Raw genomic sequence first — 144,179 nt, 5'->3', positions numbered from 1 at the left:
ATTCAACTTCGCACATATTAGGTGTAGGCAATAAGTCAGTATTCCAAAGATTTATAAGCAGTGAAAAAAATTCAGAACTGTGAAAATGTGTTCCTACTGTTACATCAAACAAAATCTGTTGTAGCATCGTTATGGGTAAAGGTAATGGCTATCTTGTTTATACGCAGAAGTACTGACCTCTTTGCGCTACCAACTCTTCAGTAAAAGAAAAATTGTTTCTTCCATGTCACTCATCACTCCAGAGTGCCTTCCTCCTACTGAGTCCTCTACAAAATACCACAGCTTTAAAGTTTATTACCAAATCAAGGTTCGGATCAGAAATGACAGTGATATGAATGCAGTTGGTTGGAGGTGGAAACTATGGCACAATCAGTATATACCTGTTATGACAGATACATCTGTTGCACCAGAAAGTCTTCTTCATATGCTCCACTGCAATTGAACAACTACCTGCCTAACAAAACGATGCAGTTGCAAGAGATATGGACTACCATGCACATATGTTTGCGGACCTTGCCAAGCTGAAAATTGTGAATATATTTTCAATGAATCTGCTTGGGATGAAGAATGTAACAATGACTATTCGTAAATACGTTAATGTTTAATGAAACTTATATTAATATTGTGTAAACTAAGAACAAACTAACTATTCTTTGCCATTTAGATGGAACAAATGTATTTTAAGACTATAAAAAATACACTTCAAATACATTAGAATGAAAACTGAGGAAACAAAATATTTTGAATGAAATAGTATGGGAAGAAAAAATCTTACAATGATTGTTTGTAAATATGTTAAAGAAAAATTCTGTTAATTTTTGCTAAAATAAGAATAAAGAAAGTACTGTTTAGAATTTCGGTGTAGCAGATGTGTGTTAAGTCCATAAAATTATGAGTAGACGCTAGAATAACTTTTGTACGATGAAAACTGTAGGATGTGCTATTTATTGCCTACTTATAGGTTCGGTTAGGAATATTCACAGAGTAGGATATTGGTAAATGCTTTGTTTTCTCGTAACTATTGAAGACTTCAGAATTTAATTTCTTACACATATAGTCTATTAATCATAGTAATTTTCTAGAAACATTAAGGTAGTGTACTTTTATCTGGGGCCGCTACAGAAGACGCAAAACTTCTGAAAAGGGATTTGTTTTCGAATTATCCACAATTTCCCTTTTCACGTGTATCACGGACGCATGGAGATGATACCATAGGAAAGCTTGCTTCATTCCAAAAATAATGAGTCACGAATGATAATAACCGGATTAATAGTACTGTGTTAGAAACTTTTATGTTCTGTCCTATTTATTGTCTACTTATATATTTGGTTAGATACATTCAAAGAGTAGGATATTGGTAATTTTTTTATTCTGTCGTAACTACTAAAGATTTCACAATGTCATTTGGCACGTACATAGTCTATTTCTCATAGTACTTCTCTAGGAATGTTTGGGTCATGTATTCTTACCCGGGGTTGCTTCAGAGGGCGCAAAACTTTTGAAAAGGGATTTTTAAGAAGGAAATTTCTCAAATTATTCTCAATTTCCCTTTCCACGTAGGTCACCATGGATGGCACCACCCGAAAGCTTGTTTTATTCCAAAGAGAATGATACACGAACCATAATGCTAGGATAAATAGTGATGACCCAGTAGCTACTTGAAAGAAAGTCTAAGATTGTAAAAGAGTTAACAACCATTTTGGACGCCATCTTGAAAATTAGGTCTTTCCGGTGGTCAAATTTTGGTAAACTTTTAATATGTTATTCAGCACATTTGATACTACAGAAAATCGTTGAGAAACCTTTTGTAGGAATTTTTTCAGGGTTAAACCGTATTTTCAGCCGCCTAAAAGTAGGCTTCGGAAGAAACCAATAAACTTCTGATTTTCTTTCCCTTCAAAATAAGAAATAACAATTCTCATATACAGCTTTACAAAACACACGACCTCATTGATTCGGGACTTCGGCCTTCAAGAATTCAACCTCTGTAGCATACAGAGTATAAATGTAAGGCATTATACTGAAACTTTGATTTCATTTGTTTCATTTGAATGTTTGCAACGATATGATTTGGCAGGGTTTTTAATAGTAACGAAATAGTTCTGGCATTTATCTTTTATTCTGTCTTTTATAGTAGTCAGTATTATAATCCAAACAATTTCGGTAGCCCTACTACATTCGTCATTAGAGTTGGGAATTTTACAAGCAAAGCATACATGCAAAACTCTACGATGACATCGTGAGAGGTGTAATATTTTCCGTGTGAGTTATTCGTGCAGCTGAGAAGGTAGCAAGCGCAACCAAAATGCCACTAATATAATACTCAATACTAAAGAACACGAAGTAAACTGAAAATATTTCGAGGTTTTGAAGAACAGGTTTACACGTTTAGCTCGAAAGTTTAGTCTTATTTCAGTGTTTTATCAGATACCAAATTAATATAAAACTAAATGTTATTAGGTAAAAATTAATCATACTAATTTCGGGAATATCTGACTTATTAGTTGTACGTACAACCAGTAACAGCACGAACTGCCTGGTTTTATCATAGTTTACTTTGCCTGAACAAGAGTCTAATTGCACGTCCGTCAAGCTGGCCCGCACAAATTTCATATTCAAACTAAAACAGTACCAAAAATTTGTACCCAATATGTACCAATTTGTACCACTAAAATTAGAATTTGTACCCCCACCAATTTCGAAAAAATTGAATTTTTGATGGCGGGCCAGCTTGACGTCAAGCTGGCCCGCACAATTTATTTTTCTCTCCAATTCGAACAAAAACGGTACCAAAAATTTGTACCCAATATGTACCAATTTGTACCACTAAAATTAGAATTTGTACCCCCACCAATTTCGAAAAAATTGAATTTTTGATGGCGGGCCAGCTTGACGTCAAGCTGGCCCGCACAATTTATTTTTCTCTCCAATTCGAACAAAAACGGTACCAAAAATTTGTACCCAATATGTACCAATTTGTACCACTAAAATTAGAATTTGTACCCCCACCAATTTCGAAAAAAATGAACTTTTGATGGCGGGCCAGCTTGACGTCAAGCTGGCCCGCACAATTTATTTTTCTTTCTAATTCGAACAAAAACGGTACCAAAAATTTGTACCTAATATGTACCAATTTGTACAACTAAAATTAGAATTTGTACGTCCACCAATTTCGAAAAAAATGAACTTTTGATGGCGGACCAGCTTCACGTCAAGCTGGCCCGCACAATTTATTTTTCTCTCCAATTCGAACAAAAACGGTACCAAAAATTTGTACCCAATATGTACCAATTTGTACCACTAAAATTAGAATTTTTACCCCCACCAATTTCGAAAAAAATGAACTTTTGATGGCGGGCCAGCTTGACGTCAAGCTGGCCCGCCATCAAAAGTTCATTTTTTTCGAAATTGGTGGACGCACAATTTATTTTTCTTTCCAATTCGAACAAAAACGGTACCAAAAATGTGTACCCAATATGTACCAATTTTTACCACCAAAATTAGAATTTGTACCCCCACCAATTTTGACAAATTTGAATTTTTCTCTTCAGTGTTTATACATTTAGTTTAAAAACAAAGCATTATTTATTCTTTTTTGTCAATTACTTGTTTAATTTTCCCATCCTGGATTTAATTCCTCATCCGTCTTGAGGAATAATTTTATGGAACTGTGGTTCATTGTGAGATTTCACAATCCGAATATAATTCGTCTATAGTGTAATCTTTAGTTTAGTCTTCCATTTAGTTTAGAGATAAGGTTAAAGCTTTTGATTGCTTCTATACATCACATGACTTAGCAAGTTCGTACTTCATCCTCCTCCCTCTTGCCTTTTTTTTTTTTTTTTTTTAATCTTGTATCCAGTTCTTACTTCTGTTTAGAGGAATAAAAATATATCGACCAAGAATTCATCATGCAACGAAAACGAGGCAAACCATCCTCTATTGAGAAGCGTTATATCGAAGCGGAAATCATGAAGTATAAGGAGGAAGTAGTTCAAGATGGTACGTATTCTCTTAATTAATAAAAACACCAACTTACTTACGAAAAGAGTTGTTTTGAAAACTCACATCATGAATTGTTTCTGTCAACTTAAAAGCCATTTAAATAAAAATGTATGTATACAATACTGTAATAATGAAGAAAATTCTATTACTTATCAAATATATATTATAAATTTGAGTAGATACACATATGAAAACGTAGAAACATGTAGAAGCGGAGTTAGGAATCGTCAGCTGCGGGGGGAAAGACCTACAGTACAGTCTCGCAAATTTTGACAGGTCTTGGTAAATGGCCATCTAAGTGGCATTTTTCCTTTTTGTCAAAAAGTTGGAGGGGCAATACCTCCCGTGCCCCATAGTTCCGCCCAGTAAATGAAACACAGAAAGGTCTCTGAATTAGCATAAGCAAGTTAAAAGAGGGAGCGAACCAGTTATATGGATCGTACTGGCGTCGCAGGTCGGATAACCAACGTCGAGGACATTTTCCAGTGCAATGGGAAGGAGTTGGAGTGAAGAGAAGATAAGGTTGGCCTCTGAGCATACTCTTTGTTATCTTTCCAGTTCTGGGGGAGATGCATGGAGTTCACTAAATTTCATATTACTGCGTTATCTTTTTTGGTATTTTACCTAAAAATTTGGGGGAACGCGTTCCCCATCACCCCCGCTTACAGCTCCCATTATCTAAGTCTTATCATCATGGTCAAGTTGCAGGAGAGAAGTTGACTGACGTAGTTTAACACTACAGAATTGAGAGTTGGAAAAATTTCAATTTAGTATAATATATTAAAAAAAAAAAAAAAAATTATAACCGATCAACAGGCCTGACGAAATGGTTTCGAGGGCCGGATTTTGTCAGGGACCCGACTGCTTTTAACCGTAATTAAAACCTAAAGTGTATCTACAATAGTTGTAATAATTTTAACTAGATACTTAGTGTCCCCCGGAACTCTGATATGTTTTTCGGGGCTGACATGTTTTCCAGACATGTTTTTTAGGGGCTAGTGCCTCCCGGAGCTCTGTGAGTGCCTCCGAAGGAGACCAGAATAATACGTCTATAATATAATAATAAATAGAACAGTACCACGTGAAACTAATAAGTGCTCCTCCGAATACCGTTGAGCCTCCCCCCGGAACATTACTTTCTGAAATAAACACTGCTCAGTGTCTGTTAGTTTGTCCGAATTTTCTTACATAGACTGGTGTCTGTACTACTAATAATTATGTATTCTGTGCATAACTTCGCGTGTTCTATTGAAAGTATCATTTAACTTGGGAAAATAACTAAGTTAAAAATAATAATTTCGCTCTAATATAAAGCCAATCAGGAAAAACAGGAAGAAAATACATCTACCACGTCTAAACTACTAAACAGATTGATTAAAGAATGGAAACAATACAAATCTCTGGATGTAGACGAAATTCCTTTCGCGTTAAATTTAGCTGGGGGGAGGAAATTGTGAAACGAGTTACAGAAACTCATTTTCCTCATCTGAAAAAAGGGAGGAATTGCCACGAGATTAGAAGGAATCAATCATCGAAAAAATGAAATGAACTCTTTAGCTTAAAGTTCTACTTTTATGCAAGCTAAGTGCTAAAGGAGACGGATGAAATTGTAAGTGAATGATGGAAGAAATGGTGGAATGAGAAACAGGGAAAAAACGAGAGAATCCCGAGAAAACCCAGGGATACGATTTCGTCCACCACGAATCAATCATTGTTCCGATTCACAAGAAAGGCGACAAGATCGACTGTAATAATTATCAAGGCCAGTGGCGTATTTTCGATATTGTTTCGGAGGACTTTGCCTGGAAATGTGAAAATTCTGCAAGATATTTCATTTACTTTACTATAGTAAGTAAGATTTCGGGAGGGGCTTAAGCTCGGAAGCTCCCCCCTTAAATACGCCACTGATCAAGGCATCTGTCTTCTGTCAACATGCTATAAAATTCTCTCAAACATAGCAAGACCGACGCCATACGCGGATGAAATTGCTGGACATTATCATTGTAGATTTAGGTTCAATTGATCAGTTTAATTATTAATCAATTTATCATTCGATTAATACTCGAAAAGAAATGTGAATATAATAATGAGGTTTTATTGGACGCTTGTAGGGACATGGGTTTAGAAGTAAATAGAGAGGAATCTAAATACATGGAAATTCGCTGGGATTATAATACTGCATATGGATATGTCAAATTATGAAATAATATTTTCGACAAAGTGAATACTTTCAAAAATGTAGCATCAACATTAGCAGACCAAAACTATATGTAGGAAGAAAATACATCTTGACTGAAAGCCGGGAATTCGTGTTATTATTCAGTTCAAAATCTTTGATCTTCATGAATTATGGTGAAAAACTTGAAGCTTAAAATATTTATAAAACGATAACCATGCCTGTTGAACTATATAGTTGCGAAACGGTCGCTTACAAGAACGCAGACAGAGTATTTGAGAATACAGTAGGTAATTCGTTTTATATTCGATCATTTTGATCATATTTGATCATATTCGAAATATCCATGGTGAATGTCCGCATTCTTGTCTTACAACTTTCTTTATTCTCATCTCTTTTTCTTCCTATAAGACCTGTTTGGTTTTCTAGTCCATATACTACTCGTCTATCTCTCTAGTCTATTCCTTTCTTCTTCAGAACTTCAAACAGTGTGTTCCATTTCGCGTTATCAAATGCCTTTTCTACATCGATGAACGTTGCTGTTACAACCACTAAAGTTTACTCTTAGAAACTGTTCGATTATCAGTCGTTAGCCTCTCCTGTTCCTTTAACTGACGCCAAATAAGTCTTCGGACAGGTTCTCCTCTATTCTTTTTTCCACACGTTTTCGAAGTATTCTTATAAGTATTTTTGACACAAGTAATATCAAACACCATTGTTTTCGCATTTAACTCTCAAAATCTTTTGGTACTTTACCTGTTACGTAAATTTTGTTTATTAGTTTATACAAAACTCCTTTCACTCTTTATCCTAAATTCTTTATAATTTCAGCTGGTATTTCATTTGGTCCGGTTGCTGCATCTGACTTCAGTGTTTGCACTGCTTCTTCAAATTCCACTTTTAAAATTGATGGTCCCAAGTAATCTTCATGTACTTCATCTACCACCGCTTCTTTCTGGTTCAGTTTCTTTGTAAACTTCTACGCATTCCTTCCATCGATGTGTTCTATCTTCTTCCTATACCTGAACGTTTCCGTCTTTGTCCTTTATTACATTTGCAGTGGTTCTTATGTGATAAACTTAATATTTCACGTTCTTGTAAGCTTGTTCTATGTCTCCAGTCTTCATATTTTCATCAATTTCCTTGCATTTGCTAACCACTCTTTTCTTGCCTTTCTTATTTATCAGGTTTCTGTATCGCTTGTATACTTCGACGTCCTTGTTTAGTTTGCAACTTCTTCGCTTTTCCACTAATTTCAATATTTCTTCAATTATCCATGCCTTGTGGTTATTTTTTCCTGTTTCCCCATGTAATCATCACAGCATTTGATTATTCCTGCCATTAAGCACCTCTTACATAATATTTTTCGCAATATCTGTTGTGGTAACTCATCTATCTGTCGATCTCCAGAATTCTTTATGAGTCTTGACATCTTTCTTAGTTTGAGTGAATTTCACTTGGTGCACGGTTATAATATTCGCGTCATCTTATAGAGACCGATAACCAACACGAGGGAGTCATCTGTGCCCACATCTGCACCTGAGTAACTTGTACAGAGCTTTACTTGGTTTCAGAATCTGTTTCGGATTAGAATATTGTCTATTTGGTACTTTCATTACCTCCTGGTTTGCCCAAGATAAGGTATAGTTTTAAAAATTATATAAATTCAAATTTCTCGAAATGGGTGGAGGAACAAATTCTACTTTTCGTGGTACAAATCGGTACATGTTGGATACAAATTTTTGGTACAGTTTTCATTCAAATTGGAAAGAAAAATGCGTTGAGCAGGGCAGATTGACGTCAAGCTGGCCCGCTATCAAAAATTCATATTTTCGAAATCGGTAGGGGTACAAATTCTAATTTTGGTGGTAAAAATTAGTACATATTGGGTACAAATTTTTGGTACCGTTTTTGTTCGAATTGGAAAGAAAAATAAATTGTGCGGGCCAGCTTGACGTCAAGCTGGCCCGCCATCAAAAATTCATTTTTTTCGAAATTGGTGGACGTACAAATTCTAATTTTAGTTGTACAAATTGGTACATATTAGGTACAAATTTTTGGTACCGTTTTTGTTCGAATTAGAAAGAAAAATAAATTGTGCGGGCCAGCTTGACGTCAAGCTGGCCCGCCATCAAAAATTCATTTTTTTCGAAATTGGTGGACGTACAAATTCTAATTTTAGTTGTACAAATTGGTACATATTAGGTACAAATTTTTGGTACCGTTTTTGTTCGAATTAGAAAGAAAAATAAATTGTGCGGGCCAGCTTGACGTCAAGCTGGCCCGCCATCGAAAAATTAATTTTTTTCGAAATTGGTGAGGGTACAAATTCGAATTTTAATGGTACAAATTGGTACATATTGGGTACAAATTATTGGTACCGTTTTTGTTCGAATTGGAAAGAAAAATAAATTGTGCGGGCCAGCTTGACGTCAAGCTGGCCCGCCATCAAAAATTCAATTTTTTCGAAATTGGTGGGGGTACAAATTCTAATTTTAGTGGTACAAATTGGTACATATTGGGTACAAATTTTTGGTACTGTTTTAGTTTGAATATGAAATTTGTGCGGGCCAGCTTGACGGACGTCTAATTGCTACTTCACATTATTCATGTATGCGCATTTCTAACATTGCAGTAAAACATTATGACAATGAACTACTTTGGAACTTCATGACTAGAAAAAGGTAAAATATATTATTTAATAGAATATATTTGTATAACAATTAAATCTTTATATTTCAGATCGATGTTGAATTTAAAAATTTGTTCGGTGCGACAGATTCTGTTTTCAATGTCATCTGTTTGGCAGTGATAATTTTCTTTAAGGTTTCGCTAGAGAAAGTTCTTGGTGAGTAAGATCAAGTTTTCGTGTATATTTATCATATTTCAGGTTGCATGTATAAATATGTACACAAGAGTCTATTTGTCATCAACACAACCCTACTTCTGGCAAAGCACCGATTTGTTTTTTTCTTTACATTATCTTTTTATAGTGTCTATTCACAAACATTGTTTTATTGTTATAATTCAATCGCAGCAAATAGTAGCTTTTATATGCTTTACTTTGAGAAGTAAAAATAAGTCAGTATTTTGAAACACGTAATACCTTTTAAATAAACGTACATGAACTCAAAATTGCACATCTTTGGCTTATTATCTTCACGTCTTAAGACAGTGATGGGCAAAGCATGGCCCGCGGATTAGGTGTAGCTCCTTAAACGTTTCCACCCAGCCCACGACGTGATTCATTACCTGACGAGTATAACTTCACTTCTGAGAATCAGTGGATTATACTTCCAGCCAAATTATGAGAAATGTTTAAAAATGCATTCACAATACCATTTATCACATTCCCCTTCGTGATCTTTCGAATATTAATAGAGCTTGGTTTTACAAGTGATACAATCACTGTTGTTCTTTTTTAAAATTATATTGACCCACCTATATTTTTTTCGTTTTTCTTTGGCCTGCGGCCCAAAATGTTTCCCCATCATTGTGCTAAGGAATATAACAATTGTCTAGGGTTTTAGAAAGCAATACACTTTAAGTAAAACCTTATTTCAACTCATGGAAGTAGTTTTTGAATAATTTAGTGTGATTTACATTGTACTTCAAAAAATATTTTGGAAGACAATAGCAATATCTATTAATTCCAAACATTATTATATACTGACTTAGTCATATTTTCTCTCTATAGCAATCAATTGCGCACTACATTTGCTTCCATTTCTACTACCACAAGGTGTAATCATACGTAAGAAAGGAGCTAAAATAGTAAGAAGAAGGCCGGCACCTTACAGGAGCCACGAATATGTCATTGCAGAGCTACAGGTAAGTCGTGTCAGGCGTTTCATTGGACACATAATTTTTGTATACCTCCCTGATTAGGAATATCTCCATTATCGTTCAATTGTAGTCATAGTTTCATAATTACAGAGTTAATACATTTACTTTCCAGGTTATATGTTTTGGAAATATCTTAATAGAAGGATGGTTTTATACATAATTTGATTTGCATACTAATGGATGGTTCTAACGTCATCTGTATATGTAGCAGGGTTGGCAAAAACCATGGCTTTTATTGAAAAAACAAAAAAAAAAAGGGTTTTTTGGTTTAAACCAGGTTTATTTGGTTTAAATAATTTGCTCTATATATTCATATCATATATGGACAGAAATAAGTTTGTTTCGCCTTGATGTTATTATGCAACAGCCGGGTTATGCTGGAAGGGGTCACATAAGCTTAAAGCGGAATAAAAACTGCTTCTCGAGTTACATCCGAGAGAAATTGTCCTCCATTTGAACTCGGAACCAGGACTAATTGGCCACAAATGCGATACGTCTGCCGACTCACTCACGAAGGAATCCTGATAAAAATACGTTGTACTGATCTTTACATGCTTCTTAATATAGTTCTCAAGAGTCATTTCAGAAGGACAAAAAGATAAACAGGTGCACAATTAAAACCATTATACTGAATTACATATGGACAATTTCAAAGTACTACGGAGTACAGAAGAACTAATTTAATTCAAGTTAGTTAACAACGACTTTTATTGGTCCAAATTAAAGAAATACAACGACTTAATTTCATATCACAAAGATACGAATTATTTGAGTCCACTTTGGCTCAGACTCATTTATACATAAATATATATCGAAGATACTTCTCATTTCACTAAATGCCTCTCGTGGGGTCTGTATGACCCTCCCCCCCACACACACACAAAGTACGGCATTTCGATGTATTTTATCAATAGTAAACAAAACAATATTTAGAATGTTTCTTTGATTGCAATTACATAACAATAATAACTACAAAAAAAATCACAAAACAATCCTTTATAAACTTACATACTAAAAGTTGCTTTTGTAGTATAATCTTTTTGAGTAATGAATGGGGAATTTAGGTCTGAATATAATACGAATAATATACGGGAGTGAAACGTGATAACCCACAAATGTGTGTTCATCAAGATTTTACAAACACTTACACTTTTACGAACATTTTCATTTTTTTGGTTTAAACCAGTTGTTTTTTTTTTTTTTAAAAAAAACAGCTGGTTTAAACCAGCCCACCCTGATATGTAGTCATTAAGTTTCCTTTCTATGAATAAAGAATCTGTATTCTCAAGCAGTAGAATAACTAACAGGCTCCCGGTATTTAAGTTTCGGAGTATAACTTTATAATGTTTGGATGTTAAAAGCACTTTGCAGAGTTCCTCCGTGGCTAAGCGGTTAGCGTACGCGCTCTTGGCGCGGGAGACCCGGGTTCGATTCCCGGCGGGAGCTCATGTGGTTCGGATTCCACGTTAATCAGTAGGTCCAAGTCTCACATAGCCTCGCTGCTGAAAGGGACGCTAAACTGAAATTCAACTCCATTCAAAAGCACTTTGCAGGTTTCATATTACTGCAAGAGTACTCTACCTTAGAGGAAAAAGAAATCACGGAACCAGCTATAATAGATTTAGTGAATTCTACTCGGAAAATGTATCGCCTTCTGTTGCAACAACTAACAAGTTTCCGATGAGTAGTGAAGAAACAATTTAGTGAAATTTTAACTTGGAATTAATTAGCCAATTATTTAGTCGTAGATAACTTCCTATGTTAGTAGTGTTCGGGATTTGTGTACTTCTTTGCAACTGTATCTCACTTTGCCTCTGACGAAGCCAATCCTGAGCGATCATTCAGTACACTAAAAGCCATCAAACTTTATATTCGTAGAACAAGGTCGAAGATGAAATTGAGCTCAGCCCCGTAACTTGGGCTTTTTCGTGGAAGACCAAACATTAATTAGACCTCCTAAAATATGTTGAGGCTCCCTAGAATAATGATGGCATTTGAAGTGAAATCCTTACTAAACGTGTTCGATACTTCTTGGGGCGCCAGTTGATGATTTACTAAAGTAAGATCCAGATTACATATATGCTACATCTTAAAGGAGTGTATTTCGTTCAGATAGTGGGGCAGCAGAAACACCTTAAATTATTTGCAATGCTTTTGAAAATAGTACGGTGCTTCACAAGTTAACTAAATGTGACAATATTTCATCCAGTTGAAAGCCTTACTAAACATATATTTTGTCTGGGGCTCTAATAGGACACATTTTACTGAATGAGGCTCGGAACACATTTTCGTTTCTTTTTTTTTTTTTTTTTTTTCCTGTTATGTGGTAAACCTATTCCAAGCTTTATTTATAAGTTCCTGTTCATATCACATCATACAAAGCAACAAAGTTTTAACTCAAATGAATCCTATCAAACAACTGGAAGCTTAATTGGGAGGGCAGTTTCCCCATTCCCCGCAAAAGTTACGGCATTGGTTGAGCCCTTTGCCAATCCTGAGCACTGAAAGCGAAGAATGGCACCACGTTGATATTGAGAAAGTAGTCAGCGAATTACTCTCCGAAAAAAAAGGTAGTCCTTCTCCATATGGAACTGGGCGCATTGCAGAAGGAATATTAGGATATACCAAGGTCCACTTCTTCGTGGAAATTCCCTTCTGGACAGGAGGAACCATACAAAAGTAACAATCTTTGATGTGGTCGCTTGTCTCCCTCGAAATCATAGGCACTGCAAAAGGCATTCAACGTCTCTCTTAATGTAGTTTCTCAGATTGCTTGCACAAGTGTTACAAACAATGTGGGGTGCCCAAGCCTTATTCTGGTCTCCAATCTTACAACCATAATAAAGTTCATAAGCTTTTCTTATTAATGGTGTTATATGCTGCTTTTGTGAAGAAAATGTTACATCTCCACACACGTAGCAGAAATTGTCCGCTCTATTTACACAATGTCGCGGCATTATCGGCTATTCAAATACTCAAAATATCATTTAAAGCAACTAAGAGGAACAGTTCAAAGATATGCTTGTAAAACTGCTTCTTTTAATATGTAACACTACAAGAAAATCAAATCAACACCTCTCATAACTGCAATAGTAGTTACCGGACTGTACCGTAAAATTTTTCGTTGTGTATCTTGTACCGTTGATAATATCGGAATAAAAAATTTATAAGAAAATTACGAATTATATTGCAAGATGTTTAAACGATGTGAAAATCAAAAGCTGTATCTCATGTGTTGTACAAATTTTAGTAGATGCATTGATAAATCAAATTAATTCAATTTGAATAGAACAGTGCGGCAAATTAGGATAGGTACTATGCAGAGATTTATGATCTGTATCACCGTTCTTCATATTAGTACATAGAATACCAAGGTAGGATGACACACTGCGTGTAAAACGTAGTTTACAAAAAGGAAAATTTAAAAAATAATAATAATAAAATTAAGAAATATTGAAGATTTCTGTGAAGTAAAAGTCAAAATGACTTGGTGAAAGGGATCTGCGAAGTACACTTAATTTAATAAATATACCACACTGTTAGAAAATATTTCGTAATGAAGCTTTTGATAACATAATGTAATTGGAACAAAAGCTAAATTCTTTACGGCGAGAAATAACTAGCGAACTGAACCATAGAGTCATCTGTAATATGGAATGCCATTTCTATAACTTTAGCAAACAATTGAATTTGTGTAAAAGTACTTTATTAGATTATGCTTTGGACTGGAAATGAACTATAATTACATTAAATACGAGCATCGGAGGAAACAATGGAGATTAGAGAGCCTTCTAGCAGATGGAAAGGTTTTGATAAAGTTTACATAGAAAAGTACTGAATATTAAAGATTGTAGTGTATATTGTCAAAGTAGTTAAAGTATCAAACAATACGAATAGCATTAGAGATTATAAAACTAAAGTTTTTGTACAATGGAAATGTGAAATTTTAAGAAATTTGACTAGTTCTGTTAATAGATAAATATTGAGCCAACTGTAAAAGCAAGTTTGTATAATTATACGATATTTAACTGAACCATTTAGTGTGAGTTATCTAGTTTTATTATACGAAATGTAATTTTAATATGAATACTTTAATATTATTCTTTGTTCATCAGTTCCTTTTTAATGAATTTAAATGTATTAACATGGCTACAAGAAACTTATTTACTTATTTGACTTCTATTTTCTCTTAAATTTGTGTGAAGTAAGTTCTCTTTGTCTTTCCTTTTTATAATTGTGTATGTTTTGTGATACATTATATTGTAATTTTTTTATATAAAATGCTGTATTTTTGCTCTAGCGGCACTGTAATAATAATAATAATTATTATTATTATTATTATTGTTCAAAATTATATTTAAAGTTTCATGTAACATGTGGCATATATTATATTTAGTAGCTCGTTTCTTTTGATCGATGTGACTTAATAAGTAAAAGGAATAAAATTGTTAGATATTATTTAAGTTTATTTCATAGTTTAAACTCGTTTTCTTACTTATCTAGTAATTAATGTAAATCTAACGGAAATTCTTTCTTAAATAAACTGAGATCTTATGTTAGCCAATGTATAATTATTTAGTGAAGACTACATCCTATTGATTCTATTATGTTGTATTTTAAAAAACGAATTATGCCTTTATATATTGAATGCAAAGGTTGTTAGTCGATGTCGAGAGACTAAGTTCAATCAAAACCTCATGAATATAATACAATATATAAATTGTTCAGCTTGAAAACGCATTCCTCCACTGACATCTTCCTGACAGGATATTGTTTGCCTATCATTCTTTGAAATAGAGGCTAGGTTTCACAATTATTGACATATCACTCATTCGTATAATACTTGAATATCAATATGCTAATTTTAGTCCCTTGTCTCGTGGTTACCATTATCATGGAACTACGGAATATCACCGAAGTTTGATGTAACGCCACAGTATATGAAGGGTCCAAGGGAAGAACATGACGAGCTACACTACTAACTTCTACAGTAGAGCAGTTTCAAATGTGGAATGTGGAATCAATGTTTCAAGCTTTCCTTTGTGTTATGGTTTTCTTTATCGATTTCTCGAGCACAGTAACATATCTTCTCACAGAATGCAAGAAGCATCTGTAACTACGCTTTCTACTCTATTATGCAGTGACAGTTAACCCTGACGATAACACCCTACGCTTTTCTGACGTGTTGCGTCAATCAACTCCTTCCACAATCAAAGCGAGGGGAATAGATAAGGATGCGCACGAGACGAGTCGAGACAGGATCTTCCTGACAAAATTCGAGTCGAGACACATCTCTTCCAATAGAAAAAATATACATTTTTCGAGTCGAGACATCACTTTTACAGCACATTTTCGAGACGAGACAGCCACAAATCTTCTCTCGTGCGCATCCCTAGGAATAGAGTTTTGGTATTCCTTGCCCGTTAGATTTGATTACTTCTAATATTTCTAAACAACTATCCATGATAATTTCCTTTTTTTAATTTTTTGAAATTATATTTTATTTGCCTAATATAGATTGAGACTTATTATAGCCATTTATAACAACGGAGCTGTTATTTGTTTAAAAATAATTATTAGACTGATGAAACTGAAATATACAAATAGCTCTATGGAGAACAACAGAGAAGAAGGAAAGCAAATGATTGTTGATGCGGGTTGTAATGATCGTGAACTCTTTCGAGATGTGCTGTCTCGGAATTCCTTTTACCTCAGTGCTAATAAAATTAGCTACCAAAAGCAATTTTTCTACTTATTTAAATCATTCAGTTTTATCGTAAATTGAAGTAATTGAATTCAAAAAGATTGAATTTACAGTTTTGTAAATTTAGAAACATTAGATATGATAAAACTTATCAGAAAGACTTAAAACTTATGTTTAAATGTATGTCATTATTATTATTATTATTATTATTAATAATAATAATAATAATAATAATAATAATAATAATAATAATAATAATAATAATAATAATAATAATAGTATTGGCACGAATTAGTTCTAGAGAATAACATTGACCGAAATGCAACATATTTGGAGAACAGTTTCGGTAACACGTCTTGAAATCGTGTGGTGTACCTGAAGCGGTAATTTAATAACGTGTAATTGTCTGGGTTAAAGGCCGACAAGTTGGATTTAAAATACACGTCTCCTAGCCCAGTTTGTATCAAACTCCTTTATAATGTATCACTAAGAAATGTATTAAAACACTTATACCACTTTGGCGCGGGAAATCTACTTTTAACTCCTGTAGTTTATACAGTAGCTTAATGAGTTAGTTAAAGAAACTTTAAGCTGGATCGCTAGTCACTTTTAGGGTAAAACTTTCTCACTAGATGGCAGAGCTCATTACGATACATGCGATGTTGCCACATGAGTTACGGATAGAAAAGTGTTTAGACACGGCCGCATTTTATACATGATTTACAACAAAGAAAAATGAGAGCTTTTATTTCCATTTTACTCAATACTGCCTGCTTTAAAATATGAATTAATTATATTATTTGATCAAAAGTGATTTTTAACTTATGAAACGTTATGTGTATCTCTCAAACTAGATGTCTTTACGGAGCAGATTAAGAATGCCTATACTAATACAAAATCATTACATAAATTTCATCTTTTGGACAAAACAGACTCTTAGTACGCTCAAAAATTGTGTTTTATAAGCCTAGTTGTAATCCTTGGTGTAAAACTTATCTCTACTTTAGAGATTTAATATATCATGGCTAAAATCCCCTTGTTTTTTGGTCAAAGAGCAACTCAATTTGCATTTAGGGGGAAATCATATCATTTCTATGGTAATAGTTTCTTAGAAAACGGCAGTTAAACGTTATACATTTATTTATAATTAGATGCCTCTACGGTGCAGATTAAGGATACGTGTAGAAATATAAAATCATTACCTAGGTAGATAGGACAAAACATATTCTCAGTAGGGTCAAAAATGTTATTTTATAGGCGAAGTTGCAATCCTTGGAGCAGCTTTACTTTAGAGGCTTAAATATCATGGCTAACATTCCAGCGTTTTTTGGGCAAAATTCGACTCAAACTGCATTTAGGGGTAACGAAAACTACTTTCGTGGTAAAATTTTCTTTGCAAATTACAAAGATATACGTTTATCTATAACTAGATGTCTCAAAGGTGCAAATTAAGAATAAGTATCCAAATACAAAACCATTAAAAAATCCGATCTTTCAACAAGACAGACTTAGTTCCTTCAAGTGTGGTATTTTGTCAGTTGTATTCCCGTGCAGGTATTTTGTAAGTTGTGTTCCCCAGTGCATATATATTTTGTAAATTGAATGTCTTAGTGTAACTTTACTTTAGATGGCATAATCATCAGGCCCGTATCCAGGGGGGTCTAGGCGGGCCGGGCCCCCCTAAAAGTTTCACCGTAGGCTTGCAAATGAACTATAATATTGTTAGATCGAGCCCCCTCTAACTTCAGCCGAACCCCCCTACAATTTTGGAGTGGCTACCGGGATGATAATCATTATGGCTAAAATTCCAGCGTTTTCTGAACTAGACATGGCTACGTTAAATGAAAACTATCACCAACTTTTACTAGGTTGCTTACTTACATACAGATTTGTTCCACAATCCAGGCGGAATGAGGAAACTGAGATAGGGCTTTATGCAGAGTCGTTTTGACGTATGATTAGCGTCATACTAAAGGCCTGACTACTGTAGGAAACATGTTAGTCGAACTCTTTAGTAATCACGCGTCAGAATGACTCTGCATAAGTTCTCGCAGCGAGTAAAACTTTGCGATTAGCACGGGTGTTAGGGTGCCGAAGGCGCTATTTGAAATTTTCTAGTTTAATATTCCACGATTATAGTCTGAATCTAAATGGAGCAGTGATGATGATTATCGAAATGGTGGACTGAAGGAAGTGGGAAAAACCCGAGAAAATCCACGCACACTATGGGCCCTACAGAAAGTCTTCCTGGAGAAAAGTGGGATCGAACCAGCGATCTCGTGAGCCAGAGGTTATATACCTACCAAGCTATTTACAGCTAATTTTATTAAAATCTACTAGTATATTTAACCTACTTCATTTCTCCATGTGTTTTGCAAGTATTTGCTTTTGAACCTTGATTGCTGTACTTCATATATCACACGATCTTCAACAATAATAAGCTCAAGTATGAATTCTGTTATTCTTGTTTATAGTGGCATATATTCAAAACAATTTCACGCTATCTTTTAGTACTGGTTCATACTTGATACTATGCACACCTGAAGATAATAACAGTTCCGAATAAGAACACTTTTATCCAGAAACACCTGCAGGATTTTCCCAATGCCGGGGAAGGGGCAAAAGCCCGACATACATTGATGCGCATAACGCATAATGCAAAACAGTTATTATTCAGGCATATTGCATATCTTTGTGGACTACATTAAATAGATCTATATAAAATATTCTAGTAGGTGTAACCAAATATAATGTTCCTTCATGTGTGTTTCTGGGTAAAAGCGTTTTGAAACAACCAAATACCTTTCGAAAATGCAGGGTAAAGTGATTGTCCCCTTGCCTCCATTGCGTACGCTCATAGTCTGATCGTTGACACAGCATACAGGTCTATTGTTTTACTCAATGGTGTCATTCACCTAGTTCGCCCGAACCGGTTATTAAAATTTCTCAGGTTTTTGGAACCGGTTGTTAAAATCGTATCTCCACTTCCATATCTGGTACTTACGGAAACAACAATTTTCTAGTGTTACGAGGTGTCAAAAAACCTTTAAAACTTATAAAAAAGGAAAATATTGAGAGAGCATGGAAAAAATGAATTTCATTTCTCTACATAATCCACTCTGCGCTCAATATAAGTTTCCCATTACTTCCAAAGCGTCCCTATGCCTCTAAAGATCTATTATTATTATTATTATTATTATTATTATTATTATTATTATTATTATTATTATTATTATTATTATTATTATTATTATTATTATTATTATTATTGGATACGCAATCAGTCATACACCATTCGTTGCACCTCTTCATCAGATTGCAACTTCTTTATCTTTAGTGCCTTTCACAACTGAGGCGAGATTCGGTACGAAAGCAGGATGAAATGAAGATTTTCAATGATCGCAGCCATTGCACAGGCAGTAGTATGAGCCTGAGTATTGTTATGTTATAGAGGAAATTTGTTTTCAGAAGTCCGTATTACTTCGTATAGTGAGTTTAGGACCTTTTTGGAGATCGGAATACAAGATATTATTCACTATGCGTTCCCTATGCTGTAACACTCCAAAATGTCACCCTTTTGGTCTCAGAAGAAAGTACTAACTTCCCTGTAGATGGTTGTGTCCGATAATGGATACTGCCATTGCATACTCGCTTTCTTACTTCCGGAATGTAGTAGTGCACCCATGTTTCATACCCAGTAACGAATTCACTACCTTCTCGTTTACGCCGTAGCAAAATCTCGTGACACATCAACACATCGCTGCTTCAGTTCGTCTATCAACTGCCGTGATACCATCCTGGTACACACATTCCGAAATCTGAGTACAGCGTGGATAATATTACAGATTGAACAGTGACTTAAGCCAATGATTGTAGCTACTTCGTCCAGTCATTTTGTATTGCTCCTTATCACACTTCCAATTTACATAGAGCAAAACGGTAAGCGATAACAAGAAATTATTTATTGATATAGATTCAGCGTCCCAAGCATGGGTTCCATCTCCGCTCCTTATTCTTATGTTGAAACCGCAAGCGGTAAACGTGTAATATACCATTACAGTCTAATGTGATGATGTTTTAATAGGAGGGTGCCCGAAATTTTTTGCACAGACTGTACTTGACGTTTAACAAAAAATTTCTGGCTGTTCATATAATTCGTAATTTTGTTTGTTATTCTATTTCACATTAACATGGAAAGCTGTAAAATATTCATTAGAAATTATAGTTTTGGGAATCAATATCTTTATTTATATATTAAAGTAGTTATAAGTCTTGTATATGGATATGTAAATGGATTATTACAATTCTTACGGTGTCAGTGCGATCTGAAAATATAATTCCACCATTGGACGGAACTTTTCGAATAAATAACCAATCTAAAATTCGACAGAATTTTCAGGACTACCCTTCACCTCTCTTTTAGATACCTAGGTCCTTCTGAAATCTAGTTTAATCCAGATTTTACCAAATTTTATTCGTTTCAAAGCCCCACCGCCAAAATGCTTTGTTTTGATTGGAGGATTCACCCACGCTATGATGTTAGAGCGCGATTATTCCCATTCCGTGCCTCGAATTTTGCTGACGACAGCCAGACCCAGATCTTCCCAGCTCAGAAAACTAGAAATGAGCTAGAAAAGCTGTATTAACAAGGTAAATTTAGTTTGATAATTGAAGGGGCGTAAGCAGGAAGCTACGGAGCCATAATTTACTAAATTTCACAGTAAGAAACCGGACTGAAGAACTAAAATAGGAAGCATAACTCGGTGACGCCATGTTTTGCCGATATCATTAGTGATGGACAGGTTCTACGAAGTGCATCAGTGTGTTAGTTGTTCTTAAATATCCACAAACAGTTTCGGAAGAGTAGTGTTTTTCTCCCTTAAAACATTATTATCCGGAAAAAAATTATTCCTTTAAGAGTTACGTAAGGCCTGCCCCACTGCCGTTTGTGTTCGTGTATGTAGTGGATGTGATTTCTTTTTGTACTTATTTAGTAGTAACATGGCGGTATTTAATTTCTTTGTAGTTAGGATAGTGATCATAATGCACGTGTAAAGTTTCAAGAGGGCTCCTGTCTACTGCCAACTTGGGGGTACGGCTTCCAGCGGGATGAGTTGAACATGTAGTTTTCTCCGGGTTCCTGCCCCTTCAGGGCAGGGGTCCTATTGTTAGCCAACACTTTGATATGTCCCCTCGGGGGCATTGATTAAACAGTTCAAAGAATGTGAATTAGTGAATACAAGGGACAGTTGGCCCTGTTCCTTTCTTTCCCTTTCCTTTCATAAACCGATAGAGCCGATTTTAAAGAAAATAGTAAAATTTGAATGTTGTTTATGTGAGTAAATAGTAATGATTAATATGCATTATAACATGTATTGATGTAGTTATGGATGTGGCATGTATGTGTTTGTAATGTAGTATTATTAGTAGCAATTGTAGTTAAGTGTTGGAAGAGTGTGTGAAATAATGAAGTATGGACAGTGTATCATTCGTATTTGATCAATATCTAAACGCAACATATCGATCTATAGTAATATCAGAAAATGAGAGTGTAATAGTATCAAAATTCTGTGTACAAGGTCGCATTCAGTGGTTCAATGGTTGATCATATCGTCGCTAGCCCCCTAGTGTCAAAATTCAGTACTAACCGTCATTCTTATGTCGATGCTTTTAGTGATTTAGTTTCCATGGAATTGACCTTTCTTTTCGAAATAAAACCTAGTAAGTATAATTCCCAGCCCAAATGCATATACAGTTAGGTTAAGTGATCCACAATTAATATTTTCTGAAAATTACAACATTCTGCTTAGTCTAGAAATCGAAATATTTAAGTAAATAAACAATACGTAATTTCTTAACAGAAGTCGGGCGATATGATGCTAGTTCTTCGCTTTGAAATTATATTAAATGTTCATTTCTTTTTTTGTGGCTGCAGAATAATTTCATTGTTGTCAGAATTTCATAAACATTAAATATTATCGCAGATAATTCTATTTTTCAGTGAACATACGTATGATTTTTTTTTCTTTCTTAATAAAGCTACCAGATATTACATAGTATTGTGTGTGTGGTGAAAGAGTCTTGAGTTCAAGTGAGGTTGTCGTGCAGTGATCGGAATGGGAAATGTTTGTAGTGACTATAGATTTTAAAGTATTATGATGAAATGTGTATGTAGGCTGGGCGTAGATAGAGGAGACAGGGTGTTTGTAAAATATAGCGTCGTAGTAAATGGAAAAAGATGATGATATGAATATATTAATATTTATTTGAATATGAATATGAATTATATGAATATTGTAGTAGGTGAATATAGATAATAGGACACCCATATAGTTATATATATATAGTAGCTCAGTGCATACTTCGCCACGTGTTGATATATATTCGTATACGTATTGAGTAGATACGTGTAGCTACAAACATCTCCGGTTCTGACCCCTGCACCGGAATATCACGCGGACAGGAGGGCGGTAGATAGTCGGACTATGGCAATACTTTGTAGTTTAATGTGTTATCGTAATGATCAACTATAATATCATCTGATAGCATGGGTAGCATCATATAATCGCTGACTGGACATATTTAATAATCAATTATGTAAATACAATAGCTGTTACATAACGGGGCTGTAGTGAATTATATTTTTCGGTCGGTTTTAAAATAGAATATCCTGCTCCGTGAGATTTTTTTTCTTTCTTCACGTTACCTACTCGGGCTAGCTTACAATATTCATGGAGGCGACAGCTCTGACAGGGTTACGGAAACAAAACAATTAGTTATTGAAATTTATTACCGTACCCGAGCATCGACACCTCCCCCCTTGAATATTTTCGTTTTCTTTTCTCAGTTTTCAAACTAGATAGTGATGGAATTTAATCGATGCCTCAGAATTTAGCATATTCTGCGAAGGGGAGCTATCGGTGAAGTTTGGCAATAGAAATCACCGATCCAAAATCCAGTTTATTTAATTTTTTTTTATTTTGGCAAATCACTAATTAGGGATATCTTAACTATTATTTTACTCTAGTTTCATTTCTATTCTGGACTTTCTTAGTTTCTAAGAGGTCGGATGTTTTTTTTCCCTTTTGAAATTCCAAATTAACGCCTTCTCTAACCTTCCGGGAGATTCCGGGATCTCCAAGGACTCAACCGGATACAGCGAGGAGGGGAATTTCCTTAAAGCTTTCGTCTTTCTGAAAATTCCCCTGCGGGCACAGACTAGTTGTGTGTTTGGAGATAACTTTTGAGTTTACGTATTTAAGTAAACCAACCCTTTTTTGGCATAAAAGAGAATATTTGGTTATAGTATGTTGTATACGTAAATTCGACCACTTATCTTTCGTAGTTGTAGTGTTCTATCTCCTCTCTCTTTACCTATACTTCTTCTACTTCTTCTTCAAGTTTTTTTTTTAATTTTCAACCTCCCCCCCCCCCAGATTTTGAACTTGTTGCTTACAATTTATTTAACGTACAACTCTGATCTGAAATTACCAGCTGAGACGTTGCAAGACACAATTCATGGATAGAGTAGGTCCTCCATCACATTTTGACCTATTGTCAAAATGAATAACGACTTCATATGTGACGACACTTCAATTACGTTCTTTCACCGTCGTCCCTCTTAAGTTTTTTTTAATCCATTGGTCACTTTCCTTTCTGTTTTGGTTTTCGTTTATCTTGTAGTTAACCTGGGCCCAGAAATTGCATTTTGGTTTATCTAGTTATATCTTTAGGAATGTTCTGTGTTACGTGCCTGCCTCACAAAGTTTTTTTTATTATTTAACATGAATTGACTATATGAAAGTTAAAATTTATAGACGCGCGGTATCAGGTAAAAAGATCAATTTTTTTAAATGTAATGTCGGAAGTCATTTGTTTTTCTTGTACAATGTTTGCAACCTTTTCTGAAATTATTGTTGGGGTTATTACTTAAAATGTGTGCGCGATTATTAAATATGAATATATATATATAGAGAGAGATAAATGAATACGTCGAAATGTACATGTGCTTAGTATGTGAATATGATGTTAAAGTAAAGTATGATATTAAATGTATTATATGGATATATGTAAGAGCGCTCGTGTCTGTCCCCCCAAACGTGTATTGGTTGCTATAGTTTACCAGTAAGTTTTCCGACGAATATAAGAATATAGATTTTTGTCAAGAATACCGCCGTGCACTCAAATAATTTTCCTTTCTTCTGAATAGATGTAAATCATAACCTATGTAATTATTTAATGGCATGTATTAAGAAGTAACGGCAGGTCTAAATGTAACCCACATCATAATGAATATTATCCCTGAACTACCAACCTAAAACCATTGTGGAAAGTGTACCTTTAATCCCACTCACCTGCATATGTATCCTGTGACTTGACCAGTGTTTTTTTTTATCCTCAATGTAAATCATCATACTCCTTACACCTGTGGAAGATCGTCTTAAATTCGAACCATATAAACATATATACAAAAGTGATCCTAAGGAAAGGTTTCATGACGTGTCCCAGTGTTAAACAAATAACTTGAAATTATCCAATTAATAAATTTGGGAATGGACTGACTAAGAGGAGAAACATCCTCTGGCGGAAAGTGATTTCAAAATCCCTAGATGGGTATAAATGTTACAGTATGCGAGTGCAGCTATAAACTGCTAATAGTCACAAACAAAATATAGTTGATGAATGGTTTTATAAACCAATAGTTATATATATATATATATATATATATATATATATATATATATATATATATATATATATATAAACACAAACTAAGTTAAATGGAGCGAAATGTTTTGGACGCTACAAGTAGTGCGCGATTTGTGATTTGAACGCTCGGAATTATTAATATTTTATTGCTCAATGTGAAGTAGAGACTCGTGAGTTCTATTACACCTAAAAGTTTATTCTTGTCCTTCTTTTTGTCAATTTTTTTTTTAGTAAAATAAGTGCCTTCTTTGCGTATGTCGCAAATCATAATTTTGCTTTAGCATGCCTAAGATATAATATATGTACTTATTTTTTTCTTTCATTTGTCAATATGATTAAACATATAAAGATTTACTAAAATATAACTCTATGTATTCTATTGATATATAACCAAGAACTTGTGCTTTTAATATTTTCTTTATAATTATTTTTCCTTTTCACTATGAATGTAATAGACTATTTGTACCTTTGTAGCTAGTTGGTTTCCTTTAAACATATATACACTGTCCTAAGTGAGTGAGCGAGTGAATGCATGATAGATTTAATTTAAGTAATTTTAGTAATATCATTTATCATATTAATGTTTATAATATATGTGTCATGTTTTAATATATGTGTTAAGGTAAATAACCTAGGTCATGAAGGACCACTACTAACGGTTTAAATCGGCTCTAGGAGTGAGACGAAAATAGCAGGATGAGCCTAAATACGACATCTTTCTTCCTGGAAGTTGAAACCCTCGTTGACACGATACATAAATTTATATTGAGGTTATAACTTTGATTTTTTTTTTCCTGGCTAATTCATATGTGTGGTCGATCCTAGAGATACTGGATGGTTATCAATCATCGTTTGGAATAACTTTACAAAGAATAATTTCGATTTTCTCCTTTCCTGGTCTAGGTCTGGGCAACCCCACAAACGTGGTGCCTGGAGCTAGGTCGGGGTGGTATGGAGGAACATGTGTTTATTTCGAAGCATTCTAAAATTGATTAATCGGTAATAACATTTAAAATGATTCATCTTTCAACAACTTTCTCGACTTCTCGCTATATTCCCGGAATTATCCAGTAATCTATTTTCTTATTAAAATACTCTATTTGTTTTTTTCTTTCTTTTCCTCCCCTTTTCCTACCTCCTTCTTTTACCCTTCTACTTTCTTCTCTTTCTTTTCTATTTCTGAATGAAAGAAAACGGAGTCATGACTGAGAGTAGTCGCTATTGGTGCGGTCAATAAGTTGTTTCGATAAGATTCTTCGGAAGTCCGATATGGGATAATTAACCATGAGATGAGTATGCATTGAGGGACGAACAATAACAAGAAAGTTTATTGAATTTTACTTTATTGGAAAATAATTATGATTTCAATTAGTAGGTGTTGTTTAGTAATCGCCCTCGTTAAAAGAGAATTAATTTTAGCGACTCCTCTACACTACTCTCTTCTTCGTTTACTTTTTACTATTTTTTTTTTTTTTACCGTTTTCTTTCAAACGTATCACTTACAAATCGGAATTCACGGACAATATTCGTCAGAATATTGGATCAATAAAAGCTAGATATAGATCACCCAATTCTGCTGGATCAGGTTTTTGGCTGGATCCCAGCTCGCGCCAAGTGAGCTTTGTAGTGAACAAACCATGAGTGGAGTTTCTTCCGGGTCTCTCCCTTTCTTTCATTCAACCATTTCATTCGTTGTCATCATCACCTTCTATCTTTCCTTCGAAGCACAATGATAGGACGTTACAGAAAAAAACATTCATGTTTCTCGGTTATGCCATATAGGTTAAACGAGACGGTGATGATAAGAATGAATTAAATGGTAGAATGAGAAAGTAGGAGCACAAAGAGAAACTCTGAGAAAATCCACACACACACATGGTGTGTGTCCACCAAAAAGCTCACCTGGCTAAGCTGGGATCGAATCAGTGACCCCACATACAAGATGTCAATGCTCTACCACGGAGTCACTGCAGCTCCGGAGTAGAAAAAGGATTTCTACATGAGTGGTTGCGTTTCTCAAGTGAAGCTATAGGGTCTGAATACTTTCTTTTCATTATAGAAAAAATATTCAAGCTTTAAGGTTTTATGAATTTTTAAGTACTACCTAGAGAAAGTCGCGGGATATTACTCTGACTTCGTTTCGATATTATGCTCAGTCGACGCCTTTTTACATATGAAACAGTTAGGCAACCATAGAAATCCTCGATCGCAAACGTGTTCGAATTATGAGCATTAAAAGTTCAAAATTGAACAGATTTTGCAGAAAGTTTGAAAAACCATTTCTTGAGATAGACGCTTCAGTTTTGATATCAGGGAGTTCTCCTGGATGCCCAACACAGTAGTAAGTTCAAAACGTATGCATTTTGTAAGATAAGGGCAATTATTTGGAATGGTATGAAGGTTAATGGCGTCTTACATCATACAAATTGCCTCCCATTTGACATACTGGGCCAACCAGTGGTAAAAGTGGATCTGAAAGGATGAGAGGACGGTAGGTAGCGGCATGATGCCACGCCGTTACCCTGCCTATCTATACCCATTATAGTTTTTTCTGAACTGGGGGATGCCTTAACTTTTTTCGAGGGGGGGTACGGCGTCCGCGCATTCTCCTTCACTTTTACCCCTGAGGCCAATAGGCTAATAAAATGTATTTGATACTCCTATTCGACTATATTGTTATTCAAATATCACTATCCTGTGTGGCCACCTTCAAATTGAATAATCACATTTGGGAACGGTTTGCCAGGCGTGCAAAATTCAATGAAGAACGACGTGATATTCATAATTAAACTTGTGATGATCTATATTGTTGTTCTTCCCAGGCCCGTATCCCTGGGGGTCGAGGGGGCCGGGCTCCCCCTAAATTTTTACTGCTCCTCTAAAATTTTCACGATAAGCTTGCAAATGAACAATAATATGGTGATGAACTATAATATGGTTGGATCGGCCCCCCTAACTTCTACCGCTCCCCCGCATTTTTGTACTGACTACTGACCTGGATCTTCCCCTTCTGTAGCTAGGTCCAAACAGTTCGAGCAGCACCAGACAGGCTTGCCCTGTCGCGGTACTCCGAATCCTGTCGGCCTATGCTTATGCATCGCAGAATACGGTGTTCTAATACATCGCTAGCCATGTGCTTATTTTTCTGTAATTGGAATGTCAATTATGGGGAAATATTGGTCAAACTCCAGGAAATATTTTAAGATATTCAACGAGAAAATAGACGAAAAAATTTAAAGAAGAAAAAATGATTAGCGGGAATGTGCGCTCAAAGTTGTGAACTAGGTGACTTTTATTCTCGAGAAAACCGCTGTTTCAAAACATCACCTCTAGCCGATTGTTTGTTTTTTGGTCACATTTCTCGCGAAATAACGTAAAATATTGTCTGAAGTTTGGACACTATTTTCAAACAATCGCCATTGAAATCCGTTGAAAATTTTAAAAAATGGCTAGCGATGAAATATTGAAACACCGTCTTCCACAATGGATACCATCATGTCCATGGGTTTTCTCGGGGTACTCCTGTTTCCTCCCTTCTTCTCATTCCATCAATTCTTCCATCACCATTCACTTGCCTTAGTCATTGTCTTCCTTAGCCTAAAGGGTATAATCATCGGATGTTAAACTGAAACATTTCATTTTTTTCACAATGCACAGAGGCCGGCTGGGTTGAGTGTCGCATTGAAGTTCCCTTATCTTGCAAAATGCGTACGTTTTGACCTCACCATTCCGTCGAGTACCCAAGAAAACACCTCAGTACCAAAAGTGAAGCGTGTATCTTAAAAAATGGTTTCTTCAAACTTTTTTTCAAAATCTGTTCAATTTTGAAATTTTAACGTCCATAATTCGAACAAGCTTGCGATCGAGGATTTCTCCGGTTGCCTAATTATTTCATATGTAAAAAGGAGTCGACTGAGCATAGTTACAAAATGAAGTCAGAGTAACACCCTACGACTTCCCTAGTAAGTGGAATTAATTACTATTTTCCACTAACGGTTTCAGACATTAACGGGTATGTATGAAAGCTCAAAAACATATGTAAATTATTTTCAAGAAGATATAATATTTTACCTAAGCAAAATGAGTTTCAGAAAAAATAAAGAAAGAAAGAAAGAAAAGAAAAGAAGAAAAAGAAAGAACACATATTACATATTTAACGTTCAAAATGTTCGTCAAAGTAAACTATCTTCGTATTACACGTGTGTATAATATTTACGTGGAAACAAACAGTTAAAAATTGGAAAGCGTTTAGCTGTTTCTTCGAATTATTCTCGCTTTCTCTTCGCTTCCCGTGGCTCTTCGATCTTTTACTTTGAGTTGGATTCTTCTTTTTTGTGTATGATTCCTTCCGTTTCCCCATTTTCCACTTTTATTATTTGTAATAGTTTTGTCACAGTTCACAGGTTCCGCTTCTGGACTTCAAACGCTAACAAGGAATTGCCCCACTACTGTGACTGCAACGGTACACATGTAACTTTGGCAACGAAGCATTATGGCGTCCTGCGTAAGCATGAGATTCAGCCACTAAAACTATTTCCGTAAACATAAAATAATATTTGGATAAATTGTAAAACATAACACGAAAAACGGTAATATAATATTCATGTTCCGTAATGAGACAACTACTTGTAAAATAATTTATGCTTGTAAGTAAAAATTTCGTAAAACTGAGCACAGGAGTAGCAAAATCTAACAGCAAGCGCCATCTTGCGTACTCATCTTAAAACTGACGAAGTTTTCCTCTTATATTTTACTTTTTTAGCTAACAGAATACATAAGCACAGAAAATAGTATCTCATGTTGTAGCTGACGCATAACTCTATTTTATAATGTAATACTTATAATATGTGCCATTTCTTTACGCGTTGGTTAAGGCAATAACCTAATGCTTACACTGACTTCCGGGTGGTGATCCACCTTAAATGGAAAGAATATTAATTCCGAAACTGAAACAAAATGTTAAAAGAAGTTTGAACTCCCATGTCCTGTAAACTCAAAGAGATGCATGACAAATTAAAGTAAATGGTGATGGGTAGATCAAATCTTAAAGTGGAAAAGGAAAAAGACCCCTCTATAAAACAAGTTAAAAAGAACTGCATATAGTGATAATATCGGCAAAAGCTTTATGGACGATAGAACAAAATAATCCAGTGGACTGTATGAAATCGTGGGACGAAAACTGAGAGATTACATTGTAATATAGTAAAAACAACAAAAATTTTTAAAAATTAGATACTATAAAACTTATCAGAAAGACTTAAAATTTATGTTTAAATGTATGTCCTCCTCCTCCTCATCATCATCATTGTTGTTATTTGTTTCCATACTATCATAAAGTCGTTGAAAGGAATATTTTCAGATAGTATTATTTATTTGAAGTATCAAACGAGAACATGGACTACCAGACAAATCAAAACACAGAAACGAAGAGTTTACTGACGTTACTGTTACCAAACCCTACGTATGTGATAGAAACTATTTTCTCGTGCAGAGACTCCAGATGATGGAAGAATTAAGAATTGCAGCAATCTTTTACACGTGCACCAAATATATACTTTTGTTTCAACACGTTCATTCAGAACATTTCTATTTTATTCTTAACACAAATATTACATGAAAACTAGGTAGTCTGTTGCAAGAACGTTCTACACTATACTAACGTAAAATAATTAATATAAAATGAAATAGCAAATAAGACATGTTGGAATTACGTTGGGGGCTCACTTCACTCAAAAAATGCAACGATCACACTACATGGAGTCAAATGTTGCTTAAAAGTACCTGCTGATACTAAGTCCTGTTTCCGTACCAACTGTATTCGCACTACATACTTGCCTGCGTGGCCACGATATTAATGCATCGCACTACAAGTAAGCATGAGTCATTAATAACCAATGACAGGGCCCTGACTTCTACTCCGCGAGGTGATCGAAGTGCGGTTCATACATAGGATTCTTCAGAAGAATAAGTGGGAAAACTATCGTCAAATTTAAAAAAAAAAAAAAAACACGGCGTAAATAGCAAGAAATGCAAGTATCTTGTAAAAATAAGAAAGTAGGAAGTCATCCTTCTTTATTTTTATTTTTCCAAGCTACTTCCAAATATAGTGCTTACTCCTCTGGAAAAAATTGTCTTGAAAGAGCTGTCTCGTCTGGAGAAGTGAATCGGTTTCCATTGAAAGAGTCATGTCTTGTTTTGAATATTGTCACTATAATTGTCTCGTCTTGTCTTGTGGACTATAGTAATATCTTTATAAGTATGCTACCAAATGAATAGCCTACAAACGACACTGCTCATTAGGAAAGAACAACTTGTATCCAGTACTTGCTTACACACTGAGAAAAAAAATGTAGGTGGCATACTTAAAAACGTAGGTTACATTCGTAATTCCTGTAGTTTCCGGACTTAACGTACAACCGTATACAACATCCTGCAGCAAACGTATAGCTGAAAAAGTATGTATTATACGTACTGTCTGCATAAGTGCAATGACGTCATTCGTGCGACGTCATCTGCAGTAACAAGTATATACGGAGGTAATATCTAGCTTTGTGACGTCAGGATTGTATGTAGCATGTGGGTTAATAATGACGACACTCACTGACTATCAGAACGGAGCATAATTTCAAGAAGTATGCAATATACGTTCTGTACGTGTGTTTCTTGCGTTCAACCCCGAGACAGCATCTATATTGTACTTGTGCCCCGTACGTACGACTAGATACAATATGCGTCATGTACGTATGTATTACACAGATTTTCCTTATGTCGCACACAGCTTGTCCCGATACAGCATACAGAATATCCGTATGCACCATACAGAGTGCACATATGCAGCTTACAGACTGTCTGCATGCAGCATATAGATTATACGTATGTCGCGTACAGGCTGGCCATATGTAATGTATGGATTGGATGTATGTAGCTTATAGATTGTCCATATGAAATATACGGATTTTACCTGTATCGCATACGTATTGCCTTGTTGTAATATATGGATTGGACATATTCAGGATCTAGATTGTACGTATAGTGCACCATTATTGAAGTGCTGCAACATACTGAGAAATGCATGATACATTCTTACTGTAATGTTGTCACATATTGTTTTTCTCTGTATGGAAACAAAAATAGCTTAAAATATGGGTGATCTCCTTGTGCCAATAATAATAAAATTAAAACTACTACACTTTTCAATCTTAGTTTGGAGCAGTGAAACTGTCCAGAGAAATGTATTTACCTGCAGGGTCTAAGTTTGGACTTCCTGCTAATTCTTTGGAAAGCTGCAAAGCCAAGGTTAAAAAGTGGCACAAGCGTTAATTTTAAAATTATTGGCACAAAGGAGGTTAACCATATGTTAAACTATTTTAGTTTTCATACAGAGTAAATCAATATGTGACAATATTACTGTAAGAATTTATCATACCTTTTGCAATAACTTAGTTGCAGCACTTCAATAATAATGCAAAATGCACAGCCATGTACAATCCTATGTTCAAACTCAAACAAGACTTACGTACAGTCATTTATTAAGCCGTTATCATCCATTGCTTGTACAGTCACGAAATTAAATATTCTTCAGTTGACAAAATTTGTTTTCCTAAAAACTCAACAATAAATTAACCTATTAGAGTACCGACTTTGGCAGGTTGTCAAGTTATAACTATTCGAAGAATAACAACAAAAAGATCCAAATTAATTCATTTGTTCCCGAGCTATTGGCAAAAGAAAATTTGTCAACTGCCAAATACTTTCTTTTCCGTGTGTACTATATAAAGTCGACTTTACCTCATTCTTTTCCTTAATAATATCCTCTTCCAAAATGCAGAAGTTGTTACTACAAGAGGCGTGAATAGGATTTTCCAGAAATAACTTCTCTGCACATTTTAATTAACAGATAAGTTATTTTTTAAATGACGGTATAATTAAAAACATGGTGTCAGCTGAAAACGTGTTCCCTCACAAGATGATTCCTACACAGTACTCGCCATTAAAAATGCTACTTCAAGGAGACAGGGTAGCTACGCCAAAGTTCCCAAGCCGATATCTAATCGTAAGTGTCGAATATGCTTAACCCTTAACATACCAAGCGGGGTACTCTAGGGACCCCAGAGAGTGATATTTAGTGATACTGCCGCAATCATAAGAATCAATTTATTCTCAATTTTTATATGTATCCTGCAACCCTTTGATATATTAATTACATGATTAGATCAACGATTCGTTTCTTTAAAAAATACAAAAAATAAAAACACACTTGAAAATGTAAAAACTCCATTGTTAAACCTGTGTTTCAGATTTACAAACACAAAAGTATAAAATTGTATGAAGAACTGAATAGTGCTCAAATATATATAATATCTGATGTCAACAATGTTCATTTAACTTAAGTATGCTTCTAGACATCCAAAATATTATAGTTGGAGTAACCCTCTGCAATAATGTTGAGAAATTAAAATAATACTTGGGGTCTCCAGAAGACTCCAGCTTGGTAAACAACTTTGACGACTTAGGCTTGGTACCTTAAGGGTCAAACTTACCGCTGTATTCGCTGTGTGACAACGTGGTGACAAAGGAGCAGAACTGACCCAACATTGACAACCAGAACGACTGTAACACAGCGAGACATCGAGAGGATGTTCTCTTCTGGTATGGTAAGCCATGCGTCTTACGATCCAACGCCACAGCTCATCAACTGTAGCTGGCGGAGTTCACAGGTATGAGAAGCTGTGCAGCCATCGACCAAACATATTTATCCTTCCCTGCTCTACACATTCTGCAAATTTGGACTTTCCTGGATGTATCCTCCTTGGTTCAACATTTTAAGTAACGAGCAGTGTAATAGTCTCATACATTATTTAAAGAAAGAGCGATGATTCTCAGAACTACTCGAAAGTTTCTAGTTTACAATTTTATATGATATATATATATATATATATATATATATATATATATATATATATATATATATATATATATATATATATAGATATACAATAATTTAAAACGGTTATATCAAAGTTTGCAATTCAGAGCACAAAAAGAAGTATAGCTCTCGGAACACTGATTATAGTCAGATAATACTACTAGTAAACTCAACCACACTCAGTACCGTTAGTTGCTTGGTATTGTCTATGAGGCAAAGATCATCGTATCTCATTGCGGGTAGATTTTTGTATTTGTTTAACGCTAAAAATTGTTTGTCGCTAATCGAACCCAGTAACATATATATACCGACAGGACGTACGTTAGTCACAAGGTGACATGAGTGAAACACTAAATTATTCGATTGACACTTGCGGCCTTGTCAACACTAGAGAAAGGTACAGTGATTAAATAAATACGAAACATAGTTCATACAAAATATAGCGATGTATGAAGTCTCCTTTTCATACGATTTGGATAAAGGATACATCTATAGAGAGCAACATAAATGATTTCTCTGGATAATTTGGATTAGTCCAGAATTCGAACAAAAATAATTTTGAAATTCGTTGTTAAGTCCAACATTTTTTCTTTCTTTCTTCGGATTCTCAATAAATTTGACTACTGAAAAGCTGAGTTACAGATTTTATGTTAAAACATGTTCACTATACCATTGCCTTATTCACAGAACAATACATTAGTTATTAATGTATGTCTGAAATAATAGTGCTTCGTGCAGATTTACTTTATCCAATCGGAATTGCACAATGATAAAAAAAATGTGGCAAGGTATAATGTTCTTATTTACAGAGAAAAAGAGTTGAAACGACTTAACGCTAACAAACATTTTCTTTAAACAGACATACATTTATTCTAATTTATGGAAGAAAGAAATAATTTGTGGAGCAGTATATTTATTAAGGTTACATATTCGTACAAAAGAATGTAAATATAATCGGGTCTGTCTTCAGAAAGGACGTGCTTTTAGCCACAAATTACACTGCTTCTTTTCGCTGTCTTTCATGCAGAATCCTGGTTTTGTTTTGATGCATGAAATACCTGAAACAAAAATCCAAAAAATATTTAAAATGTTACATTTTAAAATATTTAACATTTTTTAAATTAAATGGACAAAATCTGTTCGGTCAGGTATGTACTTTTGGGTTTCTGGTAGAAAAACGATTAATTAAAAAAAAAGTGTTTATTGATGCTGAACAACTCGAAATGTATTACTATGCAAAAGTAAGTGGGTACCCAATGGCGTTCGAGGTACCATGGGGTACCTAATGTCTGCATTTATAGATATGTGGAAATATATGTCTCTAAAATGTAAAGAACTGATATCTGTTTAGTACAGAAAACCGCAACTCGGTAAGCCTTATGGATACCGAGGTATGGGAAAATAAACAACAACACCATAGAAGTGTGAGGTTTGCGTACTAGATTGTGCAGTTTCGAAAACGTAATTACTGAGGGCTAACAACAACCTTAAAAGTAATTTCAATTCAATACACTACACACACGTCCTTATGGGGGTTTTCGGGTACTATGGCATTCACAGACCTCCCATTTCTAAACATTCTAAAATATATCTTAATAAACTTATAAAGAACGTTACAGGTGTGTGTTTACCGAAACCGCAAGTCGGTACGTTTAGCAGTTACCGAAATATGGTGAAATAAATAGGAACACCATAGGTATGTGGGGCTTCCATACTTGACAGTACAGTTTAGAAAATTAATGAAAATATGACTAACGGCTATCAAGATATTGTCAAATAAAGGGAGGACCCACACAGTTATGGGGTTTTGGTGTTAGGTGGTAAAATTTCCGAAACCGGTCATGAAGTCTGAATAAGCACCAGTAGCAATTTCATCCTAAAGTAACTGAGTATTTCCATGGGGTTTTAGAACATCATGGGTCTAAAAAGATTAAGTTTTAAAAGCTTTGGAAAATATAATTTGACATTTGTAAAGAGTGTTAGAAAAGAGAATAGAGTTAGCCAAAACTTCCAGCCAGTACATCTTACAGCTAGAGAGACACCGTGAAATAAAAGAGTATTAGATTTTGAAATTTCATAAAACCACTTTTGATCTTAATAAAAGTTAAATAAGATGGTACTTATATGGGTGAAGTGAGTACCTCACACTCGTCAGGGCAATTCCGATCGAAAGATTAATTCAGCTCGAAGTTTTCTTCGGGTAAATCCAAGCGTGATAATTCCTAGCGTACAAAAAGAATGAAAATTCTTTGTCAATATCTAATATAGCAACCGAGATATAAGTAATTATGTATTTTATGAAGTCGTAAAAATGGAGACCCACATGGATTTCTACTGTTGAGTCTTTGCTGTAAGAAGAAGAAATTTCAGAAAACTACCGTATATACCTTAATAGACAATTAAATGGATGCAGGCACGGTGGCTTAGTGGTAGAGTGCGTACCTTTGGTGTATTGGGTCCCTGGTTCGATCCGCGGCCAAGTCAGTTTGTAGTTGACATCGTATTCGTGGGTATTCTCGGGGTACTCCCGTTTCCTCCCACCTTTGCACTCCATCAATTCTATTATCAACATTCATTTGCCTTAATTTCATTTTAAAATTAAATGGGCAGTTAAGTGTGATCGTATCTCTGTGGATTAAGAGAATACTCCAGTGTAGTTTCTGCAAAACATACTAGGTAAACACCCCACCACGAAGTTACTGTGTCCTCACTGATTTAATTGTCTATTAAGGTATATACAGTAAGTTTTTGAATTTCTTTCTTATAGCAAAGACCCAGAAGTACAAATCCTTAAAGATATCTATTTATACGTCATAAAATATATGACTCGTTAAATTTTGTTTATTATATTAGATATTCACAGGGAATTTTCACTCTTTTACACAGCTCGATGAACCTTTGGAACTGCCTCAAGAAAACCTAGAACTAATCTTTCCATCGAAATTGTAATGAGGTACTCACTTAACCCATAGAAGTACCATCTTATTTAATTTTGTTGGGACCAATAATTTTTCCGAAGTTTCAACATCTCATACTCTTTTATTTCACGGTGTTTCTCTATATGTTAGATGTACTGGCTGGAAGTTTAGGTAAACATATTTATACTTACATATTTCTAATACTCTTTACAAATGTCAAGTTATATTTTCAAAAGCTTTTAAAATTTAATCTTAGTAGACTGTAAGATGTTCTAACACCCCATGGAAATATCTAATTACTTGAAAATGGAATTGCTACTGGTGCTTATTAACTTTCCATGACCGGTTTCGGAAATTTTATCATCTAACACGAAAATCCCATACCTGTATTGGTCCTCCCTTTATTTGACAATATCTTGATAGCCGTTAGTCATATTTTAATTCATTTTCCAAATTGTACCTTCAAGTATGCAAGCCCCAGGCCCATAGCCAGCCCAAAAATGTACGGGGGCTCGGCTGAAGTTAGGGGGGCCCGATCCAACCATATGATAGTTCATCACCATATTATAGTTCTTTTGCAAGCCTACTCTAAAACTTTTAGGGGGCCAGCAAAAATTTAGGGGGGGCGGCCCCCCTAGACCCCCCTGGATACGGGCCTGGCAAGCCCCACATACATATCGTGTCGCTCTTTATTTTCCCATATCTCGGTATCCGTAAGGCTTACCGAGTTGCAGTTTTCAGTAAACAAATATCAGTTCTTTACATTTTAGACATGCATTTCCATATATCTAAAATGCAGAAATTAGGTACCGCATTGGAACCCCATTGGAGTACCCACTTACTTTTGCATAGCAGGGTAAAAATGCCAGTGGTTCTCACTTTAAGGTTGAAAACATACTATTTTGTCTCTTCTCTCAGCATCGTGAATCTGTCGGAGCTGTACCATAGTTGGAAAGACTCACTGATTCTTCCTATAATGACCATGTAGTCAGAATTCAAAAAGGAGTAGCCGTTGAAGGAAAAACAATATTTTAAAATCCTTGCACCAGTAGTCGTCACCTTAAAATCAAAATGTTCCAGTAGTAGTCAGAATTTTCTACCAGTGTTCGTCACTCAAATAACTTGACATAATTTATTCAGAAACGCACTGTTTATCAGTTTAAAATTAAGAATAGAGTATAAAGTACTAATCTTAATAACTGTGCATCACTTTTGGCACTCAAGAAAGAAAATAAGAACGTTTTTACATACTTTTTAAAGCAATTTTAGTAAGAAAAATGTTAACTGAATTCAAAAGTTAACTGTATATTATTTTAACGTTAAGAGTACAATATTAAATACTATGTTTAATAACTATAGTGGCTTTAAGCACTCAAGAATGAAAATAAACATGTTTGTATATACATTTTTAAAACAATTTGAGAAACAAAATAAGTTAACCGAATTCAAAACTTAATTATACATCACCTTAAGATTAAGAATGGACTATAAAATACTGAGGTTAATAATAATGCATTACTGACGAATGAAAACAAAAATGTTTTTAACTATCTATATTGTATTTACATGTTGTTATTTCTCATTAACATGCTTTTTTATAACGCACGATATGGGCTAAGGGTGCGCACGAGAAATGATTTGAGACTGTCACCTCTCGCAAAGATGTCGTGAAAGTTGTCTCCTCTCGAAAACTGTATCTGTTTCTATTGGAAGAGCTATGTCTCGTCTCGAATTTCGTAACAAAAATTCTGTCTAGTCTCGTGCCGTGCGCAACCCTAATCAGGCCATAGACAAAAACTTCATTTCGGAGGGGTTTCGATAGGGCTTTGTGATATCCAAATTTTGAAATAGATAATCGATATTGACATACTATTGAAACTTGTTCGAAATATCAAAAAATACAGCAATATCAAAATATAAGCAATATCAAAAATCGAAAATATAGAAATATGATAAAGATCAAAAACATCGATATATCGGTCAAAAATTTCGATATCGATAGTTTGATATTTGAAAATATTAATCGTTCGATCGAAATATCGCACATCCCTTGGCTCCAACTGTTACCATCTTAAAAAAGAATGTGAAAATTGCTAACTACCTAGGTAATCTGTAAGTACCTTAAGACTTAGCACTTCAGGGTTAACTTCGCACAAAATACGAAAAAAGTTACAGTCTTCCGTCGGTAAACCCATGAACTGTAAAGAGAAAGTTTCAACTGCCACCGTAAGATAGAACATCTAACTGGATTTTGGCTATAATGTTGGCGGTTAACATCAGTTCTAATTACCTGAAGGGTTTGTTGTTGTAGAGGTATGGAAAGCACTCACTGTAAATGCAGACAAAATTTGGAAGATATCACCTACAAGAATTTCCGTCAAAGTTAAGTCGGTTTCGTAGAATCCTACTGTGTATGATGAGACTTGCAAGCAATAGTTGAAACTGAAGTGTGAAACATTGTAAAGTCATAGAAAAAATAACACTGGGAGAAGGCTGTTTTAAGCCTCAAATCGTGGTTACTTTGCACCGGGTCAACGTAACCCCTTAAATGGGAAATTCTTACTACTGGCACCTCGTGCCGTCTAACTTTAGGAAAATTTCCTCTTTTGGTAGACGTCGAAATTCATTTCTTGTTGGAAAATAAATTACGAACAGCGGCGGATTCAGAAAAATAGTTTGCGAGGGACTTCACACAGAACTACTTCGTTTATTTAGAAATCACTAGACTTCTTGAAGGGCTTGACGGGCATACGCATAGGAATGACTAAATTAGATTTTTAAAAAAAGACATCCTGTAATTTGGGTGGGCTTCAGCCTGAAAGCCCCAAATCCCGTAAATCTTCCACTGATTACGGTTGAGATGATATTCTTGGATATAAAGAGCAACCAAGGCAAATCAGTTCACGGAGATTTTTCCTGTTTTTCAGTTGCCATTTTTGTGGGTCATGCTAAACTATCAGAATGTGGCTCCTATTTCGGTACCAGAAAATACATAATTTTCTTTACAAATATCGATAATTCATACTAAGTACTGATACCGGTACCATAATTCCAACATCAATATTTGTAGACTGCATGCAGTTTTGTGTAAAAAGTGAAATGTATAAATACAGGAGAGAAAACATTGCAGACAAACATTATGTTAGTATGTTGAACATACTTTTTTGTATGTGGTGCAAAATATCTTCATCTATGGGGTTACTTTGCACCAAAGTTTATATGAAATGAAATCTTTGAGTTTTACGTTCCACGCTTTTGCCGGGTATGCTAAAGGAGACGGTGGTGATGAGTAATGAATGAAATGGTGGAATGAAGAAAGTGGGAGGAAACGGGACAACCCCGAGAAAACCCACGCACACGGTGTTTGTCCACCACAAAGTTCACTTGCCAAAGACTGGGATCGAACCCGGGACCCCAAGCACCAGAGGTGAACGCTCTACCACTGAGCCACCGCGGCCCCTCATATAGAGTACAAGTAACAATATGTTGTAAAAAAAAAAAAAATGGCCCGTCTGGAGGTCATGTAAGCTAAACACCAATACAATTGTTACAGATTTATTTACTAGCACTGTTTAATTATCTACGGTGCTGAACATCGCAACACCAATATCATTATGTCACATCCTTTCAAAACTATGCTAACTGCAAAGTAGACCTGCTTTGCTTCGTAATGTCCAAATAGTTGATTACTGTGCTCGAATGCAGGCAAGTATCATACAAATTTATGATGTTGAAGGCGTTATTTTTCACATCTATGGAGAAAAGACATGAAAACGAAAAATAAAAAGAAATCTTTGTTTTACGTCCTACGGTTATGCTATGTATGCTGACAGTTACAAATGAGTATTGAAAATTGATGATCTTGGAATACGATTTGGTGGAATAATGAGGGGGGAAAATAGACATTGATTAAATATAAAATTGAAAAGAAATAAGGGCCTGACGCTCAAATATTTATCTATCTGGCAGCCATCTTGATCCCTCTAAAATATCATGAAGTACTTGATTGATTCTAAACCCAATAATAGTAATAGTAATTATAACAATAAACACAGAATATACCTAGATATAATTTACGCACCTTGAAGTCTAGAAATTAATAATTGCAATCCTCAGCATTCCAATAGAACTTTGGTTTCTCCAAATGAAGATTCGGACATCGGTTTTCTTCTCAAGCAATAATGGGGTACAATAATCAGTTGCAGTCCAAAGCCAAGTCACTAAGCATGAATATAAAAGATTTTGTGTTAAATATTTCAATGTAAATTTCATGAAATAGAATTCATTAGTTAGTTACATACAAACTCTTACGCATGTAAGTCAGAATCTACTTGTAATAACTTCTAAATTTAAACAAAATTATACTACAGTTATAGGGACATCAAACATATATTCCATAAGATATATAGGGTGTCTCAAAAGTCCCCTGACATAAAGTAACTCGGTTATTATCAGAGTTACAACAAAATGTAATTGGGAGACCGTCTCCAAATATGATGTTTCCAATGTAAGTTGAAGGAATTTTCGAAATCGGATGAGTCGTTTGGCTGTACTCTCTTTATGCGTCCAATGTTAAATGAAAATGCAACGTTGCCATTTACCTGGACCCACAACATAAGTGAATGAAGTTACTGTCTTTTACGCTAACATGTCGATGGCCCATTTCAAACAGTAACTTCATTCACATATGTTGTGGGTCCAGGTAAATGGTAACATTGTATTTTCATTCCACATTGGGCGCATAAAGAGTACAGCCCAAACGGCTCCTCCGATTTAAAAAGTGTTCACTTTAGATTGAAAACAACATATTTAGAAATGGTTTTTCCTCTTACATTTTGTTGTAACTCTGATAACAGAGTTACCCTGTGTCAGGGGACTTTCGAAACACCCTGTATACATCATACGAAGTTCCTTTCTAAATTCTACACGGGTGTAGTTTAATTGAATGTGAGATGGATGAAACATTAGGCCGTTTGGGAATACTCACACAGATGGCCGCCATTTTGGATTAAATTTGTTTGTTATAAATTGGTGGGTAATGTGATATATATATGTCCACGGGCTAGAATTTTCTCAGTATGTCCTATATGCAATCAGATTCCATGGACCTTAATTTGGTGAAAAGTTATTGCCAATTGAACGTTGTATTTACCTCTTTCTTCTAGATGTAGAACCATACCGTTAGCACGTGAGGAATGTATCGAAATATTCAAACTGTGGGGCGGGAGGAGTGCCTGTGCAGTGGTTACCGATTGCAAACAGAATCATCCACAATGTGACTGTGTTACATGTTGCAGTGTCACAGTAATTAACTAAATTTGAGGAGACGGGCACATTCGTGGACATACGTCGTAGCGGACGATCGTAGACAGCTACAGATGAAGCAACGCCTACGGCAGTGCTGACTTCCTTCTCGATGTGGCCCCAAAGGAGCACACGTCATTTATTAATGCAATGTGGGTTGAGTCATAGGGTCTGCGCGTGTATAAGTGCATCCGTACAAGGTGCAAATGAAGCAACATCTCCACGAGAACGATCTTGATCGCCAAGTGCAGTTTTGTGACCGAGTTATCGAGTAATTATGGTTAAACTCTAACATTTTTATGCAAATACTCTTTTCAGATGAAGCTGACCTCTACGTAAATGGGAAGGTTAATAGGCAGAACATGCACAATTGGTCACCTGACAATCCCGCGTGCAAGACCCCTCCAACATGACCAGCGCAAAGAAAATTAATTATGGTGTTGGCAGACAAATGAGGAATACGTCTAATCAGTCACTTTTTCATTCCATAAAATTAACTGCGGAATAATACCTCACGCTCGTACAGGGATTGATATTGCGAGCTGCGATGCCCGAGGATGGTACATTCTCGCAGTTTTTTCAACACCATGGCACTTTCTTCATTATGGATTCGTGGTGCGTCACTACTTGAACAATTCCCTAGAACATGGATTGATCGACGAGAGGCAGTTGAATGGCTGCCCGATCACCGGACCTAACGGTGTTCAATTTCTAGCTTTGTGGACATGTTAAGCCTATGGTTTGTGCAGTAAATATTCATAATTTTTATCATCTAGAACAAAGTATCGCCATCGTCTGTGCACGAATTTGACCCTATATCCTACTTTGTGTCCACATTAATTGGAAGAAGCTTCTGCAAATGTTTATTGCTCAGTAGGAACATGTGGAACATATACTATAACCAGGGGTAAAAGTGGACCTGAAAAGGTGGGGGAACGGTAGGTAGCGGCATTACTCCACGCCGTTCCTCCTGCCTATCTTTGCCCATTGTACCATTTTAGACGCCGTACATGTTTTTCGAGATGAGGAACTGCGTCCCCCGTGTTCCCCCTCGCTTTTACCCCTAACTATAACAGGGAAATGTGTTCGAAGTGGGAACAATCAGAGGCGGTGCGTTTTATTACGATTTTGACTCGACATACCGGCTATCTAAATGTTCAAATGCAGTGAAGTGTGAAGCCTACAAGATTGCATTTCTATTTACATAATGTCTGAAAACCACTTGAAAGCTTCTTTAGTTACGGAGAAAAAATGGAGAGACTGATCCATCCATCGTGAACAACTTTCTGAAAAAAAATAAATAAAAATAGCCCCTTACCTTGTATCAGAGAATTATACACGAAAGTGTTCAAAAACCGACTTTTAATATTAACAATTTCCAGCGGGAAAACTCCTGGACCACACACTCGAATGAGGGGTATTTCAAACTCCCGTAAGATCCGCCCCCACTGCAATCCCCTAAATCCGCCCATGCTCAAAACACGACGCTTATAAGACTTCAGACAAGACGACACATACCAACATACGAAAGAAACAATTCAATATGGCACATCAAAATATAAACTAATGAACTTCTTTGAAAACACCTCATTTTACAAACAAAAGGTAGAAAAAGGTAAAAAATGTCAGTATTGTCAACTTAGAAGTTACTTCTACACAAGAAATAAAATCTTTGTCAATACGTATAAAAATGGATTTATTAAAGGTATTTATTTGATCACTAAAAAAACAGAAACGGTATGTCTCTATCACTGAAAAAAAAAAACCAGAAGGGTATGACATACCACTACATATAGTCTCACTTGGTTCACTGCCAATAACATTTCACCAGAATAAGTTACATGATATCTGATTGCATATTTGACATCCTCAGAACATTTTAGTGCATGGCCATGTATCACACTATCCACTTATCATCCGTATTACAATTTCGAATCTAAGATGGCGACCGTCCGCGTGATGTAATCCGAAAGTATCCCTCTGGGCCTAATGTGTATCACTTATCTCGCATTCAATGAAACTACATCCCTGTAGTTTTCAGAAAGGATGACAAGGGACTTCTGATGCACCCTGTATATAATACTTGTATCAATAATGAAGTTGGAAATATGTGATCTAGTTCGTTGTTTCCAATTTAACCTAATGTCTTGCTGAAAAGGGAATATTTGTTGAAATCTGAGTTTTACGTGCGACGGGTATAACGGCTAGGCTAAAGGAGACGCTGATGATGATATAATGAATGAAATGGTGGAATGAAGAAAGTGGGAGGAAACAGGAGAACCCCGAGAAAACCCACTCACACGGTGTTTGTCCACCACAAAGTGTACTTGGCGCGAGCTGGGATCAAACCAAAGACCCCAAACACCAGAGGTGAACGCTCTACCACTGAGACATCGAGGCCCGACAGGAATATTTGTTGAAGTCTACTGTCTTCTTCAGTACCAAAGTTACACAAAAATGAGCCTATGGTTTTGATGGAATTCGAACCAACATTATATGTATACTCTCTCAGCGAGAATCAAAGAGTACATAGAGCACATATGCGCGCGCATTGTATGTTACTTATATAGCTCACAGAGCTATGGGCGAGCAAGCAAGGCACGTGCCCCGGGCGCGTGGTTGGAGGGGCTACTAAAAGAGAGGTTATATATTAGTACTTTTCCGTTTTGGTGTTTAATACTTTTCATCAGAGTGCGAAATCATGAAATCAAAGTGGGGGAGACTGAAGGACTGAAGAGAGCGAGAGAGAGGAAAAAACAAAAAAAGCTGCGCAGTTTCACACTTCAAAGAATTGTAGTGAAATGAGAAGGTCAGAATTCAAGATGACATTCGGATGCTTGGCACGAAGAAAAACATTGCAAGCAATTTTGAAAAAAAAAAAAAAAACTTAAATAATGTGATATATTTTGTAGGCTTTGGATATGTATGTTTTAGTTGGCATCAACAATTATTGGTGTGTTTTGTCACAATTGACAGTTAAACGAGAGACTAGGCTAACTGATAATTTTAACTTTCTGAAAGAAAAGGAAACAAATGAAAACAGCACGTTACAAAGGATACGTCTGATATTCATAGTTTGGCTTAGTATACAACAGGGGTGGATCCAGGATGGACTACTGGGGGGCGGTGGGTTGTAATGCCACTACTTACAAGTTATAGCTACTTTTAAGAGATTCAACTCTGGGTGGGTTTTATTTTATATTAAAATACACAAAGTTTCCTCTTCTTGGGGGCGATAGACCCTCCCTGAATCCGCCCCTGACTCAGGACAAGCCACACCGACAAGTGGTTGAGGCAAAGGTCAATTAATGACATTGGTATGCTGTTCCGTCAAAATCTCAATCTTGACCTGGACGTAGGTTAGCCTGGTCTCTCACTGAACCCCTCAATTGAATGTTTAATATGTAAATTAGGCACTCCTACATCACAAACAGTAAATATAACCTACCTTATTCTACGTTTTTAAATGCATTTCTACAACTGATTGTAACTTTAAAGGTTCTCGTGAAGATTAGCTGGCGGAGGTTACCTAACATAGCCATGAGTTATCAAATTAACAGTTGTGCATCGTGGGTGATGATAATGATCCTGAGGTTAGATGTTAAATTGGACTCGAGAGCGGAACAAGGGCTGATCTTATTCGTGTCTCAGACGGGGCATGGAATGGAACGAATATGAACATAAGGTTGCTGTAATAGTTTTCCACAGGGTTTGTAAGATTTTCGAAACACTTGGCATTTTTTTTATCAAGACGACATTTTTTTTTAAAAAAAAATCAAGACTTGGCAATTTCAAGTTTCATCCCCCTCCCAATCTTGTAATGCTCGCTACGCCGCTGTAAGCAATACATATTTTCGACAATATTCGTTGTTCATCTGTTTCCGCTGGGTTACAACGTGGTGAGCTGCATATGGGACTTTTAATAGTGTTATTATAATGAGAAAGAATTGCAAATTATGATAATGTTCCTAAAAGAGGGAAATTGAAAGAGAAATTAAATTAAAAATAAATAAGGGAGAGAAAAGTAATTACTTGAAAATAAAAATAAAGTCTTTGAGTTTAATGTCCCACGATTATGCTGTTAGGCTAAGGGAGACGGTGATTGAAGCAAGTTAATGATTATGGAATATTTGGTGGAATGAGAAAGTGGGAGGAAACCAAGTCCCCGAGAAAACCTACAATCACGTATATGAAAATGAAGTAAAACATACACTGGCCTATGCTTTCTTTGTCTAGCAGAGTCATAGTTTGGAATCGCAAATGTGTTTTGAATCCTTGTATTTAGAGATTGAGAGTGTAAGTAACGAAATCACTTAATACATCCATTAAGATTTCGGAAAGCGAAATCTAAATTTAGGTAAGCTAACTCCATGTACTAACTGCTTGCATGCGCTTCGTACATTGTTCGAAGGGTCACGAAGCAAATCACCTCATTTAGTCTACACATACCTAGTACTAGTGTTAATTACCTGCTTCGTTTGGGTTCGATCATTCTAAACTATTTTACTGGTAGCATATATTCGTTCGTTTAGCCAGGATTTCGTAATGGTAGGGGGGTGCGTGACTTGAAATACTGTGGTTACAACACCAGGGGATCGATCAATCTAAACTATTTTACTGGCAACATATCCATATTGATTTGTTAGGACAATAAAATGAGGATATGTTAGTAAGTATTTTAATTAAAGAATTATAAAGAAATCTTGCGTAAAAGAATAGAAAAAAGTATTAACAAAGACATAGTCTTCCGAGGTCATTCGAACTCGGTTCTTCTCGTCTTCTTTCTATTTCTCTTATCTTAGTTTAATGCCGTCAAGGATAGCAACGAGATCTCTTTCGGGAGTAAAGACATCCTATAAAATGGATTAGTGTTGCCGCGAAATTCAAAATGGTTCATATTATTGGTAATTCTGGGCATTGCTTAAGTTCTAACTGACAGGCTATCTGAAAGAACCGGTTTATCGATCGTCATTTTAGTCCATAGGGTTACTGGCGCAAATCCCGGGGGATGAGGACATGTCCCCTCCAATCTTAGAACTGGGGGGGGACTTTCCCCTCAATAATCCGATTTGAAATGCGTTTTTTGGGGAGAAATGTGATGATTTGTGTCCGATTGCCACAAAGGAAAGTAAGATGAAATGATGTCCCCACCCCAGAATAAGCCTTCAATCTGCCCGCCTCACAATTTTGAAGACAACTCTGCTCCCCTGATCCTCCGCAGCATTGTTTTTCAACTTCATAAATATTTTGAACATCCTTAAAAAAATTATGAGAACTGTCTTACGCGTCCCTCCCAATGTTGAAGGCAGATTTGCGCCGCTGCATAGGGTTAACATGGAGCTAGATGGAATTCGGAATGTTCCGTTACAATAATATCCAATTTCAACTTGATCCCCCCCTCCCCGTTTCCTCTACACAAAGCTCCTCGTAAGAAAGAGTAACCAAACGCTTATTGTAGCTTTGTATTTTTGAGGCTGATTCATCTGTTTCATCTTTCCTTAATATTTTTCATTTCTGGATCCGAAGGGGGTCTGGACCCACCCCTTGGCTACGTGCCTGCTTCCCGTAAAAAGCTTCATTCGAACCCTGAATCAAACAACTCCATCTGTAAAGCAGTGCTGAGTTGATTTTAATATCCTTTTCTGCAACGAGGCATGAGACGTGGACTTACTGATTAACATGGACTCCGAACCACTCCCGCCGGGAATCTAACGCGGGTCTCCCACACTAAAGGCGCGTACGCTAACCGCTTAGCCATGAAGGAGCTCATCTCTAAAGCAGTGTAAGCAACAACAACAACAACAAAAAAGAAACACACACATACATACATACATACATACAGTGGCTCTCAAAATTGATCGTACACCCTACTAATTTCTAAAAATGAACGCGTAAATTAATTACTTGTCACAAAGTCTACATGATTGCAGTTACTGAGGTGGAACTGATGTTTATGAGATCCATTTGTATGAGTATTGCACCTTCTTGTCCTCCGTGTCTATAGTTATTGGTGGATTCTCCAGATCGATGTACAAAAGACAGTCACAAAATTGATCGTACACTTTACATTTAGCTCGTGCTGAAGGGGAAGGGGTGGAAACAAACAAAGCTGAAGGAGTGAGTTCCTGTACTAGCAGGTTATCCACGTCCTTCTACATATTTGAGGTGAGTGCAACACGAAGAAAGTGCAGTACAATGGCACCAAAAAGTGAAACTACACATTCTAAACGTAAATTAATTACTAAACTAGCCATGGAGGGCAAATATTTAAGAACTATAGCAAAAGTAACGGGAAGAACACATTCAACCATCCAGGCAGTTATCAACAGATTCAAGTACGAGGGCAGGATAAGAAGTAAAGTTGGTTGAGGAAGAAAATCTATACTGAGTGAAAGAGACGAGCGAAGAATCATTTTAAAAATAGAAAAAAACTCGTAAAAGTGTACCTAAACTGACAACAGAAGTGGTATCATCCATTGGGAGACCCCTTTCCATAGAAACAGTGAGAAGACTTTAAGAAAAGTTGGATTCAATGGCCGAGTTGCTAGGGAGAAGCCCTATATTAACAAGACGAATCAACGCAAAAGGCTTCAATTTGCTCTGGAACATAAGCAATGCTCCGAAGACTTTTGGAATAGCTTAATATTTAGTGATGAGAGCAAATTTAACCTGTATGGATCCGATGGACACAAAATTATTTGACGAAACCTAATACAGAATTTAAGAAGGAACACACTAGACCAACAGTAAAACATGGAGGAGGATCAGTCATGGTTTGGTGCTGCATGGCTGCTTCTGGCGTAGAAAATCTACACTTTATATAGGAAATAATGGACAAATTTGCATATCTCAACATATTGAAGACGAACTTGAAGTATAGTGTAGAAAATTTAGAACTTGGACAGTTCTACAGATTTCAGCAGGACAACGACCCCAAGCATACCGCTCATATTGTGCGCTCATGGCTATTGTACAATACACCAAAGACTCTTGCAACCCCTCCTCAATCACCAGATCTCAATCTCATAGAAAATCTATAGTGGGAATAACAGAAGAATGTGCAGCAGCGCCAACCGAATAACCTGACAGAACTGAAGACGTTCCTGAAAGAAGGGTGGCACAAGATTACACCTAATATTACAAAAAAAATTGGTACAATCAATGCTAAACAGACTTACCGAGGTAATAAGAACAAACGGGTTCGCAACTCGCTACTGAACGTTCCAAATTTGTAAATGGACAAGGTGTACGAATAATTTTGTGACTCTTAAGTTTGTGTATGAAAGTGTTTTGTTTCTACGTTCAAGGTCTGATTTTGTGTAAAGGAATGAAATAAATTTATTTTGTTTATAAGATCCCTTCACATAATATATTTCAGTTTCTTGTAATATAAACTATGTAAAACAGGTTATTTCTATGCATTTGTCTCAAAGCGCCAAGTGTACGACTAATTTTGTGAGCCACTGTACATATACTAGAAGTTTGCGCAATTGGGGATCAAAACATTCTCAATGAAGTATGAGAAATAGTAAACGTCAATCAAAGTGGGCTTCTGCTTATTCTTTACTTCGTTAATACTTAATTCCTTCTAGAAATAGTGAAACAATACTATGAAGTTACAGTACTTAAACATAATCGAAAGAATAAGACAAGGAAACAGAGTAATTTCCGACTGATTAAACTAGTCATATATACTATACCTAACTGTTACATTGTATTTCTTACCATATTACGAAAGCGATATAACTTTTTTTTACCAGCGATAGAAGCTGGACGCAATCCAATACTGCAATTTAGACGCTGTAACGAAAGCTGCTAGTCAAACGCCTGACACTCCTAACTCTTCAAGCTGTGTAGTAGCTGTTTCAAGCGGCCTGCAACTTATGTCCTTGAAACTAAGTGCTAGTAACCAAATTAATGCCAAGGTACGATACAAACACCCCAACTTGCCACAATGACGTCAACACAAGGAAAAAAAGAAAAACATATAATTTTTGGTTCCAAAATTATGAAACAATAATAATAATGTTTTAATTCTCAGTAACTCAAACATTAGTTAACTAGAGAACATAACAAGCAAAACAAAACAAAACAAAAAGAACCTTAAAGGTGAGCTCTCCCTGACTGCTGTTTTTAAATTTCAGTGAGGCTGTAAAATATGTTTTGCTTTATTGTTAAAAAACAAAAAGAAAAAGAAAAATAAAGAAAGAAATGAAATAAATTTTGTTGCAAATATCCTAGTAAAAATAGGTTTTCTAGACACAAGTGGCTCCGCGTAGCGTAGTTGCTAACGCTCTCGCCTTCGGTACGAGCGGACCCAGGTTCGATTCCGGTAGGGGCACTCGGTCGAAAAAGTATCAAAAGCTTTTAAGTCCAGCCATCCTCAATGAGGCTTTCTTGGGTTTTCCTCATTTCACACCAGGCAAATGCCGGGTGGTACCCAACATATAGGTCCCAGGCCGTTTGCTTCCTTCCCTTTCCCCGGATAGTGTGCTCACCGAGGGACGTCATAACTCACATGTGACGGGCTAACAAGGTCATTGATGCCGAAAGCCCAGAAATCTAAATCATAAATCTTCACTACACAAGAAAATGTTCGCGCTGAAAACGGTTTCTTAGCAATTATGTTAAGCAGTCCTGTAGTAAATCTCTATCAAGTAATAAACCGTCACATATAAAAAGGAATGAATAAACACATAACATTCATTTTGCGTACATTGAAATGTAAAAAGTTACAAAACATTAATATTCAAAGATTTCTCAAAATTCAGATTAACCCATTCCTTTCTCCTCAACCATTAACGAGTTACAATAGTAAGAATTGTAGTCATAAATCACATTACTTTTTTAGTACTATATTAAAGCAAGTTATACTAAAGGAATATATAATTAATGGAATATTTAACTAAAGTGATAGTTTACTATTGCACTTACCCAGGCTTTTGTTTCCTTCCGCTCTTCTTTTCCGTTTGTAAACAACCTCGTTTATAAACCAACTCGCAAGCAAACGACTGTTGTTTCATGACGTCATCTATGGTGCAAGAAAGAGGTGTCTATAGGCGGTCAGGACCTCACACACAGATGGACGTATATAACATATAGCTGAAGTATTTAACATACGTATACGTATGTAAAATACAGAAGATTGTTAGATGTCAGACATCTTGCAGCGACATGATGTAATATCTAAGCGGGTAAAAGGCAATACCTGTGTAGCATATGGATGAAGTACGCTCCGTACAGATTTCCTTAGTAAACATAACGAATCCTTGTATTTGTACAATATACCGCTGTCCGGATAATGGATTTTTCTCAGTGCAGAGCTAGAGCAGAGCAAGAAGTATCAAAACTATGATTATAATTACGTAATGATGGTGTATAGTAGAAGTGAATATTACGCAACATTTTCGTGTTCCTCTGATTGTAATGTGACATTACAGTCAAGGTAATATAACTTTTCTTCTTCTGGGGAACCAATACTTTCCGAACAAATCGTGCATTGAAAATTTTAACATATAATTTTCGCTCTATGTATTAAATCCATTTGTTTTTCATTTGTAACAACAAGACGTGCCTTCATAACGACAGTCTGTTCAAAAATCTCGAAAACTTCAATTTGTGGAAAATGTGTAAATCACTTTGATTTTTTTTTCTTGGCTTACTCAAATGTGAGTTCAATCTCCACTATGAAAATCAGATACTGGATAAAGGTTATTTAACACTTGGAAGTAACAAACAAATGATTAAATTAATACTTCTCATCACCTGGGCTGGGTTAGGGCAACTCCCACTTGTGGAGTTGCCTGGGTCTAGGGCAGGGCAGTATGAGGGAACATGTGTCTCTTCGGGATCATTTCAGAATTGATTCTCAAGTAATAACATTCGGGTATGAATTACCTTTTCAATAACTATTCAAGTTTCTTTACCGAATTCCCGTCATTATCCAGTAATTCTTCATCTCTAGTTCCTTCTTTCTTTCTTCTTTTCCTTCTTTTCTCCTACCTTCTTCTTCTTCCTCGCTTTTCCTTTTCCTATTTGTAATAAAACTGAAAAGGGGTCGTGACTGGCAGTTGTCGCTATAGACCCGGTCATTAAATTCTTCTGATGTTTCTCTTCGGAAGTCCGATATAAATTACTCAATATTAAAACATACAATTAACCAAAACAAAATTCCGAAATTCTTTTTAATTTATATTTTTAGTTATTTTTCTAAATTATCCGATTGTAGTGCAAATTCTAGCGACTCCCCTTTCCCACTCACGACAACGATTTCTTTTTCTTCTTCAGTAACTGGCGACCGCGACTTAGGATAGTTACCGTAGAAACGGTTGCCTTCCACTGTAACGGATCTGGAATTATTTGTTGAGTATCAAAATTGAGATCTAACACATTTTGAGTTGGTCATAAGAATGTAAATGGTAGAAGGAATACAATAGTGAGTAAATGATTATAGAAGCTGGCTGTTCTATTGTTTCTGTTTTCTTATGTAAGAAGGGGAAAAGCAATAAGTACTAAATTTTACGAAGAAAACTCAATTTTAAACGTTGGAAGTTTGGTCAATAATGGAGTAAATGAGAGTTACCTACTTTATGAATAGTATTTGCTTTACAAATTTTGTCTTGTTAGATTATAAGTATTTAGTGTTGTATGTATATTTGTGTTCCATTTTGAAACTATGGCAACGAATAGTAAAACAGTCGGGACACAGAGTGGTACAGATGGGGAACGCGGGTTTTCTATGCCAAAAAATCGAGGCCAGATATACCTGGCGTACATATATGACCTCGAAGATAATGAAAAGAACGGGGATCACATCGGTGATTTTCCACATAATCTGAATAGTGACCAAACAGTAGTTGAGTTGATTTTTGTTTAGCGTCCCTTTGAGCAGCGAGGCTATATGAGACGTGGACCTACTGGAATCCGGACTAACATGGAATCCGAACCACATGAGCTCCCGCCGGAAACCAAACAGTAGCAAACCGAAATTAAGGAGTGCCATCTGGCAGGTTTGACTTTTTTTTTTTTTTTTTTTACAACGGGTGGTGCAAATGCAAAAGATTTTGTTAAGATTTTCTTATAATTTTAATTTATGTTTGTTTCTTATATTGCAAGTACACACAACTTGTAAGATGTAAATACAACTTAATTTTGAAGAGACTCGAAAATGGTGACGCCCTTTCCGTTGTTCTAGTAGCTAGCACGTGCGCCTTTCGTGCACGTAGTCACACGTTCGATTCCCAGTGGGAGTCTCTTACAAAATTTGGACGATTACTGTGTTTGAATTTCATCATAATCTTTGAGTCTACGTCTCATATAACCTCGATGCAGAAAGGGAATCCTAAACTTAAATAATTAACTAACTCGAAACCGATTAGAGTACAAAACTCAAGGTTTCGGAAGAAAACTAGCACAAAAATTTGGAATAGAAAAAGTATCAAGTATCCAGTTGGAGGGGGAGGGAAAGGATGGGAACACGGACATAAGACCATAAAACACATGATTGAAATGGCAGTCGGTGATGATTATAGAGGCCTAGAGCCTCGAAATTCCCTTTAGGGCATTTCCCGAGCGTGCTCAATCTGAGTTATCAGAATTCTCACAGTACTATATTCATCCATCGTTTATTCAGTCCCCCCGCACTGGAAAATCTGAAATCAACATTGTCTCCTATTGTCCTCAATATGAAATACATGTATTTTTGCAGTACTGCTTTTCACCTCTAGTGAATGAGATTCTTCCACGAGAAAATCTGTAATCAACACTCAGACACGTAGCCAAGGGGGGTCCGGACCCCCCCCTGCCTTCGAGACAAGAAATGAAAAAATTAAGGAAGGATAAAACAAAATGAAATGACAAAAAGAAGGATCAGCGTTAAAAATTAAAACGAAAACTACAGAAAGCTTTTGCTTACTCTTTCTTATGAGGAGATTTGTATTACTTGCAATATGGTGGCGAGGTAAGCGAGGTATTCTGGAAGAGTCAGAGAATTTGAAATTTCAAGAAAAGTTATGGAATTCTCAGAATTCCTGCTACTAGTCAAGGAGATTTGAAGCTTTCGAAAGCATAAGTGCCGTTGTGTAACAGCGTGGACATTTTTAATCATACCTTTTCGTCTTCGCATCCTTGCCGTATCAAACATGTTATTTCAAGGACAATTTTCTGTTGCTCCTTTAACCTGTCATTTGGAACCGACAGTAGTTGACGGAATAATAAAAACAAAAAATTATGTTGAAAGAAAGTTCTGTTAGCATTTGATTCAACAGAGAAAGGAACGCATATATTGCAAAACTAGTTGAATATACACATGCTTCGCATAGGGACTGTATTTGGAAGTCAACGCCTGTGGGAGTATCACCATTGATCTCAGCGACCCCGAAAACTATGGATTTGATACTAATATCGGTCATTTTGGGCTATTTTTTACATGTCTCGGTATCCACCCCCCGCTGACTCCCGGCCCGCATACTTGCAAGTCATCGCTAATGGAAGTGTCACCATTGATTTCCGCGACCGCGAAAACTATGGATTTGACACTAATATCGGTCATTTTGGATTACTTTTATATGTCTTGATATCTCACCCCCCTCCGGTGACCCGGAGCCGAATAGCGTGAATTTGGAAGTTAATGCGATCATTGATTTCAGCGACATCGAAAATATGAATTCGATACTAATAGCTCAAGTGGTAGAGCGTTGGCTTCGCATTCGGGAGGTCGTGGCTTCGAATCCCGCTGCCTACCATCCTGACTGAGGTTTTCCAGGGTAACCTCAGTCCTACCAGGCAAATGCCGGGATGGCACCTACTAAACAGGCCCTGGCCGATACCTTCCCAAATCCTTTCCATTGTTAATGTTGTTGGATATTCAATGTAAAATAGCCTCTGTGCTTTATCTGGTGATTGTTAAATAAATAAATAAATATCGGTCATTTTCTACTATTTTTACATGTCCCGGTAAACGCCCCCCTGAGACCCCCTGGTTCGAATTTCCACAAAAGCGTTTAACTCTGGTCTGGAGCCTGCATCAAGGTATTCGTGACTAAAATTTGGTAATTCTCGGTCAATTTGTCTGGTTCCCAAGCCGGTTCCGGTAAACGCCCCCCTGCGACTCCACTGTTTCGAAATTTTTTAAAAAAACGCTTCGTCTTGATCTGGGGCCTGGCCCAACGTACCCCTGACCAAAATTTGGTAACTCTCGGTCCACTCGTCTGGTCCGGAGGCCGCACACAGACAGACAGACAGACAAACACACAAACAAACTCTTTAATTTATTTATATTAGAAGATAGTTTAGAAGACAGTATTCAGTATGTACTTTTTATAATAATTGAGGTCATAACGAAAGGAAAATTGTTTTATTTGAATAAACAGGAGAAGGACGTAAATATTGCAAAATCTTTTTCAATACTTTTTTTTTTTTATTTTGCTCGAAATTTCTTCATAGTTTGTTATTAAAATACTTGCCAATATATCCTCATTTTATTGTCCTAACAAACCAATATATGTTGATAGTAAAGTAGTTTAGATTGATCGAGCTCCTGGGCCTTCAGAATTTCATATCATAATTCCCACCAACCGTTACGAAATCCTGGCTAAACGAGCCAATATATGTTCCAGTAAAATAGTTTAGAGTGATCGAACACCTTTTGTGATGACCACAGTATTTCATGTCACGGACCCCCCCTTCACGAAATCCTGGCTACGCGCCTGCAACATTGTCAGTAGCTACGTCCTCGACTAATATACATTTACAAATGCAGCTTTATTTTCGTATTTTGTTCAACAGTTAACCAATTTTAAAACCTATTATAATTCAAAGAACTTATCATATTTCTATCGTAAACAAGAATATGTAAAGCGTTTTTCACAGTCCTTTGCAACCTTCAAAAACAAACTGCGTAACTCGATATTGTACGGTATCACTGCGCGCCCGACTATTTGCTGATTGGTGAAGAGGAAATTGTTTAGACTGTTTCCCGCAATACTTCTACTGCAGCACGTGCATGTATTCCTGCCACTGCGATGTGCATTACTAGTCTCGCCGTGACATGGGGCAAAATACCCAATACTATATAATCCCCCCTCCTTTAAGAGCAACTGAACATTGTTATTTTTCTCCAAATTGTAATTACAGATGAAACTACAATGAGTTATGTCAAATTATCAAGTGAACGATAAAGAGATGGCGTTTGTATGTAACAGCAAGGATATTTATCATTATAGGAGATTATTTCTTTTTCATCTATTACCTAAATCATTACGCATATCCATGAAAACAGATTGTACTCTACTTTCCCCCCTTTAGTTCAATTTCTTGATGTGCTTTCTTACATTGTATAGCATGCAAACATACAAATAGTAACTTCAGTATTACAAAGTAGATAAATAAATAATGCATATATACTATTCTATGAGAACATGAAGATTAGCTACACTGCAACCAATAACCGTGAAAATAAGTGCCTCCTACCATGAAAAATATACGGTTTACCGTTTTTTCAAAAATAATGGTAGGAGACCGTTTTCCTGTCAGATGCTTGTGTCGGGCATTTGCATTGGAGAGGAAAAGCACATGTTCGAAGCGAGGATTGATGACGCGTAGGTTCGGATGTGTTGTGCTTTGTTTTGTTTTGTTTCTTTATTTCTTTTGTTTGTTTGTTTGTTTAGTGTGTGGCTTTCTGGTGTGATACATACAGTAGGCCTACTACTGTTGAAGATGTCCTTGAAATTCAACATTAAGCAAGCTAATGTATGGGAAATCACCATGTTAATCTTCCATTGCTAATGGTCCTCTCACGTCTTTGAGACCATTCATAGGTCTAGATACTAATCAAGGAAATACTAGGCTGTAATCCGTTCATCCATTCAGACGAATGCATTCTTTGCACTCCCAGAAAATTTCTTCTCGCCATGATGATTGATGGTTGACTTGCTGTCCGACAAGATGCATTACATAAGATTCTTAGTGCTCAAGAACACGAAGCAGAAAATCTCCATAACTCCATTAGATATAACATCATTCCCAGACTGAATTTTGAGGCAACGATTACACTGCAATGACCGTTTGGGAAAGCAGTGATGTTTCAATAACTGTACTACCAGTAAGTTCTATGGACGGTACCAAACAGCTCATGGTCAAACTTTCGCTTCCTGACAAAACTGTGCCAGAATGGTCATTCACCGTCCATCCGTGCCACACGGTGGCAGTAGAACGGATAGTGAAATTGATCACTGAAGAAGGCTCCCGAGTATGTGGCAGTGATGTTAGAGGCGGAATAATCAGGTCAACCTTACTTTCTAGGCAAGCTGCGTCTAAATTTCAATCAAAGTCCCAATTTGTGACAATTTTTCCTGACAGTAACTAACCAGATCAGTTCATCCGGCCCAATATATGGTTTGTTGATTGGATAGGCCTAGCGGAGGAGCCCTAGGTGCAGCCACCTCTACATGGTGGGCTCTAGGTCACTTGGCCAGGCTATATTGCCAGGTGAGCGAGGAACTGCAACCGCTCAACTGTACTGAATTTGCCCCCTTTTCTGGCCCCAAAGGAGGCACCCTATTCCCCCAAAGTGCATATAACTGGCATTTTTATACTTGAATGTCAGTTTTCATAGCAACTGACATGTATTTAACCAAAAATATGTTTACTTTAACATAACTAAAATTAATGAACAACTTCGGTATTTTTTGCAATTTTCAGTGAAATTTTAAAACTTTGAGGCAATAGTTCTCACAGAAGATATTATCTGATTTGAAAAAAATCTATACCTGAAATGTCCATGTAGATTGGCCACTTTTGCCAGGTATTACATTTCGTTCTGAGAAAAAAGTGGTAAAACGCTGCACCCTAGTGTACAACCCACAACAGAAATAACATAATCTTAAGAACAAAGAAAACGTAACAACAAAGAATCCTGAATTTATCCAAACCTGTACTATCTTGGTTTCAACGCGTACTGTAATTAGGGGGAATAGTGGAAGTAATGCTCCTAATAATAGCCCCGCATTTAGAGACAAATTTACGTACAAAACATAACAATGAGATGATATTTAAAAAATGCAAATAAAAATATAACCAATGTGATTCCTAAATGTAAGCTCTATGTTTTCTAGAATTTTCTTATTCGGTTCTCCCCTTCTGGTGTTCTTCCTGTGCAATTTCTCATATGGTTAAGTTTATTCATGGTTTCTCACCTGTCTGAGTTTAAGCTACATGGGTTTTATTTGAAAAGATTTTTTTCCTACAATTAGCCCTATTCACTTTAACATTCGGTTTCTCTCCAGTGATCATACACGATACTTAAACATTTTTTAACCGAACTATTAGTAAATAATGCCAAGAATAGATTTCTCTCCTGCGTGTCTTTTTTCTAGTATTGTTTATAGATTTCACACTTGTTTTATGATTATATTATTTTGTATTTATTAATTCAGTCATATTTATATTCTGTCATTTATGACTATTTTTATTACCACTTACTAACATACTTAGTATTTGAATATATTATAATAAAAAATTCTGAGTACATTGAATAATTGGGGATATATCATAGATTAAATATGTGAGCACAGAATTCTACTTCGGATTGTACCATCCTACTTTTCATTACCACCTATCAACAGTGAATGGATAGATCTTACCAGCTTTTTATTAATTTCATTTTGCTGAAAGACTATTCACATGATGCGGCAGTGTTATCAAAATATAAAGAGCGGTTGCCAAACTTTAGTAAACTTCAAGCCCCATTGAAGGTACATATTTCAGTATGTCTTGTAGGGAAGAGTCAAGTTGTTCTTCAGTTTTTTGAGCACACCTTACCGAAGGATTATATCCTTACAATCCTGAAATAATGTTACGCCATTCAGGTCAATCGGGTAGAAGAAAGCCAAATCAGAGCAACATGCTTTTAGCCTTTCCTCGCTCTCATCATCTAGCTGCTGCACAAAGTTGGCGATAGAACACAGGAATCCAAATCTGTGGTTCAGGTCATCCATCGGATAAGGAACGGACATAAAAGTATCATCCAAACATTCGAATCAAACCTAGTCCATTCGATAAATATAATAAAGATATATTCATGCTCAAAAAAATTAGGTGCCATGAACAACAGAGTAAGTCTCTGGGACCCATTAACCTGTTAGTATAAAGACTCGCAGTGAAATAGCTATTGTATCAACACTGTTCATTGAAACGTCATGGTTTATAGTTCATTCCCTTCAGCATAAAACAAGCTTTCCAAAGGTGCTATGTACTGGCGCCCATAACGAACCTGAACAGGGAAAATTGAGATAATATGAAAATTCCCTCCAATGAACTTTCGCCTCCCTCTGGAGTAGCCCTGGGTAAAAGCACATAATCCAAATGTATCTCAAAAATACTATAGGAGTTAGGAAATGAGTGTACTATGTTTTTGACAGACCGAATAGGTATGAGGGGAAAGGTTGTATACCAATACGCTCTGTACATATGAAACCGAACCTATGACCTGAACTATAAAGAGAACATATTAGATAAAATATATACGCAGTACTATTTATTCTGATATCCTTTATATTTTTTTATAAATGACGCCTTTATTCTTTATATTATGTTCTCTTAATAGGTCAGGTCATAGGTTCGGTTTTCTATACACAGAGCGTATTGGTATACAAACCTAGTAGAGCTGGGACAAATAAGTAGTTCAACCAATCAGAGAGCGATTTGAGGCATTGGCGTCAAATGAATGGTGTTTGTTGGTTAATTAGAGGGATGTCCGCCATTTATGAGTGTTTTTATGTTATTTATTGCGTTGAAAGTATGTGTTCAATGACAATTTATGGCTGTGAAAGTTAAAATTCGTAGAAAATACAATTTGACTGAAGGTTATCTTGAAAATAAAATTTTGTTGTTGTGTTTTGGTACGTTGTTTGATCAATTATTATTGACAATATGTGGAACGATGTTGGAAAAATCCTTGACACCTGAATTCTTAGAAATGATGCCTGGAGCAGTCTATGACAGGCCAAGTTGAAAATAACGCTTTATTATTGACTATATACGAATTCTTTGAAGAATTCTTTGAAGATTTACTTATCTTTGTTGTAGGATACACCTTTGCTCCTGTGTTGGTATTTATGATGAGATATTGTCCTTCACCCGAAACGAGCCGTGAAAAAATTAGGATTGACCGTTAAATACATCACAACTACCATCAGATTTAATTACAGAGTGGCCTTCACATAGATACCAGAGTGGCCCTCAAAAAGATTTTTGAAATATTTGGAATACAATTTAGTTACCGTTAAAAAGAAAATGTTAGGGATTATTGTCTAATTTTTAGAAAGCTTTGTGGAGATTGCATTTTAGGAATGTGAATGTCCTTCAAGAAATTTTTTACTCCCTTACAGAAAAAATAAAACAAAACCCAACTTGACATTGAACTTTGAAAAGCTTTATGTATTGTCCCCCTTTTACGTAACAGTTAGCTTGTTGTTTTGTTACATGAATTTGTTTTCCTTGAGTTTTTGTAAAGATTGTATTCATACTATCCTTGAAACGAAACTTAAAAACATTCATTCTCTTATTGCTTAAGACCGCCGGAAAGAACGAGAACCTCGCCGAATCCCATATTCCAACGGAAGGGCGGGGCGGACTGAGTTGGCAAAACTTGTTATGGCGGGAAGATGGGTTTATAAAATTGTTAGGAAGAGAAACGAACATTTTATTATTGAACAAGTATTCCGTTCGGACTTGATGTCTGTTTCTTTGAGTGGGTGATTCTTGGCTGTTTGATAGTAATTGTGTGATATTACTCGTTGTGATTGTTTTTGTATGAAACTTTGTTCGTGTATATATTCATTACTCCTGTGATTAGTTCATTATTAAGGTAAGAATATTTATTATTTTTATGCATTTGAAATGTGGACATAGGGAGGGAAACAGTTCTCTTAGCAGACATATCTTTGAATCAACGAGTATTTGTTTATATGTTTTTAGCGAGAACAACATTTGATTGCATGAGGGGAGACACGGGTTTGATGCCAGCGGGAGGTTATGTGATACGGATTTACGTTTGATATATTTTTATGTTTAATGGAATGAAATTGCTGCGACTTGGAATTCGTTTGAAGTAAATGATAGTGAATATAATGATTGAAAAATAGTAGGAATGCAAATCGAAATGAAATTGTTCAGTTTAACGTCCCACAATTATGTCAGATAGACTAACATATTAGATTAGATTATAAACTGCAGTTAATGAAAGTGGGAGGAATCCCGAGAAAAAATTAGACATAATGTTGTCCAACATAACTTTGTTTGACCGGGGATTGAACCGGGACCAGAGTAAACGCTTTATCATTGACCCACCGTGCTACCCTTAGCAAAGAAAGCAGATAGTTCTTATACGTACGATTGAGAAATAGAATAATACTGTAGTAAACACACTTATTGATTGTAGGTACCGGTGTTTGAACTCTTGTATTGAAAATATAAATGATAGAATCATATCTTAACAGTTTTTTAAATGTAAATATAGACTTTTATAAGAATAAAGTACTATTATGAGACGAATATATGTTTGAATTTTTGGGTCATTACGATCCATTGAGATGTGAAAAGTATTTGGAAATGATAAAAGAATAAAAAATAGAATTAATTATTTTATGCTAAAATATACGTGAATTACAGGCATTTTTTGTGTTCCTTTAGACCAGGGAAATATAACCAGATAGAAGGTATTATGTTTACGTTTTAGGAGACTCAGGTAATCGTCTAAGTTTGTGAATGAAATAGGTATAAGGGCTTGTTTACATCCATAGAAAAAGAAGAAAAATAGTAGCAAAAATTTTGAATGAACCAAACAGCCGTTCCCTCAAGATCCTTTCTTTCCGGCCTACGAAACTATTAATGAATGAGACAGGTTTAACTGCTTTTGGCTTACATGCTTGTTATTGTTGAATTTTTTTCCTTCCTGGCTGGAATCCCCAATGAATGAAGGATTGTTGACAAGTGATGTTTTTATGATGGTCGGCCGTAAAAGGGAAGTCTTTCCTGTTTTGATTGAATAAAATGGAACCAGTATTCATTCATTCATCGGAATCTTTTTTCTTTTAAAAAACATTAGGCTAGAAAGACTAAATATTCATGAAAGAGAAGGGAGAAAACGTTTTATACACATTTTAGGGGCGTAGTAAGACATTTTTACGGTGGGGTGACTGCTATATTTGTATCTTACATACATGTAAATGAGATTTAATAGATTTACGTCCCAAGAATACACATGTTGAGCTATTTTATCCTAGTTTTCTTTATGATGAGTGAAATGGTGGAATGAGAAAGGGGTGGAGAACAATATCAAGACAAGTTTGTAGCATATTTTGTATGAACTTTGATATGAATCCGTTATTTGAGGGTATTTCACTATGTTTTTGGTTTATGGCTATATATGTTGTTTGTATATGTATATATATATATATATGTACGTGCCCGCAACTGTTTATATGTATATATGTATGTATGTAGGCATCTATTTACAAGTATATTTATCTGTTGCCTGTTTTGTGCGTTGATAGACATCCGTTTCTTTCTTTCTCTTTCTCTGTGCATGTCTGTCTGTCTGTATGTGTGTGTGTGTATGTATGTGTGTGTGTGTGTCTGTCTGTATGTGTGTGTGTGTGTGTGTGTGTGTGTCTGTGTGTGTGTGTGTGTGTGTGTGTGTGTGTGTGTGTGATACGTTACAGGATACAAGATGTCGAGGAAGTGTGTAATAAACCGGACAATTTCTGTTATGTATGTGGGGAGCTGATATTTAAATCACAACGTCGATGTTTTACTCCACTTGTGAGGAAGGGTTATCAGTTATATTTTGGTTGCTGTGTAGGAGACCAAGATAAGAACTGGGTTCCTCACTACATTTGTTGTACTTGCGTGAAACGTCTGACTGGGTGGGCAAATGGTGGACGAAACATGAACTTCGCAGTACCGATGATCTGGAGGGAACGATAAGATCATTCTTCAGACTGCTACTTTTGTATGACACAGATAAAAGAAATAAGCAGTAAATCTAACCACACAGTACAGTACCCTAATTTGCCATAAGCAATTAGGCCAGTTCCACACAGTGCAGAATTACCTGTACCAGTACCTCTTCCTCATCTTACGGTAAATGAGGATTACGTACTTGAGGCAACTATTGAAGTTCCAAATGAAGATGATGATCCTACTTATGTAGGAAGCACATCTACATTGGATCCCCATCTGATAACTCCGGGTGAACTAAATGACCTCGTACGGGATTTAAAACTCTCCAAGACACAGACAGAACTTCTTGATACTAAACTTAAGGCTGGAATCTGCTCCATCGTGACACTAAAGTGTGTATTTTTCGAAACCTTCATACAGAGTTTCAAAACTATTATTCTCAAGAAAATGATTTAGTGTATTGTAATAATGTCTGTGCTGTGATGGATACACTTGGACATGCACATAAGTACAGAGTGGAGATTGCTTATTGACTCTTCGAAAACTAGTTTTAAGGCTGTCCTTTTGCACAATGGCAACAAATTTCCTTCAGTGCCTTTGGCTTATGCAACTAATATGAAGGAAACCTATGAAAACATCGAAATAGTGTTAGAAAACATTCAGTATGAGAAATACAAGTGGACCGTTTGCTGTGATTTACGTCATTTCTTTGTCAATGTGTTTGCAGCTTGGTTATACGAATTGTTGTTTCCTCTGCGAATGGGACAGCAGGAACAAAGCGGAACATTACATCAAGAAGGAATGGCCAACGCATGTATTAACTCCTGGACAGAAGAATACTGTTTATTCCTCACTGGTGAGCCCTGATTAGATAATTCTACCTCCTCTTCACATAAAGTTGGGGCTCTTCAAAAACTTTGTTAGGGCAATGGACAAAAGTAATGCAGGATCTTGTTACCTCAAGGAAAAAAATCCTCGGGTTAGTGACGCTAGGGAGTTTTGCAGACCCCCAAATAAGATGTTTGATTCGTGACCAAAAATTTGAGGATCTCTTAACTCTGGTTGAGAAAGCAGCTTGGTGTCCATTTAAATGTTTAACCACGGCCGACTCGATGTTCCCTTCCCTTGCTGTTCTTAGCGGCCTTGACAATCCTTCGTTCGCTGCATGCTATGTCTGTAATCGCACAAGTGTCAGCAAGTGCCGCGAGAGGCGCTGGCTTCCAAGGATCATTTCTATTATAGAGTAATAGTTATGTTTAATTGTTGTGTTCATATTATTCAATTTTGGCGGTAATGTGAGTGCAAGTTAGTGTGGTTTTTGGTCTCTTCTTGCGTGTTTTGTGTTTGTTGATAATGGTGTACTGTTGTGTCCCATTTTGTACTTCAAACAAGAAGAAAAAACAGGGAAATTTGTCTTTCCACGAATTTCCAGCAGACAAAGAAAGATGTGAAAAGTGGCTTAAGGCGATTTCGCGAGAAAATTTTGTACCAAATAGTAACTCCCCATCTTCAGTTGTTTGTTCGTTACACTTCAAACAAGATGATTACTTACCAAGTGGCAAGTATAGACGACTGAAATTGAACTCAGTGCCAACAATATTTCCTAACTATCCCTCCTATAAAGTGAAGAATGTTAAGGAACCAAGACGAATCCTAACACGAACAAATCGTCCTTTCTCAAAAATACTTAAAACGGAAGAAGCTGTTCTTCGTTCCTCCCCTCAACATGAAGACACAAGTTCTTCTGTTTCGCCAGACGAAACTATTAATAAAGCAACTCAAACGGACATACTGAACGCTGACGAATTGAGAAGAGACATTAATAGATTACGTGTAAAAGTTACTCGACTGAACTCTTTACTCCAGAAGAAGCAAGAAGAATTAAGTACAGCCAAAGAGAAGCTTCAGCTTATCGCAGAAGATGTGCTTCATAAAGAACTTCAACGTGTAAAGGAAGACGCTGATCGGGGTAGTGTGCATGCTAAGTTTATTTTAGAGCAACTCTTTAACTATAGTAAGGGAAGGGGTAAGTGGAGCAGTGACATAATCCGGGAATGTGTAATTTTTCAATACATTTCTCCGAAGGGTTATTTTCATGTACGCTCAAGAGGATTTGTAAGACTCCCGTGTAAGAGAACACTTGATAGATACGTAGGTGCTAGTGATTACTCCAGCGGTGTAACACCATTGATTAGAGAACGTTTAACTTTAGAGGCAAAAAATATAACGGCAATAGAACGCTTTTGTTCATTGATTGTAGATGAAGCTGCAATCAGCCCTAAGGTTATTTATGATCGAAAACTTGACGCTTTCTTCGGCTATAAAGAAACATCCCATTCAGCAGCAAGTGTTACAGATACCCCATCAATAAACGTGAAGGAACATATTGAAGCTCCTAAAAAGCAAGTGGTGGCTAATCGTGTTCTTTGTTTTGTTATAAGAGGACTTTCAACCAGTTACCAAATCCCATGCGCATTTTTCTTTACGAAGCAACTGTCTGGCCGTGAATTGTACCAATTAGCATTGCATGTGATTCAGGAAGTAGAGAAATGCGGTTTTGTTATAATTAGAATTGTTTCTGACAACCATAAAACGAACACAACAATGATGAGGCATTTCGGTGGGGGTTCACTACAGCCAGAAATTATACATCCATTAGATGAAAACAGGAAATTGTTTCTAAGCTTCGATCAGTGCCATATTTTGAAAAACGTCAGGACTCAATTTCTTGAACGACAAATGACTGATGGTACTGGAGTAATTTCAGGAGAGTATTTACAACTCTTATACAAACTGCAGAAAGAAGAGGTTATTAAGCCTGTTAGGTATCTGACGAAAAAACACATCGAACCTAGTTCGTTCGAGAAAATGAACGTCAGAAGAGCCAGGGAAATATTCTCACCATCAGTAATTGCTGTTATCCGAGCACTGAAAGACAACGCAACCACACATCCTGAGGCATACAAATTCAAAGAGTCTGAAGCAACATTGATTTTCATGACCAATATCAACAAATGGTTTTCTATGCATGATGTAAGCAATACACATCACCATGTAGAAAGCAGAAATCATGATAAGCAAGAGTTTTTCTCTTTGAATGATGGTCGCCTTGAATGGTTGGAAAATTATTTTCTTCCTTACTTAGAGAGTATACAATCTGCAAGCATGATGCTTGGAAAGCAATTCCTAACCAGCGAGACGTATGAAGCAATCACCTTAACACCTAGATCGACTGTTCTTTGTATAAAGTATCTGCTGGAAAATGGATATCAATATGTTCTTACGCGAGCATTTGCTAGTGATCCTGTTGAAACGTTGTTTAGTGCTTTGCGCCGTATGTCAGGTTCAAATGATATGTTGGATGCGAGGACAGTGAATTTCAGCATGCAGAAGATATTGAAAACTGGGATTTTATCCATCTCAAAGTTCAGCAATGTTGAGAACTGTCCTTCCAGCATCAGACATGGTCCCGTTGAACAACTGAAAACATCAGATGCCATAGTTACACAGTACTCTATCCCTGATTCAGCTTTGAACATCTTGCAACAATTATTGTCACAGGAAGCAGGTAAGCTAAGTGAATCGTAGAGCGCATAAATGTTTTTGTAATTGATAGATTCATTCATTAAACAATATTTTTTGTCATATATAGTTTATCTACATTTTACTGCAAAATATTATTTATAAGTGTGTGTGCGTGTATGTGTGTGCATGCAGTGTTTCTTTCAGAAGAAAAAATTCCGGGGGGCACACTTAGTATTCGGAGAGGCACTGCTTGTACTATTCTATTATTATTATATTACTGACGTATTATTTTGGTCTCCTGCGGAGGACACTCAAAGCTACGGGGGACAGTGCCCTCCAAAAATATGTCTGAAAGAAACATTGTGTGTGTGTGTGTGTGTGTGAGAGAGAGAGAGAGAGAGAGAAAGAAAGAGTTGAGTTGATTTTAGTTTGGCGTCCCTTTTAGCAGCGAGGCTATATGAGACGTGGACCTACTGATTAACGTGGAATCCGAACAACATGAGCTCCCGCCGGGAATCGAACCCGGGTCTCCCACGCCAAAGGCGCGTACGCTAACCGCTTAGCCACAAGGGAGCTCAGAGAAAGAAAGAAAGAGAGAGGAATCACTTGGTTAAAAACTTTTTTGATCACGGACATTTCTGAACTTTTCTTGGACGAATAGTGATTAGCATTATTGGTCTTGGTTTTAGTGTTGCATGCAAGTCCAAGATCACATTTTCTTTTGCAAGACCAAGACCATAGTGCTATACAAGGTGGAATTATAATATGATCCTTGTAAAAATGAAACGAAATCTTTAAGTTTTACGTCCCACGGTTATGTAGGTTAGGCTAAAGGAGACGTTGATAATGAGAAATGAATGAGATGGTGGAATGAAGAAAGTGGGAGGAAACGGGAGAACCCCGAGAAAACCCACGAGCATGGTGTTTGTCCACCACAAAGTTCACACGGCGCGAGTTGGGATCGAACCAGGGACCCCAAGCACTGGAGGTGAACGCTCTACCATTGAGCCACCGCGCCTCCCAATTTGATCCTTGTGTTTACCATTTCAAAATAATAGCCAACTTTATTTCAAGACTATTATGGTCTTGGTCTTGGAACGGGTTTGGCTGTTATTTCGAAATTTCCAATGTAAGGATTATAATTTCATCTTGTGTAGTATTTAAATAACTCGGGTATATGGGGGTACCCGGAGTATATGTGGTATTTGGGGTAGACTATATGAAGTACGTAAAGTGCATACTCCTTAGTAATAAAGTATGTACCCCTGAAGTTTCATTCCAGATTTTTAAATGTGTGTGTGTGTGTTTTTAAATATTTTGTTCATTTTCTGAAAGCGGAATAAAATTTGAAAATGGTCCAAATACATAATTATTGCATTTTTTTTTTTTTTTTTTTAGCTGCATCCCCTTCTACACTAAAAAATGCTACTCTGGCATACATTGGTGGATACATAGTGAGAACAGTGAATGACAAAATCGCCTGCAGTGGATGTTTAAATTGTATATCTGAGAACACATGTAGTTCTCCATTAATGAATTTACTTTCGATTCAAGACTTGGGGAGTCTTCGCTATCCGAGACCATCTTTTGTAGCAGTATTATTAATCATTCTTACTTTTGTTGAAAAAGCAGTACCGTACCTCCCAAACAATAATGTACTTGACGTTTTGTGTTCACAAATAGTGCCAGTGCTTTCGAAGTGCCCTCTCCTGCATTGCGTGATTTGTGATGAAGCAGGACGTAATAAACTTGCCCGTTTAATCGCAGAAAAATTTGTTAGATCACTATTGGATAACATAGCGACAACCCAAAGTGAAAAACTAGTTCCGGGTAAACATCTCTTTTCCAAACCATTAAGCCGGAAAATCTTGAAACTATAAAAGTTTTTAAATGTGGATTTTAGCTGGAATATGAACTTGAAATTACAAGATTAGTGCAAAGTAAGTACTAAGTACTGTTTTAATTTTATATTGGCATGTGTTTTTCTAGTGAAATGCAGTAACATATTTATTTCTTCTTCCCTCATTTCGATATGTTATTAAATTACAGGGTGTTATTTTTTGTGCATGTTGTCGAAATTGAGTATAGAAAATATTTTCAACCTGATATGAATTAAGCGAAGTATATATGTTTATTGAGGTGTTCTCTCGGAGCGAACGGAGACTGCATCAGGATTGCAGCCGTCGTTCCTTGGCGTACAGCGCCATGCGGTGAAAGTTGGAAGCAGTCCGATTTCAGCTTACTACCGCGATTGTCAAGGCCGCTAAGAGCGAGGGACAAGAACACATCGAGTCGGCCGTGGTTTAACAGAGAATTTTTTAGGAAACAAGAAAGTCCCAAATTACCGTGAAATTGTGAGTGATTTCCGGCAATCATTCAATGAAATGGGTTGCAACATGTCCCTTAAAGTTCACTTTCTAGACTCCCACCTGCATTTCTTTCCTGAAAACCTTGGTGCTGTTAGTGATGAGTATGGGGAACATTTTCATCAGGACAATTCCTCCATGGAGAAGAGATACCAGTGACAGTGGAGTTCAAAAATGCTAGCTGATTACTGTTGGACACTTAAAAGAGATGTTCTAGAAACCAAACACAGAAGAAAGTCGACAACTAAAACATATTAGTTGAGGTAAGTAAGTGTCCATTTATTAAGAAGATACCACTCACTTCTATTGTATTATTTATTAAGTAGATATAAAATGCTGACACGGTGTATACATCATTGAAAATATGTTTTATTTCAAATCCAATAAGATATAAACCGTGCTTATATTGTAATGGAAGTTATGTGTGATTTTATCTGCACTAATGAATATTGTAAAATGAACAGTACACATAGCATATTTTTATATAAATATGTTTATTTCTCTAGATAGAATAATGCTACTTAGAGGGCTTACTAAGTATAAATTAAGCTAACATACAATATAATTTGTGTGTTTATATACCTAACGTACCCAAGCTACAAGTATGAAAATGGTTTTTAAAAAAAAGAAAAAAGAAAAAGAAAAGAAATTTGAGGGGAAATTTTCCGAAAACACCTCTGTCACGGAAAAACTGAGGGTGATAGAGAAAAACTGATTGCAGATTCGAATTCTACGTGAAAAGTTCTATTAGAATCAGGTATTTTCTTTCGTGTGCCAGAGAAAAAGAATTTTTTTCAACTAGTGTAATGGGTACCATTTTCAAACTCAGCAACCGTTATTCAAACCGGTTAACGTTGATTGCAGATATTAAAAATACTCACATCCGTATATTATTTAATACAAACGAAAATTTTACCTGCACATTTCTGCACAAACGATGTATAAACGATCGCGACAATTTGTGGTTCAATCGAACATGGTGGGGCTAGCACTTAGACAACTCCCCTTTTTTTCGTTTTGTCCATGCACCTGATAGCGTAGAAAAAAACTTTCGCCTGCGTATTACTGCTCAAACGATGTACAAACAATTGAGATAATTTTCTTTTGAATCGGAGTAGGGAGGTGCTACCAATTAGGCAGCCTATAATTTGTTATCGTTTTGGCGCGCTCGCAATTGTGTACAAACGAAAATTTCGCCTGCAAATTTCTGTACAAAACCGTAATAAACAAGTGCGACAGTTTGTGGTTGAATTCGACATGGTGGGAGGGCTATCAATTAGAGAGCCCATAGTTTGTTATCGTTTTGGGGGGGCCACATGTGCAAACGAAAATTTCAGCTGCACATTTATGTACAAAGGCGTACAAACAAGTGCGACAGTTTGTGGTCGAATTGAACATGGTGGGAGGGCTACCATTTAGACAGCCCCCACTTTGTTTTCGTTCTGGAGGTGCCCCTAATTGTGTACAAACCAGGGCCGGTGCGAGGGGGGGTCGAGCCGTGCCACCACCCGGGGCGGCAAGTCTGATGGGCGGCAAAATTTGAAAAAAGAAAAGAATACAGGGGCGGCAAAATTTGAGAAAGAAAACAATAAAAGGGCGGCATGTGAAAGAACCGCCCAGGGCGGCAAAACTTCAAGCGCCGCCCCTGGTACAAACGAAAATCTCGCCTGCACATTTCTCTATAACTATATTCAAACGATTGCGACAATTTGTGGTTCAATTGCACATGGTGGGGGGCTACCATTTAGACAGCCCCCACTTTGTTTTCGTTCTGCCGTCGCCCCCTAATTACGTACAAATGAAAATTTCGCCTGCATATTTCTGTACAAACGATGTACAAACGATTGCGACAATTTGTGATTGAATTGAACATGGTGATTGGGCTATCACTTAGAAAGTTTCCCACTTTGTTTTCGCCCTGGCGGCGCCCCTAATTATGTACAAACGAAAATTTCGCATGCACATTTCTGTACAAACGATGTAGAAACGATTGCGACAATTTGTGATTGAATTGGACATGGTGGTGGGGGGGCTTTCTCTTAGACAGACCCCCACTTTTTTCGTTCTGGCGGCGCCCTTAATTATGTACAAACGAAAATTTACCCTTCACATTTCTGTAGAAACGATGTGGAACCAATTGCGACAATTTGTGATTGAATTGGACATTTGGGGGGGGGGCTATCACTTAGACAGCCCCCAATTTGTTTCAGTTTTTACGGCGCTCCCATTTATGTACAAGCAAAAATTTCGCCTGCACATTCTTGTACAAATGATGTAGAAACGATTGCGACAATTTTTGCTTGAATTTGACATGGTGAAGTGCTACCATTTAAACAGCCCCCACTTTGTTTTCGTTCTGGCGGCGCCCCTAATTGTGTACAAACGAAACTTTGGCCTGCACATTTCTGTACAAACGATGTAGGAACGATTGCGACAATTTGTGATTAAATTGGACATGGTGGAAGGGAATACCATGTAGATAGACCCCACTTTGATTTCGTTCTGGCGGCGCCCCTAATTGTGTACAAACAAAAATTTCGCCTGCACATTTCTGTACAAACGATGTAGGAACAATTGCGACAATTTTTGCTTGAATTTGACATGGTGGGGGGGGGGGCTACCATTTAGACAGCCCCCACTTTGTTTTCGTTGTGGCGGCGCCCCTAATTGTGTACAAACAAAACTTTTGCCTGCACATTTCTCTACAAAAGGTGTAGAAACGATTGCGATAATTTGTGATTGAATTGGACATTTTGGGGGGGCTAACATTTAGACAGTCCCCCAATTTTTCGTTCTGGCGACGCCCCTAATTGTCTAAAAACGAAAATTTTGCTTGCAGATTTCTGTACAAACGATGTACAAACGTTTGCGACAATTTCTGATTCAATTGTACATAGTAGGGGACTACCACTTAGACAGCCCCCACTTGTTTTCGTTTTGGCGGCGCCCCTAATTGTGTACAAACGAAAATTTGGCTTGCACATTTCTGTTCAAGCGATGTAGAAACGATTGCGACACTTTGTGATTGAATTGGACATGGTGGGGGCTACCATTTAGACAGCCCCCACTTTGTTTTCGTTCTGGAGGTGCCCCTAATTGTGTACAAACCAGGGCCGGTGCGAGGGGGGGTCGAGCCGTGCCACCACCCGGGGCGGCAAGTCTGATGGGCGGCAAAATTTGAAAAAAGAAAAGAATACAGGGGCGGCAAAATTTGAGAAAGAAAACAATAAAAGGGCGGCATGTGAAAGAACGGCCCAGGGCGGCAAAACTTCAAGCGCCGCCCCTGGTACAAACGAAAATCTCGCCTGCACATTTCTCTATAACTATATTCAAACGATTGCGACAATTTGTGGTTCAATTGCACATGGTGGGGGGCTACCATTTAGACAGCCCCCACTTTGTTTTCGTTCTGCCGTCGCCCCCTAATTACGTACAAATGAAAATTTCGCCTGCATATTTCTGTACAAACGATGTACAAACGATTGCGACAATTTGTGATTGAATTGAACATGGTGATTGGGCTATCACTTAGAAAGTTTCCCACTTTGTTTTCGCCCTGGCGGCGCCCCTAATTATGTACAAACGAAAATTTCGCATGCACATTTCTGTACAAACGATGTAGAAACGATTGCGACAATTTGTGATTGAATTGGACATGGTGGTGGGGGGGCTTTCTCTTAGACAGACCCCCACTTTTTTCGTTCTGGCGGCGCCCTTAATTATGTACAAACGAAAATTTACCGTTCACATTTCTGTAGAAACGATGTGGAACCAATTGCGACAATTTGTGATTGAATTGGACATTTGGGGGGGGGCTATCACTTAGACAGCCCCCAATTTGTTTCAGTTTTTACGGCGCTCCCATTTATGTACAAGCAAAAATTTCGCCTGCACATTCTTGTACAAATGATGTAGAAACGATTGCGACAATTTTTGCTTGAATTTGACATGGTGAAGTGCTACCATTTAAACAGCCCCCACTTTGTTTTCGTTCTGGCGGCGCCCCTAATTGTGTACAAACGAAACTTTGGCCTGCACATTTCTGTACAAACGATGTAGGAACGATTGCGACAATTTGTGATTAAATTGGACATGGTGGAAGGGAATACCATGTAGATAGACCCCACTTTGATTTCGTTCTGGCGGCGCCCCTAATTGTGTACAAACAAAAATTTCGCCTGCACATTTCTGTACAAACGATGTAGGAACAATTGCGACAATTTTTGCTTGAATTTGACATGGTGGGGGGGGCTACCATTTAGACAGCCCCCACTTTGTTTTCGTTGTGGCGGCGCCCCTAATTGTGTACAAACAAAACTTTTGCCTGCACATTTCTCTACAAAAGGTGTAGAAACGATTGCGATAATTTGTGATTGAATTGGACATTTTGGGGGGGCTAACATTTAGACAGTCCCCCAATTTTTCGTTCTGGCGACGCCCCTAATTGTCTAAAAACGAAAATTTTGCTTGCAGATTTCTGTACAAACGATGTACAAACGTTTGCGACAATTTCTGATTCAATTGTACATAGTAGGGGACTACCACTTAGACAGCCCCCACTTGTTTTCGTTTTGGCGGCGCCCCTAATTGTGTACAAACGAAAATTTGGCTTGCACATTTCTGTTCAAGCGATGTAGAAACGATTGCGACACTTTGTGATTGAATTGGACATGGTGGGGGCTACCATTTAGACAGCCCCCACTTTGTTTTCGTTCTGGCGGCGCCCGTAATTGTGTACAAAGGAAAATTTCGAATTCACATTTCTGTACAAACGATGTGGAAACGATTGCGACAATTTGTGATTGAATTGAACATGGTGGGGAGGCTACCATTTAGACAGCCCCCCCAGTTTTCTTCGTTCTGGCGGCGCCTCTAATTGTGTACAAACGAAAATTTCGCCTGCACATTTCTGTACAAACGAAGTACAAACGATTGCGAAAATTTGTGATTGAATTGGACATGGTGGGGGGCTTCCATTTTGACAGCCCCCCACGTTGTTTTCGTTCTTCTGGCGCCCCTAATTGTGTGCAAACGATAATTTCGCCTTCACATTTCTGTTCAAACCATGTACAAACGATTGCGACAATTTGTGATTGAACTGGACATGGTGGGGGCTACCACGTAGACAGCCCCCATTTTGTTTTCGTTCTGGCGGCGCCCCTTATTGTGTAAAACGAAAATTTCTCTTGCACATTTCTGTACAAACGATGTACAAAACGATTGCGACAATTTGTGATTGAATTGGGCATGGTGGGTGGGGGGCTACCATTTAGACAGCTCCCACTTTGTTTTCGTTCTGACGGCGCCCCTAATTGTGTACAAACGAAAATTTCGCCTGCACATTTGTGTACAAACGATTGAGACCATTTCCGATTGAGTCTGATAAGGGGGGGGGGGGCTGTCTAAATGGACGTCTCCTTTTCACCTCTACTGTAATTAAATTCTTCCTCGAGAAAATCTGTAATCAACACTGTCAGTAGCTACGTCGTCGACTAATATACCTTAACAAGTACAGCTTTATTTTCGTATATTTTTCAACAGTTAACTAATTTAAAACTATCGCAAACAAGAATATGTAGTCAACTTCATAAATACTTCGCTCGCAGGAACCCGTTCAGCGCGTGCAACAAGCAAAAACAACATGTTTGGCGTCTCACAAATGAAAAAGGGGAAAAAAAGGAAAGCAAAAGCAGCACGGCAGTGCCTTATCGCAGTCAGAGCTGACAACATAGTTTCGGTCGTCACTAACACGTTGTGCCACAGTAGCGCTACAGGCGGAATGTGCACGAACTACAAATGAATATGTTTCCTTACAAGCATCAGACACTGTTGCACCCTCTTTACATTCTACACATCATTTTTTCTCCCACTTTTTGACCTTGACAAGCAGAAGTACCAGGCTTTCCGAGTTCACAACCATAAACTGTTTGTGTACAGAGTACGTTTTCAGTTCTTCCAATGACTCTGCGCGCGAAGAACAGGGGTGATGATCGGGCTACCGAATACGCAGTCAGAGACACCCGGTTGCAACTTTAAATGTAAAATACAAATATAGAGCCTTGACAATGCCGTGAGAATGAATATACATACATATATATATATATATATATATATATATATATATATATATATATATATATATATATATATAATTTGATGAGATTTAATAGATAAAATATATATAATAGTTTTTTTGTAAGGATTTTTTGTTTAAAATATACTTCTTGTTTCATTATTTTTTATTTGATTCCATGTCAATAAGGCCCAGAGAAAGAACGACGTGTGCAGAAGGGGTCGTCCTCAATGCAATATCGTATATCATTGGCTCCCAATCATGTTTACCTGGCACCCTCTTCGCAAGCCCTAATACTTCACACATTTCTTACCGCTTGTTGGTTATACGTACTTTTTTCTGATCTTTTACCTGATTTCAGATGCACCATTGAATTTTCAATTCGATAATAATAATAATAATAATAATAATAATAATAATAATAATAATAATAATAATAATAATAATAATAATAATATATTTACATTTCCTCTTTGTAGTCAAATATTATTATTTACCAGCTTTATTCCTAATTAAACCACAGTTCGTATTCAAAAAATATTTTGTATTTCTACTTTTAATTTAACATCTCTCTTATATCATTCGTAATATTTCTAATTAAGATTGTAGTTTATTTCTGTCAGTAGCTTCTGCACTTCTGTTCTTGGAAATAACATTCCATCAATGTGGGTTTTCATCGCTCCAATAGTGATATTTTTTCGGTTCACCAGACCATATACGGTAAATATAGCTCCATCCAAGAACACCGGAGAGAGGGGCACGGTGGTTCAGTGGTAGAACGCTTAGCTCTGGTGTGTAGGACTACTGATTCGATTCCCGGCCATGTAAGTTTGTGGTGGACAATATTGGATCCGTGAGTTTTCCCGGGGCACCCTCGTTTCCTTTTGATTTCACCCGTTCTTTCTTCATCATTCACTTGCCTTAATCATCGTCATCCTAAAGGGCATAATGTGGGACGTTAAACTGAAAGTCTGAAAGTTACCAGAGAATACCATGTCATTTACGACAATATTGCTGTCATCGATATTTCATATCATTACTTCGCAAAATTCAATGCGGTGATCAAAGTCGTCTTCCGTTATTTCATGCACTAAATGCATTCTCCTAGAGTTTAAACTTATACCACCTTATGCAGAGTCGTTTTGACGTATGCTTAGCGTCATACTAAAGGTTTGACGACTGCAGGAATCATATGTTAATCGAACTCCTTAGTATGGTACTAATCATGCTTCAGAATGACTTTACATAAACCCCATAACATACAAAAATTCATTGCACTGAACTCTGGGAAACACCTAGCTTGTTAGCAACTCTGGTTATTAATGAATGCGGAATTTCCACAAAAGATTGTAAACTCAAAGAAACTGCCAAATTGCTACATTCGGCCTTCCTGATCGCATACAGTGTCTTTCTGCAAAACATTGAATGGTCTCTTAGGAAGTTGACTTCGAAATTGTGTTACGTTCGGAAAGTGTAGCATTAAATAACTGTTGTACCTCTGTATATGATCCCTTCTTATCCTATAACCGGTGTCACGTCAGAAGGGCCCGAACAAAAGGGCGAGGACAGAAAGGCCGTAGCCAAAAGGGCCCCAGTCATAAAGGCCTGAGTCAAAAGGACCCTGGTCAGAAGGGCCCCGGTCAAAAGGGCCCCGTGACAAAAAGGCCCCACGTCAAGAAATCTGAGATATAGCCTGCAAAACTTCATAAGTATACAAATACTAACTAGATGAAAAATATTAGGTGGACATACCTGTTTTTGTGTGTTGAAAGAACATACATGTGGAAAAAATATAGGGTTAGTAAAAACGTTACGACAGACCAGTAATAACGATACGCGTGGACGGAGGATGGTTATTGATGCGAAAACTACATTGAATGAGGTATGGACTTCATGGCAAATACTTTAGATTCTGCGATATTTGATATCACACAATATCTTTTGAATGAAAAGAGGTGAGTTTGACACATCAATTTAGGCTAGAATGTTCCCACAGATGAGAAAAAGAATTATTTTTTTAAAGTCTATCTTCATTCGTTTGGGAGATAGGGTGCTAGGTTTGACATTTGTATTTAGTAGACCAAAGTATCTGGGCAGGCAAAGAGACACGTAGACGTAGAAAAGTAAAAAGTTGCAGATGTGTTGATGCGATAACTGCACTGAGTGAGGGCGTGGACATAATGACAGCCATCTTGAATTCCGCCATAATGAATATCACATAATATTTTTAAATGGAAAAGAGTACGTTTAGCACATCAATTTAGGATTGAATTTTCTCACAAACGAGAAAATGATTCATTCCTTACCAATCCTCATTCTTTTGCGAGAAATGTGTGCTATGTTTGACATTAGTGTGAGTAGGCAAAAGTATCAGGATAATAAAATAATAATGTGACGGAGGAAAAGCAAATGTTGCAAGTGTGTGTTGTTTGAAAACTTCATTGAATGGGGACGTGGACACTGTTGATCACATAAATATTCAGATATTTATAAACAAACTACTATAAAATGTCCTCTAAAATTATTTTATCCCTCCAAGTTAATACAGTTAGTATTTAATAGCAAACACACAACGATTTATAACTTTCTTTAAGCATTTCGGCATCGTTGTTACAATTTTCCTGGTGTAGTGTGGGAAAATATTGTTCCAATCTGTACGTAATGCTTTTCTCAAACCTTTCACCGTAACTCGTATATATTGACCTTACGTTGCAATTCGTTCCAAAGATTCTCAATGGGATTAAAGCTGGTACTGTGGGGTGGGGTTTCGCTGACTTTTGGGCAGTTTTAAAGCAGTCTTTTCTTAATAACATATACTTTGTTTGGGATCAATATCTTGATAAAATTAGAAGTCCTTCTAAGAACGTTAAGATATATTTCTTTTATCAGAATCCCATCAATACACACTAACTCTCCAACGTCTGGTGAACATATATAACCCAAACTATTACACTTCCTTCTCTGTATTTTACAGTAGGCTGGACGTTCTTGACATTTATTTATGTATTTACTTGTCGAAAAACTATTATTCTACCATCATATTCATGTAGGTTTAACTTAAATTCGTCGATAAAACACATTCCCACCAGATTTTGGGTTTATTTTTAAAAGCTCTAGAAAATTTAAGTATCTTATATTTCTTAATTTGGGTAATACATGGTTTCTTTCTAGCAAGGGAGGATAACTTAACGAAATGTGCAATATTTACCATTTGTTATCTGTTACGGTTACTATTTTGTAACCCATTTCTGCACCTAGTTAATAACGTTATTAGTCAGTGCAACTTTTAAAATGGTACGCTCTGAATTACGTTACACTGAGTAACGTTACTCAATGGAACATTCTGCATTTTGGTACTGTAGTTACAGTCACCAAGGGATTAGCGTTACTTGAAATACCCACCTATGTCGTACCTGCTTGAGATTGTTAAGATAAAACTGGTTCCACTGAATACCAGTTCTCTCTCGAACCCAAAGTGTTTAGTTCCTTGATTTTAGCGATATGAAACGTATTGAAATTCTGCAGAACATTTTTGTGTAAGTAGACATATTTTTGTTATGATGAGTACCATTTCTATGTTTTTCTTTTCTTTATTGGTTACCTTTTGTACCTGTATTTCATCTTCTTCAATTCTGAGGGTCTTGGAGTTACACTTGAGTAACGTTTAAACATCCTTGGCGACAGGGAGTCTAAGGTTGGCTTTAAAAGAATCTCTATTATACTAGTAAATAAATTCCACGTTTTTCAGTCTGTTTTCTTTTTTTTTCATACTTAAGATTCAGTTAACACCTTAGGCCTCCAGGCACATGTCCTTTGAGAATAGCATTACTTTGATTGCTCTGTATTTAAAAACAGGAAAAAGAGAAATGACTAAAGAGTGAAGTTTTTAATATAAGCTTATTGATAAGATTTTTACCTCTTGTGATGACACTGCCGATAGTTGAGTTGATTTGGAGTTTAACGTCCTTTTCGGCAGCGAGGCTTTATGAGACGGGGCCTACTGATTAACATGGAATCGAAACCACATTTGCTCACGCCGGGAATCGAACCCGGGTCTTCCAGGCCAAAGTCGCGTACGCAAAGCGCTTAGGCATGAAGGAGCTCATTGCCGGTATTCACCATATATGTTTATTTTACAACAGTCTTGCACTGACCAATGTGGTTGAAGCTTGAGCTCACTTCCCAACAAGGGTCGAACCCGGAGCTACATACACCAAAGTTACACATACACTGGGCCCCAGGGAAGCAGGAAGGACATTTCATTTGCTTGCAAGCAATTTAGTTTATAAATCAAATACATATCAGACATCAGTGGCGTAGCGAGAAACTCATCAAGCGGGACCAACACACAAAACTTGGGAGAAAGGACCTTCTGAGGGAGTGCGCCAATAACTACCAATACATTTGAATTGAATTGGAATTTTTTAAGTGCCTTTAAGCACCTGTGGTGTCAATGAGGAAATGCCCTGTAAATCCTAAGTATCTGTTCTCGGTGAATCCTTTTGTTGAACTTTTAGAAAATTGACTTAAACTATGATTTTGCAAAACTTCCCTTTGATTTAAGCCCAAATCGAAACATGACAGGAAAATTTCGGAAAGTGTTGTATTTTCACTCCTAGCTTCTCACTTTAGGTTGTTTTGTTTAGAACAAAATGTTTAAAACAAATGATTAAAACTTGTTTCAAACAAATGGTTTTGTTTAAATCAAATTTTATATACGTTTTAAACATTTTGTTTTAAACACGCATTTTTAAGACTTGTTTTAAACATATTTCTATTTTATCTTATTTTTGTAAAAAAAATCTGCCAGAGAAAGAAAATTGTCAAAAAGTGCTACCCATTCAGAAGACTACTTTCTTCTCATGTGAATGTTTTGACTTCTCGTGGCAATGTGGTAACCTACAGTTTATTTTGTCTCATTTTCTCCCTTTGATTTTTAATGTTCATTGTATTGTTTAAATGCTTATAAGTTAACTTGCGAGAAAGTGTCATAGTCGAAGGTTGTACTACTTGTGGAACTGATATTAAAAAGTAAATAAAAGAATTATCATGGAAACAAATTTTTATGTTGTATTCAGAAAACAAACAAAGGGTTCTTGCGGTTCTAAATTGCGGTTCTGAAATTAATATGTCGCAGGCATTCGTTGATATAGTAGTCTACATGTTGGTTCTCACCAGGTACATTCGCGAAGTGTCCCCTCGAGATTCGTGTAAAATTGATTTAAATACAAAGTTCCGGTAATTGGCGTATTTATGGGCCTTCATATATCCGGAATTCTATCATACACTACCATAACGCTCGGACACAAAATTTCTTTTAGTTTCTTTAGATGTTACTTACTAGACATGAATATGGGCATATGCAAAACAAATTGGATCAAGTACTGCTTCTGACACATGTTACCCACCCCGGCCGCCATCTTAGATCCGCCATATTAGATTTTACTTTCGGTTTTTCAAATGGAAATAGGTGCAAGTGTTTCATCGGATATTTACGTTTACATTCACTAGTGTAATGTATTTTACCGTAGCTTGTACCATTTGGAAGGTATGGCATGTTCATTCCCTCCAGGCACTTTGCGAATAGACATTGCAGATTAATATCAGTTACGCTTACAATTTTGATGTTGGCAAATCAAAACAATTTCTAACTGGAAAAATCCTTACAACATAGGTGTCATAATCTTATTACATTTCCATGAGTGATTGTTATTACTTCCATGTTATACTATAATAAAGAAGTATTGTATTACTGTTAAAATGCCTAATGTAGATCCAGATACGGCCAGATTTGGGTGAAGACTACCATTTCCGTATTGACATCTGTGTGTCTGCATGTATATAAGTTCAGAGACTATTTCATGAACGATAACACATAAAAGATTGCATATACACACGGGGCCCTCCACAACTTTCTACTTGGTTCAATATGAAGTGCTTGACATTTAATGGTATGTACAAGCTAGAATAAAACTCAGTACACCAATGAAATGCCGAGAAAAGTTTACATTAATTTGATGAATCATTGGCACCTATTGCCATTTGAAAAACAAAAAGTTAAATCCAAGATGGCGGCCAAGGTGGGTAACATATGTCAGAGAAGGAGTACTTAATTCAAATTGTTCTGCATATGCCCATATTCATGTCCAGTGAAATCTAAAGAAACTAAAAGCAATTTTGTGTTCGAGTGTTATAGTAGTGTATGATTGAATTCCGGATATATGAAGGCCCATAAATATGGAAATTACCGGTATGGGCCGCTTAAATTAGTACAATACACCAGAGATGGAGTGGGTCAGTGGGTCGGTGGGTCAGTGGGTCAAGTTTACTGACTGGGTCAGTGGGTCGTGGGTCAACAGCATGTGACCCACTGCGACCCACCACCCACCATGACCCACTGACCCACCACCTACCATGACACACTGACCCACCACTTACCATAACCCACTGCGACCCACCGACTCAGTATGATCTACCGACCATCTCTCCTCACTGCATTGTTGGCAGTATCTTCTGAAGACTGGTAAATTTGTCTCCGTTTTACTTTCAAGACCTTCATTTCCCTTCCTTTTCCACTTGTTTCTGTCTACTTACCTGAGGTGAGTATATCTAACCAAGTGAAAAAAGAACTTCAGGCACTTTTGGATATTGATATTTTTAATAGTAATAATAGCAATAGGACTTACACTACAACTTGGCTTTCGAGACCTGTGAGTTTTTAGAGCTAACTGCTGGGGAAAAATACATTTTTGAATCATTGTAATATATAATTTATTTATAAAAAAAAATGAATGTAACTATGTGTCCCTGATCATCACGGTCAAATTGCAAAGTCAAATGAAATTACTTTTGGTATATAGTTAGGCCTTAATCCAAATTGGGATGATATATTGCTTTTATTATAATGCATATTATCCTAAAGAGGTAGTGAGGATCCAAAGTTTTGCGAAAAAAATGAATATCTCGTAAGCCGTTAAACTTACGAAGCTGAAATTCTGTGTATTAACTCGTTATTGAAAACAAACAGAATGTGTCCTAGCATTTTTTAAAAATTCTCCTTTATGAGGGGGGGGGGGAACTTTCTATATATATGGAAAATTGTTAGTGAGTTGGTTTGTAAAAATGATCGAAAACGATCGATGTTATTTAAGAAGAGAAATCAGAAACAAAAAATATAGTGCTTGGCTTCGTATATATATTGCTTTCTGCTATAATAATTGCTGAAGCTTATGTTTATTATATGGAGCGCTTACAGCACAGGGCAATCAACCCTTAAAGTTGTGAGAGAAATAGGCATAAAATTTGTACTGTAAGCTTAATTACAAGGAAATTTGAAGTTTTGATTGTACGCATAATTGTATGGAAAATTTTACACTCTTTTCCCTTTACGTTGGTCTACCTACTTTGATTTGGACCTTTGAAATTTCATCCTTTTTTCCACTGAAAAGTATTATTAATTCAACAAGGAAATAATTATACTATGATAATTTAATTGAAATTCATCGTAATTTGGCACAGACAAACAGCAGTGTGATAATTGAATTGAAGAAGGGAAATTCCCATTCACCTCTGAACACTTTCCAGGAACCTCGTTCCCTTTCGCTTTCTAGACGGGGGAGGGAACTTGGTAATGGTATCATACCTTCATGTGTAATTACAAAAATTAAATTTATAAACAAATAAGAAATCATCAGTTTATCAGGCTTTAACTGATAATTTATTCACAAGATTCCCTATCAAAGGCGTGGTAGATGAAGTTTCTGTTGTACATGAGTCGCAATTGCCAACTGACATGGTCGATATGGAAAAGATGTTGTATGGTGATAGAGAGATGATACTTCTTGCTGAGTATTTCAAACCTGACCAAGAAAAATCGTTATCAGACTTAAGTCTAACAAGTAAATTGTTGATGAGAAGTTGCAGAAATCGGGTAGAAGTATTATCAATTTCCACGACAGAGTGCGAACGGGGATTTCCCCTTATGAATTTACAGATGACTGATATTAGAAATAGATTAAGTGCTAACATATTGTCTAACTTGTTGTTCATCAATGTTAATGGCCCACCGCTAGACAAGCTCAACGTAGACGAGCTAGTTATTTCTTGACTGAAGGATGGACATCATTCCACTGCGGATGATTTACCGCCAAAAAGTTACCAGCAGGAAATAAATCCGATTTCAGATTTGTTTTAAGGTGGAAAATTACGAGTTACGGACAATGTATACTTGTATTACTAATGACTTATTTGTGTTATTCAACTTTGTACCTACTTTTTAGTAAGTTTCTTCTTTGCTTTTTATAAACTAGAAGATAAACTACTTTTGAATAAATATTCATAATTGCAATTATGCATATTCGTAACTTAAATTTAACATAGTGTTTTAGTGATTACACAAATTACAATTATGAACATACTTTATGGAGATGCTCTCACCAGAGTTGGCGTGGGTCAATGAAAACTTGACCCGCGACCCACTGACCCACCACCCACCGTGACCCACTCTGACCCACGACACACTGTGACCCACTCTGACCCACCACCCACCGTGACCTACTGTGACCCACCATGAACCACTCTAATCAACTTTGACCTACTCTGACTCACCAAAATCCATCGTCATCAACTCTGAACACGATCCACGGCCTCTTCTGAACTGACTAAAGAGTTTACACTTCTAATAAAACAAGACTGTGATATTGTCACTAATCGGAGTTAGAATTTCTAGTCAATCGCTCAACAACCACTCTGTTACAATAACGGTAGACCTGACCTTTACGATATAAAATGGTAAAGTGTTTGTCAGTGAGGAAATCGAAACAGTTCGAGGTGCGGGGAAATTAGTGTGTGCCTAAAATATACTTGTACTAAGAGAGTATTCTTGCAAGTTTTAATTTCTGAACGCATTCCACAAGAAACTTCTATTCGCAGGAAAATACCCCTGTACAATATAGAAAAGGTTATGGTTTCTTAGTTCACAGTATTTTTCTCACAAAAGACTTGAAAAATCAGTTGTTCATAGGGTATAAAGGTGCTCGGGTACCCTATGTGAGAGCCAGAGATGGAGTGGGTCAGTGGTTCGTGGGTCAACGGCATGTGACCCACTGTCACCCACCATGACCCACTCTGACCCACCACCCACCGTGACCCACTGTGACTCACCACCCAACATGACCCACTGTGACTCACCACCCACCATGACCCACTGTGACCCACTGTGACTCACCACCCACCATGACCCACTGTGACCCACCACACACCGTGACCCACTGCGACCCACCGACTCAGTATGACCTACCGACCCTCTCTGCTCACTGCATTGTAGACAGTATCTTCTGGAGACTGGTAAATTTGTCCCGGTTTACTTTCAAGACCATTTCCCTTCCTTTTCCACTTGTTTTTGTCTACTTACCTGAGGTGAGTATATCTAACCAAGTGAAAAAAGAACTTCAGGCACTTTTGGATATTGATATTTTTAATAGTAATAATAGCAATAGGACTTACACTACAACTTGGCTTTCGAGACCTGTGAGTTTTTAGAGCTAACTAGTGAAAAAAATACATTTTTGAATCACTGTAATATATAAAAAGTTGAATGTAACTATGTGTGCCTGATCATCACAATCAAATTGCAAAGTAAGATGAAATTACTTTCGGTATATAGTTCGGCCTTAATCCAAATTGGGATGTTATATTGTTTGAGGTAGTGAGGATCCAAATTTTTGCGAAAAAAAAATGAGTATCTAGCAAGTCGTTAAACTTAGGGAGCTGAAATTCAGTGTATGAACTCTTTATTGAAAATAAACAGAATATGTCCTAGCATTTCTTTAAAATTCTCCATTATGTAGGGGAGGGGCACTTATTATATATGGAAAATTGGTAGTGAGTTGGTTAAGAATGATCGAAAACGGTCGATGTTATTTAAGAAAAAAATCAGAAACAAAAAATACAGTGCTTGGCTTCATATATCCATTGATTTCTTTTATAATAATTTCTGAAGCTTATGTTTATTATATGGAGCGCTTACAGCACAGGACAATCAACCCATAGAGTTGTGAGAAAAATAGGCATAAAATTTGTACTGTAAGCTTAATTACACGGCAATTTTAAGTTTGGATTGTACTCATAACTGTATGGAAAATTTTACACTTTTTTCGCTTTACGTTGGTCTACTTACATTGATTTGGAACTTTCAAATTTCATCCTTTTTTCAACTGAAAAGTATTGATAATTCAACAAGGAAATAATTATACTATGATAATTTAATTGAAATTCATCGTAATTTGGCACATGGCAAACAGCAGTGTAGTAATTGAAGGGGAAGAAGGAGGGAAATTCTCATTCACCTCTGAACACTTTCCAGGAACCTCGTTCCCTTTCGCTTTCTAGACGGGGGAAGAAACTTGGTAATGTAAACCTTTATGTGTAATTACAAAAATTAAATTTATAAACAAATAAGAAATCATCAGTTTATCAGGCTTTAATTGATAATTTATTCACAAGATTCCCTATCAAAGGCGTGGTAGATGAAGTTTCTGTTCTACATGTGTCGACATTGCCAACTGACATGGTCGATATGGAAAAGATGTATGGTGATAGAGAGATGACACTGCTTGCTGAGTATTTCAAAACTCACCAAGAAAAATCGTTATCAGACTTAAGTCTAACAAGTAGATTGTTGATGAGAAGTTGCAGAAATCGGGTAGAAGTATTATCAATTTCCACGACAGAGTGCGAACGGGGATTTCCCCTTATGAATTTACAGATGACTGATATTAGAAATAGGCTAAGTGCTCAAAGATTATCTAACTTGTTGCTCATCAACGTTAATTGGCCCACCGCTAGACAAGCTCAACGTAGACGAGCTAGTTATTTCTTCGCTGAAGGATGGACATCATTCCGCTGCGGACAATTTACCACGAAAAAGTTACCAACAGGAAATAAATCCGATTTCAGATTTGTTTTAAGGTGGAAAATTACGAGTTACTTAAAATGTATACTTGTATTACTAATGGCTTATTTGTGTTATTCAACTTTGTACCTAATGTTCAGTAAGTCTCTTCTTTGCTTTAGGTAAACTACTTTTAATAAATATTCGTAATAATTGGAATTATGTATATTTGTAATTTAAATTTAACGTGGTGTTTTAGTGATTACACAAATTACAGTTATGAGCATACTTTATGGAGATGCTCTCGCATAGAGTATCCGAGCACCTTTATACCCTATGAACAACTGCTTTTTCAAGTCTTTTGTTAGAAAAATACTGTGAACTGAGAAACCATAACCTTTGCCATATTGTACTACCATGAGCAAAATAAATGACGCGTCTCTTTATTTTGAAGTTTTTTGAAAATATCTCCGTTTTCTTTATATGTTCGAAATTTCGGAAGGTTTCCCCAGCAGGACAGGTTAATAACAAACCCGTTTTTAATATTTGTGTTAGATATTAGCTTAAAATAAAGAAATTAGAAGCAAAAAACATTAAATCGACAGAAATCTCGAGAATTACCAACTCTGCTAAAGTGGGAAATTTTCAAGAACGCGAGAAAATTCTGCAGTTCAACACGAAGCAGCGACATCTATGTCATTCAGAGAAGCGTGGATTAGATCTACAAACGAAAATTTTAACGAAATATTTCTAGTATGTCTTATTATATGCATTATCAGCGAACTCCAAATATATGAATCTATGCTAAGTATTAACGTATAGATAGTGCAAATAGTGGAAATTACCTATGGAAAAAGACGAATTGTTAGCCCAATCGTAATGAAAAATCGTCTTTACTGTGGAACAGGTTCAGCTTACGTAAGAGAACAAATAGCGCAGTTAGGTAAAGCAACGAGTTTGTATACCGAAGGTAGACGGTTCGAATCCCGTGGAAGTACTGTTGTCCTTTTTATCACTAAGGTTATTTTATTTATTTTTTATTTGGGAAAGAATCAAATTGTAACATATGTGTAAAACTCATGACGATACCAAAAAAAAAAAAAAAAAAAGCGAAAATATCGTCGCATTTGCATTAGTGTCTCTAATTTTTGTTTGCAAACAGATTCGTAATTATTTCCCCTGTGCTCACTGATGCATAACGAATGTTTTCCAGTAAATGTTAATTCTAATTTGGAGAATTTTATAGTTTCACAATGTTTCTCACTACATAGTCTTCTATCTACGTGTTTGGATATTTTGATAACAGATTTCCCTATTAAATGTTTAATTTTCTCTATAAATATTTGTCTTAAATTGAAATTGTTTTGAATTTACTACATAAGCAAAGTTGCCCGAAGGAGGGGAGCTCAAGTAATAGATATTCTACGTAAAAGCAACCTATTGTAGAATGATGATGCTTCTTACCTTCAGCACATAATCTTAACGTTAGAGAGTGAGAGAGAGAAAAATCCTGGTTTTTCCTCCTCTATGACCACCCATCTTAAACCTCTACATATCATTGTTCGTCTCACATAATTTCGGCTCTCCAAAGACATTCATATTTATTATTATTATTATTATTATTATTATTATTATTATTATTATTATTATTATTATTATTATTATTAATGAATATGCCACCCTTACATAATGTTGTAACTTTACACATCTTAGTTTAAAGTGCTTTCTTTAGTAATAATTTGAGCAACCACGTCACAAAATTTAAAGTGTATGAGGGGGCACGACGTTTTATTTCCCCTCCTTTCTTTTCAGCACCCTCCAACAGAAGGTATATAATTTCTGATAAGCAGGGCAGACAAAATGAATAAGAAATATATTTAGAGCATTCTTTCCTCCTTCGTGAATGTAATATCACGTAGCATTTTTTATTCTACTGAAGACGACCCTAGACCGTTATGGTTAGATAACAAAAGAAATACGTAATATATTTATAGCGCCCCTTATCTGTAATATTACCTCTTCTTTATTTGTTCGAGGCTTCCTTACACAACCAAGGGTGACAAAAAGAATAGGAAAAGTGTCTAAAGATTACAAAAGACTTTATATTTTGTCAGAAACAAGGCAGTATATACACAACATTGCTTTCGTTAACAAGTGTTTCACCCTTGAGTCGCTTATAAAATTATGCAGAATAACTTTTGCCGATCATTGTTCTAGAGGGATTTGTCCAGGATGGTTTGGTGTCGAGCTAATAACGATAAGTATATTTATTTACATCACTGTTAAAGAAATAGCAAACTTTCTGAAAGGAACTTACTTAGGAAACAGATCTTCCTTCTACTTAGCCAGAGCCCACTCTGAAAAATTGCATCTGGCATTCTGGGTGAAAGTTCTATGAGACTATTAGAAAAATATATTCTCGTTTTCACGCTGATGGTAGAATTTCTTAAACAGTTATTGAATTACGTTCGAAGGGTAGGCGTAAATAGCGCCCCCGCAACAATGTGGCGTGGGGACCGCACAAGCTGCAAGGCCAAAAATATACAGAAAGTACGCAGGGGCGGAGCAGGCCAAATTTTCACACGGGCAAAGTGACTTTTTGGCGCCCTTCCCCTAGTAGTAGCCTATATTTTACATTTTATCATAGTGTTTTTAATAGTTTAAACCAGGAGCGTCATTTCAGATTTTGCTTTGGGGGGGGGGCAAGACCTCTTGATATAAGTAAAATTTCGCGTTTTTCACTGATTTACTACTATTCTAATGATAAAATCTATATACATCTCAAACTCACGGGGGGCAAATGCCCCTCCCTGCCCTCCCTAAATGACTCCCCTGTTTTAAACCCATTTTCAAAAAGAAATCCATTACCTAGGAAAAGTTCACAAAGAATATGGCCCGCTATAAACAATACCAACTCCACCCCCCCTGGTCTAGTGGCTAGCACGCCTGCCTTCTGTGGTACCGGGTCCAATTCCCGGTGGATTACTGTTGAACGATAAAAGTGGTTCGGATTCCACTATAATTAGTATCCACATCTCCCTTGCCCATTAAGGCATAACCGTGGAACTCTAAACTCAAGCAAACAAACAAACAATACTTAATTCCCGGCACTCTTTATTCTACATGCCATCTCTCAATTTTTTGATACAGCCCCCTTAGTACTATGAAACTCTCTTCTTCCATAGTGAAATGGAAAAAGATCATATAATTGCCACTACTTTACAAGAATATAAACCAAAAACGTCAGTAGAAAGCACATTATAAAATTTACTTTTTGAGGCTCGTTTTGGTGCCCCTCTTTCTCTGGCGCCCCGGGCAGTCGCCCGGTCCTTAGTCCGCCCTTGAAAGTACGGACGCATAACTAAGGACTGCGGAGGAGAGGTTAACCTTCATGTTATGCCACTGGTTTGACGTGTTTGAAATGTTCAGTAAGTGATCAGTTGGTGAAATAATTTCGACGGTTACTGATGTTTAAAGTTTAGCTAAGACAAAGCTACCTAATCAAATACATTTGATATCGCGATGTCACAATTTGATTTTTCCTCACATAAAAAAGATAAAAACAATAGTAATAAAAACCCTTACTCGTACTGGGCTTTTAACTAACTAACAACCTAATTCTTACAGACTAGTTGCTCTGACCAACTGAGTTTCGATTTCTTACGCGAAAGAAGTCTGTTATATTAAGAGGCATGCTTTTCATTATCAAAACTGTTCGAAGTAATACGAACATGGCTTAAGAACAGAGACGGAACTGAATTAAAACTCGATTGACCTTGAGGGCAAATCACCAAAGCGTAGCTATAAACGTAAGTTCAGCATGCATTTATCTGGAGTTGTGTTCAGTATTCCTATCTGCCAGTCATGCTTGTTCGTAGGAGTAATATGTTACAAACCTAACCTTTCGATAGAGCACAATGACAGAGAATCAAAATTAATGAATTCTTGCCCTTGTGAACTTGGGATACCACCATGTGCAATAAAACTGTCGCGTCTTCTGAAGTGATATTTTATCGAAAATAACTCGTTTTCCTTTATATATCCCAAGTTTTTGAGGGTTTCAAAATGAGGAAACGTTACTGACAAACAAGGACGCATTTAGGGGTGGGTCCAGGTGGTCCGGACTCCCCTCTGAAATCCCAACTTCTCTGTAAATTTAGCCTAAATTTAAGGATTATCTTTTAAATTTTATTATAATTTATCCTAATATTGAAGTCGGACTTCTCCCGAAATAAATTACTGCATACGTGCCTGCTGACAATTTTCAATATATTCCTTAAATAAGTAAAATAACTAAATTAGGAGCAAAAAGCTTCAACACGGGCTAACTTTTGTCCACTGCCAATATTGTTAGAAGGGATATTAATAGCAAAAACTGCTAGGCAATGCTGAACCTTGGAACTTCACTCCGAACAGCAAGCTTATTATTGAGAACTACATATGAAACATTTTATCAAAACTTATCTAGCTTTTACCTGGCATGAAATTATTATATACACCAAAATTCACTCTCCTAAAATGTGTATCTAAACATTGCTCTACGTATCTTCGAAGCAATGAAAATTATTTATCGAAATATATGAGCAGGGAATTCTAACAGCCAGCCATTTTATTTAAATCGTAGTAAACCCTGTAACCGGGCGTTAACGTGAAGACAAAGCTTGGTCCATTGGTAAAGTGTTGGAAGAATATAAACTCAATGTTCGTAGGTTCGAATCTATCCACTCACCATAACATTTTGTTCTTATGTGTAACGATGAAATAAGAAAGAAAAAATGTATAACCGTTAAGACAAAACTTCAACCAAGTCTGAAGAGAACAATACTAAAATAGTAATACAATGACGTCAACCAAAAATTATTTCATGTAGCGTTTGGACGAAATTACAGCTGTTAACAATTGCAGAAATAAAAACAGGCTGTAATGCAGTCTAGACTTCTGAATGCATTTACTTCCTGAAAACTTCCGTCTCGTCTTTGGTATGCCGTTAATCATTGTAAAACCTTTCAATTGGAAGTGAAATGACACAAACTAAAACAGTTTTAAATCAATAAATGTCTATGTGTAAAAGTAGGTGTCTTTTATCTGTAGTTCTGAGTTCCTTTTACTTTGAAGTGACAAATGAGAGAAGAAAGTATGGTGTTCGAAAAAAAAATCAAATTTGAGATTTCAACGAATTTACACGTATTATAGCCCCTAACACCGAAAAAGTTATTTTTCGATACATGTCCATCAGTTCGTCCGTCCGTTCGCTACACTTTTCTGTGCACTCGCCTAGAAGCCATACCTGAAGCCATACCTCGCCTAGAAGCCATACTTGAACATACCGTAAATTAGTTGAAAAATTTACGGTATGTTCAACTTATCTGCACCAAATTTTAGTTTAAGATTTTCATAGTATTTCCTATAGTTTTTTTTATTTCCCTCCTACTCCTAAAACAAGGGTAGTTTCCTGTACGATGAAAATAAAAAAAAGATATTTTCTCATAACTGGCTCTAACGATCTTGTTTTCTTTCTTTTTTTATAAATCAATATTTAATTAGCAACCCTATTTTGTGGTATAAGGCATTTATCTGAGAAAAATCTACAAGGGGTAGTTTATACTAAGGGGGTGAGTTTTTTCTCAGTGATTTTCTCAAAATGGACTCAAATGTTTTCGTTCATATTTCATAAATAAAGATTTCATTAATAACTTATCAATATGGCATAACTCGTTTGTCCTAAAAAAAATGCGAGGGGTAGTTTCTTCTTGGTGGAGTGTTGTCTGGGCGATTTTCTCAAAAACGACTCAAAAGAGTTTATTCATATTTCAAAAATAAATATTTCGTTAATAACCGAACAATATGGCAAAACTCGTTTGTCCTGAAAAAATATGCGAGGGGTAGTTTACTCTTGGGGGTGTTTTTCCTCCACGGTTTTCTCAAAAATGAGTCAAGCAATTTTGTTCGTACTCAGAAATAAATATTTCATTAAAAACCTAGTAATATGGAATAACTCGCTTACCCTGAAAGAATCCTCAAGAGATAGTTTCTTCGGGGAGTTATTTTTCCCTCACGATTTTCTCAAAAATTACTCGGACAATTTCATTGATAATTCATAAATAAGTATTTCATTAATAACCCTATATTTTAGTATAAGTCATTTCTATGAAAAACAATTACAACGGATAGTTTATTTTTGGGGTCAAGGTTTTTTCCCCGACAACTTTCTCGAACGACAGGCGATTTTGTTCAAATTTCGCAAATAAATATTTCATTAATAACCAAAAGTATATCTTAACTCATTGTTCGAAACAATTCACAAGAGGTAGGTTACTCCTGACGTGTTCTTTTTGAACGACTTTCCCAAAGTGACTCATTTGATTTTTTTCATATTTCATAAACAATGATTGCATTAATTGGTCTATTATATGTCTAATGAAAATGTGCTCAAAGTGTGAGTTAGTTTTGTAGTATGGATTTTCTTCAATCGAAGTTTTTTATTCGATAATCTGACATTCGATGTATTTGAATAATACGATAATTTTATTCGTATTATCCAAATACACACTTCAGTAACAACTGCGGCCTAACACAGTTAAGAAATTGAATTGAAGAAGTTTAGTGCGGTGGCCCTGTAATTGAATATTTTTTGAGAAACTCCCTAGCTTTTTGTGGTAAACTCAGGCTTTTCTTTTTCGAGCGACAAAAGAGAGAAGAAAATATAGAGGTTGTGAAAATAATATCAAATTCAGATTTCAACGGATTTACATGTTTCATGGCGTCTACATACCGAAAATGTGACTTTTCGACACCCGTCCTTCCGGTCCGTCCGTTCGGCACACTTTTATATGCACTCGCCTAGAGGCCATACCGTTCAACTTATCTACACCAAATTTTAAACTTAGGGTTTACTTAGTATTCTTACAGGAGCTTTTCCATTTTTTCCTACCACTTAAAAATAAGTGTGGTTTACAAACAGCCGAAAATGGAAAAACGCTATTTTCGCAAAAATGGTTTTAACAATTTTGTTTATTTTTCATTAATCAATATTTTAATTAACAACCCTATATTGCAGTATCAGATATTTCTCTTAGAAAAATTTACGAGGGGTAGTTTATTCTTGGAGGTGACTTTTTCTCGACGATTTTCTCAGAAAATACCCTGGCGAATTTTGTACACACTTCATAAATAAATATTTGACCTTACAACATGGTATAAGTCAATTGACCTGAAAAATATATGAGTAGTAGTTTATTCTTGGACTTGAATTTATTCCCAGTGAGTTTCTCAAACACGACCAGTTGGCAACCCTGTATCTCGGCAACGAAGCTGAATTCGAAAACTGCAAGAGGACCATTTGTCTCCTTTTGATGTCACGAATCACCTCCCGAAGTTTGTGGACATCTTTCAGGTTCACCCTTAATGAAGCTTCTTTTCGAAAAGTTAACTATTAACTTTAGGCATTGTTTATCTTTTTTTTTTAAATCACAAATGTCGTTAATTATTTTAAGGCAGAGAACTACTTCTGAGAGAATAGATCTTGAAAAATAATTTTAAAACTTAGACTTTTGTTTTCGAGACATTCCAGACAAGACGAGACATTTTACAAGCTATCTCGTGTCCAAAACATTTGCCGCGTATTATCTTGGATGTCACAAAGCGCGTCTTGTCTCTTTCTCGAGACATGTCTTATCTCGTGCGCATTCGTTAACACTTGGGAAGGATTATCTTTCTACTCAAAGCATTGTTTTTATAATGGTTGCATATTTATGATAATTGCTGTCCACATAAATTACAGTCCTTTCAGTTGAATTAATTTTTATTATTATTATTATTGAAATTGCAATGTCTAGTTTAACGTTGGACGATTATGCACCTACGCTAAGGGAGAATGATGATGAATGAAATGGTGAAATGAAGAAAGTGGGAGGAAAATGGAAAATCTCAAGGAAACACATACCCATGCACACGGTATTTGTCCACCTCAAATTTCACTTGGCAAGAAGTGGAATCGAGCCACGGACCCCCTGCACCAAAGGTCCCTGCAATGCTTTATTATTATTATTATTATTATTATTATTAATAATAATAATAATAATAATAATAATAATAATAATAATAATAATAATAATAATAATAATAATAATAATAATAATAATAATAATAATAATTGAAGCGAGCTTAACGAGTTTCAACCGTACGACTCAACCAACGTTTGGGTGCCTGTTCGTTCGTCTGCTCCTCTCATAAAAGACATTTCATTTTAATGAAACTAGTAAGTGCCTTCTTTTAGCTCTGCGAAGTAACTATTGCTTGGAATATGAATCTGCAAAACATAAGAGGTAAAATTAACCAAATGGTGCAAGTTTCCACTTATATATACAAAACAATTTTGCAATATCAACTACGTGAATCTTGTCCCATAAAGAAGCTGAAACCCCTACACCGAAGAGCCCTCCGAGATTTGATCATTGTCCACACGGACTGAAATTGTCATTTGAAGCCAAGACTTTAATATGAAGCCAATAATTTCTTTAAAATAGACGGAAAATTTGGAAGTTATAAGCATTTTCATATTTTGGCCTTTTCCCATAAGGGAGCCGTAGCCCCCTATACTGAAGACCCCCCCGGAGATTTGATCATTGTCCACTCGGACTGAGTTTGTCATTTGGAACCAACACTTTAATACGAAGCAAAATATTTCTTTAAAATAGACGAAAAATTCGAAAGTTATAAACATGTTAATAATTTTGCCTTTTCTCATAAGGTGGCCGTATTAGCCTACACTGAAGAGCCCCACGAGATTAGATCATTGACCACTTGGACTGAAATTCTCATTTGAAACCAAAACTTTAATATGAATCCAAAAATTAAACTTTTACATCAATTTAAACTGACTGGGTTCCAGTTCCCCCCACTATTGTTTAGTTTAGTTAAGTGGTAATTTGTGACAGCTTCACATCATCAAAAGAATGTTTCACTTCCCCTCCCCTCCCCCAGGAGTTCGTGCTGGATCCACCACTGGAATCAATAGACACTCTTCCTATTCTTTTTGTCACCCTTGATTGTGTAGGGGCTCCCTCGTACAAATAAAGAAGCGGTAATATTACAATCAAGGGGCGCTATATATTAGGTATCTTTTTAGTTACCTACCCCTAACCGCACAGGGCCATCTTTCGTAGAATAAAAAATATTACGTGATATTCCAATCATGAAAGGGGAGAGGATGCTGTAAATATATTTCTTATTCATTTTGTCTGTCCTGCTTATCAAAAATTACTTTCTGTTGGAAGGCTACTGAAATGAGAGGGGCAAAATAAAAAGTCGTACCCCCTCCTACATGGTTGCTCAAATAAGTACTAAAGAAAGCATTTTAAACTAAGATATTTAAGATTTAAACTAGGAATCTAAGATATCCTACATTATGTAAGGATGGCATATTCAGGATTATTATTATTATTATTATTATTATTATTATTATTATTATTATTATTATTATTATTATTATTATTATTATTATTATTATTATTATTATTATTTGAATGTTTTTGGAGCACCGAAATTTTGTGAGACGAACAATGATATGTAGAGGTTTAAGATGGGTGGTCATAGAGGAGGAAAAACCAGGATTTTTCTCTCTCTGACTCTCTAACGTAAAGATTATGTGCTGAAGGTAAGAAGCATCATCATTCTACAATAGGTTGCTTTTACGTAGAATATCAATTACTTGAGTTCTCCTCCTTCGGTCTACTTACCTTATGTAGTAAATTCAAAACAATTTCAATTCAATACAAATACATTGTAAAACTTTTCCCTAATTAAACATCTAGGGAAAATTAAACATTTAATAGGGAAATCTGTTACCAAAATATCCAAACACTTAGATAGAAGACTATCTAGTGAGAAATATTGTGAAACTTTATAAAATTCTCCAAATTAGAATTAACATTTACTGGGAAACATTCGTTATGCGCCAGCGAGCATATGGTGAGCAGTGAGCACAGGGGAAATAATTACGAAACTGTTTGCAAACAAAATTAGGGACGCTAATGCAAGTGCGACAACAGCATTTTTTTTTTTTTTTGGTATCGTCATGAGTTTTACACATAGTTACAATTTGATTCTTTCCCAAATAAAAAAATAAAAAAATAACCGTAGTGTAGTGATAAAAATGATAACGGCACTTCCACGGGATCGAACCCGCTACCTTCAGCATACAGACTCGTTGCTTTAACTAACTGAGCTATTTGTTTTTTTACGTGAACTGAGCCTGTTCCGGTAAAGACGATATTTCATTACGATCGTCCTACCAATTCGTCCTTTTCCATAGATAATTTCCACTATTTGCTCTATCTTTATGTTAATACTTAGCATATATTCATATATTTGGAGTTTGCAGATAATGCATATAATAAGACATACTAGAAATATTCGTTAAAAGTTTAGTTTGTAGATTTAATCCACATTTCTCTCAATGACATAGATGTCGCTGCTTCGTGTTGAAATGAAGAATTCCCTCGTGTTCTTGAAAATTTCCCACTTTAGCAGAGTTGGTAATTCTCGAGATTTCTGTCGATTTAATGTTTTTTGCTTCTAATTTCTTTATTTTAAGCTAATATCTAACACAAATATTAAAAACGGGTTTGTTATTAACCTGTCCTGCTGGGGAAACCTTCCGAAATTTCGAGCATATAAAGAAAACGGAGATATTTTCAAAAAACTTCAAAATAAAGAGACGCGTCATTTATTTTGCTCATGGTAGTACAGGGATATTTTCCTGCGAATAGAAGTTTCTTGTGGAATGCGTTCAGAAATTAACACTTCCAAGAATACTCTCTTAGTACAAGTATATTTTAGGCACACACTTATTTGTCCCCACCTCGAACTGTTTCAATTTCCGCACTGACAAACACTTTACCATTTTATATTGTAAAGGTCAGATCCACCGTTATTGTAACAGAGTGGTGCTTGAACGATTGACTAGAAATTCAAACTCCGATTAGTGACAATTTCACAGTCTTGTTTTATTACAAGTGTAAAATATTTAGTCAGTTCAGAAGAGACCGTGGATCGTGTTCAGAGTTGATGACGATGGATTTTGGTGAGTCAGAGTAGGTCAAAGTGGATGAGTGTGGTTCATGGTGGGCGATGGGTCAGAGTGGGTCACGGTGGGTGGTGGGTCAGTGTGTCGTGGGTCAAGTTTTCATTGACCCACGCCAACTCTGGTGTGTTGACAGGAGAAAAAGAAAGGGGAGCTGTCTAAGTGCTAGCCCCACCATTTTCGATTGAACCACAAATTGTCGCGATTGTTTATACATCGTTTGTGCAGAAATTTGCATGTGAAATTTTCGTTTGTACTAAATAATATACGGATGTGAGTATTTTTAATATTTGACCTAAAATTGAAGAAATAGGATGAGGATTGTAATTATTGTAATCATGTATATATCTCCGGATTGCTCAAAGTTAGAGATATGAAAGTTGTTATTTCGACTTCTCATTTCAAATGTTAAACCAGTGTATCGTGTTTTAACGTTTTTTGATTCTTAACCTAGAAAGTAAGAAAGGGGGTGAGGCTACAGCTATGTATTACAGTTTTGGCTGTTTAGCGATCAACGTTAACCGGTTTGAATAACGGTTGCTGAGATTGAAAATGGTACCTATTACACTAGTCGAGAAAAAAAATTCTTTTTCTCTGGCACACGGAATAAAATTCCTGATTCTAATAGAACTTTTCACGTAGAATTCGCATCTGCAATCAGATTTTCTCCATCATCCTCAGTTTTCCCGTGACAGAGGGATTCTTTTTTTAAAAACCTTTTTCATACCTGTAGCTTGAGTACCTTAGGTATACAAATGCACGAATTATATTGTATGTTAGCTTCATTTATACTTAGTAAGCTCTCTAAGTTTCATAAGAATAGCATTATTCTTTCTAGAGAAATAAACATATTTATATAAAAAATATGCTATGTGTACTGTTTATTTTACCATATTCATTAGTGCAGAAAAATCACATATAACTTCCACGAAAATTAAGGTTTATATCTCATTAGATTTGAAATAAAACATATTGTCAATGATGTATACACCGTGTCACCATTTTATATCTACTTAATAAATAATACAAAAGAAGTGAGTGGTATCTTTTTAATAAATGAACACTTACTTACCTCAACTAATATGTTTTAGTTGTCTACTTTCTTCTGTGTTTGGCTTCTGGAACATCCCTTTTGAGTGTCCAACAGTAATCAGCTAGCATTTTTGAACTCCACTCTCACTGGTACCTCTTGGAAGAGAAAATGTCCTGATGAAACCTTCCCCATACTTATCACTAACAACACCAAGGTTTCCGAAAAGGACATATAGGCGGGAGTCTAGAAAGTGAACTTTAAGGACATGTTGCAGCCCATTTCTTTGAATGATTGCAGGAAATCACTCACAATTTCACGGTAATTTGGGGCTTTCTTATTTCATAAAAAAATCTCTGTTAAACATTTAAATGAACACCAAGCTGCTATCTGTACCAGAGTTAAGAGATCCTCAAATTTTTGGTCACGAATCAAACATCTTATTTGGGGGTCTACAAAAATCCCTAGCGTCACTAACCCGAGGAAATTTTTCCTTGAGGGAACAAAATCCTGCATTACTTTTGTACATTGCCTTAACAAAGTTTTTGAAGATCCCCAACTTTATGTGAAGAGGAGGTAGAATTATCTAATCAGGGCTCACCAGTGAGGAATAAACAGTATTCTTCTGTCCAGGAGTTAATACATGCGTTGGCCATTCCTTCTTCATGTAATGTTCCGCTTTGTTCCTGCTGCACCATTCGCAGAGGAACAACAATATTTCGTATAACCAAGCTGCAAACCCATTAAAAAAGAAATGACTTTTAAATCTCAACAAACGGCAAACTTGTAATTCTCATACTGAATTCTTTCTAACATTATTTCGATGTTTTCATAGGTTTCCTTCATATTAGTTGCATAACCCAAAGGCACTGAAGAAATTTGTTGCTATTGAACAAAAGGAAAGGCTTAAAACTAGTTTTGGAAGAGTCAATAAACAACCTCCACTCTGTACTTATATGTGCATGTCCAAGTGTATCCATCACAGCACAGACATTATTACAATACACTAAATCATTTTCTTGAGAATAATAGTTTTGAAACTCTGTATGAAGGTTTTGAAAAATACACACTTTAGTGTCAGGATGGAAGAGATTCCAGCCTTTAAGTCTAGAAGCAAGAAGTTCTGTCTGTATGTGAGGAGCGAAATTCTTACCTTGGTCTCCTACACAGCAACCAAAATATAACTGATAACACTTCCTCACAAGTGGAGTAAAACTTCGACGTTGCGATTTAAATGTCAGCTCCCCACATACATAACAGAAATTGTCCGGTTGATTTACACACTTCCTTGGCATCTTGTATCCTGTAAAGTATCACACACACATACACACAGGAATCTACACTCCATCAAATTCCCACAAAATCCCTCTAGAAATTCCCTCATACAAAAATGGCGACATGGTGTACACGTCATTGAAAATATGTTTTATTGGAAGTTCAATGAGGTATAAACCGTGATATATTGTTATTTTCGTGGAAATTATATGTGTTGAAGACCGACCCGACCCGACCCGTGTCCCGAATTGATTGACCCGACCCTGACTCGACCCGATTGACCCGACCCGAAACGAAAATCCGACCCGATTGACTCGACACAACAACCAGACCGGAGCTGGCCCGATTGACCCGCCCCGACAACTTGACCCGAGCTGACCCGACTTATTGTCCCGAGTGAAGTGACCCGACCCGAGGTGATCTAACCCGACAACCGACCCGAGTAACCAGACATTACAATCTAACCAGTTCGAGAGAACTAGAACCTTACAAAGCTGCCATCAGAAAAAAAAAAATGCTGGTCAATTCGTATGCATAAACCATTGTTTCGGCTTTTTTATTTGTTGTATAATTATCCTCCTCCTCCTCCTCAGTGTTCTGCCATTAATGGCAGGCCAGTTTCCGTGAACTAGGTAAGAAGTTTCCATTTTTGCGATTTCCCGCTAATATCTTCCTCGCAACCCAACATAATGTACCACCCTCCTTATTACAATCTATCAATTGCAACCTTCTTACACACTCTCGCTCTCCTGATATCACCCCCTTTACTACATCTCTCAGAATGCAATCCCTTAGCAAGATCGAAACTTGTGATCCGTCCATTTTTTCGATTCCTTATATTGTCCAATATTGCTCTCGCCTCTTGCATTTTTCAGCATTTCCTAATTCGTTTCCCTCTCTACCCTGCTAACTTTCTTTATTTTACTCCACATCCAAATTTCCAAGGTTAAAATTTAGGCAACCAACTTCGAAAATCAAATTAAAATTTGAAGTTCTGAAGACAAAATGATTTTCTAGTAATGAATGTATATAGAACTTCTTTTAATTTTTTTTTTGCTGTGTAATAAACAAAAAAGTCATCACGTTTACATTCCGATTTTTTCATTTAAAAACAGCGTTGCTGTCTGATAGAATCATAAGGAACTAATTGCACTGAAATATCATTCTGTAGGGAATTACCTTTTAATTTTTTCTTGATTAATTTATCTAGAAGATATTTGCAACGTTATATAAAATCAGCGAGTAATTTAGTGTCGAGAAAGTCAAATCACTACCGCAGCAATAATAATAATAATAATAATAATAATAATAATAATAATAATAATAATAATAATAATAATAATAATAATAATCTGAAGGTGACCAACAAAGTTCTGTCTCTTTTTGTGGTGTTCAATTGGCCCTCACACCGTGAGTTGAATGCGAATTGAGATAAGGCGAAGGTCAGTTGTTGGACGAGACAAGACGAGACAGAATTTTCATGAAGGGGTACGAGATGAGACAGAGCTCTTTCAATAGAAACATATGTACTTTTCGAGATGAGACTACCTTCACGACACAATTTCAAGACGAGCATGCCCCAAACCTGGTCTCGTGAGCAATACTAGTAAATATATCCAACATACTACCTGGTTGTGGCTGTTCGGATACACCGTGAACGTGCGTAAGGACTGAGTGAACATGGGACCTTCACAGAGCGTCATAAGGGCTTGTTTGCTGTACGAGTTCAAATTGCTGCTCCGCGGGGCGGAAGATATGACAGGCCTTTGGTAAGGGTGTCGTAACTACGCGGAGAATGCACCGGTAGGACGGTTTAAGGATGGTGACGAAGCACTCGAAGACGCACCACGTGCCGAAAGACAAACAGATGTTCAAAATAAAGATCTTCAGGCAACAATTGAGGCGAAGACAGACATGTGAGGAACTGGTACTACAATTCAGTGTGAGTGGAGAAATCATTCGTCACCACCACCATCAACTTAGGGAAGCACTGCAAGTTGGGTTGATGGGTCCTACATGATTTGACTTGGGGCCAGAAAGCAACACCAAAAAGCAACCTGTGTTTCTTTGGTGTCTCGTCTGAGGAAGGAGCAATTTCTGGACAGGATGTTGACATGTGATGGGAAGTGGGTCCTGTACGAAGCTCCACGGCGCCGTCATTGTTGGTTAGCATCCCATGAACCGGTTCAAAAACAGCCCAAGCCAGCACTACACCAGAATAAGGTTCTCCTGTGCATTTTGTGGACTTCTGACGGCATCGTTCATCGGGAACTGCTACCAGCTGGTCAGAGCATCAATGCAACTGTGTACTGTCACTCTCTGGATCCAGCAAAGGGGGGCGCGGTGGCTCAGTGGTAGAGCGTTCACCTCTGGTGCTTGGGGTCCCGGGTTCGATCCCAGCCCCCGCCAAGTGAACTTTGTGGTGGACAAACACCGTGCTCGTGGGTTTTCTCGGGGTTCCCCCGTTTCCTCCCACTTTCTTCATTCCACCCTCTCACTCATCTCTCATCATCACCGTCTCCTTTAGCCTAACCGGCATAACCGTGGGACGTAAAACTCAAAGATTTCATTTCATTCATTTTTTTCTGGATCCAGCACTACTGAATCGCAAAGGGGTCCTCCTGTTACAAGGCAACGCTAAGCCCCACGTGGTTAAGATGACCCAGGACACCATTCTACGCCTTGGATGGAAAACACTACTGGTTCCGCCATACTCCACGGACATTGTACCGTCCGATTATCACCTGTTCCATTCCTTGGACAATCACCTTAGAGAACGCCAATTCAAATCGCTAGTAGAGATTCAATATGCACTTGATACCTTCTTCGCTTCACATTCCTCACTGCGATGGAATCCATAGCCTTCCAGAACGTTGGCAGAAGGTCGTCGATGCTGATGGAGACTATTTTTGATATTCCAGGTACGTCTTAGGTTACATATCAATGTTCGAAGGTGTTGGTGAAAAGGCGGCAGAACTTTCTTGGTCACTCTTAAAGTAATAATAATAATAATAATAATAATAATAATAATAATAATAATAATAATAATAATAATAATAATAATAATAATAATAATAATAATAATAATACAGTGAAACCTGTTTTCAGCGGAATCGAGCGGGACTCGCAAAAATTTCCGTTAAAGACAGGTTTCCGCTTAATGAAGATAGACCTTTCCGTTAAAAAAAATATATATGCTTATAACGGACATAATGAGAAAATATATTGATGTACGCAACTTGTTCAATTACAGTACTTTTTCCTTCTACGGATTAATGCCCAAGAAAACTTAAAATAAGCACAAAATATGCTGTGCACACTTTCCTTTATTTTTCCCAATAGTCAAGCAGGATTTTTTTTTGCATACATTGCTACTACTTGGCTGCGCTATACTTCAGGACACAGAAAAGCTTTCTCTGGAATTTTGAAAGTCCTCTGAACTCTTTCCTCCTTGTTTTCACGACACGTGATGGAGATATATAACTTCTGCTTTACCTCAATTCCATTTTTTCCAGAACTTTGTTTTGTCAGTTTTCTTCTCATTTTTGTTGGCTGTCGCTAGTTGCTACACAAGCGGAACAGAAGTACGCCTACAAAGAAGACTGACAGCTGACATGCTACGTAGGACTAGCGAAAAATTGTGGGAGCTGAATACGAGTAGTGATTGACGAAGGTCAACACTGCCCATAAAGATTTAACAAAAGAACGAAGTATTTATCGCAGACAGTATATGTTTACCCTCTCACAGGATGTTTAAAAATTTTCTAAACGATGCAGTCTGAAACTCAGAATTTTCCGTTAAAGGTTTATTTTGCTTTCCGTTGTCCGCATAACACAGTTTCCGCTTAATGAAGGGACTTTTACATGTCTTTTACTCCAAAATCCATGGGACCATGAAATATTTCCCTTTAAGACAGTTTTCCGTTTAATAAAGGGTCCGTTGAAGGCAGGTTTTACTGTAATAATAATAATAATAATAATAATAATAATAATAATAATAATAATAATAATAATAATAATAATAATGTGTCCTGCCCAAAGACAGATGTTTGACCCGAAGATCCATGGGTATTGATTTCAGCTCGTACCAAGCAAGTTTTCTGATGGACAAACACCGTATGCAAGGTTTTTTTCGGTGTTCTCCCATTTCCTCCCACTTTCTTCATTCAACCACTTCAATTATTTCTCATCATCACTGTATCTCTTAGCGTTGGTGCATAACCTCGGAGGTTAACTAGATATTTCCTTTCAATTTCACTTAATGTGACATTTAACTTGACATAAAAACGTAGAAGGAGAAAAGTCAGTCGTAATATTAATTACAATTACCATGCCAATTAGTTAATATAGGGTTAAATTAAAATTTTATTACTATTTCAGCTACAATTAGTCACAATTGTCATTCATTCACCAACCTCGAATTGAATTCTACAACAAAGCTCCTTATAGTATTTCAAAATAAGTGAAGAATGTGACGACCCGACCCGAGCTGACCCGACCCGAACCGTAACCCGACCCGTTAGAGAGCACTATCAGATGGGTACAATTTACAGTACAATTTATTTTGTATTGTTTAGCATACTTTAAGGCTACCATATTTTTTGAAAACAGAAAAAACGGGACATATTACAAATTAGTAGTAAATATTGCATTTTGTATTAATATTATCTTTCGAATTTTACTACAGCATCGCGCTAATTACACAACTTAAAATAATGTATTAATATAGTCCATACCCAATCAACAGTGCTAAAAATTATTATAGAAGCTAGAAGCTATTATACAATATAAACGCAATCAGTGAACATGCAATATTTATGCAAAACATATATTTTCAATACTATTACACATACCACCTCACATGCTCTACATGTCCATAAAAAAAAAAAATCCAGATTTATGAAGTTGTTTCCAAATTTCAATGGACTGATTTATTTTTGTTAACCTAAAACGCGAACTAAAAGAAAGCAATTTGCATAATTGTTTTTCTGAAGCAGAAAAAAAAAGTGTTTTCGGGGCTGGTCTGCAACGTCAAAAGAATTTGTTGCCACCTCGGGGTATACATTCTTACTTTTGGTGATAAGATTGTCAGTTAGGAGGATTTAAACATTGCATGTTATATCCGGGGAAGCAGCGATTAGAATAATAATAAAGATTAGAATGAAATTGTTCCTATAGTATTGTCGGAATGGAAAGCAAAGGAATAAGTCGATTTTATTATCTTTTCAGAACTTTTGATATGTAATTAATAATAATAATAATAATAATAAAACAGGAAAAGAAGGAAAATTTCTGCACACCGGGACAAATTTTAAGAAACCGGGACATATGGTAGCCTTATTTGCGTGTGGAGTGTCAGTACGGAACCACTACCTAGCACAGTTGAAACAAAACCTCATAAATAGGTTGCCAACTCAGGAGAACAAAATAACCGGCAAACCCTCAAAATTCTCTGTACAAATGAGAAACTGAAGACTATTTATCGTTATTGTGTTTGTAAAGGCACTGTTGAAAATTTTTCGATGTTCAATGTTATATTCTGGAATGCAGATTCCAAAATACCGGTCAGAAGGGGGCTAACAAGAAGTTTGTACCGGTCACCGGCCATAGCGACCCTACTCGTAAATCACAATGCTGAATGCACCAAAACACTTCACCATGCATTCTATAGTTTCTGCAAAATGAGTTTAATGAAGATGTTCAAATAAATCAAGATATTGTGTTATAATTTTCCCTTTAACAGTCTACTTTGTGAATTTGTTATATCTTCCTCTTATCAATTTCCTGTACGAGATGAGAATAACGGTTTCTGCGCAAGTTAGAAAAAAAAAATCATTTTTCTCATAAGAATTCAGCTCACGTAAGAAATAATGAATAAGTTTAATAATAAGAGCCGAGGAGTGATAAACTAACTCAGCAATAATGATTGTAACTATAAATATAAATATAAAAACAAAAAACATTTTATTCTATCATCGTTAAAATAAGATCAATGTAGTGAATACACGGTAGTGTGAACATACCAATCGACACGAAAGTGTGTACAAAGTCTTGTTAGAAAAATACTCCATAGTATGTGACACATTTTCTTTAATGTTTCTACCATTTAGACAGTTCCCCACATTGTTTTATTTCTTGCGGCGCCCCTAATTGTGTACAAACGAAAATTCGCCGGCACATTTCTGTACAAACGATGTACAAACGATTGCGAAAATTTGTGATTGAATTGGATATGGAACGGGTTACCATTTACACAGCCTCTACTTTGTTTTCGTTCTGGCGGCGCCATTAATTGTGTACAAACGAATATTTCGCCTGCACATTTCTGTACAAACGACGTACAACCGATTGCGACAATTTGTGATTGAATTGGACATGGAGAGGGGCTTTCATTTTGACAGCCCCCACTTTGTTTTCGTTCTGGCGGCGCCTCTAATTGTGTATACGCGAAAATTTTTCCTGCTCATTTCTGTACAAACGATGTAGAAACGATTGCGAAAATTTGTGATTGAATTGGACATGGTGGGGGGCTACCATTTGGACAGTCCTCCAGTTCGTTTTCGTTCTGGCGGCGCTCCTAATTGTGTGCAAAAGAAAATTTCGCCTGCACATTTCTGTACAAACGATGTACAATCGATTGCGATGGTTTCTGGTTGAATTTGACACGGTGTGGAGCTACTATTTGGGCAGCCCGCGGTTTGTTTTCGTTCTCGGGGCTGCGCCCCTAATTGTGTACAAACGAAAATTTCGCCTGCACATTTCTGTACAAACGATGTATAAACGTGACCATTTCTGATTGAGTCTTGAAAGGCGGGAGGGGGGGGGGGACTGTCTAAATGGCGTGAAATCAGTACTGCAAAAATACATGTAATTCATATTGAGCACGATAGGAGGCAATGTTCATTTTAGATTTTCCAGGGCGGGGAATTGAATAAACGATGGCTGAATATAGCACTGTGAAAATTCTAGTAACTCAGATTGTGCCAGAGATGGAGTGGGTCAGTGGGTCAAGTGGGTCAAGTTTTCTGAGTGGGCCAGTGGGTCGTGGGTCAACAACATGTGACCCACTGTGACCCACTACCCACCATGACCCACTGTGACCCACCACCCACCGTGACCCACTGCGACCCACCACCCACCATGACCCACTGCGATCCACCACCCACCGTGATCCACTGCGATCCACCACCCACCGTGACCCACTGCGACCCACCGACTCAGTATGATCTACCGACCCTCTCTGCTCACTGCATTGTAGACAGTATCTTCTGAAGACTGGTAAATTTGTCTCCGTTTTACTTTCAAGACCTTCATTTCCCTTCCTTTTCCACTTGTTTCTGTCTACTTACCTGAGGTGAGTATATCTAACCAAGTGAAAAACGAACTTCAGGCACTTTTGGATATTGATATTTTTAATTGTAATAATAGCAATAGGACTTACACTACAACTTGGCTTTCGAGACCTGTGAGTTTTTAGAGCTAACTACTGGAAAAATACACATTTGAATCACTGTAATATATAAAAAATTGCATGTAACTATGTGTGCCTGATCATCACGGTCAAATTGCAAAGTCAAATGAAATTACTTTTGGTATACAGTTCGGCCTTAATCCAAATTGGGATGTTATATTGCTTTTATTATAATGCATAATATCCTAAGGAGATAGTGAGGATCCAAATTTTTGCGAAAAAAACATGAGTACCTCGCAAGCCGTTAAACTTAGGGAGCTGAAATTCAGTGTATTAACTCTTTATTGAAAATAAACAGAATGTGTCCTAGCAATTTTAAAATTCTCCTTTATGTGGGAAAGGGACACTTTTCTATATATGGAAAATTGGTAGTGAGTTGGTTTGTAAAAATTAGGGATGGGCGCGAGCGAGTTCGAGCGATTTTTCTTTGAAACTCGACTCGACTCGAAACAGACATGTTTGAACAGGACTCGAGAACTCGGCTCGAAAAATTTCCTCCAACTCGACTCGAAACTCGACTCGTATTTGGTTCGAGTTTCAAGTCGAGCCAAATCGAGCCTAATCGTGTGTGTAGTTCAAGTACTCTCTTCAAGTATTATACATACACAATACAATTATTATCAATGACACTGCTTCTTCTTCTTCTTCTTCTTCTTTTATTATTATTATTATTATTATTATTATTATTATTATTATAAGGACCGCCGTGGCTCATTGGTAGAGCGTTCACCTCTGGTGAATGGGGTCCCGGGTTCCATCTCTGCTCCCGCCAAGTGAACCTTGTGGTGGACGAACACCGTCTGCATGGGTTTTCTCGGGGTCCGCCCATTTCCTCCCACTTTCTTCATTCCACCATTTCACTCATTTCTCATCATCACCATCTCCTTTAGCCTAGCTGACATAAGGCTGGAACGTAAAACTCAAAGATTTATTATTATTACAGCGTTTTTGCTTCGCAATCGGAAGGTCCCATGCTCGAATCCAGAGTTCAGTATCCTGACTGAGGTTTTCCAGGGTTTTCCTCAGTTACACCAGGTCAATGTTGAGGTGGTACCTTAAAATACAGACCCTGGCCGCCATTCTTCCACTTCATTTCCCAATGTTGTTATTATTGTTGATTTGAGTGCTCCAGTGTAAAATGGCCTCTGAGATTGTATCTGGTAGCTTAGTAATAAATAAATAAATATATATCTCTCGTTCACTTAATTCTGCAAAAGATGACTGATAGTGGGCATGAAGTCATACGTTTCCAGGTACATATACAATTCCTAAGAGACCACCACTTTTACGATACTTTTTCGATACGAGACAGACACAAACTTTGTCTCCTAGACTATTGTCGTGGTCTGTATATGAGTAACTTTAAGACACAATCTATGCTACATTCGCGAAGTTTTCTCTCGGTATTCGTGTAAAATTGATTCAAATGCGAAGTTCTCCGCGGCCCAATGCATATTGCACTAATTTTAACGGTCCATATGTCATTTGCATATTTATGGGCCTTCATATATCCGGAATTCAGTCATACACTACTATAACGCTCGGGAACAAATATTTTTTACACTAGTTTCTTTAGATGGAACTGGACATGAATGTGGGTATATACAACAAAAAATTGGATCAAGTATTGGATCAAAGAATTGTTTTGAATGAATATTAGTCTAGTAGTACTTTACTAAGTAAATAAGCAGAACGATATGCAGAGATTTGAATCGAATAAGCACAACAGTGGCTTGTGATTGAAGAAGACAAAATTATGTATGTAGCACTGCTGTAGAAATAAGATAAAGTATGAATAATGATAATATATTGTAGATATTCACTATTTATTATTATTATTATTATTATTATTATTATTATTATTATTATTATTATTATTATTATTATTATTATCATTAATTTCAGCAAGCAAAGTGTCACACATGTAAATATTTCGTGAAAGCAGAGAAATGAACTTGTTTTTCCGATTGCCTTTGTAAATAGCTGTGGGATTCTTCCTGTTATTTGAGGAGTGTCTGCAAATTTTGACTACCATAGCTCTGCTCAAATTTTGACTACCATAGCTCGACACACTGCCGCAGAAAAGTAATATTGTTCTTCTCCTATTTTTATTGCCTACTATAAAAAAGGAAAGAGCTTAAAACTATTCAGTAAAGAAAAGTCTGAACTGCTGTAGGGAGGGACCTCTGATTACAGATTCCGTTTGGTGGTAACTTGTTTACTTGCAGAGTTGCAGGGCTGTTGAACAATAAACCACACGTGTTCAGTTGCAGTCCAGTGTAATCTGTAAGAACGTTTGCCTCCAATGAATAAGATAAAAGAGAATTTCCGGCCATACAAAATATGAAGAAGCGAAGTCATTACTTTATTTACCATGATATGTGTGGGGGGGGGGTAGCTCAGTAGTAAAGCGTTCACCTCCGGTGCTTGGGGTCCCTGGTTCGATCCCAGCTCGCGCCGTGTGGACTTTGTGGTGGACAAATACCGTGCTCGTGGGTTTTCTCGGGATTCTCCCGTTTCCTCACACTTTCTTCATTCCACCATTTCATTCATCTCTCATCATCACCGTCTCCTTTAGCCTAACCGGCAAAACCGCGGGACATAAGCCTTAAAGATTTCAATTCGTTTTTACCATGATACGAGAGGATTTAGCGAACATCATGATAATTGTCACTTCTGGAAAAATTAAGTTATTAGGTGGACTGGATTGGTATTAAACCACAAGGGAAACTTGTTTGGTATGTGTCATTGTATCGAATTGCATAGGAATGATGAACTTTCTTTTCATACTTACTGGAAAGTCAGAAAATGTGGCATACAATTATGTTTCCACGAGCTGCCCATATTATACAAATAACAACATTGTTATCCGGAATAGGCTTTTTATAATATTGGTAATAATAATAATAATAATAATAATAATAATAATAATAATAATAATAATAATAATAATAATAATAATAATAATAATAATAATAATAATATGTAGAAACTAGATGACGATTATTCTTCTCGCAAGAAATTCTAAATATGAGGAATATAAAAATACCATAGGAAAATTATAAAGCTAAAGACAATATAGGAATATTACTAAAGAGTATTATGAAGATAATTTAAAGTTAAGTATGATTTCTTTTGTCACTAGAATTCTTTATAATGATTGATACTAACAGAAAAACAGACTAATAAAGCAATATGTTAATACTGAAAAATTAGTAATTTCTCCATATAGCCTATGATAAGATATTCAGAAAAGTGATCAATTTTGAATTATCCCTTTTAATAATCATTCATAATGGGATCCATTTCAACACAGCTATACACAGTCGCATATATAAAGACAAGGAGATGTAAAATATGGGAAAATATGGTAAATTTTACGTATTAATTAATTAATTACGAGTATTCATAACGTGAGAACTGCTTCAACACGGCTATAGCATTAAGGTGCCTACTAGGAAATAAATTGATGCCCACATCAATTTGGTTAAAGAATGGTTACATGAGACACATCATGTATAGGCCTATATCCATCTTAGAATACCCCGGCAACCCAGTTATTTTTCTGTTCTGGAGTTAGCAGTTGTCTGAATCACCGCGGTGCTCCGCCCGGGTTTAGGGTTGTCAACGGATCGAGTGGCTTGGCTCACAGCTCATCTACTATCGAGCCGAACCGAGAAATGAACCGAGTCAACACCTCACCTAACCGAGACGGCAAAAACCGATGGCTCAATTAAGCCGAACCGAACCGATTCGGTGGCTCATCCCGAACGGGTCGGCTCAGGCCATCGGCTCAATTGAGCCGAGCCGATGGCTTATCCCAACCGAGCCGGCTCGAGCTGTTTGCTCAGTTGAACCGAGCCGAGCCCGTTGACATCAGTACCCGGGTTGGGCTTCTGCTTAGGTTCAGAAATACGACCGTGCAGGTCTCATCCTTGATGGTAAAAACTACAGTATATACATATATTGGTGCTCACGACATTTGAGGCTGTCCTTTTATTAAAAAAAAAATCTATTGTGGTCTCGTCATCGAGACGAAATGAGATGCAAGCAGTGAACCCTCTCGTGAGCAACACTAAAAGTATTCCACAGTACGGCTTACATTTCTCATGGCTTTCGCTTTACAGTTTAATGATTTCAAATCGAGCTAAAACGAGCTAAACGAGCGAGCCATGTACCAAACTCGACTCGACTCGAAACTCGATCTCAAAAACAGTAACTCGGCTCGAAACTTGACTCGAGAAACAACCTTTGACACGGCTCGAAACTCGACTCGAATTCGAGTCGAGTTTCAGCTCGACTCGTGCCCATCTCTAGTAAAAATGATCGAAAACGATCGATGTTATTTAAGAAAAAAAATCAGAAACAAAAAAATGCAGTGCTTGGCTTCATATATCCATTGCTTTCTGTTATAATAATTGCTCAAGCTTATGTTTACGGTATTATATGGAGCGCTTACAGCACAGGGCAATCAACCCATAAAGTTGTGAGAAAAATAGGCATAAAATTTGTACTGTAAGCTTAATTACACGGAACATTTAAGTTTGGATTGTACGCATAATTGTATGGAAAATTTTACACTTTTTTTCTCCTTTACGTTGGTCTACTTACTTTGATTTGGAACTTTGAAATTTCATCCTTTTTTCCACTGAAAAGTATTGATAATTCAGCAAGGAAATAATTATATTATGATAATTTAATTGAAATTCATCGTAATTTGGCACATGGCAAACAGCAGTGTGGTAATTGAAGGAGAAGGAGGGAAATTCCCATTCACCTCCGAACACTTTCCAGGAACCTCGTACCCTTTCGCTTTCTAGACGGGGGAGGAAACTTGGTAATGGTATCATACCTTCATGTGTAACTACAAAAATTAAATTTATAAACAAATAAGAAATCATCAGTTTATCAGGCTTTAATTGATAATTTATTCACAAGATTCCCTATCAAAGGCGTGGTAGATGAAGTTTCTGTTCTACATGGGTCGACAATGCCAACTGACATGGTCGATATAGAAAAGATGTTGTATGGTGATGGAGAGGTGATACTTTTTGCTGAGTATTTCAAACCTGACCAAGAAAAATCGTTATCAGACTTAAGTCTAACAAGTAGATTGTCGATGAGAAGTTGCAGAAATCGGGTAGAAGTATTATTAATTTCCACGACAAAGTGCGAACAGGGATTTCCCCTTATGAATTTACAGATGACTGATATTAGAAATAGACTAAGTGCTCAAACATTGTCTAATTTGTTGCTCATCAATGTTAATGACCCACCGCTAGACAAGCTCGAAATAGACAAGCTAGTTATTTCTTGGTTGAAGGATGGATATCATTCCGCTGCGGACGATTTACCACGAAAAAGTTACCAACAGGAAATAAATCCGATTTCAGATTTGTTTTAAGGTGGAAAATTACGAGTTACGGAAAATGTATACTTGTATAACTAATGGCTTATTTATGTTATTCAACTTTGTACCTAACTTTTAGTAAGTCTCTTCTTTGCTTTAGGTAAACTTCTTTGAATAAATATTCATAATAATTGAAATTATGCATATTTGTAACAAATTTAACGTGGTGTTTTAGTGATTACACAAATTACAATTATGAGCATGCTTTATGGAAATGCTCTCACATAGGGTACCAGAGCACCTTTATACACTATGAAAAACTGATTTTTCAAGTTTTTGGTGAGAAAAATACTGTGAACTGAGAAACCATAACCTTTTCCATATTGTACAGGTTTATTTTCCTGCGAATAGAAGTTTCTTTTGGAATGCGTTCAGAAATTAACACTTGCAAGAATACTCTCTTAACACAAGTATATTTTAGGCATTTCCCCCCACCTCGAACTGTTTCAATTTCCTTACTGACAAACACTTTACCATTTTATATCGTAAAGGTCAGATCACCCGTTATTGTATCAGAATGGTGCTTGAGCGATTGACTAGAAATTCAAACTCCGATTAGTGACAATTTCACACTCTTGTTTTATTACAAGTGTAAACTCTTTAGTCAGTTCAGAAGAGGCCGTGGATCGTGTTCAGAGTTGATGACGATGGATTTTGGTGAGTCAGAGTAGGTCAAAGTGGATGAGAGTGGTTCATGGTGAGTCACCGTGGGTGGTGTGTCAGAGTGGTTCACTGTGGGTGGTGGGTCACAGTGGGTCATGGTGGGTGGTGGGTCAGAGTGGGTCACGGTGGGTGGTGGGTCAGTGGGTCGTGGGTCACTGTGAGTGGTTTGTCAGTGGGTCGTGGGTCAAGTTTTCATTGACCCACGCCAACTCTGACTCATCAAAGAATTTGTTTACATGGCATTATATATTTTCTCAAGTAATATTGCAACCGGGAGGGGTGGTAGATTTATAATACTTCCGGCTTTAGTAGAGAGGTTAGTGCTTTTAACTTATAATATGAGTAGCTTCTGTAGTTTCCAAAGCATCTTCGTTTATACTTATACCCACAGTCGCTTCGCGGCAGTTCCCTAGGGTGCCAACCCCGCAAGTATCGTCCAGAGTGAATATACAGTAAAGAGATCCGAATATACTGTAATATACTTTAAAGAGTGAATATACTGGAATCGTATGTTGGTACTGGCGCCCACAGTAAGGACTGTTAGTGATCGAACTATAATTGATTAATTGATTTTGTATATAACATATTTTTTCAGCGAACAGCGAATATTTTTGTCCGTGCTGTTTGGGTTTTGTGAGATTTAGTGTATTTTGGGAAAGGACAGGGACTTTTGCATTGTTATTAAGAGTGTATGTTGCGGCGAAAGAAACAAGCAAGATGTGGACTGATGCTCTAAAGAACGAGCGACCGACTGTTCTGTGTTTTGCTGATTCAGCACCTTGCAATTGTGATATAATTAATGTAATTGTTTTTGCGTTTTGAAATAAATGTTTGAGAAACTTTTTTCCTAACCCCTTACACGATCTCATACCACACCTCCCGTGACGTCTGGACTCGCTCGCTACTTGGCTCACTTCTAATGGTCGGCGAGCCCTCGGCTCGACGTTAAATAGGACCGAAGACTTCCGCTTGGGGAGTTGGTATAGCAGTTGGAGTTGCAGTTGGCCAGTGGACGAGATTCTAATCCACAAGAGAGAACTGTGACGCTTCGAGACCAGCAGACGGCAAGGTCTCTTCAGGGAGGAAGGAGCCAAGCCTGAATACGAGACCCAATCTTCGAGGAGTGATAGCGCTACACCCAGACGTCGTAATGAAGATATTCCCATCACCCACTTAATTTCCTTCCAAACCCAGTCTCTCTTTTCTAGAAAATCGTTTTACTAAATTCATTACTGTTTATCCATGCCTTTACCCCAGAGGACCGCCGTCTGATCCCACTAGTCAATCCACTAGTTATCTCAAACTAGATCCCCCACATATTTCTACTGACGGCTAGTGGTGTAGGAGGACTTATAGCCGATTTTCCTTCATCTTTCACACACTCTTCATAGTGCAGATGCTTTAAGGCGTAGCAGTTTGCAGGCATATTATTGATATGTACGATTATTTGGACATGCACCATGATAATAACACTCTAGAATGGATTAAGGTATTTAAAAAAAAAAAAAAAGAAAAGAAAATGAAATAAAAGAATATCGTAAAGTAGACGACAGCTTGTAAAACTGCATACCATGCTTCTTAAGTAGTGATCAAGAACGATACTCTCCTGTTACTCTTAAAACTGTAAATAAATAAATACAAGTTGAAAACTTAGTGTCATCTTAATAAAAACAAGGTGAAAACTTAAGAATACAAATTACACGTTATTTTTCCACAAAATGTAAGCCACGATTAATGTTACTTGTTGTTAATGCATGAGCTCGTAATTTGTGGAAATTATATTTTAAAAACAAGTTGACGTAAAGTTATCTAAATAACATTATATTCATTTATTTTTCTAAATTTTAAAGTACCTCTCAAATACACTAACATCCATTTTACCACTTCAAAGTTTGTAATATCAAATATTCTGTTACTACATAAAATATGTTTAAATTATCTTCCAAAAAATTACTTAATATTGCTGAGGTTACTGAGAACAAAATATTATGTTTGCCAAAGTCAGTACGCAGAAAAGAGCTGAAGATAGTCGTATGGATTTTATAGAATATACTGTAAAATCTGATGTTACAGTTGGCTCGGTAGCCGAGCGTACAGTTGGCTGCTGGGATTTGTCGTATACAGACGCATAGTACATAGTGCTGAATCTCAGAACTAATATATTCATAACTAGGGTTAGGCCTAAATAATAGGCTTATAAACAAGTTGATATAAATTGAAAATTGTTACAGGTAATTGTTATTTAAGGTTTACTTATACCTTCTTGCATAAATATGTCAGTCAAGCGTGTAAATACACTGAAATTTGATTTTGGAAAAGTTGATCAAAGGCCAAGTTCAATTAGTATACATGATTTGTTATATAGTAAATTTCATTTTCCTGTAGATGAGGTTTTGAGTATTGAGGTTGATGTATATAGAAAATGCATATATGTTAAGCTAAAATCGTGTTCGTTATGTGAAAGAGTGATAAATGAATCAAACGGAATATGTATCTTTGTTGATGATCAAGGTGAACATGAAATAAAGGTTACATGGGCAGATTCTCAGATTGTGACAGTGAGATTACATGTAGTACCAATGGAACTATCACATGATGCAATTCAAAATGCTATGAGTAGCTATGGAAAAGTGTACAGTATTAAAGATGAATTGTTTTCTCCCGAGCATGTTTATCCAATCCGGACAGGAACAAAATTAATAAGAGTAGAATTGAAGAAAGATATCCCATCACTTGTTTACATTAACCAACAAAAGTACTAGGTAACATACCCAGGACAACAAAAAACTTGCATTAGGTGCAACTCAACCTTGCACTTAAATTCTGAATGTCCTCAGAGGATTAGGCCAAAAAATGTAGTAGAAAAATTGAGCTATTCTGAGAAATTGAGTACCAGTAATTTTTTGTCAGTACAAAGGACTCAACCTAATAATACCGTACCACAATTTTCAAATTTTAGTATTCCCACAGCTTCGAATGGTAGTGGCCAGGAATCAGTGGATTGTGACATGAACATTGATGTTACTTCAGAAATAACAAAAAGTCGTAATAGAGAACAACTTACGATAATAGTTGAAGAGGATTTCCCTCCTCTCCCTTCAAAAGCAAGCAATGAAAATGAAAATGAACCAGAATATAGTCAAATTAATTCTGTGGGAAGCAATGCTAATAATCAGTCTTCATGTAGTGAAAATAATGTATCTCTCAGCGATTCAGGAAATGTTGAATTAGAATCTGCTTCCACTGGACAAGGAAACAATTTCCCAGGAATAACAGTAGATATTCTTACACATAGTACTCCTCCTGTATCTAGTAATGTAGAAAATCCAAAATGTAAAAGTGAAGAAGTTAAAGTACAAGGGGAAAAAGATCAGGAAGTTCAGGGACAAAATGATCAACAAGTGCAAGGACAAATATGTCGTGCTGGTACGGTGATTACCCAAGATGAAGATCTTAAAAGTCAGTCCAAGTTACAGGAACGAAGAGGAAGGAAACGTTTAAAAAGAAATGAATTAGCTTTGAAACTAATTAAAACAACGGTAAGTCGTGAGATAGAAGTAACAAGTATAAGCGAAAATGATCCATCTAACCTTTCATCGGAAGAAACATGAGTAAATTTAAAAAGTGATAACTGTATAGATTTAATACAATATTACGTGATGAATATGTAATGTATATGTTTTCTTGCTTAAAATCATCATAATTAGACTTCATATTCCAAATTGAAGACGGAAATTTAAAAAAAAAAAGTGAATTACGTGCCTTGAAACTATAGAATGTTGTTATTATAATTTATAATTTACTTAGGTTGATTTTACACAAAGTAAATTACCGGCAATGAATTATTGCAATGAAAATATGTAATCAACAGGACAATTTGATGAAATTTCACGAAGGGATTTCTTTGGCTATCTTATGATAAACGAGTTCTGTAATAGTAAAATAATATTGTTCAGCGCTTCACAAATACCTGATTTTAAAGATTGATTTTTTATTTAATCATTGATCACATCTTATTAACAGAATTGACAATTTGTATCCCTTTAATAGCATTACTGGTTATGAATGGAGATTTTAAACTATGTGCATACACGTAATTTTCTCTTCATCGTTGGCATGTCTTGAACAATCGCTACAATCAATATAAATAATTTGCAATCAAATGTCAAGTTATTCTCATTACGTGATTTTTTGTTAAAAGAAGGGGTAGACTTAGCCTTATTGCAAGAAGTCGGCTTACAATATTTGGATTTAGGGAAATGTTATACTGTTTATAATAATTTCAATTTTAATGGTACTGGTACGGCAGTAGCTGTGAAAAATAATGTAAATTTCTCACCTACTCTATTCCACCCTACAGGAAGGATAATCAGTGGAAGCATTGGTAACATACAAATTACAAATTTGTATTCACCGTCTGGTTCGCAAGCTAGGAATGCACGTAACATGTGTTTTGCTATTGATGTAGCTGAGAGCTTAGCTCCAAATCATGAATATTTTCTCATAGCTGGAGACTTTAATTGTGTCTTGAGGGATGAAGATCAAACTCCAGGATTTAATTATAGTCCTACTTTGAATGAATTGGTACAGGGCTTACACCTTCAAGACAGTTGGACATATAAAAATCCTAACATACGTGGTTTTACATATATCCGTAACAATTCTGCATCAAGAATAGATCGCATATATTTGTCACAAACCTTAGTTAGAAATCTCCTTTCTGTGAAAATAGTTCCTACTGTATTTTCTGATCATCAAGCCTATATTGTTTCTCTTCGAGCTCCAGGTCTAAAGATTGAAAGAGGTAGAGGATATTGGCATTTTAATACATCTCTTCTCGATGATAAACTTTTTTGTGAGGAATTTCAAAATAAATGGAAATATTCGGTGCTTCAACAAAAATATTTTCGAACAATAACGGAGTGGTGGTTTCAGTACCTTAAACCTCGTGTTGCGAGTTACTATCGTTGGTTTTCCTCGGAGAAAAGCAGAGATCAACGAAAACTTTATTATTTTTACTATAAATGCTTGAGTGAAGCACAAGCTGCTGCGACACATGATCCAAAACATATCACAGACATTAAAAAGTACAAGGCCAAATTACTGAATATAAACAGGCAACGGATGGAAGGTATGAAAGTTAGAAGCAAAGCTCCTTTCATTGATCCTGAAGAAAACCCATCCTTGTACCATCTGATTCAAGAGTACAAACGTGGCAGTAGAAAATTAATTACTGATATAAAAGATGATGAAGGAATAGGTTGGAATTCAATAGTAGATATCAAAAGAGTTTTCCAATCATATTATACAGAATTATATGGAAGATCGGCTTTAACAGTTATTCCAGAACATATTATGTCTCAGATTCCCTGTGTTTTAGATTCTGATACGGCGAAGTACATTGAATCACCTTTTAGTGGAGATGAGGTGAGACAAGCTGTTATGACTGCGTCAAATGGAAGATCACCTGGAATAGATGGTCTTCCTGCTGAATGGTATCAAAAGTTTTTCCCGATAATTGTTGAAACTTTAACGAAAATTGTAAATGAGCATTTTAGTGAAATTCCAACGTTGAAATATAAATCACCTGGAGTAACCGTTTTTATTCCAAAGCAGGCTAATCCTACAAAAGTATCTAATTATCGACCAATTACGCTAATGAATTTTGATTATAAAATAATGGCACGATGTTTAAATAAGAGATTAACCAGTTATATTGACTTGTTAGCGGGACCCTTTCAATATGCTTGCGTTGGAAAGAAGAAAATATATCACATTTTACAGTGTATAAGAGATGTTATTACTATGTTCGAAGATTCCTCAGGAGATAATGCTCTGTTGTCAATTGATTTCCATCAGGCATTTGATAGGGTTAATCACGAATATTTGTGGCTAGTATTAAGTAAACTTGGCTTGGGCGCAAGATTTATTAAGTGGATTCGCGTGCTTTATGATGAAGCTAAAACCAAGTTAAAAATTAATGACTTTTTTACTTAGCCGGTTTGTATTAGAAGAAGTGTACGTCAAGGATGCCCATTAAGTATGGCTTTGTTTGTAATATCGTTACGTCCGCTGTTAGACAGTATACATAATCGCCTTCAAGGTATTACTTTCAACAATCGAACTCTGAAAGTGTGTAGTTATGCAGATGATGTAACTGTTTTTCTTAATAATCCTTTAGATCTTTCTACATTGCAAGGTTGTCTGAATGAATATACAGCATATTCTGGTGCGATGATTAATATAGGTAAAACTCAACTTCTCCCGCTTGGCACACAAACACAGTAAAATTACTGTGGATTGGTAACTGTATCTTCATATTTGAAAATTTTTGGTCTTAAATTTAATTTTCGAATCAGAGATACTATAGATCTAAATTATAATATATTGCTCAATAATGTACGTCAAGTTCTACAGATGAATAAGTCACGCCAATTGTGCTTATTATCACGTGTATATTTCATTAATAATCATACATTTTCAAAATTATGGTATATTTCACAGATTCTTACAATGCCCAATATATTAGCAAAGATTCTTACAAGCGTAGGTAATTGGTTTCTTTGGTATGGACATGTTTTTCGTGTAAGGTATCCGTACACATGCTTACCTAGAAAAAATGGTGGTCTTGGTCTTGTCCATGTCGAATACAAAGCCAAAGCCTTTTTCAATCATAGAGGCATACAGAGCATGATGAACGATTCTGCAGGAATAAGTTTCGAAATTCTAACAACTCTTCTTAAAATCATTGGAATTAATTTGCCAGTTAATATTCTGTTAATTCCAAATGCTTTCTGGTATTATAAAGATGTTGTGTGTGAGTACCTTTATTGTAAGGCTGAGTTACGAGACAATCAGTTAAGCTCAGTTAAGTCTCTGTACATAAAACTTTTCAAAAATCTTGAACTCCCGCCTTCTAAATTAACAACTAAATACCCTGATGTAAATTGGACACAAGTGTGGCAGAATGTATTTTGATCTCATGTCAAAATTTTACTTCAATCAACGTGGTACGCTGTAGTAAATGATATAGTTGACACAAATTCTAAAAGACATCGTTTAAAATTCGGAGATACGAACAGCTGCATGCAATGTGGTCAAGTAGATGATATAGAACATCGTTTAACAAATTGTACTGCAACAACAGAAATTTAGAATTGTTACCAGAAATTAGTTAGTAAAATTTGTCGTACTGTTCCAAATATGGTGCATGTTCGAACATTATTAAAACCAGATATTAAGCTCTTTCCAAGAACTAAGAATAATGCTGTTATGTGGTTGGCTGCAAATACTGTGCATTACATGTTATTATGCTATAAGAGTCATCAGCAACAAAAGTATTATGATTGCATTTATGATCAATATCGTCATTTTCCACCAGTTAGAAGAAAAGAATTATTTGCAAATTTCCTAAAAATTGTTAAAAGATTGGCTTTCTTAACTAAATATTCCTTATACAAATACTTTTCTTGACAATGCATATTGTTTAAAGATAAAGTAATATCCTAATTGCTGAGTTTGCTACGTATGATCAAGAGCTATTATAAGAGTGAAATGATTCTATTTTTGTGATTTTTATATTTGTTTTAAATACTTTTATTGTTTTGTAAATGTATATAAATTGTTAATAAAAGTGAATTTAAAAAAAGCGTGCTAAGGCACGTTCCTTTGACATTTATTTTGTAAATTTGAGAGATCAATTTTACCTGGTTCAAATCCCACTGTGTTCTACATTTTATTTTTACCTCCTACGATCTAATTGTATCATTAATGTATTCATTTTAAATGTCTATATCATATAATTATGTCTTTGTTTAGAAAGAATACTAAAAATTTATGTATAGACCTATGTTTTGAGATTTCACTAGATTGCGGTTACCCATTATGAAAACACCACATGTAAGCATTGAAGCAGACTTTATTATTTGAATTTATAAAGTCTTCTGATCTGAGTCATTCTCTTTTCTAAACAATTGTTTATTTTCGCTTCATTACAAAACAATAAAATTACACTAATTTAGGTAGAATATATGTATTTTTTGTAGAAACTACTGGCGTAACTTTATAAATATTTGCTCTTCTGTTCGCAAGTGAACTGTACTTATTTTGTACCGACTTTAATAGATGGTGCTAGTATCAACGTTATCGTTTTTAACTGCCATCTGAAAAGAATCGATGTAACTATTTGATGGAAGAATAACTGTATGGTCCTTTATCTGCAATGCGATGTTGCCACATAGTGCAAATCACATCTTCAGACGATCATCAGAAAAGTATACAATTATATATATATTTTTGCTCCATTTTGATCTCTAGAATAGTGCTCTGTGGTCCGTGTATATATATTTTGTTTGGTTGGTTGGTATTTCATTTATTGATATGTGTCTGTACTGAACATTGTCTTATAATCGTACCTAGTTTCCTGAAAGTCATTAGATGAAAAGGAATTTAAATAATAATAATAATTTCTATAATCATTAATAATGGTACTTTAGTATTAAGTAAAATTCTACTATCTGATCGACAAAATACGAAGAAATATATGCATTTATTTTTTTACTAGTTATTCTTATTTCCTTTACAAAAAAAAAAAAAAAAAAAAACCGAGGAGTTATCCAATAACTGAAAGTATTGGATAACATTACCTATCGATATTTCATTCAAGTATAAAGAGGAAAGCTTACGAATCACTAACAAACAAGCAATGTAATAAACGTGTAAATAATTTAAAAAACAAAAAAGTTGAAATAAACTCCTTAGTATTCATACTACCTTCCAAGAAGCTTTTAGCCATAATAAAGCCTCATATCCGTAAAGTTAACGCTTGTCTGCTCAAATACAAACTCTCTTTTCATTTGGAGTGACAGTTTGAGAGATTTTCTCTTCTCAGAACTTTGACGTTAAATGTAGTGCGTAACGTTGTCATTTACCTTTGAACTTCACCAAGATTATTTGTAAAATACGACACTGAAATGAAAGTTTTCTGGAATAAATCAGAAAATACAATTTATAAATTGTTTTATTCATAAACTTTTATCATTGAAGATTTCTTAAGGAAAGAATTCAATGCCACATTCTATAACTGGAATAGGAGAACATTATAATACTAAAGAAACTGTATATTATTGTCATCTCGTTCCAAAATTTTAAACTGAAAAAAAAAAAAGTAAGTTCAATTTAGTTACATGATAGTATTCAAAATTTTAAATAAAAATATTTCCTTCTAGTGTTTTTCAACTAATAGCTATCTTTTTATTAATATATTCTTCAGTACAGTGTATAATAACAGGGTTTGTTTAGGTCCATAAAATATGTTTACAATATACTAATTATTTAAAAAAAAATGTTAGATTTATATATGGGAGCTATGCTCAAATTTTAAATATAAAAACTGACGTCCCCATTAATCCCCATTTCATTCATTCATTCATTCATTAAATATAAAAAACTCTTCCATGAAATATCAATTATTTCTAGTAGTAGCTCATTAATAAAGTATTGGTTGATTGCAGTATAACATTTCTTTAGAGCACCAAGAATCTACGTCACTGGCCTCACTTATTAAACTGGTATTCAAATCACTACCTGCGTTCGTATATAAGATCACTGAAATCAAATCCGCGACCAAGCAGATAGGAATCACGCGCGTTAGCTAGTTGCTCACAGAGGAGAATAAATCAATAGTTGGTTAGCAAAACTATCAATAATAATTGAAATAAATAATATAAACTTCAGGCACTATGCCCAATGCATCTCAGTAAATTAAAAAAGAAATCTTTGTAAATATTTATATCCTCGTCGCCAAAAGTACCTTTACATCACTGTGACGAGTATGTGACCCAGTGTTGGGTAAGTTACTTGTAAAAATGTAACGCGCTACAAGTTACTTTCCTTTCTCTTAAAATGTAACGCGTTACTAACGCGTTACTTACCCTAAAAAGTAACTGTTACTTTACTTCGAAAGTAACGCGTTACTTTTAGGTCCGAAACTTTGAATATGTGAAAAAATCTTATTACTTCAATTTTCCGTACTACTATTACTACCGCTATTATTATTATTATTATTATTATTATTATTATTATTATTATTATTATTATTATTATTATTATTATTATTATTATTATTATTATTATTATTATTGCACGTTCTGAATCGCTTTAAGTTGATGCAAGAACAAATTCCCACTTGACAGCTATATGAATATTTTCGTATAATTCTAACATTGACTACAATGCCATACTGCGTTTCTCGTAGACATGGGCACGAGCGAGCTTTCTTTCAAACTTGATTCGACTAGAAACAGACGTCTTTGAGCTCGACCCGAGAACTCGACTTGAAAAATTTCCCCCAATTCGACTCGAATTTGGGTCGAGTTTCGAGTTGAGCCGAGCCAAATCCGGTGTGTAGTTTCGAGTACAGCCTTCAAGTTTCTTACATAGACAATATAATTATTATCAATGATATTACTATCACTACAACTTATTATTATTATTATTATTATTTATAACAACACTGTGTATAAACATGAAAGTTGGGCGGTTTGTATTTGAATACTAAGTAGTTCATTGCCAACCTCGGTACTCGTAAAATGTAGGAGTCAAGGATATTGTTCACGAGCTTCTGAATTTGGGTTGAGGGTCTAGGTTGAGTATTCGGGCTCGAGCCAAACAAACATTGTTAAAAGTTATAGGGCACTGGCCAAATATCTCCAAAACTGCTTGGCACGGGTTTAGAATTGTCAACGACTCGAGCGGCTCGGCTCACAGCTCATTCACTATTGACCCGAACCGAGAAGTGAGCCGAGCCAACAGTTCACCCAACCGAGTCGGCTAGAGCCCTTTGCTCAGTTGAGCCGAACCGAGCAGATGGCTCATCCCAAACAAGCCAGATTGAGCCGATGGTTCACCCCAAGCGATCTGGCTCGAGCCATCAACTCAGTTGAGCCGAGCTGAGCTGAGCTTGTTATAAAAAATTTCTTGTGGTCTCGCTATCGAAACGAGACGAGATGCGAGTAGTGTCCCCTCTCGTGAGCAACAGTAAAGGTATTCCATATTACTGCTTAGCTTACATTTCTCATGGCTTTTTCGTTCCAGTGTAATCAGGCCATGATTTCAAAACGAGTTAAAACGAGCGAGTGATTTATCAAACTTGACTCGACTCGAAACTCGACGTCAAAAACAGTGAATTGGCTCGGAACTCGACTCGAGAATATTAGCTTTGACTCGACTCGAAACTCGACTTGAATTCGAGTCGAGTTTTAGCTTGGCTCGTGCCCATCCCCATGCGTTAGAAAAATGGCTGCTTATTATTATTCTCCTAAACTAATTATATAATAGCAATGTTGTTATATAAAATTAAAAATATAGAATATAGAGAAGAATTACACTACAACTAATGAAATGAGAACATATGAACTGCGGATGAATCAAAACTTTGCCAGTAACTCTAAAATCAACAAATGCTTTTTGAAGCTAATTGTTTCAAACTCTATAATCAACGGGACTTTAGGATATGCCAACTGACCTAAAAGAACTGTAATATTACATACCATCAATATGTAATGTACCATTACAGTTGAGAGTAATGGCAACTTTTTTTACTCACCCTGTACCTAATAAATATTTTTTTCAATTCGATTTCGGTTTAATTACACGACGTATTTATCCTCTTTGCTTCAAATTAACGTAATGAATCGAAAAGTCTCATTAAGAATCATATTTTCACGAAATAACATATTTATTTATGTTTTAATAAATTGTAAATTCCATTTTCGCATATACAAGTTGAATAATTACAAGGTTTACCATTCTGACGTCATACCGAAACATAGTTCCGCCATTGGATATAAATTTTCTTAATTTCAGACCAATGCAGAATTTGGTCAGGTAATTAAAACCCTACCTCACCCCCTCTCACTAGTCCATAGTTACTTTCATATACGGTTATATCAAGATTTTACCATTTTTCATTTGCTTGGTAAATTCCGTGGCTGAAAGATTTCGCCCTGATTGGTGGAATCCTCCTATCCCTGTTGTTTTCGGCGCAATGTTATCATTCTTACCGTGGACGCGTCAAGAAGCACAACTTGTAATATTGACTACCACATTTCTGCCAAAAGAACTGAAATTTCAAGGAAAATCAAGGTAAAACCCAATTCAATTTCATAGTTAAACACTGAAAACTGCGTAGGAGCCCAAAAATCTGCATTTTTATTAAAGAAACAGTTAATAGTTCAGTGAAATACAGGATTTCGGTTTACAGTACGCCATGATGCTGCCAAGCTAGAATAGACAGAATGGAAGAGTGACTTTTATGTTCCTTTTTTAAAACCATCAAATTCAATTAGGGGTTAGGTAAAATACGACTTGGTTTTGTACATTTTGTTCGTGTATATAGTAAATGTGATTTTTTTATCCAGTAATTGCCTGTACATAGTAGGTTTCGTAGTGTAATACTAATCATCATAATGACAGCTTAATCTAATTAAAAGGGCTCCTATTCATTTTTCGAATTGAACCATTTCTAGCGGGAAGGGGGATGGGTTAGATAATATTCGTGATTAGGGCCTGTTCCCCTCCCAGGGGAAAGGTCCCTCAATAAATTTTGTTAAGGTGCCCCCAGGGCATCAAACTCCAGTAAACATGTTTTAAATAACTGGCCAGGTCAATTGGACCTAGGGTTTAAAACATGTTTTAAATAACTAGCCTTCTCATTTTATCCCCCTAAAGTTCAATAGAGCCAACTTTATATTCCGACAAGGGAGTAACGTGTTTGAAGTCTAACATATTAGGTACTTGCCTTTAATATTCATATAATGAATGGTGCTTGTTTAGTTAGTAGTTTTATGTGTAGTATTTAGTGTTGTATGTAGTTAGTAATTCTGTGTGAGTGCGTGATTCTACTGTGAGGACAGTGTATTTACCATGCGTTAATTTAATACCATTTGTCTAATTCGAAGTACACCAAACACGAGTAAATATTAGAGTTCTGATTAATAAGTGTAAGGGTATATTTTAGTACACGGTAAACTATTTCTCGACTGCAGCGCCATTGTTTCCGTTTTCGGTAGGGATGCAAGCGAGACGAGACGGGACGAGAAGTGGAAAAGTCTCGTCTCGTCTCGCAATCTCAATGTTGGTCTCGTCTCGCAAATGTGAAGTCTCGTCTCGCGTCTCGCAAAAAATCTTGAGTCTCATATCGCGTCTCGCGCGAGTCTTTCTCGCATGGTCTCGTAGTCTCGCATATATTCTGGGTCAAAAATTTGCAATGTGTTATTCTATGGCTGTTAATGAATGATGGTGTGATATTCTGTCCGAAGACAGGTATTTGACCTAAAAGTTCCTTGGCAAGGTGAATCCATGGTGGTTTGCCATTGCTTTCCATGGAATGAATGTTCATAACATCCTAAGGAGCAGAGATGCAGTGGGTCAGTGGGTCAAGTTTCTGAGTGGGTCAACACCATGTGACCCACTGCGACCCACCACCTACCATGACCCACTGTAACCCACCACCGCCCATGACCCACTGCGACCCACCGACTCAGTATGATCTACCGACCCACTCTGCTCACTGCATTGTAGACAGTATTTTCTGAAGACTGGTAAATTTGTCTTCGTTTTACTTTCAAGACTTTCATTTCCCTTCCTTTTCCATTTGTTTCTGTCTACTTACCTGAGGTGAGTAAATCTTTCCAAGTGAAAAAAGAACTTCAGGCACTTTTGGACACTGATATTTTTAATTGTAATAATAGCAATAGGACTTATACTACTACTTGGCTTTCGAGACCTGTGAGTTTTTAGAGGAGCTAACTACTGGAAAAAATACATTTTTGAATCACTGTAACAAATAAATTATTTTAAAAAAATGAATGTAACTATGTGTGCCTGATCATCACGGTCAAATTGCAAAGTCAAATTAAATTACTTTCGGTATATAGTTAGGCCTTAATTCAAACTGGGATGTTATAATGCTTTCATTATAATGCATAATATTCTAAGGAGGTATTGAGAATCCGAATTTTTGTGGAAAAGAAAAATGACTCTCTCGCGAACCGTTAAACTTAGGGAGCTGAAATTCAGTGTATTAACTCTTTATTGAAAATAAACATCCCAGCATTTTTAAAATTCTTCTTTGTGGGGGGGGGGGGCACTTTCTATATATGGAGAATTTGTGGTGAGATAGTTTGTGAAAAGGATCGAAAACGATCGATGTTATATAAGAAGAAAATCAGAAGCAAAAAATACAGTGCTTGGCTTCATATATCCATTGCTTTCTACTATAATAATTGCTGAAGCTTATATTTATTATATGGAGCGCTTACAGCACAGGGCAGTCAACCCATAAAGTTGTGAGAAAAACAGGCATTAAATTTGTACTGTAAGCTTAATTACACGGAAATTTTAAGTCTGAATTGTACGCATAATTATATGGAAAATTTTACACTTTTTTCCCTTTACGTTGGTCTACTTAACTTGATTTGGAAGTTTCAAATTTCATCCTTTTTTCCACTGAAAAGTATCGATAATTCAACAAGGAAATAATTACACTATGATAATTTAATTGTAATTCATCGAAATTTGGCACATGGGAAACAGCAATGTGGTAATTGAAGGGGAAGAAGGAGGGAAATTCCCATTCACCTCTGAACACTTTCCAGGAACCTCGTTCCCTTTCGCTTTCTAGACAGGGGAGGGAACTTGGTAATGGTATCAAACCTTTATGTGTAATTACAAAAATTAAATTTATAAAGAAATAAGAAATCATCAGTTTATCAGGCTTTAATTGATAATTTATTCACAAGATTCCCTATCGAAGGCGTGGTAGATGAAGTTTCTGTTCTCCATGAGTCGACATTGCCAACTGACATGGTCGATATGGAAAAGATGTTGTATGGTGATAGAAAGATGATACTTCTTGCTGAGTATTTCAAAACTGACCAAGAAAAATCGTTATCAAACTTAAGTCGAACAAGCAGATTGTCGATGAGGAGTTGCAGAAATCGGGTAGAAGTATTATCAATTTCCACGACAGAGTGCGAACAGGGATTTCCCCTTATAAATTTACAGATGATTGATATTAGAAATAGACTAAGTGCTCAAAGATTATCTAACTTGTTGTTCATCAATGTTAATGGCCCACCGCCAGACAAGCTCAAATAGATGAGCCAGTTATTTCTTGGCTGAAGGATGGACATCATTCCGCTGCGGCGCTGTTCAACAACGAAAATGTAAATTGAACAAAATCAGGTAATTCTTATTGATTTTGTGGTGCTGATCACGAATTTGAAAGTTATTTTCGAATATTAGCTCTACTTTTCGTTTTACAGGCATGTCTAATAATAACGCTTTAAAAATAAATATATTCGCTTCGTTTGGAGGGAGCGAAGCGACCACATCAGAGACTGTTATTTTTGTATGGTTCCTGCCATCAAGAAGGGAATTTCCACGAAGAAGAAGCGGGCCTTGATCTATCCTAACATTCCTTCTGCAATGCGCCCTGTTCCACATGGAGAATGACTACCTGTTCCTGACCCACCTAAATGATACGATCTTTTTTCTGATGATGATCAAGAAGTTGAAGCTTCTGAATCAAGTACTTCGAAGGACCTTACGTTTGTTGTAGAAGAACCTCCATGTGAACCACATAGACTTACTCAAGAGGAACTAAGTGATCTAGTCAGAGACTTGGACCTCTCGAAAAGCAAAGCCGAAATTTTAGCGTCACGCTTAAAGCAATGGAATTTATTGCAGGAAAAATAAATATTTCAGTGTATCGGAATAGGGAGAAGATGTTCACTTCATTTATTACTATGGAAGACACACTTGTGACATGTACAGATATAAATGGTCTCATGAGGGCACTTAAAATTAATCACGAACCTACGGAGTGGGGGCTCTTTATAGATTCGTCCAAGGTGAGTTTAAAGGCAGTGCTTTTACATATTGGAAGTGAACTTCCTTCAATTCCTGTAGGTTACGCAGTTCACATGAAGGAATCTTATGAAAACTTGAAACGTTTACTTCAAGCCATTAAATATTACGATTTTCAGTGGCTCATTTGTGGTGACCTTAAAGTAATAGCACTGTTGCTAGGTATGCAGTTAGGTTATACAAAGTATTGTTGCTTTATATGTGAATGGAACAGTAGAGATCGTGGATCTCATTACCGCAAAAGTGATTGGAGTACCAGAGAAACTCTTCAGCCGGGAGTGAAAAATGTGCAGCATGAACCACTGGTAGATCGTAACCGAATTTTGCTTCCCCCTCTACATATTAAATTAGGTCTTATGAAAAGTTTTGTTAAGAGCATGAACAAAGAGGATGAGGCCTATAAGTACCTAAGAGGACAATTCCCTCGATTAAGTGATGCCAAAGTTAAATAGGGTGTTTCCATAGGGCCACAGATTAGGCAACTATTCAAAGATCACAAGTTCGACGAAATTCTCCAAGGTGAGGAGAAAGCTGCGTTGGAAAGCTTGAAGAGTGTTTGTTCACAGTTCTTGGGAAGACACCGAGCAACAAATTACAAACAACTGGTAGCAAAGTTGTTATTGTGCTACGAAAATCTTGGTTGCAATATGTCTCTGAAACTCCACTTTTTTCATTCACATCTAGAGTTCTTTTCCGAAGATTGTGGAGCAGTAAGTGACGAACATGGTGAGCGTTTCCATCAAGATATTGCAGCTATGGAGAAGAGATATGAGGGAAAGTGGAGTTCTAACATATTGGCCGACTACTGTTGGACTATTGCAAGGGATGCTCTAGATGTAACCTGCAAAAGGCAAGCCAAGCGAAGACGCTCAAAATAAAATAAACATAATCCTGTACAAGGGATCACTTGAAACTTTTGTCTACATTGCAGTGTAGTTCTTGCACAAAAAGGTATTTGTACATATTTTTCATGTTTTGATGTTAATACTGATTTTTATTACGGAATTGTTGATATTTAACTTGACCACGGTTACTTATTTTTTGTATCGCTGTGAAACTGGTATTTGCGCAATTTTGAAAAAGGAAGTACAAGGGTATAGAAAGCTATAGGTTTGGGTACTTCTTAACTCCCCAGTTTATCATATCACTGTGAAATAGATAAAAAAAAAGTGAAATGTAGGTTTTTACAAGTATTTTGCTTAAATGTTCTATAAATATTAATACATTTGTATATATACAGCTACTGTTGTACAAGGGAGTTTTTATCACAACCTGAGCTAAGAAAATTCTTCTATTATCATTTCCTTTTATATTATGCTTAAATGAATGTAAAAGTCGCAATTTCAAAGAATTTACATACTTCGATCAAAATTTGTTGAACAGTGTAATTTACCGTGAAAAAGTTCTGGAGGAAACCCAATTTCAGATTTGTTTTAAGGTGGCAAATTAGAGTTATGGAAAATGTATACTTGTATTACTAATGGCTTACTTGTGTTATTCAACTCTGTACCTAATTTTTAGTAAGTCTCTTCTTTGCTTTAGGTAAACTACTTTGCATAAATATTCATAATAATTGTAATTATGCATATTTGTATCTTAAATTTAACATGGTGTTTTAGTGATTACACAAATTACAATTATGAGCATACTTTATGTAGATGCTCTCACATAGGGTAACCGAACACATTTATACACTATGAAAAACTTATTTTTTAAATTTTTTGTGAGAAAAATACCATAACCTTCTCCATATTGTACAGGGACATTTTCCTGCGAATAGAAGTTTCTTTTGGAATGCGTTCAGAAATTAACACTTGCAAGAATACTCTCTTAGTACAAGTATATTTTAGGCACACACTAATTTCTCCCCACCTCGAACTGTTTCAATTTCCTCACTGACAAACACTTTACCATTTAATATCGTAAAGGTAAGATTCACCGTTATTGTAACAAAGTGGTGCTTGAGCGATTGACTAGAAATTCAAACTCCGATTAGTGACAATTTCACAGTCTTGTTTTATTACAAGTGTAAACTCTTTAGTCAGTACAGTACAGAAGAGGCTGTGGATCGTGTTCAGAGTTGATGACGATGGATTTTGGTGAGTCAGAGTAGGTCACAATGGGTGGTGGGTCAGGGTGGGTCGTGGGTCAGAGTGGGTCACGGTGGGTGGTGGGTCAGTGGGTCGTGGGTCACGGTGGGTCAGTGGGTCGTGGGTCACCGTGGGTGGTGGGTCAGTGGGTCGTGGTTCAAGTTTTCATTGACCCACGCCAACGCTGCTAAGGAGACGGAACATAGAGTTCAACATGGTATCGAAACTTGTGTCCCCTCCGCTCCAAATAAAAGAAAAGTTGTGCTGGAATTTGATTGCTGGGCCATTAATTTTCGTCAAATTAATAGCATAATTTACAGCAAAACCAGCATAAATTGTTGCTGGATGCAAGATTGTTTTCCAGCTTAGAGGTCTCCAGCAATATTTGACTCTTCTAAAACATCGTCGCCACTATCAACATTTACACGTTTTGCTCGTTTCCTTGAAGGGTGATTTTCCATTATAAAGATGTTTTTATACCACCAAAAGCGCTTGTAGACAACAAAAGAACTCCTCACAACACAATACGACCCAATTATTTCGCTTCGTTCGCGCTTGTAGCAATGTTGCGTTATCGCATTTTATCAACTTTCGCTTTCAACTTATATAGTGTTGGCAGATCTAGAAAATAAAATTACTGACAGATATAGGGCCATTCCTACCATCTCCCACCAAACCTATAGAGCCATCCTACCAAACCACTGTGTGTGAATTAAAGTTCCGAACTAGAGGGGGATGTTTTTGATAAATATATAGAAACAAAATACTTATTCCATGTAAAAATATCATGTTATTTCTGCGAGCCGGGCCGGGAATAAAATTCGACGAGAGGGGATTTCCCCGCCATCTCCCAACATTTATCGCTAGTATTAATGTGAAAAAGACAGAAACAACAGAAATATCACATTTAGCAGCAATATGGAGTCTTTTTCGCTTTTCAGACCAAAAACAGAAGGTCATGTATTCGTGCGCGCCCACGTGTATGTGTTTGTGTCGGAAAATAAAGTCCTAAATCTATGCTGTAATAAATTTCCAATTTACAAAGCTTTTCTTTTTAGAAACTAAAGAAGGCTTTAATTCTGAAAATCAGCCTTGAATGATAATAAATCTCATAAAATGTGCATTGTCCCAATCACTTTTTTGTTCCTGAAGGCATTAACGCTCAACTTAGAAAACTCAATAAATGTAAAATCACTAAATATACAATTAAATGTAATTCATCTCGTGCGAGACTTAACCGAGTCTCGTCCAGCGTCTCGTCTCGCATGGTTTAGTCTCGTCTCTCGCCTCCCTCATAAATATTTCACTCGTGTCTCGTCTCGCAAATGCGTGACGAGACGAGACTTCTCGAGTCTCGCGTGCATTCCTAGTTTTCGGTAATCAGTTGTTTGTTGACATTACGTCATTGCATGAGTTAGCGATCTAGGTTGTTTGATTTTGGCCCCTTATTCTCAAATTACATCCCGTAGACATGGTTTTCGGTTATGTGAGTATACATTTCGATGAAATAGCATGAGATCTTGTAGTTTTGAAAATTACAGCTTGCTACCTCAATTAGAAACCTAAATATCCACCGAAATCAAGAATGCATATTTTCCTAATAGAAGTAAGCCTACATGGTGTTACTGTTTGTTTCGAAATTACAATATTAAACTCTAATTTACCGTTGCTATAGAAATATTTCAATGTTGCTTTGATATTATCGTTAAATCAGAAAAAATATAATCTTTGATAATTTAACACTCAATGAATGCATTTATGAATTTTTTTTTTCTGCAAGTAAATATAATTGAGTGCTTCGGATCAAAGAGTCCGTGGTTCGATGAATGTTATCGTGTAGCAGTTTAAGCGTGACGGATTGTGATAATTATAGATTTATTAGTGCATAATGTAATATGTGTATGGCCTGCGTGTAAATATATGTAATAGGGTGTCCGTAAAGTATTACTTCGCGTGGAAAGCAGTAAATAGTGAATACATGTAATGATATAGTAATAATACGATTATGATATGAAATGAATAAGATGATAGGACACTTGTATTAAAATGGATAGGCCCAGTGTATATTATATATTGAGAATATGAATATGGTTACTGAAAATATCTCGCGTTTTGACTTCTACACCGATACATTCATTCAACCGAGTTTGCTATTGGACAGTAATGTGTAGTTAGGAATTGTATGTTACTTCGCATTTAAGTATCTCATATTAACAGCCCTGGTTCTTAAGCATTTTATCAGATAGGGTAGCATCATGTAGGAATTACTTTTGCAGGTTTACAGAAATGATAATTAAGAAAAATAACTGCTAAATCCTGGGATCATCGGAAAGTACAGGTTTGGTCAGTTGTACCTTTAACATACATTGAATCTTCGATATTTTTCTTTTACGTTGCTTACACTATTTACCGTACAGTGTTCATATAGTTAATAGATCGGATGGGGCTATCCAATTAAATCAACCGCTACTAAATTAATATCTAGGGCCATTGCGTACCCGGTTGTCGACCCCTGGCCCTCTTAAGTATTTTCGTTTTTTTAGTCTAATTAGATGATGGTGGAAATTAATCGACATCCCAGACCTTTGCCTGTCTTCGCAGGGTAGCCATCGGTGATGTTTGGTCACTGAAATCACCGATCCCAAATTAAGTTTATTTAAATTTTTTTGCCAAATTACTAGTTAGGGATATCTTAGCTATTATTTTTTACTCTAGTTTTAATACTATTCTGGACATCCTTAGTTTTCTGAGAGGAGCGATGATATTTTTTTTGAAATTCTAAATTAAGAGTCTGCACCAACCTTTCGGTATGGCCGGGGTCTCCAAGAACTCAACCGGATACAGTGAGAAGGGGAATTTCCTTAAAGCTTTTGCCTTTTTGAAAATTCCCTTGGCACGGGCTCGTTGTGGGCTTGGAGATAACTTTCGAGACTACGTATGTAAGTAAACCACCATCTTTCGGCTTATCTGAATATTTTTGGCTGTGAGTTGTTATATATTTAAATTCGATCACTCGTCTGTGTAGTGAGTAGTACCTTAATCTTCCTACTTTCGTTGGCGCCACTTTCTCTATCTTGTCTCTTTCTTCCTTTTTACTTCAAGATTTTTCTAAAATTCTTTTTTGAACCTTCCCCCCATCGGTTCTGAAATTCATGAAAGTATTCAATGTTCATATCACCTATTTCGATCGTATGTACTGACTGAGACATCGAGGGATACGATTCGTGGAGGTATTTCCGGTATTTCAGAAGAACTCGGGACCGTCTTTCACGATACTCAACCCACCTTTGGAGGGACTGACGAGAAGGTACACTACGACTTCAGATTCCCAGAATCTTGATTATTGTTCATCGATCGTACAAACTATACCAGTTGATTACTGATTTCTGGTTTCTTCCTATTGATTGGTTATATGGTGTGTATGTATTAGTAGTATGGGCCCACTAATTTCAAATAATGTTGATTTTTTTCTGCTTATATAGTTTGAAAAGTTACGTGCCTGCTCTATTTGTTGCATTTCCACTTCTTTTGTCAACTTATTAAATAATATCCAACTTTTCTCTATACACGGATTTTGGTAAATTGAATTATTATAGATTATCGGGTCTATATATTCCAATGTTGCAACCTTATTAAACAAAAAGAAAAATAAAACAAATTTTTGTTAGTCAGGGTTTTTGTTTTGTTTTGAGCTAAGAAAATGTGAATATTTATCGAATATGAAAAAGTTATGTAGAAAATTAAGTATCGACGGAATACTAAGATTGATATTAGAGCAAAATGTATTATATTGAGTAATATGAATATATATATGAGTGACCCTGGTTGTTTTAGGTTGCCATAGATTTTGTACACCCGATATTAACCAACTATATGTGATTGTAGAGTATTACCGCGTAACTTGTAATAAATAACACCTTAAAGATTTGCTATTAATGTGCGTAACTATTAATTTTTTAATACTATGTCAAATTTTGCATGTAAATAGAACAAGTAGCAGGTCGTTAAAATAACCCTAATCCGTATCTAAAGTTGTTTTGTGAAACCATAGCGAAATCAGTAAATTATGAAAAGTGTGCCCCAAATACTTCCCCTACGACTGGAAACATAACTACTTGGCCTTCACCAGTTCAGTGACTCGAATCTCTTGACTTCACGATCTAAACCAGGAATAAAATTCAGTGATCCTAACTTGATCTAAATGTGGTTAATAATTTCGTAATGTAAATACAGGACCTAGGATAGGTCCACAGACCTCCATTGAAATATCGTATAATGGAAATATGTTCCCAATGTTTGGGACTAGATTCAATATTTTAAATCTTAAGAAAGTTTGAATTCTTCATACCAAGTGCGTTAAGTGACGAAATGGAAAATATATATGATATGAAGCAACTATTTTTGTCTGTGGTTAAAACAAACGACTAACTACTCTCATGAACGCCAACCATAGTGTATAAAGAGAGTTGATAAATGAGTTATTATCGACGTGAGAAAAGGACTCATAAAATTGTCGAAATTTCTCCTCTTGGAACAGAGACTCAATAAAAATGCTACCAAAGTTTTTTCTTTTCAAATGATAAACCAATTATATTTTTTTCTTTCACATTCATATGTATTCGTTCATACTCAATCTTAAATATGTTTAATGTTGACCTTTTTTCTTCTTTTTACGTTTTGTCGACTATTTAGTAATGTAATCCAACTCCTAATATATCTACAAAGAGAAATGTGTTATTCGATATTGTTGAAAGTAACAGATTTCTGTGCATGCCTATGAACCATACTATTTTTTTTTATTCATGTATCAAACTTTTTCCTGTTCTGTCAAATTAAGTTTTCTTGGAATGTAATAGATGTCTATAGAAATGTAGTTGGGTTAGTTTAATTCAACTAATGCAACCTGAAGTATACATTGTCCTGTATGAATGTGTGTGAGTGAAATGTAGGTTTAGTATTAAGTGCACCAATTCTTTTGACATATATGTGTGACTTACTGTAATTAACGGTAGTTGGGAATTAAAGTCGTTGAAAAGTCAACACTAACTCGATTAAGTTGGCTCTATAAAGGAAGCAAAAAGGACAGAAATAGCCTGAACGAACGATCATCCTGGGAGAACTTCGAAAGTCAAAATCTTCGACAAACATGCGTGTTACTTTTTTTGCTTCGGTCAATTATAACATGCCATCAACTTCATCATTTATACTTCAAGCACTCTCAAGTTCTTCATCATTTATACTTCAAGAATAAACTGTTAAATTAAACTTTCTCATCTATCTCAGAGCTAGATTGGGATAATTCGGTAGTTGGGCTTAAATGGATCTAGGTCTGGGGGGTATGGGTTAACATGTGTCTACCTTTGATCACCTTAATACCAAATACTCACCCAATAGCTCTTGGAAATAATCTCAATTCGATAATTATTCAGTTTCCTTTACCCTATTTCTCAAAAAATATCCGGTAACAGTTTCCCTCTTTTCTCACCTTCTTACTTTCCCTCTTTTCCTCTCCTCCTATTATATCTTCCTTTTCCCTTCTTCATCTCTTCTTCTTCTCCTATTGTGAATAAAACTGAAAATGGGGTCGTGACTGGGAATTCTATGTATAAACACGGTCATGTATTTATTTTATTTTTCTTCAGAAGTCCGATATAAAAGTTTTTTCATTTTGGTCGAACCTAGTATGTTCGAAATTAAGAAATGGATAATATATTCATATATAATTAGACATAAGCCGATAGCTTCATGAATATCCCCACCAGGGGTGGAGGGTTCCTACTCACGACTTATTTCCATGCATCTCATTTGCACAATACAGGCAAATGTGTACGGCGCGAGAGGAGTTTTTTTTCTTTCTTTCTTTCTTATATTTATTTTTTCCCTTTTCTTTTTCCCTTTACAAACATTACACCAATAAAATAGGCATGCTTATCAGAACATAGTTTATTCATATTAACCCCTTAATGTATATCGTTTAATTATGGCACCCTAGTTGTTGATAAATATTTCCAGCCGGGACACCACTTTGGAGCTGTCAAAATATACGACAAAATCTTCCAGGTGCTTTCAATCAATGCACGTGATTTCCCTGAAGCTGTCCTCATCTTCCAAAAACAGCAAGTAGCACTATGATCTTACCTGTTTCTTTGTGTCGATGACTGACTGTCGGTAACTGACATACTTACTTCAGTTCCATTGTTCCACTCTGAGAAGTTCACTTACATATATTGTAGTTACTTATCCGAAATGTAACGCAAAAAAAGTAACGCAAACTAGGTACGTTACTTAAAAATTTATAACGCGTTACCGTTACAGTTACTTTCGAAAAAAATTAACGCAAACTAGGTACGTTACTTAAAAATTAACGCGTTAAGAGTAACGCGTTACTTGCGTCACGTTACTTCCCAAGACTGATGTGACCGTGCAGTACTCCAAGGAAGGGATGGTTGCATAAGAATTGGTGATTAATTTTGAATAGTTTTTATTTTGACTAGTGAAATAACGTAGGTATAGGGAGTAAAGGCACAGATTTGAAGCATCAGTGCACTGTCATCTCTGAAAAGATTCGTATTCTCCATTTTTCAATTTGTTGCTTTATATGTTAAGTTAAACACCACAACACCAGTCACTGATAGCGTAGATCATTTCACTTTCTAAAATTGCCTCAGTAACCAATTTGTCCAAACATTAATCTCCAGACACGATGTAGGGAGAAGAGAAAGAAAGAGATACAACATCTGTAAGATTTATGTAATTCACTAAAGGACTATAGAGACCAACTGAGCTAATTACTGTTACTAGCGCTTTTAATTCTTCATGAATTTACTACGACATGTTCGCAGGACACTTTTCTAAGTCCTAAATCTGCGCGTGAATTATTTCATTCGCCCCACTGTAATTACACTAGTCGAAAAGAAAAAACAATTTCTCTGGCACACGGAAGAAAATACCTGATTCTAATAGAACTTTTCACGTAGAATTCGAATCTGCAATCAGTTTTTCTCCATCACCCTCAGTTTTCCCGTGACAGAGGGATTTTCGGGAAATTTCCCCGCAAATTTCCATTTTTTTTTACAATTTTCATACCTGTAGCTCGGAGTACCCTTACGTATATAAACACAAATTATATTGTGTGTTAGCTTGATTTATACTTAGTAAGTCATCTAAGTTTCATAAGAACCGCATTATTCTTTCTAGAGAAATAAACATATTTATATAAAAATATGTTATGTGTACTGTTCATTTTACCATATTCATTAGTGCAGATAAAATCACATATAACTTCCACGAAAATTACAATACAAGCACGGTTTATACCTCATTGCATTTGAAATAAAACATATTTTCAATTATGTATACACCGTGTACCATTTTTGTTTGCGGGAATTTCTAGATAGATTTTGTGGGAAATTACCTCCAAAAAGTAGTTTACAAGATTTTTTTTGTCTTGCTATTGCTTGCATTTGTCTTCCTATTTAACATGTTATTTGTATATGGTGATACAGAAACAGGAACTGCACTAAAACATAGTTTTATGTATACTTAATAAATAATACAAAAGAAGTTAGTGGTATCTTCTTAATAAATGAACACTTACATACCTTAACAAAAATGTTTTAGTTGTCGACCTTGTTCTGTGTTTGGCTTCTGGAATATTTCTTTTGAGTGTCTAACAGTAATCAGCTAGCATTTCTGAACTCCATTGTCCCTGATAGCTCTTCTCCATGGAGGAAATGTCTTGATGAAAACGTTCCCAAAGCTCATCACTAACAGCACCAAGGTTTTCAGGAGAGAAATCCAGGTGGGATTTTAGAAAGTGAACTTTAAGGGACATGTTGCAAATGATTGCAGGAAATCACTCACAGTTTCACGGTAATTTGGGGCTTTCTGGTTTCCTAAAAATTCTCTGTTAAACATTTAAATGAACACCAAGCTGCTTTCTCAACCGTATGACTAACCTCTCCCTTGTTTTCTTCTACCAAAATTGTTTCCTCGCTAAGGTAACTATAATCTAGCTACCTAAGGATAATTACAAATTTAGAAACAAATATATAGTGTGTGGACAGATATGATTTTTCGAGTACGCTATCCAATTCCATGTCTACCATATAGTGCCGGGGGACTAAACCTTCTACATGTGGCCAGCAAAACGAAAGCCTTATTTTCTCACCGGGGATTCCAAAATATTCAAGGTATTGGAGATCACCTCAGCACTACGCTCCTTTCGTCTCTCGTAGCTACTAATGATGGATTACTACCAGTGAACTTATCTATGATTGCTGCCGACTTCTGGTATTTTAAAGATGTCATATGTAATTATTTTTAATTGTCTGTCAGTGGCCTGCAAAACTTACCTCAAACAGTAAAACTTCTCTATAAATTGTTTCTACAAGAACAACCCAGCGAACGTCATCATATAATTTCCAAATTCCCCTCTTCGAATTGGCAACGTATTTGGAGGAACATTTCTTGTAATTTTGTGTCCACTTCAGCTCCTTCGTTATGGTACAGATCTGTTAATAACATAATAGATACTAAGGCTAAACGGTATCATCTTCAAATTACAGATGACAACCACTGCCATATTTGTGGGAAAGTTGACACTTTGGAACATCGTCTCACTACCTGCAACGACTCATTCTCCGTTTGGAAAACTTATCGTGCAATGGTTCAGTACTTGTGTAAAATAAGCTTGGATTGCATTACTGTTCAAATGATCTTGTTTCCTGATTTTAGATTTTTTTCCTACAGAGAAGCAAAATTCTGTTTTTTAGCTATCTGCTAATACTGTAGAATTTCTTCTGTCGCCTAGGTTACCACCAAGAAAGAAAAAACTCTTTGCACATTACCTAAACTACTTATTGTATGAACGCCCGCTCTAATTGACATGTAGATTTTTGATAATTATCCCTACTATATATTAACTTTGTACCAATGTACACAGTGTGTACCAATATGTAACTTTATTTTGTATTTTGATATAATATGTAACGTCAATTAGAAAAAATAAGAAGTGATTTAAAAAAGTGGGCTAGTGCTATATGCTACTAACAAAAATCTCTTTTAGCGTGAGTTCAAACCCGGCCCGATGAATGTATTTTTACGTTTTTTTTACATTTTTATAACAATTTTTAAATTAAAATAATATGAAAATAATACTCAAAAAAGTTATTTATTTACTTTTGTGCAGACAAGTAATAGTAGTAGTAGTAGTTGGAACGGGTTAGAAGCCACGCAAGGCTCGTTTTGTTCCCCTTGATATAAATTTTGTGACCAACTTAAAACAACTGCGTAGGATAGCGCGTAAAACAGCTGGCTAAAGTAGCACGCGGAAAAACGTACTTCCTGGAGCATTACTCTCCCAAGCGGGTCGTATAACACTGACTTGGCAGACATCTTGAAAACCGGGATCTTGGATATAGCGTAAGGTATTAAAATGAGAAGCGGGATGTCTGATATATCAATGTAAGGTAAAATGCAAAAGGAAATCTAATGAAGTAACCGCGTAAAACATATGTGTAATGGTGTGGACGGGACGAATTAGCCTAGATCCTTCACAATCCCCGCAAATCTATACACAGGGAATTGTATGTTCTCGCCGTTCTTTATATAGACACTAGCTACAAATCGGAGTGTCATCCGAGCGATGTGAAAATTTAAAAACAAAATCAAACTACTTTTTTTTTAGATTAATATTGATTGCAACCCTCATGCACGGTTCCAATATGCAAAATCAACCATTATCTTAAGCAGAAATTGCTGAAAACGACAGAAAATGTATATTTAAACATCCAAATAGAAACCTGAGCTGGAGCGATGCTATTATCAATATTATAATACAAGCTCTTGCAAGTTGCGTCTGTGCTCAAGCGGGTTTAGTACTGCTATTGACATTTCTGAAACGGAGGGCGACGGTTCGAGCCTCCGTGCGGAAACAAAGTTTTCTTTCTTTTTTAAATATATGAGAACATTTTTATAAATATAAATTTCTACTGTGAAGTGGTTGGAAACATATTATCCTACAAACTGTCACTTTTCAAACCCCTGTCCCATTTACTAGCCCGCCATGTCCATAATTCATATACGACAACGCTAAAAATGAGAAATATGAACACAGTTGAATACCTAAAACCACACGTCCAAAATGAAAATTATTCATATATATAGTTCGGAGAGGGGGTTTTCCTAACTTCATTCTTGGAAATGTGAACATTCTACAACATATCTCATTCACTTTACAATATTTTATTTGAATAAACATGCACCTATATATATAATACACCTATATAACATACACACACCTAAAATACACCTATATATATATACACACCTATATAGATAGATAGATAGATAGATAGATAGATAGATAGATAGATAGATAGATAGATAGATAGATAGATAGATAGATATGCATGTATTTTTTTGCATTACAAAACCTTAGGGTACCTCATAATCTGGATTCTTATAAAGCATTTTGAACAATTATTTAGACAATATGTACTGCTAAAAATCGGATTCAATCGCAATGCCAGTAATCTGTAATCTTACATTTTTATTTATTTACATTGAATGTGTACTTGTTTTATACTGTATAGCATGAATATTAACTGCTACATAAGAAACAATTATCTATAATTGAATTTAATTAGGAAATCAATTTAGTTATTATAAGAAGAAGCTTGTGAAAATGAAGTGTATATTAATAGTTGTATCTGAAATAGATGTTGCGTAATGGTGTAGTTGGTTACCCCACCAGCTTTGGAATACTGGGCTCTTCAAATATCCATTCTTAGGGAAGCGCAGAGTCGAGTCGAGACAGAATATTCCTGACGAAATTCAAGTCAAGACTCAGCACTTCCAATAAAAAATACACATTTTTCGAGTGGAGACATCATTTTAACAGCATATGGTCGAGACGAGATGACCTCAAATCTTGTCTCGGGCATCTCTATCCATCCTACCTACATAAAATCAATTTTGGATACGAATATTCAATTTCTTTTAAGGATAATTGTAATCTAGGATACAGATTGAAGTAAGATATTGGCTTGAACTGCTTTATTACCCACTTAACCTTCGTATACTGCAATTATATCTAAGTTTGGCATAAATATTTATTATTATTAGAATTTAAACACTGAACAATATATATTAACACACAATGAGGAAGAACTCAATGCTCGTAGTAATTAACAAATTGGTTGCATGTTTATTTAAAATTAACTCTCTTTAAATCTTAATAATCATTATTAGAAAGAAAGCAAGGGAACCGTTTTGGTAATTTGGACATATTGTAAGAGATTGAGGAATGTGTATGTAATCGAACAGAATATATCAAACTAAATGGAATGGCATGTGAAACTGAACTTGAAAGAGGATAGGATGTGTAAATGAAAAATTAAAGAAACCAATGGTTAACAGCAGTAGTCACTACTTACAGCAGATGAGAGAAATCTCGCCCCCCAAAAGTTCAACAATTCTGAAACATAAGGGCGTCACATTTTATTCGTTTCCTGACAAAATTGAAAAATGGATTTTGCATATTGTTCGTCTATACTCCATCAATATAGTTAGCTAACAAGCCAAGTACGATCGACTGACTAGACGTCACGTGAGTGAAATTTATATAGGAAGTTTCGATACAGCGTTCACCGAACTGACGCAGACGTGGTGTTGAAGCGTCTGGTAGGTCCTATTTCGTAATGATTTTAGTTCAGTGAGATTTCTTTATACGTATCAGAAAGCTCTTTAACTCCATACTAAAGGCGTGTCGTATGATTTATTCAAACCGTCAGGTATTCGGACAACCATGAGCCCAATTCGTTTTGCTTCACTGCTTACAAGTTTAACTTGAAATAAATTCTTACTTTTCCACAGAAACACAAATTGTTTGAATGCTCATTTTATTATGGGTGAAATGTATAATTCTGCAAGTGATAAAAATTTTCATATTCTTCTCCGAGATTCGATCCCTAGTCCTTTGGCTCAGCAGTTCGACACGTAGAAAACTAGACTAATTGTCTTTGTGTAACAGCTTGGAGGAAAATCGGTTTCAACTGCACGAAGGAAATTGAGGACATTGGTTATAGCTGGATGGAGGCAAATACCATGTGCTCCCAAGTTCGTAGTGCCACTTGCTGTTTTTGGAAGATGAGGACAGCCTTAGGGAAATCACGTGTACTGATTGCAAGCACCTGGAAGATTTTGTCGTAGATTTGGCAACTCCAAATCAATACATTCAGTGAGTGAACTAGGAGTGCAATGATACCGGTAGTCTATTTTACTGTGATTGGTGTTGTTTTTATAAAGATGGAGAACGAAAATATTTTACCGTTCGAACATTTGAAAGGATACTTTTTTCTTAAGAGCTGAGGATGATGGTGGACAAAATTTAAAAGTAAACAGTCTGAACTGCCCCGGCGGAAAATATTTATCAACAACTAGGGTGGAATAATTAACAATTTATAGTAAGGGGTTAATATGAATAAACTGTGTTCTAATGAGCAGACCTACTTTATTACTAGAAAATAGTTTGCTGATGGTACGTAATATTGGGGTTCCTTCAGATCAGTTTGCTTACCCTAGAGTCCCGTTGATTATAGTGTTTGAAACTAGCTTTAAAAAGCATGTATCGATTTTAGAGTTACTGGCAAGTTTTGATTCACTCCCAGTTCACGTGCTCTCATTTTATTAGTTGTAGTGTAATAATGCTCTATATTCTGTATTTCTAATTTTAAATAACAACATTGTTATTATTATATAATTAGTTTAGCAGAATAATAATAAGCAACAAATTTTTCTAACGCATAGGAATGAGCACAAGTCAAGCTAAATCTCTACTCGACTCGAATTCAAATTGAGTTTCGAGTCAAGTCAAAGGTAATAACCTCGAGTCGAGTTCCCAGCCGATACAGTTTTTCGCGTCGAGTTCAGTCGAGTTTGATAAATGGTTCGTTCGTTTTAACTCGTCTTGGAATCATGGCCTGATTACACTGGAAAATGAAAGCCATGAGAAATGTAAGCTAAACAGTACTATGGAATACTTTTAGTGTTGCTCACGAGAGGGGACACTGCTCGCATCTCGTCTCGTCTCGACAGCGAAACCACAAGAGACTTTTCATAACGAGCTCAGCTCGGCTCGGCTCAACTGAGAGGATGGCTCGAGCCGGCTCACTTGGGGTGAACCATCGGCTCGAGCTGGCTTGGTAGGGATGAGCCATCTGCTTGGTTCTGCTCAGCTGAGCCGAGTCGTTGGGTGAGCTGTTGGCTCGGCTCACTTCTCGGTTCGGGTCAATAGTCAATGAGCTGTGAGCCGAGCTGCTCGAGTCGTTGACAATTCTAAACCCGGACCGAGCAGTTTTGAAGATATTTGGCCAGTGCCCTATAACTTTTAACAGTGTTTGTTTCGAGTCCGAATAATCAACCTAGACCCTCAACCCAAATTCAGAAGCTAGTGAACAATGTTCTTGACTCCTAGACTTCACGACTACCGAGGTTCTCATTCAACTAGTTATTTAGTATTCAAATACAAACCGCCTATCTTTCATGTTTAAATACAGAGTTGTTACAATTAATAATAATAACAACAATACTAATACTAATCATAATAATAATGTGAAGATATGTGTATTTGGACACATTGCAAAGTATCTTATTTTGAACAATGGGACATTTTATTTTAAAAGAACATTACAGTGAACAGTACAGTGAAAAGAATAACTATTGACTTTAAGTTAAATCACCTTTCGATTTTTTTCCAAGTTCATTTGCCTTTGCTTTCCGTCATTTACTTCTTACGTTTGTAATTTCTCAATTAATAAAAT

The sequence above is a fragment of the Thermobia domestica genome, chromosome 3, assembly GCF_964235325.1.
Source record: "Thermobia domestica chromosome 3, izTheDome1.hap1.1, whole genome shotgun sequence".
Lineage (NCBI taxonomy): Eukaryota > Metazoa > Arthropoda > Insecta > Zygentoma > Lepismatidae > Thermobia > Thermobia domestica.
This window is presented reverse-complemented; position numbering follows the sequence as displayed.